The 133819-nt window shown below is 51.6% G+C and overlaps 5 protein-coding genes across 7 annotated transcripts; 3 read left to right on the top strand and 2 right to left on the bottom strand.

The window, feature by feature from the left end:
- Nucleotides 1-18548: 18548 nt before the first annotated feature.
- On the top strand, nt 18549-22069 carry P2RX2 (purinergic receptor P2X 2; the record flags this gene model as incomplete). 2 transcript variants are annotated; one of them, XM_079717094.1, is made up of 12 exons in its annotated part: nt 18549-18724; nt 19019-19154; nt 19261-19332; nt 19443-19518; nt 19600-19696; nt 19865-19945; nt 20072-20210; nt 20586-20716; nt 20957-21047; nt 21170-21235; nt 21331-21408; nt 21601-22069. In XM_079717094.1, the coding sequence occupies 12 exons, from the start codon at nt 18549-18551 to the stop codon at nt 21703-21705; spliced, it is 1248 nt and encodes a 415-aa protein (XP_079573220.1). In that variant the 3' UTR covers nt 21706-22069. The 2 variants fall into 2 exon arrangements, with proteins under 2 accessions (XP_079573220.1, XP_079573219.1); XM_079717093.1 differs by having other exon boundaries at nt 21331-22069.
- A 3139-nt stretch (nt 22070-25208) lies between these two features.
- POLE (DNA polymerase epsilon, catalytic subunit) lies at nt 25209-78023 on the bottom strand (the record flags this gene model as incomplete). Its single annotated transcript, XM_079717648.1, has 49 exons — nt 25209-25322; nt 25446-25535; nt 26211-26336; nt 26683-26883; nt 30983-31176; nt 31290-31421; nt 32430-32613; nt 34091-34223; nt 35923-36048; nt 36981-37154; nt 38280-38484; nt 38735-38955; nt 39090-39313; nt 39428-39604; nt 39828-39934; nt 40011-40164; nt 40371-40511; nt 41904-42047; nt 42308-42517; nt 42753-42965; nt 48411-48533; nt 48647-48727; nt 49162-49264; nt 50775-50989; nt 51633-51828; nt 52212-52369; nt 54604-54748; nt 54993-55085; nt 56114-56262; nt 60215-60360; nt 60775-60921; nt 61008-61110; nt 61185-61313; nt 65556-65663; nt 65940-66152; nt 66263-66376; nt 66470-66602; nt 68085-68204; nt 68369-68454; nt 68727-68837; nt 69158-69265; nt 69895-69975; nt 70102-70243; nt 70884-71038; nt 71348-71440; nt 71594-71638; nt 72069-72149; nt 72592-72733; nt 77962-78023. The coding sequence occupies 49 exons, from the start codon at nt 78021-78023 to the stop codon at nt 25209-25211; spliced, it is 6852 nt and encodes a 2283-aa protein (XP_079573774.1).
- Nucleotides 78024-78367: 344 nt separating this feature from the next.
- On the top strand, nt 78368-87699 carry PXMP2 (peroxisomal membrane protein 2; the record flags this gene model as incomplete). The annotated part of the gene is made up of 5 exons (XM_079717715.1): nt 78368-78489; nt 80412-80528; nt 82033-82195; nt 85033-85152; nt 87631-87699. The coding sequence occupies 5 exons, from the start codon at nt 78368-78370 to the stop codon at nt 87697-87699; spliced, it is 591 nt and encodes a 196-aa protein (XP_079573841.1).
- A 4024-nt stretch (nt 87700-91723) lies between these two features.
- PGAM5 (PGAM family member 5, mitochondrial serine/threonine protein phosphatase) lies at nt 91724-98743 on the top strand (the record flags this gene model as incomplete). Of its 2 annotated transcripts, none has more annotated exons than XM_079717584.1 (6): nt 91724-91920; nt 94304-94482; nt 95581-95706; nt 95783-95871; nt 95983-96116; nt 97814-98743. In XM_079717584.1, 6 exons carry the CDS (start codon nt 91730-91732, stop codon nt 97962-97964), a joined length of 870 nt encoding a protein of 289 aa, XP_079573710.1. In that variant the 3' UTR covers nt 97965-98743. The 2 variants fall into 2 exon arrangements, with proteins under 2 accessions (XP_079573710.1, XP_079573711.1); XM_079717585.1 differs by having other exon boundaries at nt 91730-91920; nt 95986-96116.
- Nucleotides 98744-99988: 1245 nt separating this feature from the next.
- Nucleotides 99989-123523, bottom strand: ANKLE2 (ankyrin repeat and LEM domain containing 2; the record flags this gene model as incomplete). The annotated part of the gene is made up of 13 exons (XM_079717393.1): nt 99989-102023; nt 102381-102512; nt 103061-103681; nt 103988-104191; nt 105051-105157; nt 106302-106474; nt 107678-107744; nt 109355-109477; nt 112073-112261; nt 112340-112533; nt 113577-113783; nt 115191-115661; nt 123337-123523. 13 exons carry the CDS (start codon nt 123521-123523, stop codon nt 101873-101875), a joined length of 2826 nt encoding a protein of 941 aa, XP_079573519.1. The 3' UTR covers nt 99989-101872.
- Nucleotides 123524-133819: the final 10296 nt, after the last annotated feature.

Below are 133819 nucleotides of genomic sequence, written 5' to 3'. Positions count from 1 at the left end.
CTGCCAAAGTGTCAGGGGTCTGAGGGGGCAGCTTTCGTCTGGGGAGATGAGAACTTGTGGAGATGGTGGTGGACGGTCGCTCAGTGCGAGTGTACTGAATGCCCCTGAGCTGTGCGCTTAAAATGGCTGAGAGGGAAATTCTTATGTCGTGTGTATTTTACCACAGTTTTTCAAAAATTGCATTCCATGACTACAGAATAAAAAGTTTGGGGGAAGAAAAAAAGCCAGGAAAACTGTAGACCCACTTGCTCCCCACGGCGGGCAGGCGTCTGCAGCATTTTGCGTGTGAACTTGGGGGCAAGGACGCCTGGGGGCACCCGTGGAGACCGCTTTCTTGCCTGCAGAGGAGGTCGTCCCGTCGTCCCAGTGACGTGGGAGACGTTGTGCGACTTGGTCTGGACGAAGAATCACCCAAGTCCCTTCCGCAGGGTGGTGCCCGGGACCGTGGCCCCCGGCCCCCAGCACCGCGGCAAAGTCCCCGCGGCCGCCCAGCCATCAGGCCTCAGAGGCGGGGCCGTGAGCCCCTGTGGAAAGTGGCCGTCGGATCACCTGTCGCCAGCTCCCTTGCAGACCCCCTCCTCCCGCTCTGCCCGGCCCTGGACCCGAGGTGGATCCCGGGGTCCCTCCTCCGAGGAGCCCTCGGTCTGCCATCAAATCAGGGCCGCCCAGGATGGCGAGGAGGCCAGCGCGGGGGGACCCGGAGGACCTTCAAGGGGACAGACGAGAACCCCACCCGGGGCCCCTCCGTGAACCACCGCTTCCTCTCCCTCCCTTCCCAGGGCCTGGGGCCCGGCAGCTCTTCCCGCCTGTCTATGGTGTTTCTAGAACGACTTGGAGGGTGTCACGGGCTGAACTGTGTCCCCCAGATTCACAGGTTGAAGCCCTGACCCCGGGACCTCAGGATGTGACTCTGCGTGGAGACGGGGCCTTTAAATGGGTGACTGAGAACGAGGTCGTTAGGGTAGGGCCGCATCCCACGGGACGGGCGTCCTGAGAACAGGCACAGGACCACGTGGGGACACGGGGAGGACGCGGCGTCCACGCCGCCCCGAGGCTCTGTCAGCCGTGCGCGCGGGGGCACCTCGCCCCGGACACCACGTTCTCCTAGGAGTGCCTGGCCTCCAGGGGACCAGGCTCTCCTGGAGGGGGAAGAGCGGGGGCTCCGGCCGATCCCCGCGGAGGGTCCCCCCCCGCCAGGAACCCCTCGCGTGCGGCGCTCACCCGGGCCAACCTGCGCGAGACCGGCAGCCAGTGGGCAAACTGCTGTTTTCCTGCTGCAAAGGGGAAACGTCGCGGTCTGTCCGCACCCCCGGAGGAGCGAGCCGCTGGGGCTGCCCCGGGCCTGGCCGGCTGCCGACCCCCAGCGCCACCTGGCGGCCGCGGGCGGAACCTCCCTTGTGCCCGCGGGGTGCCGGCGGGTGGGGCCGCTGTGGGTGCATCGAAGAACAGAACAGGCAAGACGCCCGCGCGGCGGGCCCAGCGCCCCAGGAGCGGAGGCACCATGAAGCAGGCGGAGCGTCCGCAGCGTCGGAAGGCCCCGCACCTGAGGACACACGGAGGGGCCGGCCCTAGGGTGGCCGGGGTCCCGCTGAGAACCAGGCGTCTGAGTACGGACTCGGCTGCGGGCGCCGCGTGGCTCTGCGGGTGGATCCCGGGAGGCCCTGCGGCGCGAGACCTGCTCCCGGAGAGGGGGGGGGTCGGTGGGCAGGACCTCAGGGAACGAGGCGGGGACAAGTTCGGACACTGCTGGCCGTGCGGGGGACCCTGCGCCACAGCGAAGGTCCCACCTCTACCCCAGAGTCTCCAGAATATTTTGAGCTAAGGAGAGCGATCCTTCTGGTTTTGCTGTTTTTGTTTTATTTATTTATTTTTGGCCTTGTCGGGAGCGGGGCTACGCGATCTTAGTTCCCCAACCAGGGATCGAGCCCGTACCCCCTGCAGGGGAAGTGCTGAGTCCTGACCACTGGACCGCCAGGGAAGTCCCGGTTTTGTTGTTGGTGGTGGTATTTATTTATTTATTTATTTATTTATTTATGGCTGCGTTGGGTCTTCGTTGCTCCGCGCAGGCTTTCTCTAGTTGCGGTGAGCGGGGTCTACTGTTTGTTGCGGTGCGTGGGCTTCTCATTGCGGTGGCTTCTCTTCTGGCGGAACTTGGGCTCTAGGCGCACGGGCTTCAGTAGTTGTGGCTTGTGGGCTCTAGAGCACAGGCTCAGTTGTGGCGCACAGGCTTAGTTGCTCCGCGGCGTGTGGGATCTTCCCGGACCAGGGCTCGAACCTGTGTCCCCTGAATTGGCAGGCGGATTCTTAACCACTGTGCCACCAGGGAAGTCCCTTAATTGGGTTGTTTTCACTTAAGTTTTGAGAGTTTTTTGTATAGTCTGCATCCGAGTCCTTTGTCAGATGTGTCATTTCTTCTCGTCTGTGGTTTGTCTTTTCATTCTCTTAGCAGTGTCTATCACAGAACAAAAGTTTTTAATTTTTATGAAATCCAGTTTATCTCATTTTCCTGTTACGTGTGGTGTTTGCTCATGACTAAGACCTCTGTCTAATCCAAGATCATGAAAATATTCTCCTCTTTTTCTTCTAAATACTTTACAGTTTTATGTTTTACATTTAAATCTATTCTTTTTTTTTTTTTTTTTTTAACTATACTTTGTGGCTTCCCTGGCTTGTTCTCACTGTTAGGGTGGGGGCTTCTCATGACTCACTCTGCACATACTGTCACAGTCACCTCCAGCCCAGGAGGAGGGGGGAGAAGCGGGGAGGGACGGGGCGGAGAATTGTTTTAGCAGAGCCCAGAAAGGCAGCCTGGTGTCTGCAGGGTGGGTGCTGGGCACAGAGGAAGGTGACAGTTAAATTTCTGGCACTCTGGGCTCAGAGGAGCGGCTCTGGTGTTTGCCCCGAGAAGCCACCAGAGGGAACAGTTTCTAGATCAGCTGGACTTCTGCTCCAGGGAAAGGTGGGACCAGCAGGAGGCCCCCTCCCCCCAGGGGTCTTTAGCGGCTCCAATGTCCTCACTGCGCCATCCGCAAGGTCAGGGGAGCCTTTCCAGTTGGAACGGCCAACTGATGACTTCTACCTGCAGTGACCAGTCACCTGTGTGCGCCTGCGGGGGAGGGACGTGTCTGCACCTGCCCTTTCCTCTGGGGAGACTTGGTCTCTGGTTAAGGGGCTCCTTAGGACGGCGCTGAGCTGAGACCCGGTGTCTCCACGTCCACAGAGACACTCACTCAGTCGGGAGGTTTACTAATGCTAAGTTACCACCTCGAAGTTCCAGTAGGGGCCACCCGGATGCAGGCGGTCTCAGGAGTTCACAGCTAGACATCTAATACCTACAGGTTTTCATCATCCCGGGAATAGCAGCCTGAACACATGTGGGGCTCGGGGTCCAGGCAGGTTTCCAGGGCACAGACCGGGTCCAAGTCACTAGAAGACACAGCAGAATTAGGAAACGCACAGGGAGACGCAGCCTGCGAGGCAGCAGGAGTTGGCCTTCGGGCAGCTGGATTGTCAGGGCCACACTGTCCTCAGGACCGACAGCACCTCTGGGCGAGGCCGCCGGTGGAACGGCCTGGTTGTCTCCGACACCCTTGGGACGCCCGTGGACTCACTGTCGTGGCACCTGCTGCACCCACTGCTGCTCTGGGTGCTGATGGGCCAGGTGGGCGTGCTCAGAAAGCTCTGGTTCTCAACCTCCGGGCTCAGACACACCTTTACCGTCAGACTGAAGTCACGGGTCCCGGCGTCCGAGCTCGGGCACCAGAGTGTCGTCTCCCAGCCGCTCGCCGTGACCCTCCGGTCACTGTGCCCCACCTCCCTCTGCCCACCGCCCCCCAGTCCTCCATGGTGTCTTCAGGTCCTGCGTCCTGGGGGGCCGCCTCACTGAGCTCCTTCCTCTGGGGAAGCCGATGGTGGGGGAGGAGGCGGCCCCCGAGACAGTCCTTCCCTTCGTCCAGCCCCACAGGAGTTAGTCCCGGTGCTGCCCCATCCCGTGGGCCCGCCCCCCGCCGCTGTGCTGGCCCTTCACCGGGCGTCCAGCGCCTTGTCCTGCTGCAACCCTGATGGACCTGAGAACCCACCCCCCGTGACCTGTGTCCTTTTCTGACGCCTCATCCGGGCTGCTTCAGGAAACGGGAACGGAGGCCGATCTGCAGAGGCAGTTGGCGGCCTCTCCTGGGAGGGGACACACCACTTCCAGGTCACTGCCCGCCCGCCCTCAGGCCAATCGCTGGAATTAGCCCCACGGGCGGGCTGGACCCAGTTCTGGGACTCGCCCAGGGCAGGCACTGGACCAGGACGCCGCTCCGGGGGACGCAGCGGTGGGGGCCGACCTCGTTCAGCTGGATGCAGCACTTACTGCGGCACTCGCTGTGGTCCGTGCAGTAGTCCCCGTTGGGCTGGGGACAGCGGTCAGAGCCAGCAGGCGCCCCACTCCCGCCCCGCGGCCCTTGGCCTCACCTTGCACCACGGCACGCACTGCAGGAAGATGGTCTTGGCCGTGCAGTACGTCTGCAGCCCGTAGCTGCTGGTGACGCAGCAGCCGCTCCGGCACTCCGTGTGGTCCAGGCAGGTGTGCCCATTCGGCTGCGGGAAAAGGAGACCTGGTCCCTTCTGCCAGGCCCCCCGCCCTCCTTCCCAGGGCCCGCCCTCCCCAGCCCCTCGCCCCTCGCCGGCCCGGGCAGGGCACACCTTCTGCCGGGACGGGCACTGCTGGAAGACGGTCTGGGGGCTGCAGAACTTCTGGGGACTCAGGCTGTTGGTGACGCAGCAGCCGCTCTGGCACTCTTTGAGTACTCCTCGCAGGCCTCCCCGATGCCCTGCCGAGTCAAGGCTCACCCACCTGTGCCCGCCGCAGCCCCGTGTCCTCCCCCACCCTGCAAACTTGGCTTGCCCGCCTGACACTGTTCTGGAACATCTGCGGACCGTGGGGGTCCAGAAGATGGAGATCCAGGGGAGGGAGGCAGAGGGTAAACTGAGGCACAGAGGCGGAAGAGGCGGCTGTGCGGCCGAGCAGCGGGCAGGGAGGGGCGCCACGGATGAGCTTCCAGGCCCCTCCCCACGCTCTCACGTTTTACAGGTGAGACGCTGCGACTCAGAGAGGGTAGGTGACTTGCCCAGGATCACAGAGCCAACAAGGAGTTGGACTGAAGCCCAGGCCTGCCGCCCGCCCACCACCTGTGAGGGGCCCTCCGCTTGGCTCTCAGAAATTTCCTTCACAAACTCAAAACTACTGAAGGTCCCCAAGAGCCGTTGTTCCGCGTTTACTGTTCTGGGTAAGTGACTTCAGCTCTCAAGGGCTGAAAATAAAGCGTCTGGGCTCAGGGTCGGGGCGGCCCAGCGGGTGAGACCCGAGGACAGAGGAAGAGACCAAGCAGACAGGAGGGCCCCGGGGAGGGGGCCGCGCGGCGCGGAGTCCTCCCTGCTGCTCCTGTGCAGGGGCCGCTGCGGACCAGGCAGGACGAGGGGAGCCCCCAGGACAGCCGGATCGCGTTGTCTCTGCTGTCACACCACGATGCACACGAGCTGATCACTGTCACCCCGGCACCCGCTGCCCCCTCCTCCCCCGTCCCCCGCCCCTGCCATTCCACCCCGCGCCGGGTTCCTGGAGCAGCTTCTGTCCCAGGTCGCAGGGGCCACTGGACTGGGGACTCGGCGCCGGGCCTGGGTGTGAGTCAGGAGTCAGCCATCCTGGGGGCCTGAGAGCCTCGGGAGGCGGACGTGCTCACAGGCTGGGCGCGGGACGGGGGACAGAAGAGGGAGCACAGAGCCCGGGGCAGGCAAGCGGGCTGGGAGCCCGGGAGTCCCCCGGGGCCTGCGCGCGGGCAGCCCTGGACCGTGCAGCGACGGGGGGCAGGGACGTGTAGCTTACCCTGTGGGACTGTGGCAGGTGCTTCCCCCGCGTCGTCACCAGGGTCGCGGGCAGCAACCAGAGCAGCAGCAGACGCCCAGTGCTGGCCATCGCTGGTGGCCTGTTGGTCCCAGAGGGCGTGGAGTCCCTGCAGGGCTCCTGCCCCTCCCCTTCCCAGGCTTTCTCCATCCAGACGGAGTTTTAAACATGAACAGACATTGTTTTCTTAGAGGGTTTTTTTTTCTTAGAGGGGTTTTGTTTACAAGATCGGGCAGGAAGTGCAGAGAGTTCCCGTACATGCCCCCGCCCCGCCTCCGTTTCCATTATCAATATCTTAGTCAGTGTCATGCGTTTGCTGCAATCCATTAAGCGGTTTTGATACATTATTATAAACCAAAGCCCACCGTTTCATGAGGGTTCGGTCTTGGCGTTGTACATGCGATGGGCTTGGACACATGTATGAAGTGTACCTACGCTTGAGAATCGTACGGGGTCGTTTCACTGCCCAGAAACGCCTCCGTGCTCCGCCTGTTCATCCCCCAGCCCTGGCACCGCCCACCCCGACCCCGACCCCTTCACATCCCCATGGCTGTGCCTTTTCCAGACCGTCCCAGGGTTGCAGCTGTGCAGTGTGTCACCTTTCAGGTGGCTTTTCCCACTTCCTAATATGCAGCTGAGGGTCCTCCGTGTCACTTTAGGGCTTGGTAGCAAATTTCTCTTTATCACTGAGTGGAAAATGTATTTTCAACAGCCTTTCTCTGGGGAACCATCGAGCCCTTTATTGGTTTAGACAAGAGTGTCTCTGAGGTTAGCGCACCCAGAATCTCTCCTCGCTTCTCTTTTGGGCCAACCTTGGCAGCGGTCCCCTCTGGTCTCCAGCTCTGGACCCTGCGATGTGACAGGACGAGTGTCCTCAGGGCCCACGGCCCTCACCCTCAGACTGTCCCAGGTCACTCTATTTGTTGCGGGGCATCTGGGGAGACCGCCGGGCCTTTCTGGGCCCTGGTTCCCCTCCCTGTGAAATGAGGGGTGGGCCCCCTTTGAACTGTCGGTTTTCAGCCCTCCAGGATGAGTCCTCCCACCCTCAGCTTCCCAGTCCTCGGCTGGCTGCCCTGGCTGCCTGTGCTGGGAATTTGGGAATTCAGAGCCTTCCGGAGAACAGAGCTGGGTGGAGCACAGACAGGGAGGGGGAGTGGCCTGGGGGTGGTGCCCCCCCCAACCCTCCAGACAGATTCTCCGACCAGGAAAGTCGTCGTGGGCAGGGACCTGGTGGGGCAGTGGTGTTGGGTACCTGGGGTGGGCGGGCAGGGGTCTGGTTTGTCTCCTGCGTATTGCAGCTCACACAGGGCACCCGAGCCAAACAACCAGGGCTGGTATTTGCTCCAGAGCCATTCCTGTCTGTCAGCACAGACTCTTGGCCCCATGCAAATATCCAGAAATTACCCTGTGCCTTCGGTAAGGACAGAATTGAGCAACACAGAACTTCTCAGAGTGGTTTCATTTATACTTTTGTTAATGAAAATGGCAAGTCACAGGACACGTCACCTCTCTGAGTTTTGGTTTTCTGTAATTTTAGACTTAAATGTATCTACAGTAAACCATAGCTCATGAGCCACAAAAGCAGTGCTAAAGCATTTCATTCAGAAGTTTTGCTGTTTCAAAAGAGACACAATAGCATGAACTCAGAGCCCTATTTGGATCTGTGGATGCCGAAAAGAGATAAAGATGCAGAGAAAAGAGAGCAGAGACTGCAGGTCTTAGTGACAACGATACCACTTCTCTTTTAAATGTTACCTTTGAAAAAGCACCTCAAAGTCTATTTCAACATGTGTTCGACAACAACGTTTTAAACTCTTCCCCTCAAAAAAAAAAGCACCTGCAAAGCTGGGACGCACCTTTCCCACACGTGCGTCCTACGTGCCGGCAGAGGTCCAAGTGTGTCTGCAGGTCTCCCTGCAGCCCCATCGCAGGTCGGCAGATGTGAGCGGGCCGTTCTGGTTTCTGGGGCCTCACCTGGCACCGCTGCCCACACTTCGCAGGCCCCGGCCCCGCCCCCGCCCAGGCTCCCCCCAGGAGCGGACATGAACCCCCCAGGAGTGGACACGAACCCCCCAGGAGTGGACATGAACCCCCCAGGAGTGTAAACGAACCCCCCAGGAGCGGACATGAACCCCCCAGGAGTGGACATGAACCTCCTCAGGAGTGGACACGAACCCGCAGGAGCGGACAGGACCCTCAGGAGTGGACACGAACCTCCCCAGGAGCGGACACGAACCCCCAGGAGCGGACAGGACCCTCAGGAGTGGACACGAACCTCCCCAGGAGTGGACACGAACTTCCAGGAGCGGACACAACCCCCAGGAGCGGACACGAACCCCCCAGGAGCGGACACGAACCCCCCAGGAGTGGACACGACCCTCAGGAGTGGACACGAACCCCCCAGGAGCGGACACTAACCCCCCAGGAGTGGACACGAACCTCCCCAGGAGCGGACACGAACCCCCAGGAGCGGACACGGCTCTCAGGAGCGGCCACGAACCCTTCGGGAGCGGACACGACCCTCAGGAGCGGACACGAACCCCCCGGGAGCGGACACGAACCCCCCAGGAGTGGACACGAACCTCCCCAGGAGCGGACACGAACCCCCAGGAGCGGACACGACCCTCAGGAGCGGACACGAACCTCCCCAGGAGTGGACACGAACCTCCCCAGGAGTGGACACGAACCACCCAGGAGCAGATATGACCCCCAGGAGCAGACACGACCCCCAGGAGTGGACACAACCCCCCCAGGAGTGGACACGAACCTCCCCAGGAGTGGGCACGACCCCCAGGAGCAGACACGACCCCCAGGAGTGGACATGAGCCTCCCCAGGAGCGGACACGAGCCTCCCCAGAAGCGGACATAAACCCTCCAAGAGCAGTCACGAACCCCCAGGAGTGGACACGACCCCCAGGGAGATGGCAGAGGGTGAGGAGGGGCAGCTGGTGACAGGATATGGTTTCTTACAGGGGTGATGTCTGCACAACTCTGTAAATATACCAAAACAATGAATTATACACTCTAAATGGGTGAATTGTATAGCATGTGAATTTTATCTCAACAAAGCTATTTAGAAAAGGAAATCTATTTGAACTTTTACTTATAACTTCATTTTTTTTATGTTGTTATTTATATGTTTTTAAAATTCTATCCTTGTCAGAGAGTAACATTTCCTTTTAACCAAAGAATTAGAATTCAATCGAATAACTTGCTTTTCACTTGTAAAATGCCTTTTTAAGTAAAAAAAGAAAAAAATCAGTCCTCCTAAAACTAATTTCTTTAACTTATTTTTTAACCATTTTTTAAATTGAAGTATAGTTGATTTACAATGTTGTGTTTGTTTTTGGTGTACAGCAGTGATTCAATTTTATATATATATATATATGAACTTCCCTGGCAGTCCAGTGGTTAAGATTCCACGCTTCCACTGCAGGGCGCACGGGTTCAATCCGTGGTCAGGGAACTAAGATCCCACATGCTGTGCCCCGTGGCCAAAAAAATTATATATATGTATATATTCTTTTTTAGATTATTTTCCATTATAGATTATTACAAGATATTGAATATAGCTCCCTGTGCTATACAGTAGGACCTTGTTGTTTACCTGTTTTATATATAGTCGTGTGTATCTGCTCATCCCAAACTCCTAACTTTTCCCTCCCCCACTTTCCCCTTTAGTAACCGTAAGTTTGTTCTCTATGTCTGTGAGTCTATTTCTGTTTTGTAAATAAGTTCATTTGTATCATTTTTTTAGATTCCACATATAAGTGATATCACATGATATTTGTCTTTCTCTCTCTGCCTTACTTCACTTAGTATGATAATCTCTAGGTCCACCCATGTTGCTGCAAATTATTTTATTCTTTTTTATGGCTGAGTAATATTCCATTGTATATATGTACCATATCTTCTTTATCCATTCATCTGTTGATGGACACTTAGGTTGCTTCCATGTCTTGGCTATTGTAAATAGTGCTGCAGTGAACATAATCTTTTCGAATTATGGTTTACTCTGGATACATGCCCAGGAGTGGGATTGCTGTATCATATGGTAGCTCTATTTTTCGTTTTTTAAGGAACCTCCATAGTGTCCTCCATAGTGGTTGTACCAATTTACATTCCCACCAACAGTGTAGGAGGGTTCTCTTTTCTCCACACCTTCTCCAGCATTTATTGTTTGTAGACTTTTTGATGATGGCCATTCTGGCTGGTGTGAGGTGATATCCCACTGCAGTTTTGATTTGCGTTTCTCTAATAATTAGTAATGTTGAACATCTTTTCATGTGCCTGTTGGCCATCTGTATGTCTTCTTTGGAGAAATGTCTATTTATGTCTTCTGCCCATTTTTTGATTGGGTTATTTGTTTTGATATTGAGCTGTATGAGATGTTTGTATATTTTGGAGATTAATCCCTTTTCAACTGCATCATTTGCAGATATTTTCTCCCATTCTGCAGGTTGTCTTTTCATTTTGTTTATGGTTTCCTTCGCTGTTCAAAAGCTTTTAAGTTTAATTAGGTCCCATTTGTTTATTTTTGTTTTTATTTCCATTACTCTAGGAGATGGACCCCAAAAGATCTTGCTGTGATTTATGTCAAAGAGTGACCTGCCTATGTCTTCCTCTAGGAGTTTTATAATATCTGGCCTTACATCTAAGTCTTTAATCCATTTTGAGTTTATTTTTGTGTATGGTGTTAGAGAATGTTCTAATTTCATTCTTTTACATGTAGCTGTCCAGTTTTCCCAGCACCACTATTGAAGAGAATGTCTTTTCTCCATTGTATATTTTTGCCTCCTTTATCATAGATTAATTGGCCATAAGTGTGTGGGTTTATTTCTGGGCTCTCTATTCTGTTCTGTTGATCTATGTGTCTGTTTTTGTGCCAGTACCATACTGTTTTGATTACTGTAGCTTTGTAGTATAGCCTGAAGTCAGGGAGCCTGATTTCTCCAGCTCTGTTCTTCTTTCTCTAGATTGCTTTGGCTATTTGGGGTCTTTCGTGTTTCCATACAAACTTTAAAATTTTTTGTTCTAGTTCTGTGAAAAATGCCATTGGTGATTTGATAGAGATTGCATTGAATCTATGGATTGCCTTGGGTAGTATAGTCATTTTGACAATATTCTTCCAATCCAAGAACATGGTATATCTTTCTATCTGTTTGTGTCATCTTTGATTTCTTTCATCAGCATCTTATAGTTTTTAGAGCGCAGGTCTGTGTCTCCTTAGATAGGTTTATTCCTAAGTATTTTATTCTCTTTGATGCGACGGTAAATTGGAATTGTTTCCTTAATTTCCCTTTCTGATATTTCATTGTTCGTGTATAGAAATGCAACAGATTTGTGTGTATTAATTTTTTATCCTGCAACTTTACCGAATTCATTGATGAGCTCTAGTAGTTTTCTAGTAACATCTTTAGGATTTTCTATGTATAGTGTCATGTCATCTGCAGTGACAGTTTTACTTCTTCTTTTCCAGTTTGGAACCCTTTTATTTCTTTTTCTTCTCTTACTGCTATGTCTTGGACTTCCAAAACTGCATTGAATAAAACTGGTGAGAGTGGTCATCCTTGTCTTGTTCCTGATCTTAGAGGAAATGCTTTCAACTTTTCACCATTGATGTTAGCTATGGGCTTGTCATATATGGCTTTTATTATGTTGAAGTATGTTCCCTCTGTGCCCACTTTCTGAAGAGTTTTTGTCATAAATGGATGTTGAACTTTCTGATATTTATAGAGAGTTCCATCTGAAAGCAGCAGAATACACGTTCTTCTCAAGAGTACATGCAACATTCTCCAGCACAGATCACATGCTGGGCCACAAAGCAAGCCTTGATAAATTTAAGAAAATTGAAATCATGCCAAGCATCTTTTCCGACCACAATGCTATGTGGCTAGAAATCAACTACAAGATAAAAAATTGTAAAAAACACAAACATGTGTCCAGGCTAAACAATATGCTACTAAACAAGCAATGGCTCACTGAAGAAATCAAAAAGGGAGTCAGAAAATACCTAGACAAATGAAAATGAAAACACAATGATCCGCAACCTATGGGATGCAGCAAAAGCAGTTCTAAGAGAGAAGTTTACAGCAATACAAGCTTACCTCAGGAAACAAGAAAAATCTCAAATAAACAACCTAACCTTACATCTAAAGCAACTAGAGAAAGAAGAAGCAAAACCCAAAGTTATTAGAAGGAAAGAAATCATAAAGATCAGAGCAGAAATAAATGAAATAGAGACTAAAAAAGAAATAGAAAAGATCAATGAAACTAAAAGTTGGTTCTTTGAAAAGATAAAACTGATAAATCTTTCAAATAGATTATCATACTAAGTGAAGTAAGTCAGAAAGAGAAAGACAAATACCATGTGATATCACTTATTTGTGGAATCTAAAATATGACACAAATGAACTTATCTGTGAAACAAAAAACAGACTCACAGACATAGAGAACAGACTGGTGGTTGCCAAGGGGGAGGGGAGGTGGGGGAGGGGTGGAGTGGAAGATTGGGGTCAGCAGATGTAAGCTTTTATATATAGAATGGATAAACAACAAGGTCCTACTGTACAGCACAGGGAACTTTATTCAATATCCTATGATAAACCATAATGGAAAAGAATATTATATAAAATATATATACTTAGATGAATTAAATTCTTTATGTAATAAAAAAAGAAACAATAATACTTTGGATGTATTAGGTTAAATAAAACATATCAAAATGAAAAACAATGATAGAACTTTAGCCAAACTCATCAAGAAAAAAAGGGAGAGGGTCCAAATCAATAAAATCAGACATGAAAAAGGAGAAATTACAACCAACACCACAGAAATACAAAGGATCGTAAGAGCAACTATATACCAATAAAATGGACAACCTGGAAGAAATGGACAAATTCTTAGAAAGGTACAATCTTTCAAGACTGTACCAGGAAGAAATGGAAAATATAAACAGACCAATTACCAGTACTGAAAATGAATCAGTATTTTTGGCCACGCCACGTGGCTTGCAGGATCTTGGTTCCCTGACCAGGGATTGAACCTGGGCCCATGGCAGTGAAAGCGTGGAGTCCCAACCACTGGACCACCAGGGAATTCCCTGAGTCATTAATTTAAAAACTCCCAAGGAACAAATATCCAGGACCAGATGGCTTCACAGGTGAATTGTACCAAACATTTAGAGAAGAGTTAACATCTATCCTTCTGAAACTATTCCAAAAAAAATTGCAGAGGAAGGAAAAGTTTCAAACTCATTCTATGAGGCCACCATCACCCTGATACCAAAATCAGATGAAAATATCACAAAAAAAGCAAATTACAGGCCAGTATCACTGATGAACACAGATACAAAAATCCTCAACAAAATACTAGCAAACTGACTCCAGTAGCACATTAAAAGGATCATACACCATGATCGAGTGGGATTTATCCCGGGGATGCAAGGGTTTTTCAATATCAGCAAATCAGTCAGTGTGATATACCACATTACCATACTGAGGAATAAAAACCATATGATCATCTCAATAGATGCAGAAAAGCTTTTGATAAAATTCTTTAACTTATTTAAATATGTTAATGCAAATTGTGGATTTTAACTGACACCTTAACTGTCACCACTGACTCTGTGGTTGGGGCTACGCTTGTTTTCTCCCAGCCTGAAGTTTGCATTAGGACTTTTCACTTTTAATTTTCCTTCCAGGACGCTTCGAGACAACTCACCTAAACCTCACAGTGAGCGTTTGGGGTCCAGACACAGGCTTCGCACTGACTTTGAGAGGCTGCTAATGGGAGAGTTCTAACGGGGTGGGTGCACATGGCAAAGCCACCTTCCTGGGGGCACCCTGCAGCTGTCCTGTCGTCCTCAGCATGATCATAACGACACAGCAGAAAACTCTTCTCAGACAGTGAAAGAAATCACTAAATTCTTGGACAAACGAGATTTTATAACATACCTTTTCTTCTGAGAAAAGATAAGGAAAAAACACTACACGTTTTCAGAAGAGAGAACCCCTGCCACAGCTGGCCGGGCAGGGCTTTGCCCAGGGGGAGGAGGGTGACCTGCAGGGGAGAAATCTCCCTGTTGGTGTGGGTTTCTCTCTATCCCTGGAACGCCGGTATTTTGCCCTCACATTTTAGGTATGAACCTTTTATAAAAAATCCTCTTGCCTGGGGCCCACCAAGTCCATTTATCACTTCTCCCCAGTTTCTCTTCTTTCTTGAACCATGTGACAGCCTCTCGGAGCTGCTCACACCTCTCCTCCCTCACGACCTTCTGTTCGTGGGGTCACTGTGCCAGATGTTGAACGCTGCAGTTGTTGGGGTCAGGCTACTGGTGGGCCACACAGCGACGAGCCCCTGGCCAGTGGAGAGCCCTGTACTGTGTGCTCCTGTAACCCGTGCTGGGCAGACTGGCCAGCCACTCCCCTTCAAGGCACAGGGAGAAACCGCCTCTGCTGACAGCAGCATCCGTGGGCCCAGGAGCAGGGCAACACCCCAGGGACGGGTCTCTGTTGCCCCCAGGTCGCAGGCAACAAGGGAGCAGGGGCCCATCCCACCGTAGCACCCTGGAGGACCCAGGACTCTGTCGCCCTTACTCCCCATCTTCCCCCCCAGGGCCTGGCAACCATTAATCTGCTTTCCAGCTCTATGGATTTGCCTGCTCTGCACAGTCCATATAAATGGATTCATACAACAGGTGGTCTCCAGGGACTCATTTCTTTCAATGAGCAAAATTTTTTCGAGCTTCACTCACATTGTAACGTAGAAGTTCCTTCATTTGTTTCATTGCAGAATCATTCTGTTGAATGGATATACCACATACTATTTATCAGTTGATAGACATTTGGGCTCTTTCCAATTTTAGCCATTATGGATAATGCTGCCGTGAACACTTACGTACAAGTTTCCGTGGGGACACGTTTTTGTGTCCTCTGGGTGTTCCACCTAGAAGTGGATTGTTGGGTCCTGTGATAACTCTAGGTTTAACCTTTTGAGAGACTGCCAGACAAGTTTTCCAAAGCGGCTGCACCACTGTTCATTCCCACTGGATATAAAAAGTATCTGATTTTCCCACATCCTCACCAACACTTGTTATTATCTTCTTTTCAATTACAGTCATCCTGGTGGGTGTGAAGTGGTCTCTCACTGTGGTTTTGATTTGCATTTCCCTACTAGTGGATGCCGTTGAGTATAATTTCATATACTAACTGGCCATTTGTGTATCTTCTGTGGAAAATGTCCTATTCAGATCCTTTGCTCCTTTTTCAAACTGGTTATTTATCATTTTATTATTGAGTTGTAAGAGTTTTTAAGGTACAAGTCCCTTATCATATATATGATTTGAAAGTATTTTCTCCCATTCTATGGGTTGTCTTTTTACTTTCTTGATGGTGTCCTTTGAAGCACAAAAATTTTTTAATTTTGGTGAAGTTCAATTTATTTATTTATTTTCTCTATTTGCTTATACTTATCATTTGTAAGAATCCATTGCCAAACCTAAGTCCACAAATATTTACACCTATGTTTTCTTCTAAGAGTGTTATGGTTTTAGCTTTTACATTTAGGTCTTTAATCTTGAATTAATTTTCGTATATGGTGTGAGGTAGGGGTCCAAGTTAATGCTTTTGCATATGGATATACAGTTGTCCCAGCACCATTTGTTGGAAGACTACTCTTTCCCCAATGAATTCTTTTGGTATCATTGTCAAAATCAATTTATTTTATTCTGGTTTATATATTTATATTTCCTTTCTTTGTTCTCAAGTCAGTTCCATAAATCTACATTTCTATCCTTATGCCAGTAAGTACAAGTGAATTGTTGGGTCCTATGGTAACTGTTTTGATTACTGTAGCTTGGTAGTAAGGTCTGAATTTGGGAAGTGTGAGTCCTCCAACTTCACTCTGCTTTTTCAAGATTGTTTTGGCTACTCTGGATCCCTTGCATTTTTATATGAATCTTAGGATCAGCTTATTCATTTCTGCAAATAAGCCACCTGGGATTTTAATAGAGATTGTGCTAAAGTTGTAGATAAATTCAGGAAGAATTGCTGTTTTAACATCATTAAGCCTTTCATTCCATGAACATGGACTGTCTTCCAACTTACTTAGATCTTCTTTAATTAAAAAAAAAAGTTGTATAGGTTTCAGATAAGGTGGGCACTAGTCCTGTTAAATTTATTCCTAAGTATTTTATTCTTTTGAATACTATTGTAATGGAACTGTTTTCTTTTTATTTGTGGCTGTCAGGTCTTAGTCCCAGTGAGGGGGGCTTAGTTGCCCCGAGGCATGTGGGATCTTAGTTCCCCAACCAGGGATCGAACCCACATCCCTTGCATTGGAATGCAGATTCTTAACCACTGGACCACCAGGGAAGTTCCTGGAACTGTTTTCTTAATTTTCAGATTGTTCATTGCAAGTGTTGTAAATATAACCGATTTTTTTTCATCTTTTTTTTTTTTTTTTTGCTGTACGCGGGCCTCTCACTGTTGTGGCCTCTCCCGCTGCGGAGCACACGCTCCGGACGCGCAGGCTCAGCGGCCATGGCTCACGGGCCCAGCCGCTCTGCGGCATGTGGGATCCTCCTGGCCCGGGGCACGAACCCGTGTCCCCTGCATCGAGAGGCGGACCCTCAACCACTGCGCCACCAGGGAAGCCCTGTAACTGATTTTTATATATTTGTTTGTTTGTTTGTTTTTGGCCACACCGCGTGGCTTGCAGGATCTTAGTTCCCCGACCAAGGATTGAACTCAACCCCCCTGCAGTAGAAGTGCAGAGTCCTAACCACTGGACCCTCAGGGAATTCCCTATATATTTTTTACTGAACCAAACTTGGGTCTTCTCACCTGCAAGCAGTAAAGCCAACCCACTGGTTCCGGGTTGTGATGCAGGAAAGTGCAGCATTTATTGCAGGTACCAAGCAAGGAGTCCAGGGAACTAGTGCTCAAAAGACGTGAACTCCCCGAAGGCTTTCAGGGAAAGGTTTTTAAAGACAGGGTGAAGGAGGGAGGTTGTGTGGTGTGTGATCAGCTCGTGGACATTCTTCTGATTGGTTGGTGGTAAGGTAATTGGGAATTAACATCATCAACCTTCAGGTTCCAGCCAGTCTGGGGTCTGCATGCGTGTAGGCAGCATACAGTTAACTTCTTCCACCTGGTGGGGGTTTCAGTATCTGCAGAACAGCTCAGGGACACGGCTCAGCATACTATCGACAGCCCTTGAGGAAGAACTAAAGGCCCTTGACTTTGTTTAATGGCTAAAATATTGTTATTTTGTCTTGTTTGACTGTTTTCTTTCTGCATTTTCTCACTTCTCTGATTAAATTTGTCCTTTGGAACCGGGGGAGGGCCTACTAGAGCTTTTCTACAGACAACAGGCAGGCAGAGGACAGGGGAGGGTCTGTCCTGGGAAGGCCCCACAGGGTCCTACTCGGTTACATATTGACCTTGCATCTTGCAACCTTGCTAAACTTGCTTATTAGTTCTAATAGGTTTTAGTGGATTCCTTAGGATTTTCTATTTCTATTTTAATTTTGTCCCCATTTTCTTGCTATTTGCCCTGGCTGGAACCGCCAGGACAATGTTGAATAGAGGCGACAAGGGAGGACAACCCCTTCTTATTCCTGATCTTAGGGAGAAGCATTCATTCTTTTCACCATTAAGAATGATATCAGAGGGCTTCCCTGGTGGCGCAGTGGTTGAGAGTCCGCCTGCCGATGCAGGGGACACGCGTTCGTGCCCCGGTCTGGGAAGATCCCACATGCCGCGGAGCGGCTGGGCCCGTGAGCCACGGCCGCTGAGCCTGTGCGTCCGGAGCCTGTGCTCCGCAGTGGGAGAGGCCACAACAGTGAGAGGCCGGCGTACCACAAAAAAAAAAAAAAAAAAAAAAAAAGAATGATATCAGGGCTTCCCTGGTGGCGCAGTGGTTGAGAGTCCGCTTGCCGATGCAGGCGACACGGGTTTGTGCCCCGGTTTGGGAGGATCCCGCATGCCGCAAAGCGGCTGGGCCCGTGAGCCATGGCCGCTGAGCCTGCGCGTCCGGAGCGTGTGCTCCGCAGCGGGAGAGGCCACAACAGTGAGAAGCCCTCATGCCGCAAAAAAAAAAAAAAAAAAAAAGATATCAGCTGTGGGTGTTTTGTAGATACTTTTTTATCAGGTTGAGGAATTTCCTTTCTAGTCCTAGTTTGTTAAGTGTTGTTATCATGAAGAAATGTTTTGGATTTTGAATATATATGTGTGTATATATATATATATATGTATATAATATATACATATATATTTCTTAAAGGAATTGCTCTTCGGGTTTAGTGCGCGCTGCGCATCAGACACCGGCGGAGACGCAGAGGAGGCGGGCGGTGCTCTGCCGCGTCTTCCCCCCGCGTCTTAAGTGTCCTCCCGAGGGACGCGAGGGCCTGCACCGTCTTCACGCCCTCCCTGAGCGGGCTGGGGGCGACGGCTGCAGCGACCCCCGACTCTGCCCACTCGGGGCCCCACCTGGCGACACCTGCCAGGTGCGCTGCGTGTCTCCGCCCGGCGCCCCCGCGGCTCGGGGACCGACCTGGGGCGGGGCGAGGCGGGACAGGGCGGGGAGCGCGAGGCCACGCCCGGGAGGCGGCCACGCCGGCGCCCCCCAGCCCGCTTCCCAGTCCCAGCAGCTCGGGGCCATGGCGGCGGCCGAGTCCAAGCCCCCCGCGGGGACGGCCGCGTGCCGACGCCTGGCCCGGGGCTGCTGGTCCGCGTTCTGGGACTACGAGACGCCCAAGGTGATCGTGGTGAAGAACCGGCGCCTGGGCATCGTGTACCGCGCGGTGCAGCTGCTCATTCTGCTCTACTTCGTGTGGTGGGTGCGCACGGGGGAGACCCGGCGGCAGGGGGTGTCCAGCGGGGTCCGGAGGGTAGGGGAGGGCGCCGCCGGGACGTCCCAGGTTGGAGGGGCCGCTCTGGGCAGGGGGTGAGGAGAATGCCGGTGGCGGCCGCCAGGCTGGCCCCTCGGGCGCCGCAGAGCCTACCCGGCCGGCCCCCGAGAGGCGGTGACGCAGCCTCTGTCCCGCCGGAGTCAAGCTCACTCGGCAGGGGAGGGGTCCCGGGCCTGTCCCGGGGTCGCCTCCAGAGCCGGCCTTGCCCGTCCGCACAGGTACGTGTTCATCGTGCAGAAGAGCTACCAGGACAGGGAGACGGGCCCCGAGAGCTCCGTCATCACCAAGGTCAAGGGCATCACCTCATCCGAGCACAAAGTGTGGGACGTGGAGGAGTACGTGAAACCCCCCGAGGTGCGCCACTCGGGCCCCGCCCCGCCCCCCGAGCACCCCGAGGGTGGGACCGAGCGGCGGCCGAGCTGCCCGGCGCCGGCCGACCGTCCCTTCTTTCTGAGCCCAGGGGGGCAGCGTGTTCAGCATCATCACCAGGATCGAGGTCACCCCCTTCCAGACCCTCGGAACCTGTGCCGAGGTGAGGCCGGGTAGAGAGCAGAGCTGGGGCGGGAGGGAGGGGCCCTGCCTGGTCCGCTGCGCCTGGGGGCAAAGGGTGTCGGGCCCCTGACCAAGCAGCCTCCTCCCTAGAGTATGAGGGTCAACAACGCCACCTGCGATTCGGACGAGGACTGCGTGGCTGGGCAGCTAGACATGCTGGGAAACGGTCAGTGTGTGCCAACTGGGGGCGGGGGCGGGCTGCGCCCCTGAGCGCGCATCTGCCACCTGAGCGCGCGTCTGCCCACAGGCCTGCGGACCGGGCGCTGCGTGCCTTATTACCACGGGTCCTCCAAGACCTGCGAGGTGTCCGGCTGGTGCCCGGTGGAAGACGGGGCCTCAGTCAGGTGTGCACGCCCGCTGTCCCCACCCACCTGGGGCCAAGCTCCTTTGCTCCTTTCTCCTCCCTGAGTCGGGGTGTGTGGGGGGAGAAGGAAGGGAGGGACAGCGCAGAGGGGGAGCCTGGGGGACAGGGGGAAGGGGAGACTAAACACACCCGGTCTGTGCCTCCTCAGCCAGTTTCTCGGTAAGATGGCCCCGAATTTCACCATCCTCATCAAGAACAGCATCCACTACCCCAAATTCCAGTTCTCCAAGTAAGAGCCGTTAGCGTGTGGTGACAAGAGTTGGGCTGGAGTGGGAGTTGCCTCTTGGAATGTGTTGTTTGGGGGTGCATGGCTTCTGCTCCCTCCCCATCTGATGCCACTAGGCCTTGTCTTTAGGGGCAACATCGAGAACCGGAAGGATGGCTACCTGAAACACTGCACATTCCATGAGGTCTCTGACCTCTACTGCCCCATTTTCAAGCTGGGCTACATCGTGGAGCAGGCAGGGGAAAACTTCACGCAGCTGGCACACACGGTGAGGGCACCAGGGAGAGTGGGTGGGACAGCTGTCCGGGTGCTGGCTCCCACCTGCATACAAAGGGTCTCATTACAGCCGAGTCTGTCTGCAGTCTTGGCCAGCCCTGGCCCTGCTCGGGCAGAGGAAAGAGAAACACGATCGGCTGACCCATCTGGGTGTGCATGGCTCCTGCTAAATTATTGACTCCTGGCATCCCCTCGTGCCTCGGAAGCAGGGCACTCAACTAGCCCCCTTCCCCAGCTCTCTGCCCTGAGCTGCCCTGGGTGCCTCACAGTATGCACCCCACACATAGCCTCAGCAGGACCCTGGGGCTGTTGAAGGTCCTCTCTGTGAGCCCACCCTGACCCCGTGTCTGTGCCCACTTCTGGACAGGGTGGTGTAATTGGGGTCATTATCAACTGGGACTGTGACCTGGACCTGTCGGCGTCAAAGTGCAACCCCAAATACTCCTTCCGGAGGCTCGACCCCAAGCATGTCCCAGCCTCATCTGGCTACAACTTCAGGTACCTTGACCTTGGGACACTGGGTCCTCGTCTGCCCTAGCCGTGGAGGTCCAGGAGTCAACAGGGCAGGTGCCCAAAGGTTCAGGGGCGCCAGTGGTCGGCGGAGTCTTGGAGCTGCCCCATTTGGGCAACAGGTGCACCCCACCCCCGTCATGCTCCTCAGGGTCAGGTGGCCAGGGCTCCTGCACCTGGGTCATTCCCTCCCAAGTTCTGATGTGCTTCCGGGTCATTCTGCCCTAGGTTCGCCAAGTATTACAAAGTAAATGGTAGCACCACCCGCACACTCATCAAAGCCTATGGGATCCGAATTGACGTCATCGTGCACGGACAGGTAAACCAGCCCCCCTTGCCTACCTGGGGTTTGGGCTGGCCCAGCCTCAATCTCTCCTACCACACCCCACGCCTCCCTTGAGCCCCACTCCCGACCATCTCAGGCAGCCTCTTTGCCTCCAGGCAGGGAAGTTCAGCCTGATTCCCACCATCATTAACCTGGCCACAGCGCTGACCTCCATCGGGGTGGTAAGGGATGCGCACTAGTGTCACGGGGCGGGGGCCGGGGCGGGGGGCGGAGGGGCGGGGGCCAGGCTCTTACGCATTGGTCTTGCTGGTCTCAGGGCTCCTTCCTGTGCGACTGGATCTTGCTAACGTTCATGAACAAAAACAAGGTCTACAGCCATAAGAAATTTGACAAGGTGTGTACTCCAGGGCCTTCCTCAGGCAGCTGGCCTGTGACCCTGGCCCTTGTTTTGGGCCAGGGCCCTCCCCCACCCTATCCCTGCTCCGCAGACCCAGGCCAGGCTGGCCCACCGCAGGGTGAAGGGCAGAGCCAGGCCTGGGCTGCCCCACCCCCATGGCCTTGCCCCACCTCTGCCCCGTCTGAGCAGATGGTGGATGCTCCCAAGCGGGGTGCAGGACCAGGGCTTGGCGCCTCTGAGCCTTCCCAACAGGACTGCGCTCTCACAGACGCCCGAGGTCTGGCCCAGCTCTGAGCCCACTCCCACCTTCTGTCGTGCTGCACTGAAGACCTGGGCCTGTTGGGGGCCCCTGAAGTCTGTGGCCCCAGGAGCGCCCCGCTCCCCAGGGCAGCATGGCTGGGACCTTGGACCTGGGCCCTGCCCACACACCTCAGCACTGCGTCTCAGCAAAACCAGCAGCCAAAGGGCCCCGTGCAACCAGGCAGTGGGATGACACGAAGGGGACGGCACCTGCTCCCGGCCTGCCCATCTCGTCCCCCAACTGCCCAGGGGCCTGTAGGTGGCAAGTCCCCACCTCCACCTTCTCCCTAGCTGTTCTCCTCCCAGGCTCTTTGCTCCTCCCCCCACCACCCCTACCCAGACTCTTCGCTCACCTCATAGCCAGGAAATCACACATCCAGAATCCAATAAAGCTGTGACCAGAACCTCCTGGCCTCGTCTTTGGGGAAAAGCATGTTCAGGCTCTTAAGACAAACATGCAATGGCAGGTCTTTGTGCACGGGGTCTCTTTTGGTGTGCTTAGCCCTCCGTATTGCCCCTCTAGCCAGCCTGGGTGCAGAGTGTGTGGACGCGTCTGCTGCCCCCACGTCCAGCCAGGCTACAGTCATGTCTGACCTGGGGGCCAGTGGAGGTGGGGGACACACAGGTTGAGAGCGCACGAGGACCCCTAGACTCATCCCAGCATGTCCTTCAGGCAGTGCATTTACCAGCTTCCTGCAGGGCTCATCCCAGGCCCCAAACCTCAAAATACAGGAAAAGGCTCATCCTAGACCCCAAACCTCTCAAGGAGGAAGAAAGCCAGGAGGGAGGCAATGAGAGTTGTACCCAAGGAAACCAAAAGCTTAGGCTGATGCCAAAATGCCTGCCCAGGCCCTGCGGCTCTATTTCAAATGGGGATTGGGGTGGAGGAAGGAATTCAGTGCTGGGGAACAGGGGTGGACAGGGCAGGACAAGGTTGGAGGACTGTGGGAAGCCGGCACTAGCTGTATCAGGCCTACGGGTAATCTGGTTACGGCCTTGGATGCTACAGTGGTCATTCCACTTAGCAGCTCTGCTTGGCCAGGCCCTGACCTGGTTGGACGGTGGTTTCCCCAGCAACGGCTATGATGGTGCACAGACCTGAGGAGGCATAGTCCCTCCCACAGATCCTTTCACCTGTGACCCCGTCGCTCCCAAAGTCAGAGCTGGCCTCCCCACCTGCCAACGAGGCCAGCACCACTCACTGGAGCCACAAACCCTTGAGAAGCCCCCACCCAGCACCGCTGCCGATTCTCCCATGCTCGTCAGCTCCCTGGGTCACTCAAATGCCGGTGACATCCAGAGTGTCTGACTCATAGACATCCAGCTCTAGTTTTCGAGAAACCAGCTTTTCCAGTTGGAGCTGGGCTGCAGCTCAAGAACCAGGGCCAGGGGCTCAGGTTTCCCATCCCCAAGCATGAGAGTGACCCTGGGACCTCCACCGCCCCAGATGCCCCCAGCCCTTAAGCTGCCCTCCGCGGGTGCCCAGGGCCCCGCTGCAGGGAGCACAGTGGCGGGGGTGGGGGGTGGGGGGTGGTGAGGCATGCAGCCCCACCTCCTCGCTCCTCTGTGCTCCCCTGGGACTTCTCCGGCTCTGCTTCCAGGAAGCGCCGTTAGCCCTCCTCCTCCCCAACTCGGCCCTAATTTGATTTGATCTCCATCTGGGGGCTGACAGGCTCCATCCCCTTCCAAGGCGAGTCAGGTTTCTTGCAGTCACTGGGCCTGGATGCGCCTGGTGGGCAGTACCCAGGGGCCAACAAACCCAGACAGACAGACGTCACTTAGTCTTCTTTCCTTCCTTCCAGAGACCCAGGCGCAGTGCACAAACATACACACGGTGAAAATTGTAGGAAATGTCAAAGTGTAAAATTAAAACGAAAATCCAAAGTGTAAACTGAGGTAACGAGGACAAATTTAAACCAGGCTCCAGAGCCAACAGTGGGGCCCCCACTGCCCACCCGTTTGGGGTTCCTGAGTTTATGATTCACTTTTTTTTTTTTTTTTTTTTTTTGCGGTACGCGGGCCTCTCACTGTTGTGGCCTCTCCCGTGGCGGAGCACAGGCTCCGGACACACAGGCTCAGCGGCCACGGCTCACGGGCCCAGCCGCTCCGCGGAACGTGGGATCCTCCCGGACCGGGGCACGAACCCGCGTCCCCTGCATCGGCAGGCGGACTCTCAACCACTGCGCCACCAGGGAAGCCCCTATGATTCACTTTTAACATGCTTCTGTCCTCGCCAATTTGGCTGGTTTTCTTTTGCTTCCAGTTGCATTTAGTTAGAAATGAGATGCACAGAGTTGATCTTATGTTCTGGGGCTGCTGCTGGCAGAACGGAGCGAGAACTCATGCTCAGCAAAGGGTTCCCCAGCCTGACACGTTCTCCTCTTTCAGCCCCACCCGGAGGAGAAAAACAAACAGCACGGCCCCCATCTCTGTGCAGCAACAGGGCCCTGAACAAGCTGGTGGTGAGTGTCGCATTTCAAAGGGGGCACAGCCCAAGGACCCTCTCTGCCTTGGGGTCACAGACCTTGTACTGATCCCCGAGGCTGAGAAGCAACAGAACTGCCTCGATCCCGATAAAATCGCTGTTGCCCTTTCCTCCATCCTCTCCCAACCACTCCTCAGACCTGAAGGAAAGAACCCAGTCTTGCATGTGAAGAAATACTTTTCTAGAATCCAGGTGCTACCATAGGATGTCGAAGTCCGCGATAATGGTGCGCCTCCTCCCTCCCCGGGGCCCCCAGGCCTCCTGCTGCAGTGGTCCCCTCACAGCACAGGCAGATGCAGAGCGAGAGGTGCCAGGCCCCGCTGCGGCTGAGCCCCAGCCTGAGACCCTCCCCCTTCCTCAGCCTTCCCGCCCCCAGCCCAGTCTCGCTGCTGCCCACGAGGTGACTACGCCATGATACGGACACTCCGGCAAAGGCTGCTCTGACCGGGAATCTCCACAGACAGAGGGGCCCAAGCCCCAGAACTCAGTGTGTGAGAGACGCCCAGGTCACCACAGGTTCAGCCAGCGTCCCCGGGATGCGGCCCGCATGCCGCTGGCGTGGACTGTAGGACAGCACCTCTCCCGGAAGGGACTGGAGAGCCAGGGCTGCAGACTCCCACCCAGGTGCCCCTCGCCCTGCGTCTGGCTTCCAGCCACCCTCAGGGGCTCGGCTCAAACAGAAGACCTCCGAGGGCACCTCAGGGCAGCAGAGGAGTGGACAGGAAGGGCCGGGGCTGCAGGGAGGGCCGTGCAGCAGCAGAGGGGTGTTCATCCAGCGAGAAAGCAGCCCTGGGACACCTCGCTGGAGACGCTTCTTGGGCCTAGAGAGGGCTGCCCTGACTGAGGCTGGGGGCCCCAGGGAACCTGGAGGTGGAGCCACGTCTTGCTCTAGCTGGTTCACACTTCTGGGCTGCATGACCTGCTCCCTGAAAGCTCCCTGAGGATCGTCTTCCTGGGTGCCCGTCTTGGATGTGGGTAGTCAGAGCAGAGAATGGGGATGCTGCCCACCTTGCTAATGGCCCAGCTGGGGGTTCTGCTGCAGCAGCCACTCCAGGGTCTCCATGAGGTACGACATGCCATAGTGCTGGGCAATGTTCCGGAAGGTTCTGATCTGCTCCATGAAGACCTACAGGAATGACCAGTCACAGTGAGAACTAGTCCCAGAGGAGGCACAGGGATGCGAGGCCGAGACCCAGAAAGGGCCAATGGCCGAGGGGCAGCAGGGCTGGCTGTCCACGGGAGGCCCCACCTTGGTGTGGATGGTGAGGGAGAAGGCCCCGGCACAGCTACAGTACATGGCTATGTTGGTCTCCTTCACACCCCGGCACTTCAGGCAGATCTGCAATGAGAAGCAGCCCCAGTCAGGAGCCTCCTGGGCCCAGGCCAGGGCTGGTCAGTCGCTTGGCACCTGACAGGCTTCCCTCCCCCATGGCCTTCCCCTCAATTCTGAATAAAATAGGAGAAGTGATAATGGGCTTTATCCAAACATCCCAACTGTTTCCCAACACCCTCCCTGTGGACACCCTACCCCTGACTCTGAGTCTGGGGCTCCCCCATCCATCACGCCAGCACCAGCTGTTCCCTGCCTGGACCCCAACACCGTGCCCGGGGCTTTGCTGACACGTCCCTCTTGGTGAGAGCACTCCTCCATCTAGTGCTGAAGCTCCCCTCTTTTGCTCACACGCTGCCTGTTGGCTCTCTTTACTCTTACCATCTCTTAGTTGTCCTGTTTACTGTCTATCTCCCTCCACTAGAATAAAAAAGGTCCATGAAGCCAGCACTTGGCCCCTGTAGGTGCCCAACAGATGCTGTAGGAATGAATGAGTCACCTGGGCTCATGGACAAGGCCTGACCCAAGAGGTGGTTACCCTGGAGGACCAGGTAACGACGTTGAGACCTGTGTACACCTCTAGTTTCCCGTGGGTGCGAACTGCTTATCAACAAACCCTCCACCAACTGGAGGGGCGGTCGGGCTGGGTGCAAAAAAGCCCCAGCACCAGGCCCCGCTGCTCACCAGGTCCTGCAGGGTGAAGGCCATCAGTTTCTTCTGCAGGGCTTCCACCAGGGCCATCTCGATGACTGACGAGTCGTAGGCTACCTGACAGTTGGAGCAGAGCCACTGAGGCAGCACAGACCCATCCTAGGCAGAGAAGGAAAGGGACCAGGTCACCTTCCTCAGCCCCAGTACTGAGAAAGGATGGAAAGAGAAGAGCTCGTGGGGAGAACTGTGGTACTGCTTGCTCACAGCTCCAGGGCACACTCACACCACCACTGTCATCACTTACCTGTTTACCAGGACAAGGTTCTGGCATGTGGCAGCTGAGTGGCTTGAAATTCACATCAAAGCTAGCTGGGGGCCCAGTAGGTGTAACCCAGTAAAGGTGGAGACTGGGGTCACTTGAGAGGGGGTACTGCAGGACCCCCTGATCCACTGATGCCTGGATATTCTGACTTTACCAGCAAGGGGCCTGACGGAGCTGGCCCACCTGAGAGAAGGAGGGGTCTTTGCACAGGTCCAGGTCCCGGCAGAAGTTACAGCTGCGGCAGATGACCTCAGGGAGCACGTAGGAGCGGCAGGGGTCTCGGAACTGGGCCTCCTCTGAGAACTCGCCGACATCTACCAGGCGAAGCAGGTCTCGGTTTAGCTTGTTCACCTGGTTTGTGATGTTCGTGTCCAGAGACAGGACCTTCAGAGAACAGAGCCCGCATCAGGGACGGCTCCCGGGGCCTCCCTGCTGCTGTTTGCACCAGAAAACCCCGCAGCCAACTCTCTAAGCTACTGTTTCTCAGCATCATCTCAACTCTTCCTGCCTTCTGTACATCAGTGATTCCCTGACTCGGGGCCATAAGAGTGGAGTGGAGGCCCTGCCCCCAGGCCTTGTGGTCTCTGCCAGCTCCGGGGAACTCTGGGACACACCCAAGTGTGCTCTATGTGTTCACCTTACTGGCTCCTTCTTCCTCAATGACAGGCAGTCCTAAGTCTACCAGAGCTCTACAGTCTCACTGCAAAGGGGCTGACTTCAACTCTCCACGGTGGAGGGGCTCTCAGGCCAGCCGAGAAGCGCCTGTGCAGCACACGTGTGTGTCAGTGGCCATGGTGCTGGCACTGGAAGTCGCTCCTGCAGAGCCACAGGAGACTCATTAAGCCCCCATCTGTAAACAAGAGGAGACAGTGCTGGCATGTTTCACTGGCCTCTCCCAGCCCTACAACTCCTGTCCTAGCACAATGCCAAGAGCACAGAACCAAACACCACTTAGAAGACTTCTCTGGGAGGAGCGTTTATGGTCGATCTGAAACAAAGTGGGTGGATTTGCAAGCACATTTATAATGAGGATCGACAGCCTACTGGGCAGTATTGTTTAAAATATATACATTATACATGTCTTTTACATAGGGAGAACACTGGATGTAATTAAGAGACAGAAAAAAATGAAAGTGAATTTACCAAAACATTAAGGAAGAAGTAATGCTGATTCTACACAGTATCTTGCAGAAAACACAAGAGGGAGAACACTCCTAACTCATCTTGTGAGGCCAGTATCACTCTGATACCAACACCAGACAAAGACAGTACAAGACAACTACAGTAAAAAACTGTCACACACACAGACTCAAATATCCTCAACAAAATACTGGCAAATTGAACCCACTGGTATCACGACCAAGTGGGATTTACCCCAGGAATGCAAGGCTGGATCAACATTTGAAAATCAGTGTAATTCACCGTATCGAGACTAATGAATAAAAACCAATACGATCATCTCAACTGACACAGAAAAAGCCCTTAACAAAATTCAATATCCATTCATGATTAAAACTCTCAGGATGGGACTTCCCTGGTGGTGCAGTGGTTAAGACTCCATATGCCTCTGATGCAGGGGGCACAGGTTCGATCCCTGGTCAGGGAACTAGATCCCACATGCTGCAACTAAAGATCCCGCACGCAGCAATGAAGATCTGGCGTGCTGCAACTAAGACTCGGCGCAGCCAAATTTAAAAAAATGAAAAAAAAAAAATCAGTGCCATTACAATAGCACCCAAACCATAAAAATCTGAGGTGCAAATATGTGCACTATTTTTATGCTGAAAGCTCCAAAAACACTGATGAAAGAAGTCAAAGACAACTTAAATAAATGGAAAGATATAGTGGTTCATGGATTGGAAGCCTCAACATTAAGATATCAATTCTCCCTAAATTAATCCAGAGACTCCAAACAACTCCAATCAACAATCCAAGAGGATTTTTTTTTTGGTAGAAATTGATATGCTGATTTGAAATTTATAAGGAAAGGCAAAGGAACTAAAATAGTCAAAATAATTTTGAATAAAGTTAAAGCCTTCACACTACCTGGTTTCAAGACTTATTGATAAAGTTACAGAAATTTAGACAGTGTGGTATTGGAGAACAGATAGATATTAAGATTGATGGAGACCCAGAAACAGACCCACACACATATATATGGCCAGTTAAGTTTTGACAAAAAGCACAAACATATTTAAATGGAGAAAGGCTAATTTTTTCAACAAATAATGCTGGAATAACTGGATATGTTTATGCAGAATATGAACCTCAATTTATAACATGCACATTGCACAAAAATTAACTCAAAATGAATCACAGACTAAATATAAAACCTAAAACTATAAAACTTCTGGGAGAAAACATAAGAGAAAAATTTTGTGACCTTGGTTAAAGCAAAGATTTCTCAGATATGACACCAAAAGCTCAACCCTTAAAAAGTGACAAATTAGATAAAAGTTAAGATCCTCTGCTCACTGAAAAATGGAATTTTGAAAAGGCAAGCCAAATTCTGGGAGGAAATATTTGGAAATCACAGATCTGATAAAGGACTTATATACGGAATATATGAAGAACTCTCAAAACTTAACAATAAGAAAAACAACCCTGATTCACTTTGCCGTACACCTGAAACTAACACAGTATTGTAAATCAACTATACTCCAATAAAAATTATTTTAAAAAGAAACAATTTTTAATAATGCGCAAAAGATCTGGACATTTCACCAAAAACACATGGAGAGCAAACAAGCACATGAATAAAATCTCCACATCATCAGCATTAGGGAAATGCAAGTTAAAACCATAATGATATACCACTACACACCTATCTGGACAGATAAAATCTTGAAAATCAACACCACCAAGTTCTAGCGGGTTGTGGAGCAGTTGGACTGTAGCTATACACCGCTGATGAGGATGCAAAACGGGGCCACTTTAGAAACAAGCACAACATGACCCAGCCAGTCCCCTACTAGGTTTCTACCAAGAGGAATGAAACTTATGTTCACCCAAAACCTTCTCTATGAGAATGTTTACAGCAGCTTTACTAACAGTCACCAAAAACGTGAAAACAACCTGAATGTCCTTCAACCGGGGAACTGAGGTTCTCCCACACAACAAGGGAGCAAGACTCAGCAATGGAAAGGAACGAAGCACTGAGACAAGCAATGACATGGAGGAGCCCCAGGTGCATTTTGCTGACTGAAGGAAGTCAGACCTAAAAGGCTACATAACCAACCATTCCACTCCTGTGACATTCTGGAAGAGGTCACAACGCAGGGACAGAAGACAGATTGGCGGTTCCAGGGTTGCAGGCGAGAGGAGTTGAGCCCAAGGGGAAGCACGGGGGAGCTCTCTGGGGTGGTGACCGTTTTGTACCTGGCTGCTTGCTGATGGCCAGCCCTATCCATCTGTGAAAACTCGAACGACTGCACTGCACGGAGAGTGACTTCTACTGCATGCAACTTTCAAAAAGTAAATAAACACAGGGACAGACAGATCAGAGCATGCCAGGGGTGGGGGACCCTGGTTCTGTATCCTGAAGGCGTGATTGGGTACCTCACGGAATGCACACTAAAATGGTGAATTTTCCTGTATGTAAATTATACTTGTTCTTTTAACTATGTATTTATTTCTTTACTTGGCCGCGCCAGGTCTTAGTTGCGGCACGTGGGATCATCGTTGCTGCATATGGGATCTTCAGTTGTGGCACGTGGGATCTAGTTCCCTGACCAGGTACTGAATCCGGGCCCCATGCACTGGGAGGGCAGAGTCTTAGCCACTGGACCACCAGGGAACTCCCTGTAAATTATACTTTAATAAAAATAAAACTTAAAAATTTTGAAGTCTACCAAGGAATTAAAATGGTACACGAAACCATTTCTTCACCACGATCAGAAGTCATTTGATCACTGTGAAACTCTGATTTGCTGGGAGGTAACTTAACGGACAGTAAAATGCTCCATAAGGGATGACGCCGGCTGGGTCCTCATCTGGTAATATCATGCCATCGTTTGATGCAGCCTGCCTTTCCCAGAAAGGCATTTAGCATCCGAGCAAGCTCTCCTCTTAGGTTCCACAGCAGCCCAGACGTTTTGGGAGCCCTGTCCAGTTCCCAGTCTGGCCCACCAGCCCCACGTGATCCATGAGCACCTGCCGTTCCACTACTCACCTTTCACCAGCACCGCCAGGTCGTCCCTCCCCAGGGTCTCTGCATCCCCTCTGCCCCTGGCCAGGCCCTCTTAGCCCCAGGGGTCTCATTCTCAGCCCCAGGCCCCATCAGAGGGCCTTCCTCACCTGCCCCGCCCCTGAGCCCACCTCTCAGCACCTGTGCTCTCTGACCTCACCTGTCCCTCACTGACTTATGCCCCCTCAGCGGAGTGAGGACAGAGGTCTTTCCCACAGCGGCTGCATGGAGTGGGTGCAGTGGGTGTTTCTGGAAGAAAGGAGTGACCTGCACACACGTCAGTGGGAGTGTCCTCACCTTGCACACATATTTGATGAACTCCAGAGCGGGGTTATTGAGCAGCAGGTGAGAACCGGGGAGGACAGGAAACATTTCTGAGAGCTCAGTCGAGTTCCGAGAGCCTGTGACTTTCTTCTGGATCTTCTGTGTGATGGTGAAGAAGTTCTGAGTGAGTTCGTTCGCCACGTAATCTTGTGAGAAGGTGATCATTCCTGGGAAGAGAAGCGACACGATGCCTGCTCCCTATTTTGCACAGCGATAGGACAGCGAGGGAAGGAGCCCTGAGGAGCACACAGCGGTGGCCCCCCGTGGCAAGGGCGCTCACCGGGAAGGGCTCCGGCCTCGCCCTGGGCCTCCTGGGAGAGCTGGCTGGCCCCCCTCCTCCTCACTGGGGTGCTGCCCGGGGCGCTGCGCCTCAGGTCCTCCTTCATGCTGTGGTACACGGCCACGATGTACGCTGCAGAGAGAGGGCGGGCTCAGGCACGGGCCCCGGGAGGCGGCATTGCCACCAACACCCCGGAATCCGGGGGCGCCCTGCGGCTCGTCACGCTGCCAGCCACACTGGCTGAAATGTCATTAGTAATGATGATTCTATCTGCTGCACTAAGACGAGCCCAAGTCAATCAGAGAAATGGGGACAAGCAGGGCACCCGCTGATGCCCAAGCTCAGGCAACACGCGCCAACCGTCACACTGGACGGCGAGACAGAGGGCTCGCCTCGACCCCCAGGCACAGCACACTTCTCTCCAAAGGCTCCACCAGGCCCACACATTCCAGAAGAGAACTTAAGAAAGCAAAGGGCTCAAAGACAAGTCAACAAAATATAAATATAAAATATAAAATAACCACAACGGAACTACCTCTGTCACTATGTACGCAGGTGCAGCTATATCTACGTCTATGCGTCTGCTGACGATTTAATTTATGATGCTCTTCATCAACTGTTCTAATGATTACCTCTGAATTATAACGGGTGTTTAATCTACACACTTCATTTACACATCAAGCTAAATAACTTGATTTGTAACACTAAACCTGTTTTTTCTTTTTTAAAAATTTTTGGTGGAGTATAGTTGATTTAAAATGTTGTGTTACTAACACTAAACCTTTAGACCCAGATGAAATATAGGACTTTCTCACACCATAAGTTGAGCCTCAAGGACCAGCCAGTGGGGCAGTCGATTCAGGAAGTGTCTAAACTTGTCTACTTGGGGTTTACCTTGATCACTACATGTGCACACGCACAAACCTCGGGGGCAGGGCCACGAAGCCATCGTGACGCCCCGGGGAGGACAGCCTTCCTCACGGTGAGGTTCTGCGAGGGGCCGAGGGTCTCCTCTCCGCCTCTCACAGTGCTGTGCAGCCAGGGCACCCCTCAGGGCCCCCGACTCTGGGTGTGCTCCCACCAGGACCACGTTATTCCCACTGCGTGGCTCAGACGCTATGGCGAGTGTGGACGACTCACCTGAAACGATCATGAGGAAGTAGCTCTGGCAGGAGGCTGCCTGCGGCAGGAACTGCAGGATGTTCCAGTTGTTTTCCAGCAGGTCCTCGACATCCAGCTCCTGTGCACCTCCCTCCTCCTCTCCCTCCTCAGGTTCCTCCTCAGACTCCTCCCCCTCTGCTCTGCCCTCTTCGAGGGAGTCTTGCTGGGACACAGAGACAACCCCAGTCACATCTGCGCACGGCAGCACCGCCCAGCGGGTGCCGTGTTCGCCCCCTGAGCCCAGGTGAGATTCCTGCAGGACGGCTTCAAGAATAAGGTCATTTATGGAACGTGCCTGGTGCACAGAAGCACTCAGTACACAGCTGACTGCTACTCTCGTTTGCTCTTTCAGAAGATTCACTTTAAACTTATTCAACTCCCCCCTCCCAGGAAGGGAAGAATGTTCAACAGCTGAACTCTGACGGCCGCCCTCCTTCAGAGCAGCAGCCACCACTGCCTTCCCTTGATTCGTCTACATGGCCTGCGCCTCCTTCTCTCCCATCGTGGTCTCAGTGGCCCTCCCAACCCCAGCACCAAGGGCAGCCTCTGTTTCCTATCTGCTCTCAGTAGCACAGCTCCTTCCTTCTGGGGCTTCTCTCCCTTTGATGCCTAAGGCCCCATCCCCCAGTTTCCCTACCCACTGGCAGCTTCCTCCATGGGGACCTGCCCTGGGGGGACTCAGGCCTCTCAACCCACGCTGACCCCCAGGTGTTCTCACCAGCCCCAGGGGCCAGGCTCAGCAGCTGGGATGACCCCAAATCCCCACCCCCAGCCCCTCCCCAGACGCCCCTGCCACCACCTGACCTCTGCATCTCCACCTTGTGCACATCAAGCAAACGTCAGGCTCGGCCAACACCACACGCCGCAGCCAAGCACAGCTCCCCTCTTCCCACACTCGCTCTCCTGCCCCATCCATCGGGGTTCACACACCCAAGCACAGGCCCACCCACAACCTACTCGCCCAGACATCGCCCCTGTGCCCCCGGGCGTCACCCCACTTTCATTCCGCTGGCCCGTCCACTCCACCTGCAATGCCCAGCGGAGTCCTTCTCCCTGACTCCACCCTGCCCCGCATCCTCCCCTGGGCCAACACTAACCGGGCTCCACTCAGACCTTGACCTCCTGCGGTGCTGTCCACTCAGGATCCAAGTGGAAGTCAGGCCCTGACACTCCCCCACTCAGAATCTCCCCATCACTAAAAGCCAAGTGTCCATCACAGCCCTCGGGCCCAAGTGGCCTGGCCCCGGCCAGCACTCTGCCCACACCTGTGACCACTGTCTCTGCCTGTCCCATAACTCACGGCAGCCTCACGCTGCAGGTCCGTCACCCCCTCAGAGGACTCCTCGACCTCCCCATCCAAATCAGCCCCTCCCCTGTGGCTCACTCTCTATCGCTACCCTGCTTTTTGTTTACTCCGAGCCCTCACCATTGCTGACACTGGCGTCTACATCTACTTGTTTGCTTTTTCATGATCTTTGCCCTCACACACTCTGTGACAGCAAGGACTACATGACCAGGGCCTAGAACCGTGTGCCTGGCACTCGGCCTGTGACCCCCAGGTGTGCACTGAAGGGACCAACGTGGACCCTAAAGCTGCTTCAGATTCCAACCTCTGCTCTCTAAGACTGGGTACCTCTTACCTGTCCACAGTGAATACTAGATGGAACATTTCCTTTGATTCCACCATAGTTAGAGGGATCCATCCAGAGAAGAAATTCCCAGCATCGAGAGAAAGAAATTGTCAAAGAATGGAAGATCTCTTTAGAATGGATGCTAAAAAAAGCAAAACAGAAATTGCTTAAATGAAATCAATAGTTTTCCCCTTTTTCCCCACTTTCCTTCTTTTATTATCTGTTTAACCCTCTACTTATTTAAAAATGGATATACAGTAGATTCACATTTTATCATCCCTCAAGGTTTCCAGGGAGAATGATAAACATAATACTAAGGAGACGTCTGCATCCAGCCCGGAGGGGCGACAGGGACCAGTGCTGAGGGCACGAGAGGCGAGAGCGGCACAGAGGGAACCCCGCATTCAGCAGAGCATGGATCACGCGCAAGTGTGAGAAAACCACACCAGGCCTGGGGTGCTTGCTTCCCGCCGCTGTCAGAACCTCGTAACTCAGAGGCATGTGCAGCTGTGCTCACAAAGTCTTGCTTCAACAGTGGGAATCATGAGCCCTAGACTAAACACTGCTCTGACTATACATCTCAAAAAATGCCCCAAAGGATCAAACTGTTTCCAAGTAACATAACATAAAGCTCAAGAATATTTACAGGAATGCAAAAGTACCCAACGGACAAGCCAAGATTCTTAATGTCTGGCATCCCATCCTATATCACCAGGTGTGCAAAGAAGCAGAGAAACACAACACATAATAAGGAGAAGAATCTATCAACTGAAGACAAATCAGAGCTGACAGAGACATAATAACGAGCAGAACAGAAATTAAAACTGTTATTAGGGGGCTTCCCTGGTGGCACAGTGGTTGAGAGTCTGACTGCCAATGCAGCAGACACGGGTTCATGCCCTGGTCTGGGAAGATCCCATATGCCGTGGAGCGGCTGGGCCCGTGAGCCATGGCCGCTGAGCCTGCGCGTCCAGAGCCTGTGCTCCGCAATGGGAGAGGCCACAACAGTGAGAGGCCCGCGTACCGCAAAAAAAAAAAAAAAAACTGTTATTAGGGGCTTCCCTGGTGGTGCAGTGGGTAAGAATCCACCTGCCAATTTAGGGGACAAGGGTTCAAGCCCTGGCCCAGGAAGTTCCCACATGCCATGGAGCAACGAAGCCCGTGCACCACAACTACTAAGCCTGCGCTCTAGAACCCGCAAGCCACAACTACGGAAGCCCATGTGCCTAGAGCCCATGCTCCACAACAAGAAAAGCCAACGCAATGAGAAGCCCACGCACCGCAACGAGTAGCCCCCGCTCGCCGCAACTAGAGAAAGCACGCATGCAGCAAGGAAGACCCAACGCAGCCAAAAAAAATAATAATTAATTAATTAAAACAAAACCAAAACAAAAAAACCTGTTATTAGAACAGTATTGCATGTGTTAAAATAAACCAGAGGGAAGACTGAACATGTTAAGTAGACTCTAGAGATGTATAAGACCCAAACCAAGCTTCTAGAGATGAAAACTGTCAGTGTGAAATGAAAAATATACTAGATGGGATTAATGGCAGATTAAACACTGCAGAAGATCAGCGAATTTAAAGACATAACAACAGAAATTATCCAAAAAGAAACACAAAGAGGAAAAAAAAAGACTTTCAAAAAAGATCCATCTAATTCTATGCCCAGCAAAAATATCCTTCAAAAAGGAAGGTGAAATAAAGGCTTTTTCAGATAGCCAAAGGCAGAAAGCATTCGTTACCAACAGAGCCATGCTACGAGACATGTTGAGGCTGTCACAGCAGGTGAATGGATCAGATAAGACACAGATGAACGAAGGGTACAGGAATGCTGACACCTGTTGGTGATGTACTCCACGTAGGCAAGGGCGTCCTCCACCCGCCGCTTCTTGGTGCACAGGATGATGCGGTTGAAGTTGGCATAGACGACTGATGACCCCAGGCGCTTGAACTCAGCAATGAGCCTGCAGACCAAGTTCAGAATCAACGGTCAAGACACCAGAGAAGACCAGAAGACACTGTGAGAAAAAAGCTGATCGTCCTGAAGCAGAAAACATACTTAGAACCCAGAAGCAACAAAAAACAAGAGGTCTGCATCACAAAACCCTACCGTAAACAAAACCAAAAACAAAGACTGAGGAAAAAGTGTGCAACTCACATCACAGAAAAATGGCTAATTTTTATCTAGAAAGAACTCATACAAATTAATGAGGGAAAAAAAACCCCCAAATCTACAGAAAAATGGGCAAAGCATATGAAAAGGAAGTCCAATTTCATTCATAATAAGGACTGCATATTAAGGGTATACCAAGAGAGCATTTCATCCCATCTGGTTGGCAATAATCCCCGCCATGGTGGCGTGGCTCGGAGCGGGACATACACTCCCAATCACGGCTAACAGCGCAACCAACTGTACGATCTTCACAGGGAGCTCTCTGACAATACTGATCAAGTTGGTGTTCACCCATCTAGATTTATCTGATAATATCAAGCAGACCTGCAACAGCGTTACTTCCTGGAGACTATTCTACAGACATGTTTGCGTGACCTCATCTGTACAAGGCCACTCCATGGTTGGTCACTGTGGCAGGTGGGAGCAGCTAAATGTCCACTAGCGTGGCACATCCACACACAGCTCTCTCAGATCCACTGTTAACGAAGGCAAGCGAGGGGCAGAACCACGAGCACAGTGTACAACGACTCATGAAAAAGCAGCAAAGACTATGCATCGCACAGCGTGTCTCTGGAAGCTGCGATGGAGCTAAGCTCTTCCTGGGACCCATCTGATCGCTATGGTTCAAGTGGGCTCTTGGTCCCAGAGGTGCTGACTGCCGTCTTTCTGGTTTGGGGACTGAGGGATCAGCAGAGCCCGGAGAAGGCCACGGGCAGCACTCACTGCAGGAAGAGCTTCCTCATCATGCTGTGCAGCGTGCGGTGCAGGGCGGGGTCGTGAAGCAGCGAGGACGGGGACCGGAGCCAGCGGTAGAAGTGCACCACCTGGTTGTCGGCGTAGACATTGCGGTACTGCGTGATCTCCTTCACCCAGCCCACCACCATGCTCTTCAGGATCCTGCAGGAGGGGTTCAGAGGGCGCCCCCCTCTGTTGCTGGCACCAGCTCTTCCCTGTTTTGCTGTCACCTTTGCCCCCTCCCTCCTCACTGTTCAGATCCATCCCTCGGCCCTCCGTGGCTCATCTGTACCCCTCAACACCACCACACTCAACACAACCTTCCAAGTTTTCCCTATGGCTGGTGCCAGGACAGAGCTGAGAAGACAGGGGTGCCCTTCAAGAAGGCACCTCACCTGCTGGGAGAACCGGGAGCAGACTCGCCACAGAGACCTACAGGGCCCTCCTCCCTTGGGCTAGTCACGGGCCTAACGATCGGCTTCGCCACGACTGCCCTGGTTGCGTCGCCCCAGGTGGCTCGAAGCCATCCCCTCGCCATGGCAGCTCTGCTGCCACCACCTCTCGGGCACAGCGGGCCGCTTCTCTGCCCAGCAGCCCTTGGCCCTGACCACACCCGTGCCTTCTGGCCCCTGAGCCTCTTTTCCACCAGCCCCCTGGCCTGCAGCCCGCTCCCTCCAGCTCTGCCCGCCTTCTGTGAGAAGGCAACAGGAGTGGCGGTTGGAGAAAACCGTTCTTGAATCCCAAGACTTGCTCCTGAGCACCAACCCTTCCCCTCAACTGCAGCACGACGGCAAGCACGGGGCCTCGGTTTCCTCCTCTCTACAACGGGCCACAGTCATATCACCTGGTGGGCTGTGGAGAGCACACGTGCTCCCTGCCCGTGTCACTGCTGCAATTTGCACCCCCTTCTGTGTGGCTTAACCCACTGTGCAGCAGATACTCGACACAGACCCGCACCCCAAGGAAACTGGCGATTTCCTGCAGGCACGCCTCTGGCCACAGGAAGGGGGCCAGAACGCAGCACCCGGAACTGTCAACCATACCTGGAGGGCAGCAAAAGACCCATGAGCAGAGGAAGGAGCCTGGCCCTATGCTGGTTTCTGGCAAGGCAGAGGGAAGCCCCAGTGACACTGTCTTAGCTCTTAGTTTCCAAAACAAAGACAGAAGATAAAAGGATTTCTACTGCTCCTTCTAGAACCCAAACTGTTGTTCGGCCTTTGGAGAGGAGAGGGCACAAGAAGAACAAAAGGGCAGGTGATGTTCTCAGGGTCGCAAGCGCCTGCGTACCTGAAGGTGCTGGAGCAGAGGGCCGTCTCGTCGTAGCTGGCGGGAGCGCTGGCAGCCTGATGGCCCGTGATCATGTCCTCCAGGGAGGCCTGCTGGATCACGTCGAAGCTGACGCCCAAGCTGTGGGCCCCCTCCATGTCATTGACGTGGTGAGACTGCAGGATGGTGTTGACAGCCAGGTTCTGAATGTCCAGCTCCACGCACACTGCGCACAGACGACACCGCTTGTGCACTGACCCCTCCTGGGTGCGGAGCCCGACCCCAGCAAGCACTGTCTCAGAAAAATCCCTGCTGCTGCTGTTGGGGGCGGCCAACTGCAGAGCACACACCCGCAGAGCCCTGCAGGCTCGGCTCCCAAGCTCCCGGCCCAACAGGCCTGAGCGTTCCCACCAGCACACACGGCAACAAGCGTCAGGGACAGCAGCCCAGGCCCCCGAGTGCCTCACCCAACCCACCTGTGGAGTAACAGCCTGAACTGTTGATCTCCACAGGGGCTTGGTCATCGAACTCCATGACGAGGCGGTTGTCGTCAGCCTCCTTCCCGCCCAGGTCAGGGCGTGATGTGGAAGACAGCCAGAGCAGGTGGTTGTGGCGCTGGAGATGGCGGGCAAAGAAGAGGTCGGAGCCAAAGGTAGAGATGTCCTCTGGCAGATTCCCAACGGGGACGTGGAAGTACCTGCAGGGGCACGGGGTCAGCCAGCGCCAGGAGGGGACAACAACCGGGGAAGCGGGGAAGGCCGACTTGCCACCAGAGACCCGAGAGGCCAGCGACAACCAATATGGCCAGAGACACCCCTGCACTTGGCTCACCTGCTCATCTCGAAGGCCTGTGACAGGCAAGTGTCCAGGTTGAGGTAGTGCCGGATCATGCGCCGGGCTCCGTGGCGCTGCCAGTCCAGGACCCCGTAGCTGACCTTATCAGCCACACGGACAGGCACTAGCGGGAACTCCTCCAAGACAGGCACTTCGCCAGCCAGCCTCTTCAGCTCCCAGTTGGACTGGACAGCGACGAGTGTGGGCCCACGGCGCTCCTCCTGGGCGCAGGGAAGGAAACTAGGTGGACCCGGCCCGGGGGAGGGAAGGAGGGAAGGAGGGAGGGAGGGAGGAGGGAGGGGGCTCCCACACCGTGGGACCCCGATGGCACGCACTTTGTAGGCCAACAGGAAGCGCTGGATGGCTCTGCAGATGATCTTCAAGTCTGTTTCAGCCCGAACTTCAAAAGTGTGTTTGCTGGGGGGCAGAAGCTCAGGGCCCACTTTCTCCAGCAGGAGGCTGTGCTCGGCTGAGTACAGGGCACTGAGGCTGGGCATCTGGTTGCTTCGCACCTAGACAAACAAGGGCCAGGTCGGCGCCTCTCCCCACAGGGAAGGAAGTGGGCAGCCCTGAGTGGACGTGGGTGGCCGGGCTACCTCTGCGGATCCACTTCTAATCCCTGAGCAAAGGCTTTTGGAAACAAGGCAGCAGTGGGGGCAGGGGTGCAAGAGTTTCGTGCCCAGGGATATGCTCCTCCCCCAGCGAGGCTCGCCCATGGCCTGGCCCGGAACTCACGGTATCCAACACAAACACAGACGCCTTGCGCTGTGCGGGCACGAAGATGCCGAAGAGAGCCTTGTGGCCCTGCGCGTGGTGATACAGGTAGATGTGGCGGATGCTCCCTGCAGGAGGACATGGCCTGTCACCCTGAGATGAGCGGGAGGCGGGCCAAGCAAGGGCGGCTGGCACATGCCATACCTGGTTCCAGGTAGCTGAACTGGGCCAGAGAGCGCATCTCCAGGTGCTCAAGAGCGAAGGTTTCTGCTTCCCAGCCTGAGTAATGCCTCACCAACTGTTTATTGACCACACACACACAGCCCAGCTGCACCAGGGCCCGAAACAGTAACGGAACCTGGAAGGGGGGCAGACAGGGTGGTGTGACGGCTGACGGGGGAGGGCACAGGCCCCTGGCCATCTTCGGCAGACATGCTGCTGAAATTCAGTGTGTCCGTGGAGCCCACAGCCGATGCTGCTAGCCTGTCCGTGCCTCTATGGGGTTTGTTTCCCCCTATTCCATCCGGAAAGATCCTTGCACAGTTCAGCTGGGAAAACAGTTACCTGAGTCTCGTACACGCCCTCGATGTCCGGCGCCGCCAGCTCAGTGTTGATCTCGTTGATGTGCTCTTGGTACATGTCCTCTGGCACCGAGTACTCATAGAGATTGTAGACCACGTTGGAGCGAGGAAGGACCCGATTCACCTGGTGACACAATATGGCGATGACCTCACCCCACAACTGAGCTAGGTGGTAATGTGTGCTACAATGCACAGGCAAACACATGTGCGCACACTCTTACAGACATGCGTCGTTTAAACAGGCCTAGAACCTCTGGTGCCCACAACCATGGAGTAAACCCCTACAGCCCATCTCTCCCAGTGAGTAAAATGAAAAGGTCTGGGCATAACTTCAAGAAGCTGCCTGAGGCTTCCTAAAAGCAGACAAGCTCCCAGACTGTGAGGGGCAAGTGTCCCCGCTTTATATTCCTCTTTTCTCTCCTGGGTTTAACCTTAAGGGTGCAGGAAGCAAAAACCGCAAGAGAAGCCATGTTTTCCTGGACAGAAGACTAGGAAAGGGGCCGCAGCCAGAGAGTGTGGGAATCCTGGCGAGGAGGGAGCAGGAGCGGGGTGCCCAAAGGGAAACATACCCGACAAGGAAGGATGTCCTCCTACAAACTGACATCACATCACACCCAGGAAAGCTACAGAATGCCAGACCATCTGTCCTCTGCTGCCCAACACCCCCCGTCCTCTCTCTAGATCCATATTCTGCTGAACCTTCTGGTCGGAATCGAGTTTCACCTTCTCCAGAAGCCTCCTCTGTCTAGTTGCCAGTTACCAATAATCGAATCTCATCTCCTCAACTAGACATCAACCTGTTAATCGGTTCCTAGCACCCAACCAAGAAACGTGCTCATTTGCTCAGTGAATGAGCTCTGGGTGGAGCTAACTGGGAGACCGGCCTCTGAAGACACCACGGCTGAGAGGAGGACCACCTGCTGTAGGATTCCACGTATGTGAAATGTCCACAAGAAGCTACTCTAGAGGTAGAATGTGGACCAGTGCTTACTGAGGGCTGGGAGAGGGGAGAGACTGCTAAGGGGCCCGGGGTTTCTTTGCGGGTGATGAAAACGTTCTAAGATTGACAGTGGAGACAGCTGCACAACCCTGTGAATACACTAAAAGCCAATGAATCGTACACTTTAGATGAGTGAACTGTATGGCATATGAATTAGACCCCAATAAAGCTGTTAACATCAGAAGAGCCTATGGAGACAGAGCCTGCAGCCTCTGACTAATGTCCACCCAGTCCTTTCCCTGCTACATGGGTGTCAGATGCAAGAGGACGGCGCAGCAAGGACAATGACACCCACAGCTTCCGTCACTGAGCATTCACTTGGCGCTTCACGCATCATTTCAATTAATTTTTACAGCATCCCAAGAAGGTTCTCAGGAGATGGAGGCTCCAGAACACCTCGCTCAAGGTCACAAAGTTCACCAGGTCTTTCCATGGCCTCCTCCATAGTGGAGACCACCTCAGAGGCTGAGCAGACAGCTGACCTCAGTGATCAGCAACACCAGCTGCCCCCCGTACCTTCCGATAGGAAGGGCCCTCCTCCGCTTTGGCCACCCGCTGGTTCACGTAGAATACCCGGGGAATGTTCAGCTTGATGCAATACAGGTCACTGCTGATGACAGCCCACAGCCTGAACAAGCCAGCCTGGCCGGTCTCGCTGATCTGAAAGGAAACACAGGTCGCACAACAGTGCGTGTCTCACCGTGTCACAGAAGGCACTCAATACCTGTGGACAGGCCATCTCCCAGGTGGCCTCCAGCACCAGGCCCTGTCACAGAGGCACAAAGGTAAAGCCCTGCCCTTCCTGCTCCATTCCAGACCAGGTCCCCAGGATCGTGAGCCACCCAGATATGCTTTCCTTCCCAGAAGCCACGCTCCTGCCCTCAGGGGTGTCCCGCCCTCCCACGGATAGCTGTCCGCACTTGCACAATCTGCCACGGAAGGTCGAGAATGCTGCGAGCAGTTCTTCGAAAGAAGCCCCCCAGCCCTGTGGAGGGCCCCTCTCGGATGGTCCCAGGCCTCAGTGCACCTTCTGGCCCCTCCAAACGCCGCCTCTTCTTGTGAGCAAGGCGCTGTCGAGCTTGTAGCTGCCACTTCTTCTTGTGGAACTGGAGCCAGACCAGCCACTCTTCCTGGGATAGGTCAAGAGGAGGAGACGGGAAATACAGCTGAGCACGAGTGAAACAGAAATACCCTTCCACAGCAACTAACCCTCGCAGCCCCCAAGCGCTCTGTAAAAACTGGGTACATCTCTCCAATCTGCTCAGGGGTCAAGCCCGAGTTCAGGGCCCAGACCCTGCAGGGAGACAGCTCGTCACAGGTCAGGCCTGACCAGCGTCCCTGCTTCCTCCCCCTGAGGATTCTTGCCTGGGTGGTTCCAAGCCCCGGAGGCTGCCCCAAGATCTCCTGCCAGGGCACAGTCAGCTCCAGGTCCTGCGACTCCTCCTGGCTCTCCCAGCGGCTACGCCTCCTCTTGGTAGCAACGGGCACTGCCGAGTGCAGCGGCTTCACAAGGCCGAAGTCCTCCATGTCGGGGGCGCCAAGGCTCTGGGAACCTTCTGAAGCTTCTGCCACGCCCACCTGCAAAGATCCAAAGGAGCCTTAGAACAGCTCTCTCTAGAAATCCACCGTAAGTGCACCTCTGAATAAGGTAAAATACTTGTATGCAAACATATTCATTTACAGACTAATCTATTTTTAAACTTTTAAGAGTGAAAAGGTCAGACAGAAAATGTCACTCAGGCACCACCATTATGAAGTGAATGTTTACATTTTTCTGTGCTTGCTCCAGAACTCTCTCCTCTTCATGAGAAATAAAATCCTGCAAAGAGTAGGTAAAGGCCCCTGTTTCTCCCTCCCAGCCCCCAAGCACAGTGCCTACCACTCCCCACACATTTTGAACTTTTACTCCGTCCCCATAAACCCATATACCGTTACTTTAAGCTGCAGTTTTACATGAACAGAGACACATGGTACACATCCTACTGCAACTTGTTTCACTCAATAACGTATTTTTGAAATTGATCCCTATTGATGCATGGGGACATTGTCCATTCATTCTAACTGTAGGATATTCCATTATGCAAATAAATCAGCTTACCTATCCACGACATTCTAAAACGAAGAATGGTTAATTTCTACTCTTTCAGAACTAGAAGCTGGGTTCGTCAACAACCATCCTTCCACATGCTGCCTGAAGACCTTGTGTTCACACTCCCACCAGAAATACAGATAAGCTCCTATCTCCCCACGTGTGCTAATAGTTGGTGTCACCATACTCATTTTTTGGTGTGACGTGGTATCTAAATATTTCATTTTTCATTTACCTAACTGACAGTGGGGTTGACCCTGGGGCAGTCAGTCTTCTAAAATAGCCCTGATGACCCCACCTCCAGCTGTTCATGCCCCTGTATGACTCCCTCCTGAGTGTGGGCTGGACCCAGTGACCTGCCTCGAATGAACAGATTACAACGAAAGTGACAGGATGTCATTCTGAGATTAGATTATAAAATACAGTGACCTCTGAACTGCTGGCACTCTCTCTGGCTCTTAGCCAGTGCTTGCTCTGAAGTCAGCTGCCAGGCTGTGAGCTGCCCTCTGGAGAGGTCCATGGAGCAATGAAATGAGGACGGCTCCACTAGTGAATCCTGCCACCAGCTACCAGAGTGAAGCACCTCCTTCCCCAGTTGCTGGGGAAGCCTTCAGATGAGACCACAGTCCCGATAACATGTGACTGTAGTCTGTGGGAGACCCTGAGCCAGGGGACCTTGATAAGCTGTCCCCAGATTCCAGAACCACAGGCCACAGAAAGTGCAAGATAATAACACACCTGTGGGACTTGCCTGGTGGTGCAGTGGTTAAGAATCCACCTGCCAATGCAGAGGACAAGGGTTCGATTCCTGGTCCAGGAAGATCACACATGCTGCAGGGCAACTAAGCCCGTGCGCCACAACTACTGAGCCTGAGCTCTAAAGCCCGCGAGCCACAACCACTGAGCCCGCGCGCTGCAACCACTACTAAAACCCACGCATTCTGGGGCCTGCATGCCGCAACAAGAGAAGCCACCGCAATGAGAAGCCTGCACACTGCAACGAAGAGTAGCCCTCGCTAGACACAACTAGAAAAAACTCGTACGCAGCAACGAAGACCCGGCGCAGCCAAAAAAAACCCAGAAAACAAAAACACCTGTGTTACTTTAGCTGCTAGGTTCTCGGATTACTTGCTACATAGCAACAGAAAAATATACACATGCTTATGGACCATTCCTAACTTTCGTACATTCCGAATATCTTCTTCGAATTATGACTTGTCTCTTTATGGTGACTTCTGTGCTATAAAAACTGTGTGTGTTTTTTACTTTTTATTATAAAAATTACAAAAGTAATGAATACCCATGCTCTTATAACTCAGATTCAGTAAATACCAACGTTCTGCCATTCTTGTTTCAGACTACAGAAAATTTAATTTTAATTAATTGAATTTATCTGTCTTTCCCTTTGTGATCGTTTTTTATGCATGCCTTAAGAAGCTCTTTCTACCTCAGCATCATAAAGATAGCCTCCTGTGTTTTTTTTCTAAACAGTTGTTTTCTTTTTCAATTTAGATCTGTATTTGGAATTTGTTTTCATACTCAGTGTGAGATAGCTACTTACTTCTTGAAATATGAAAAAACATTTCCCCCAGTATCATTTATTGAATAAGCACTCCATTCTCCTTAATAATGTATAACACTACCTCTGTGATAGACCAAGCTCCCATACTTATTTGGATCTGTTTCTAGGGTACCTATTAGTGCTACTGCTGTATGGTCTTGCCTTAATAAGACTTTCTTGTGTGTCTTGTTACATACTAAGACAAGCTTCCTCTTGTTAATCTTCAAAATTGTTTTTGTTTTTCTTATACTTGTTCTTCATATGAATTTTAGGATTAGACTTTCAAGTTACATCAAAAAACTTCTTGCAGGACTTCCCTGGTGGTCCAGTGGTTAAGAATCCACCTTCCACTGCAGGGGGCGCAGGTTCAATACCTGGTTGGGGAATTAAGATCCTGCATGCCGGCCTTCCCTGGTGGCGCAGTGGTTAAGGATCCGCCTGCCAATGCAGGGGACACGGGTTTGAGCCCTGGTGTGGGAAGATTCCACATGCCATGGAGCAACTAAGCCCATGTGCCACAACTACTGAGCCTGCGCTCTAGAGCCCGAGAGCCACAACTACTGAGCCCACACGCCACAACTACTGGAGACCGCAGGCCTAGAGCCCATGTTCTGCAACAAGAAAAGCCACTGCAATGAGAAGCCCACACACCGCAATGAAGAGTAGCCCCTGCTCACTGCAACTAAAGAAAGCCTGCACACAGCAACAAAGACCCAACGCAGCCAAAAATAAACAACAAAAAAAATCCTAATTGTTTCTAGTATAAGATAAAGCTACAGATTTTTATATATCAGCTTTGTATCTAATGATCTTGCTGAAATGTCTTATTAGTTAAAACAATTCTGGGTTTCCTTACATTTTCTGTGTTAACAATTATATCACCTGCAAATGATGAGTTTTATGCTTTTCTATCCTTAAAATTTAACTTCTTTTCCTTGTTGAATTATGCTGGCCAGGACTTCCAAACAATTTTGAATAGAAGTGATGGTAATAGGCATCCATTTCCTGTTCCTCAACTTTAATGATTCTAAAGTGCCATTAAATATGATGTGTGCTATTGAGTTTCGACAGAGACTTTATCAGAGAAACATCTCATCTTTTATGATTTTGCCTGCTCAAAGTTTTATCACGAACAGACACTAAAGTTTATCAAATGCTCTTTCTTGCCTCTATTGGAAATGATCCCATAAGTCTTCTCTTTTGATGATGATGATGAACAGATTTTTCCTAAAATTAACTGAATTAGCAGATTTCTAAAGTTAACACCTGCCATTCCTTGCATAAGTCCTACTTGTACACAATGTTACTGTTTTTATACAGAGCAAAATCTAGTTTGTTACTATTTTTGTACCTGTTGTTTGTAACTGCCAATGGCCTATAACACTCCTTCCTTTTCCTGGCCAATCAGTTTGTTACCAAGGTAACAAGTGTTAGCAAGATTACCAAATGAGCTAAGGAGCCTCTTTTTTTATTCTCTGGAATAATTTGTTTAAAAAGTTCGGTAAAATCCCTCTGAGAAACCATCTGGGTCCAGTGTTTGTTTCTTTCTAATTATGATTCTTTTTTTTTTTTTTTTTTCTTTTGCAGTACGCGGGCCTCTCACTGTTGTGGCCTCTCCCGTTGCGGAGCACAGGCTCCGGACGCGCAGATCAGCGGCCGTGGCTCACGGGCCCAGCCGCTCCGCGGCATGTGGGATCTTCCCGGACCGGGGCATGAACCCGTGTCCCCTGCATCGGCAGGCAGACTCTCAACCACTGCGCCACCAGGGAGGCCCTATGATTCATTTTTTAATGGTTAAAGTTCTATTCAGTTTTTCTATTTTTTTCTTAGGTTAATTTGAATAATTCTTCTAGGATACTATCCATTCCATCTAAGTTTTCCAATTGTTTAGGAAAGGTAAATACTTATTTATTTATCTTCAGGCTTTATTATATGTGCAATGATAATCTGTTTTCATTAAAACAAAACCTGAAATACCCATCTTGACAAAGATTTGTCTATTTCATAAGTCTTTTCAAAGATCATAGTTTTGGTTTTACTGTTTGTTCATTCATTGCTTCTCTTGCCTTTATAACTTCTTTCTTTCTACTTTCTTGGTTTACTCTACTGTTTTCGAATTTTTCAGCTACAAGCTTACTTAATTTTCTACTGGTTTTTCTTTTCTGTTATATGCATTTAAATAGATTATGTGTTATTTGTAGTCCTCTTTAGCTGCATACTACAAATTTTGATAGTATTTCCAATCAGTAAGTATTTCTAATTTCCATTGTGACTTCTTTGATCCATGAGTTACTTATGATCAATGTATTTCTTTTTAGTTTCCAAACAATATGGTCTGTATATAAATTATTTGGAATCTGTTGCAGTGCACTTTGCAGCATACAGTCTTATTTTAGGTGTTCTTCAAAAGAATGTGTATTCTTTAATTACTGGGTGCAAGGTTCTATTTGTTAACTAAATCTAGTTAGCTATTAAATCTAGTCAGCAATTGTGTCATTCCAACCGTACACATTTTTACTAGTTTTTGGTCTGCTAGATCTATCAATTGAGAGAGATGTGTCAAAATCCCAAACTGATTAGATGTCAATTTCTTCTACTTAGGTAATTTTTACATTATTTAATTTGAAACTAAACTATTAGAATTGTTACATATTTCTAGTGAACTGTGACTTTCAGTATTAACCATCCTTATCCCTACTAATACTTTTTGGCCTAAATATTTTTTTTGTCTGGCATTAATATAGCTACATCAGCTTTGTTTTGGTTAATATTTACCTGATACGTGTTTTTTCACCCTTTTAATCATTTTGAGCCCTTTTAAGTATAGCTCTTATAAATAAGATAAAGTTAGACTGTAAAAATTCAATCTGAGAATCTGCTTTTTAGCAGGTGAGTTTGTATACTGCTCTGGTTTAAAGCTCACTTTTCATTTTCAGCACCTCAGAATTTTCTTCTTGCTCTTCTGATTTTAGCTATGCTTTTCAGTATACTGTCTTCAGCATTTTTTGGAGTTTCTAACAGATTTTTTTTTTTTTTTTTTTACAGTTTAGACAACTGAAGTCTCAAGGTATAGTGATGCATTCCAAGTCACTGAGTCTAATTAGTACACCCTCCATTTACACATAGTTCTTCACCCTAAACTGATGATTCACAACGTTTCTTATCGCAAAAGAAGAACATTGGGAGGAATTAAAGGATAAAGTATCAATGTGTACGTTTTCAGAAAGAAAAAGAACATTGTAAATGCTTGAATGGAAGGAAGCATCCAAAATTATGGACAGCAGTGTGGAGACTTTGGTGCCCTGTGTGTCCATGGGACACTGCCCAGCACCAACTGTCACAGCCTCTGTTGCCCTGGGCCAGGCCCCATTACCTGTCTCCTGCCCTCAAGGACGAAGAGCTCACTGATCTTCTTCTGCTTGTAGACATCATTCTTCTCCAGCAGTTTTTTGTGCAGCCAGTCAGGGTGCTTGACACGTGGTACTGGGTTCTTCACCTACATAAAGGTGATATCAATCATTTGTCTGATGCTGTTAGTCTGGGCCAGGCCCAGGTTTCTATAGCTTTTAGGTCACACTGTGCCCTGTTTCCACCAGTTCTCAACCTCACCTGCTGCAGAGCCGCAGGGATTGTGATGATCTTCTGTATGGCACTTCCCAGTCGCTCGATGTAGTAGTCCCAGTCCAGAATCTGAGCATGCAGGAAGCCAGCAACAACCGGGGTGTATGAGAGAAAAGCAGCAGCAGCAGCATGCTTCGCGTGTCTTACTTAACCCTCTTAGAAATTCTAAGATAAAAGGTCCCATTTCGCAGAGAAGGAAACTGAAGTGGAGAGTGTAAATGACTCTCCCAGGATCAGAGCTAGTAGGGGGCCAAGCCAGCACTAGAACCCTGTGCCAGACACCAAGCCTTAGTCCATCCAAGAGAACAGTTAAAAGGGCCTCCCCAACATTTAGCTTCTCCAGTTTTGCCCTAAAATGTAACTATTTCCTCATTCATTACATAACAGAAAGGAGGAAATCAAGAGTGAAGTCTCCGAACAAAAAGGAGACCTGAGTCAGGGATACTCTGCCCTGTCTAGTTTTCCTCCTAAACTTCTGAGAGTAGGAAAAAACCAGCACTCACTGTCCGAATATCAAAGTCTTGAAGGGAAGAACTCTTAAGCCATTTCCGGAGAAAGTGCTTCCTCACCGTGGGTTCTGCCTGGAAAATGGCGAGTGGAATGGCCCTGGGCAAGAAGAGACACAAAACTCACCAATGTGAAAATCTCCCTAAACCCGGTCATAGCACTTACCAAGTACACACATATTCTACGTGGAAATAAGTTATTGTGACCTACTTTGTAACCTGTGTTCTTATTTATTGTAGTTATTTGTATAAACTATACCTATATCTGATGTTTATCATACTTAATAACTAAACAATACTTCATCATATTAAAATACCACGGTTTAATGTACAGTCCCCTACCATTGGCCATCTGGTCTGTGTCTGGCCACTGTTAACAGAGCTATTATACAAGTGTCCTTACGTAAGTTATATATTCATGTGCATATATGTAATTAAACACTTAAAAAATTATTATTCATTGGGTAAAATATTAGAGAGCCCACCTGCTCACCTGAAAATGAAGCCAGTTTTCACATGATTAGCAAAGCAATAGGGCAACTGTCACTACCCCTCTTTCTTTCATTGGAGGAAGTATTTGTTATTGTGAAATATCATGAAGAACCTTAGAAAGAACACAACAGACACCTGTGCACCCACCACCTAGTCCTATCAAACTGGCCCTGCCATTTTTATTTCATGGATGAAAAAATAAAGATGACAATGAAGTCCCCAGTGTAGCTCTCCTGACCCTCCTCGTACAGAAGTAAACACAGTATTTTTCTTGGTGTTTATCAATCCCATGCCTGCTTTATAGAACTATTTTGTGTACCCATAAAAAAATAAGAGTACTTTCTATGTGTGTAAACTTAAACAGGTGGAAGTACACTGTATGTGTCACCCTGCAGTCTGCTTTTCTTGCTCTATCAGTGATGTAACACGTAGCTGTGATTCAATCATCCCAACTCAAAAAGTGCAGCGTCAGTCTCCTCGGGGGTGTGAGTGATCTGGAGTCCTGTCCTAAACCTGAAATGGACCTTGTGATGGGGCCCATCGTAGCAGACCCTCCAAGACATCCCCACTCCCCTATACCTGACTGAGAGGGTGCTCTCAGTCTGGTCTCCCAAGAACCCAGATTCTCCGGGCTCCAGGTGGACGGGCTCACCACGCCCTCTCAGGGGTCCCACCAGGGCCCCAGAAAGCCTTCCTGTCATCTGATCTGCAGGGGGTCCGAGGCCCAGTTCCTCCCTCTTCTAAATCCTGACTATCCCTGAGCTGTTTTTTAAAAATATTTATTTATTTTTGGCTGCATCAGGTCTTAGTTGCGGCACAGGGGATCTTTTCTTGCGGCACAGAGGCTCTATAGCACACGGGCTCAGTAGCTGCGGCATGCGGGCTTAGTTGCCCCACGGCATGTGGGACCTTAGTTCCTCGACCGGGGATCGAACCCGCGTCCCCTGCACTGGAAGGCAGATTCTTAACCACTGCACCACCAGGGAGATCTCTCCCTGTACTGTTTAAGGAAGCTCATCTCTCTATGGAAGGACAGAGGTTCCACAACAGATACAGGTTTTCAATGTGAGCATACGAGACCCTTAAGGAATTCCTTCCTTAATACTGGAAACCCTTACCTCTCTGTGACTGGAGACCCCTCAGGCTTCCGGGAGATGATGTAGCGGCAGCTCAGCCCTGCATCCTTCACCATCTGATCTCCCAGGAACTCAGCCAGGCGCCTGGCCGTGCTGATGGACGTAGACTTCTGCTCCCCATAATCTTCCAGCTTCCGAGACATGGAACGGTTCTCAGAGATCAGCTCGAACAGCTCAGAATCAGGCATGTTAGCTGCCTGGAGAAAGAGGCAATGGGCAAAATGTCACACAGAAAGAAGGGAGCACCACCGTAAGGCTACCCGAGACTTTCCTCCAGGTGAAAGTCTGCGTTTCTCTAGCCTGATGAGCTGAAGGCAGCAGTGTAATAGGGCTGTCTCACACCAGCATACAGCAACACTTACACCACACACAAAACCGTACCTTTGGTTTTATTAAACTGTGCAGAAAAATATCAAGAAAGGTTTATTGAGCTATTAGCACGAAGACTGCAGAAAAAGAGAAAAGACAGAGAATTGATTTTTCTCCTAAAAGGAAAAGAAAGATGGGGAAAGGAGGAACCAGGAGGGAGAAGAGGCACAGGCCAGCTGGACAGCAGCTGCACCAACTGAGGAGCCAGCAGCTTTCTTCAGTGATGAGGAGTCCAGGGGGCCTATCTGAGGACAAACAGCTTACAATTCGTTCATTAGCATGCTATTTGTTTCCTTCACAGAATTCTGTCACTGGATATAGAAGTTAAGGGGGGATTCTGAGAGGCCCTGGAACTAAGGAAGTCGTGGGATCCCATCAGAATTATTAGCCTTGAGTTCACCTGTCACCTTGCTCACCAGGACCCTCTCTGACTGCAGGAGCCTCAGAGCCAGGTGAGGAGGGTGGCCTTACCTTGCTATACAGCACGTCCAGCCAGTAATCAGCCACCTTGGCAACAGAGCCATACACCTCCTCTAGGGTGCTGCCCTTAAGGAAGGCCTCGAACACTGAGGACTGGAAGATCTTGATCAGCTGCAGCTCCCCACGGCGTTTGACCTCGAAGCCTTTGAGCTCCGCCAGGGAACCATCCTCGTTGAACACGGCGTACCTAGAAACACGGGCAAGCACAGCAGAGAAGGAGCGCCGGGAGGCTGGCTGCTGCTTCTCCTCGCCCTCGGCCTTCCTCCTTCTCTTTCTTACCCTCCCCTCTAGCGTCCATCAAGCAGCAAACATCTCTCCATCCTGAGGTTTATGCTTCTCCAAACTAAAAATGCCTCAAGGGCCTGCCATCTGCAGAACCAGGATATAACAGGTGGAGAACAGAGCTGGTAGCATGAGTGTCGAGAACAGCTTTCCAAATTGAATCAAAAAGGCCAAAAAACCAGAGCTGAGGTCTGTTCCCATCCTGGCTCCTGGTCAATTTCCTAGAGGAGTTGTTAAACCTAATCTATCCATTTCCTTTCCTAAGCATAAAGTCTGTGGAATTCCTACCTCTTCTTCAGTTTCTTGCCTTCTTCCTTGGAGGCTGGAAGGATCATGGCAAGGTAGGGTCCGTCAACCTCAAAAAAGATGCTGTTCTCTGAGCGGGTGACATAGGTGAGGGAGGAAGGCTCAGCCAGCTCCTGGTACTGCTCATTGGTGAAGCCCTCCTGCACAGCAAGAGTGAAGAGAGGCTCAGCCTCACCTGTAATCGTCCAAACCTGGAAACCACCAGCTGCCCTCCAAGGGGTGGACGGACCAGCCAAGCTGGGGCTCTTCCATACAACAGACACCACTTGGCAAGAGAAAGGGATCAAGTTCTGACACATGTCCAATGTGGATAAAATGAAGTGCATCCTGCTTGGTCCAGAAAGTTACACGCATGTTTCCCTTCATAGGACACGCTGGAAAAGGCAAAACTATCACACAAAGGACATGCTGGGGAGCCAGGTTTGGGTGTAAGGAGAAGGGCTGACACAGGGGCAGCACCCAGGAACCTCTGGGGTAGTGGGCTATTCTGTGTTGCTCTGTGGTGGGGGACACACACCTCTATGTGTGAATCAAAACCCACAGAACCGCACCCTGTAAAAAGTGAATTTTACTGTAAGCAAATTAAAAAGCATTCAACCAGGATCTAGGGTGACCCCAAGAGAGCCTGCAGGCTGGGACAAACGAGCTTAACTCCATTATCGCTGCATGACAGAACCCTGCCAGAGGGCTGGCTTAAGAAACTTTGGCAAACCTTGTGTTGCCTGGGTGGTGTAAGACTAAAGACAAAACACTCGACTGCAGCTGGTGAGCTTCTGCTCACAGACACATGGCTCTGAACCTACTTTACACAAATACTGGGGTTGAACAAATAAATAAATACATTAGGAAAACTAGAAACAGGAGACAGAAGTTACTAATAAGGAAAAGAGAATAGACTGGAGCTGGATATATCAATAGACTCATGTTATATATTTTTAAATACATATGCAGATAAAGAGAGAAATAAACATACATTCATGTGTGCAGGGTTATTATACACACACACATTTCCTAGCCAATCTGCTGTGAGCAGCAGTGACACCTCAGCACCCCATCTCGGTTTCCAACACCACTCTCCAATAAAAGGAAGCCAGGCTCCTTGGGGAAATGGCTGATTCCAGGGTGGGACAGGAGAAATACAAGTTGAGGCTGGAGTGTCTTGTAGTCCCAGGAAGTAAGAAAGTACTGCAAAAAAACCCAAACCCAAACCCCAGAACGGGGCATGTCTCAAGGACACAGGGGTGAATACAGAGGAGCCCCCAGCGGCCAAAGGGGAACAAGCTGAGTAACAAAAAATGCCAGGACAGAACTGGGTTGTGGCCCAACAGAACAAACATGCACAAACCCACACTGACCTAACAAATGACTCAATGAAGAGACAAGCAAGGGAATAAGTGGGAGAGAAGGGTGACAGCTCTTCCTTACAGAAGGTTCCGATGAATAATTTTCAAGGAATGAGGGAACTAGAGTCGCCTTGGGCAGAGTGATGCCTGCTGTAACGAGACCACTGCTAGCGCTAAAACCAGGGGGCGCAGGTTCCAAGCGAAACGGCACGTCTGCAGAACCTCAAAAGTATCTCCTCCACTGTCTTTACTAATTACAGGGGTGGCTTTGCTATGTGGCCAGACTCTGCCACTCCTCCTGGGAGTGTGGACTCACTGACTCACTCCAATGACGCGACACTGGGAAGCCAGCAGGCAGCAGGAGTGCAGGTCCCGACACCATGCCCTGACAGAATGCCAACACAGGGCATGTACCTCCGGGGTGTTCCCCCCAAAACCCCAAATAACCTCAGTCTAATAACAAACAACAACAGACAAATTCAAAGTAAGGGTCAGTTAGCAAAGCACCTGACCAGTATCGAAGTGGCCTGGTCATAACAGACCGGAGAGACCAAGGGGCTGCCAGGTTGGAGGGAACTAAGGACACAGGACGCCCAAACGCAGTGCACAGTCCTGCAAAAAGTGGGGAATCCAAATACAGCTGTAGTTGAGTTATGGTGTGGTGCCAAGGTGACTTCTTAATTCTGACAATTACACTGCGGTTTATAAAAGATCTTACTTAACATTAAGGGAAGCAGGCTGAAGAATATACAGGAATTCTCTGTTCTATTTTTACAATTTTTCTGTTAAGTCTGGGCATTACGCTGAAGGCGAATGTAAACTCAGGTAACTTTTGAGCATAGCATTTTCTGGACAGATGCTCAGGCTAGAGAAAAACATTCTGAAGGTTGGAGACGGGGTGGCCTGAAGTCATGAAGGGGAGCATGTCAGGGTGACAGCCAGCCCAACCCCCTTTCCCAAATCCCCGTCAGAGCGGTGGCACGAGGAAGCCAAGCCCAGACGGTAGCCCCTCACTGGAGACGCAGGCTCACCTTGACCATGATGTTTAACATAGCCCCAGGGTAGGAGATGGTCACCTTGGGCTTTTTCACACTGGTCGTCTTGATGACAAAGTTCTCCGGGAAGCTGTTGGGCAGGACACACCATATCCCATCTGTGTCCAGCTCTAAGGGCCTCCTTCAGGGAAACAGAGAAATGAGACCACATGGATGGTGGACATCGATGCCTACAGAGCAAGAACCCCATGTCAAGTCCTGACAGTGGACAAGGCTCCCCCTGGTCGTGAACCCACAGAACGAAACACCTGCCCATCTCCAGCTCTACCTTCAGCAACTTGTCCCTTCTCTCCCCCAGCTATCCGGCCTCCCCTACCAGGCCGCGCCCCACGCAGCCTCAGCAGCTGACCAAGCGCAGCACTCACCCGATCTGCTCAATCAGCTCCCGGGCCTGGGTGATGATGTTGGCCCCCGTGAAGCAGACGATGCCAGCCATCTCCATGGAGTACCAGCGGGCCCTGGGAGGGACAGTCACAGCAGGGGGGTGGGAGGGGCTCCCTCTAGAGGGTCGTTAGAGTTGGGGCTGGGAGGAGGGGACATCTGAAGCAGGGAAGAACTAAGGTGGAATTTAGCTCTGTGCTGAGGACACTCCTCTGTTCCTACTTCAAGGTGCAGGGCTCCGCTCAGGAAAGTTCTGGAAGGATGCAGCATGCTGCCACTGCAACAGCTCACAACCTCAGCTCAGCAGGACTCTCAATACCCGCCAGACGGCCGTGTGTCCCCGAGTCCCCTCCCACTCCCCCCGGCACCGTCTCATGCCTTCTCCATTCTCCCAAAGCCCACTCTCATCCCCCGACTTCTCAGGGAAAACACCAGCCTACCTGGCTCAGTGTTCACACCAGGTCTCAGAGGTGTGAAGCAACCTGAGGCCAGGCCCTCCTGCCCCAGGGAACTCTGCTCTGGTTCTAGCCCTGCTCTCAGCCCCTCCCTCTCTGCCATTAAAAAGCAGCAACAGATAATCAAGGCCTCTCCCCCTCAGACCAGTCCCTGGCCCCATCACCACCTTTCCCCTTTTCCAGGCCGCCATGCCGAGCCTCCCAGTCTCCAACCACAGGGGCTAGGCCTCACCTTCGATCACCTGCTCTCCCGAGGCCCCCACCCACCTGGTTTTCGGTCCAACGGACACAGGCCCCACCTTGCCTCATCTCCCTTTGGCCCCCGACCCCGGGCACAGTCTCCATGGGGCTTTAGGACACCCGCTCCTGGCTTTCTCGACTTCTCAGAAGGCTTTATTTACACCCCTCACTAGTCGTATGCCAGAAACTACCATACCGCTGTCTGAAGCCCAGGATGCTCAGAAGAACATGTCCAGCCGTACTGACCCCCCTGATGCCCAGGACCCTCTGAGTCAGCGTGACCTCCACTCCTACCCAACCTGCTCTCCCACATTCCTTGCACTGGGGCCCTGCCCCGCCCCACGCATCTCAGCTCCTCCCTTCGTCCGCGAGCCCCACCGGCCCCACCAGGCACCCGGGCAGGAGCCTACCCCTTGCGCATGACGTAGCCGTAGAAGGAGTTGAGGATGCACTTGTGAGCCAGCTGCAGGGAGTCGTAAAGGACCTCCATGTTCCTGCAGCGCTTTGCTTCCGCTGCCTCTCCCACCTCCACCGCCGCAGAGAGCTTCTTTCTCCACACCTGAGACCCACACAGAGAGCTTCTTTCTCCACACCTGAGACCCGCACAGGCTGATCACCCCCCACTCTTCCAGCGCACATTCTCTATGGCCAGTGGCCCAAGGTTTACTATGTTGCAAATTTCCAGTCTATAGGAAACTTGAAAAAAAGTAGAGTGAAGACCATATGCATAGGGGCCACTGTTGATATTTTTTGCCATATTTCCTTTATTCCATTCTCGCTCTCTCTCTCTCTATTGGCACAAACAATGGAAAGACGTAGCTCTCATGACCGGAGCCCCCTAAATACTTAAGCACACAATTTCCAGGAACAAGAACATCCTCCTGCGTAACCTCAATGCTATTATTACACCCGAGAAACTTAACATGGAAACAACATCAACTTGTTCCTCATAGGGTCGGCATGCTTGGTTCTCACCAATCCGGAATCACCTTCAATCTAGAACTGCCCCATGTAAGACAGATATCCTGAAAGGAGTTCTGAACACAAAGGAATATATCAATATTACATTCTTATTTTTTGTGAGACTACGGACTAGGAGAAAATACTCTATGACAGCAACAACTCACTTGGACACCTCAGACTTGGGGCAACTTCAGCCTCCTGGAACAGAACTCAGAACCTGGCAGCTAACTGGAGAAGGGGATGAAATCCACGTCTGAAGACCAGTGACAGAGGCAGGGGTTTCGTTCCACTAGAGGCCCAGGGGCTCCCATTCCAAGTCCTGTTATTCCATTTACTCTCTTATTAATAGACTGGACAAGCTGAGTGACAGGGTCTCACTCACAAACCACTGACTGAAAGCAAAGTGCACGTCATTAGAGGCAACATCTTAGAATAACCATTTACCCCTTAGCCAATACTTATGAACACACAACTGTTTACCAGACACTAGACCAAGCGGTGGAAGATGGACACCGTAGTGCTAACCAGGACCGTGTGCTACTGTAACTGGTTGCAAAGGAAATGTTCTCGTCACCGTGGTGGTGGTTACACAGCTGTATGCATTTGTCAAAATTCATAGAACTGCCCACTTGAAAGGGTCAGATTTATCCCACGTCAATGTCACCTCAATAAAGTAGACACAGCCACTAGGGAGGGTGACAGCCATGGACGCTCGGGGGCGTATGAACTCACTTCCTGCCTGAGCAGCACTTCTTTCCGTTTGCTAGGCTACATGCTGCCACAGTGGCCAAACACCAGACATTCTCCTTCCATCTCAGAACATTTCACCTTTACTCCCCCAGCTGATAACTTTTCAGTACCTAGAAGAGTGTCGGGCACATAACAGGCACTCAGTAAACGTGCTGAGTGAATGAAAGGCTTTCCAGGATTTGTATCACATGAGAAGACGTCAGGCTGTTAGTGCTGAGGGGGTGGGGAGGGGGCACGCAGGACCCCAGGAACGCCCGGTGCCAGCCGGGGTCAGGGTGGGAGGCTCAACACGGTGACACCTGGTCCTCGTGTCCACACAGGCTGTACCTCCCGGGATGCTGAGCCTCAAAGAGGCCGACGGACAGCTCAGCTCCCCCAGCTCAGCCCCAGCAGCTATGAGGCTGGCGTGTGGCAGCTTAGCTCCCCCTGCTCCATCGAAATGAAGCGAGTCTCAGCTAACAGGAAGTGTGGGGGGCCAGCGACACCACACTGCCAGCTTCCGTGAGGCGAATGGCCGTCCTGAGGTACCCTAGGACAAGAAGCCAGGCCCATCTGTGTCTTATTAACTAGGGAAACAAGAGCTACTCAGGAGGTCCCTAGTACAAGCAACTGATAAAGAAATGCAAAGAAGGCCATAAATATTTCAGCAAATTCCCCGTCCAATGTGAGAAGAAATTTTTTTAAAGGTTTGGTATTTAAAGAACAAAAAAAATTAAGATATTTATTGAGTGCCTACTATGTGCCAGGTAAGATGTTAGACTCTAAAGAACACGACAGTCACTACACTTCCGGCACTCTGATGAGGCAGACAGATAAACATGGAACTCAAGAGTTTAATTAAAATAAAGTGAGAAGGAATGGTGGTTCTTCAAAAGATTAAAAACACAATTACCGGGACTTCCCTGGTGGTCCAGTGGTTAAGACTCCGCACTCCCAACGCAGGGGGCCCAGGTTCGATCCCTGGTCAGGGAACTAGATTCTACATGCATGCCGCAACTAAGGAGCCAGCGAGCCTCAACTAAGATCCAGCACAACCAAATAAATTAATGAAAAATTTAAAAGTAGGGCTTCCCTGGTGGCACAGTGGTTGAGAATCTGCCTGCCAATACAGGGGACGTGGGTTTGAGCCCTGGTCTGGGAAGATCCCACATGCCGCGGAGCAACTAGGCCCATGAGCCACAACTACTGAGCCTGCACGTCTGGAGCCTGGGCTCCGCAACAAGAGAGGCCGCGACAGTGAGAGGCCCGCGCACCGCGATGAAGAGTGGCCCCCGCTTGCCACAACTAGAGAAAGCCCTCGCACAGAAACGAAGACCCAACACAGCCAAAAATAATAAATCAATTAATTAATTTTAAAAAAAGTTCTGAAACTCATTAAATATTAAAAAAAATTTTTAAGTAAAATAAAATGTTTCTCCTTTAAGAAAAAAAATACAATCGCCATATGATTCAGCAATTCCACTTCGGGGTATATATCCAAAAGAACTGCAAGCAGGATCTCAAAGAGATGCCTGTACACCATGGGTGAATAATTCACAGCAGAAATATTCACAATACCTAAAACATGGAAGCAACCCAACTGTCCACCAATGGATGACTGGATAAACAAGATGTGTTATGTCCATACAATGGAATATTATTCAGCCTTAAAAAGGAAATTCTGGGGCTTCCCTGGTGGCGCAGTGGTTGAGAGTCCGCCTGCCGATGCAGGGGGCGCGGGTTCGTGCCCCGGTCTGGGAGGATCCCACGTGCCGCGGAGCGGCTGGGCCCGTGAGCCATGGCCGCTGAGCCTGCGCGTCTGGAGCCTGTGCTCCGCGGCGGGGGGGGGAGCCCAGGGGGCCCACAGCGGTGAGAGGCCCGCGTACCGCGAAAAAAAAAGGAAATTCTGACATAAGCTGCAACATGAATGAACCTCAACGATATTAGGCTAAGAGAAATAACCTAGTCACAGAAGGACAAATCCTGTGGGACTCCACTTATATGAGGTCCCTAGAGTGACCAAAGTCCACAGAAGGTACAGAACGGAGGGTTACTGTTAAGGTAGAAAAGAGTTTCATTTTTGCAAGATGAAGAGTTCTGGAAAGGGATGGTGGTGATACCTGCACAACAATGTGAATTTGCTTAATGCCTCTAAACTGTACACTTAAAAATGTTAGATTTCATGTTGTGTATATTTTATCATAATAAAAAACCAAAAAAGTTAAAAATGATAATAATAAAGCACAATGATGACAGTCTATCAAGGCAGGGTGGGATGTGAAGACTCACTGAGTCTAGCAGTGAAGGAAGGTCTCTCAGAAAAAAATGATTTGCTTAAATAGAACACAATTACTTGTTGATATTACAACTGAGGTATTGCTATGTATTTCTATGTATTTCCCTTAATCCTACTGGATCAAACATGTCAGTAAAAACACTCCCCTCACTTCTCCTGGTCAGAGGTTGGCAAAGTAAAGGGCCACATGGTGTGTACTGTACACATGCAGGCCTCAGTTTCTGCTGCTCCCTCCCTGCTGCGGGCAAATGCAGCTCAGTTCCAATAAAACTTTATTTATAAAAATGGCTGGCCCAGCCAGTTTGCTGACCCCCTGCTCTAGATAATTACTTTAAAAGCAATCATTCAGAATAGTTGCGAGGCCCCAGGCCCTTAATTCTTCAAAGTTAAGAACAACCACATATTTATTGTCTGAATGCAGGTACCAGCCCAGAGTGGGGAGTAACACATCCAGACAGCGCCAAGCAAGGATTTTCACCTCAGAAACTAGACTCTGTTCCGACCTCACAAAGGTCAGGCTCACCTTGTGGAGACCTTTGAACTCGTAGCGCCTGTCCCGAAAGGCACGCACTGTGTCCACATAGAAGGAGTTCTCCCGCTGGCAGATGGTGGTGAGACGTTCTTCCACCTTGGTCACGTGGATTTTCTTGTATGCCTTCCGGCAGTAATCTGAGGCACAGTTGAGAGTGGGGGGCATGTGAGACTCCACACAGCAGACAGGCCTCCTGGACACAGCCAAGAAAGCTAGGCAATGGATGCCAACAAACGTGGCTTTTTAGGTTAATGCAAAGGAGCAGAAAACTCAGAAAGACATGTGCGAGTGAAGCATATCAAAGAAACGGCAGCCCCGTATGAACCGACCAAACACACGAAGACCACAGGAAGGAGAGTTTGGTAGCTGAACATGCACTGAAGGATAAATGACAAAAAGAAGCCTATAGGAAGAACTAGTTCACAGTGGTCTCATCTAGTTCAACAACTGGTTCGACTGACCTCCAGGTGTGACACACCAACACAGCCCAACGAAGACTCAAGTCAGAGAAAACGCAGCCTGTGGAGATGTGCGCCGTCCCAACCGCTCACCTGCCAGCCTCCGCTTCTCGTATTTAGCCTGCTCCTCGCGGGACAGCTCGTGAAAGGCCCGGGCTGGGCCCTCTGGGGTCAAGGGAGGGAACTTCTCTGACTCCAGCTGGTGCTGGATTCGATGATACTCGCTGCGACTGGCTGGCACTGGGAGGGGTGATGGGAAGAGAGTCTGTGATAGAGACCCAGCCACTGCTTCCTGCTGAGCAGCACCACCCAGGGCGGACACTCACTGAACTCGCCCCTCCACTGCCAGGCCATCTTCCTCTGGCAGTTTGCTCCAGGCTTGTTGAAGTCACAGGCAGCACAGGTGGCCTCATCCACCATGGCAGAGGGCTGTGAGGGGATAGGAGGGGAGCAATTAGGGTTTGGGCAGAAGAGCTTGATTCTGATGTGAGAATCTCTCTCACCTGCAGGCGGTTCGTCAAGATGATGTTGGGGTACATGGCCCCCACGTCCAGGTGGTAGATAAGGGGACACTCAATTCGGTTAGGAACATCTTTCAGGGAGGTGAGCTTGGTCTTAATCTGATCACACACCTACAGAGAAAGGGGAAAGAAGTGGAGGCTGGCGACCAAGACGAAAACTGGAGACTGTACAGTGACAGAGAAAGCACCATGGATTGCAGACGGACGAGAGATGACAGGCACCAACACCAGGCCCTGGAGGTGCAGGGGACTTGCAAGAAAAGACAGGACAGCATCACGGGAAGCAGCTGCTTCCACCCCAAAGAACTCTGGGGGTCGGGAGAAAAGTGCAGAGTCTGTGGCCTCACATGGCACGGCCCATCTGCTAGCAAGTAGGGGACCCAGCTAGATTATCAAGAGCCACGCTTCCTGGGTGCCCCGAGTGCCCCCATGGTGCAGGTGTGTGACACAACATCAACAGCCCAGCAATCCCTCATCTGATGGATGAGAAGTTTCAAGAGGTTAGTATGGGCTCAAGAACGGGCCCCCTTAGACCAAACACCTGCTCTGAACTGCGATGCTAGACTGTTTCCAGCCTTACTTTATAAACCAATGAATCAGATTGTTTCCAGCCAAAGCTGTCAGCTTAAAAACCCTCCTAATGCCAACCACCTAGAAATCCTAGATGAAATGTGAAAACTATCCCTGTAAATGCAGTTCTGAGCTTCTAAGTCATCCCCAGAGAACAAAAGTGACGAGCAGACTCAAAACCAGAGCAGTGAGTTGACTCAATGGGTGCCTGGCAGGGCCGGGGCCTGTGTTGGGGTCCCCAAGACCATCCCCAGGTTTGGTGACTCACAGGGAAAAGACACAGAGCTCAATCAGCAGGAAAAAGGCGCTTGAGGAAGAGCCCAGGCTCAAGCTTGGATGAGCTGAATTCTTCCAGCATCAAGCCGTGACAACACATGAGAAGCGCTGTCTCCCAGGGAAGCTCGTGGAGACCCAGTGCCCAGGGTTCTTACTGGGGGCCGTTCACGTAGGCAGCTCTGCCTGCATGGACCAAACCCGGACTCCCAGAAGGAAAGCAGGTGCTCAGCACAGACCACCTTGTTTGCGCAAGCAACCTGAGCGTCCGTGAGGCCTTCCTATCAGAGGGAAGCGAGAAACCTGCTGGAACCTGAGTTCCCAGATGCCGAGGGCAGCCGTGCAGCAGGCCTTTCCTAGGTCAGCGGCCTCAGGCCTGTGCTGTGAGCTCTTTCCTTCACACTTCTCATGCCTCCTCAGGGAGGGGCAGGCCACACACAACAGGGAGACAAAACACAGAGCCCCAGATAAAGGCAGGACTCTCAAAGGCCACCTCCATGAAAGAATAAACGAGAACAAGTCTGCTCACCAAAACCATGCGCATTCTGGGCTCTGGGCAAAGAAAGTATCCTCCCTGAGCATCTGTCATCACGGGTGCTAAGAGGTCTGTGATTTGCATTAAACTCTCCACTAAGACTGAGACCCTCCAGCCAAGGAACCAGATAAGAAGGAACATCAGGCCTGTGTCACTTTTGTGGAACCAGGAAGAAACTGTAAAATTACCTGACAGTCCTCCTACTGAAGAGGAATTCACATTCCAAAATTGCAGAGCATGGGGAAAAAACACCCACCATAACTGAGAGCAGACACAGTGGGAGGAGACCCGAGAACGTCAAAGAAGTAACCTCCTGGAGTAAACATGCTAAAAGGAGGCCTATTAAAGACAATAAAGACCAAAAATCTAAAACACAGGGAGAGAAACAACAAAGACCTACTGTACAGCACAGGGAATTATATTCAATATCCTGTAATAACCTATAATTGAAAAGAATATGAAAAAAAATATATATATAGGGAATTCCCTGGTGGTCCAGTGGTTAGGACTCTGCACCTCTACAGCAGGGGCATGGGCTCTACAGCAGGGGCACGGGTTCAATCCCTGGTTGGGGAACTAAGATCCTGCAAGCCACACGACACAGGCAAAAAAAAAAAAAAAAAAAAAAAAAAAAGAATATATGCATACGTATGTACATATGTATGCATATATATATATATATATAAAACTGAATCACATTGCTGTACACCTGAAACATTATAAATCACTATACTTCAAAAAAAATTAAAATTAGAAAATAAATAAAACACAGGAAGAGAAAAAGTCCACTTTAAAGAAATAAAGCATATTTGAAAAAGAACCAACAGAGCTTCTAGAAATAAAAATATTGTCCTAAAAAACAAAAACAGTCACTGAAACTATAAAAGGCTAAACAGGCTTATGATAGCCATGTATTTGTGTTTTATTTTTATTTTTATTCACTCCCCAAATGTAACACCTAGTTAAACCAGAACATTAGGCATGTACTTATTTGATAAGTTCATTTTATCCAAAGTGTATGCAACACTAAAGTTTGAAAACTACTGTGTTTAGGAGTTATTCTAATATATTCATTAGATAATTTAATTTAGCACACTGGCATTCTTAGACAAGCTGGCTAAAAAAAACCCTTTAGATCTGGGGTCGGCAAACCTCTGTGAAGGACCAGATAATAAATACTTCAGGTTTTGTGGCCACGGTCTATCACATATTTTTTTTTACAACATTTAAAAAATATGAAAACCATTCTTAGCTTGCTGACTGTACAAAAACAGGTCTTATGGGCTATAGTCTGCCAATCTCTAGACATTCAAGTATAAACTGGAAAACATCTAAATTATGCAAAAATTAACCAGAAGAAAAACATCAATCAGAAGGGTAGCCATCTTTTATGAAATACATTTACTTTGGTAAAGTCACATTAGAAAATCACTTGAATGCAAAATTGCCCTTAGTATTAAAAAATTCCTTAAAACCCTCCAAAGGAGTCAAAGTCAAACTAGTAAGGAAAAAATGACTAAAAGGAACATCTATCAAGTAGAACAGGAAATACCAGAAACGTAATGCTTATTGTTTCTAACTGAATCTCAGGCAAATGAGCCATTTGGAGAACAATCCCCCATCCATCTCTGTGCTAAGGCAAGCTCTGAAATGCTGCTCTGGAGGGAAGATGAAGACGACCCAAATAGAGGGCGGAAGGCTGGGATGACAGGGGATGACACCTGGACAGGCCAGACGTCGCTGTGAGCCCCCAGCTGACACCTCCCACCAGCTGTCATCGTACCACTGCCCGGATGATCACTCAGGAGCAAAAAGGTGAACCTGCTGCCCTGCCCCTAAAGACCCTGGGCCACCCTACAGAGAAGTTTCAGGGACTTTGGAGACAGCTACGAAGACGTACTACCTGTCACCTAGGAAGAGCTCACATCCAGAGTCGCTAAGGTGTCTGGGGTCCCTCCAGTTAGCACACCTTCAGCCTCACTCCTAACTCATCTTATTGGTTCTTGGACGTGAAAGTAGTATCTTTTGGGAACTCCCTGGCGGTCCAGTGCTCAGGACCCAGTGCTCTCACTGCCAGGGGCCTGGGTTTGACCCCTGGTCGTCTGGGAACTAAGATCCCGCCTGCTGCGCCCACCCCCACACCAGCCCAACAAAAAAGAAAGTAGAAACTTTGTTCCTTTCAAGCTGTTCTTTAACTCCTATTTGTTATTCAGCCTAGACTCTCCTCTCAAGTTGGTTCATGGAGAGTTCCCAAAGCACATGACAGCTGCAGCTGGCAAGAGCTGCACAGTGCTTCATAGTTTGCAGAGCATGTGCACACGTTCTTGTTTGAATTTTGCCTGGTGAATCTGTTATGAGGCGTTTCTTGAAATCAATCCTAGAACTGGGAAGAACTGCAAAGTACTAAAGCCGCTGAATATGTTAAAGTGTGAGCAGGACCTGACAGAGACCCGAGATGTGCCGCATCCAAAGGAACAGGACAGCGAGGTGGGAGGTGCCCAGGGCCTCCAGCCATGGGACACACTTTGCATATGGCGTTTTCTAACCATTATGTGATGGACTTTACAGTCACTATATTCTGCCCTGTAATTTGTAGGAACTCCTACCATCATTTTTTAAAGTCTCTTGACAATAAAAAGTAAAAATCCTCCAATGGCTCCTCATTGCCTACAAAATACAGTTCAGGTGAACTGGCACGAAACCCTTCACTTGCCTTCCTCTCTCCCACATCACACCACGTTGTCCCGAAAGCCTTCGCCACCTCTGTGAAATTCTCCCACCTCACTAAATCGAGTCACTCACTGTGAGCACCACGCTCTCCTGTCCTAACTAGACCAGACCAGGCCCCGTGTCCTCTGTCTCAGCGCCCAAGCGCCACCACACAATAGGTGCACAATAAACATGCCGATGAAAGAAGCCAATGTGCAAGGCGAGGCATGTAAGCAGACTGTCCCCCTCCAGTCCCCACGCGTCACCTCTTGGAAGTTGGTGACCTGCTCCATGGGCACCTTCTCCTCTTCCTCGATGGCGTGACGCATGGTCTTCTCCACCCGCTGCAGCAGGAAGTCAAAGGCAGCAGGATTCTAACACAAACAACCAAGAGAGGACATGAGTAAGAGAGGAAAATGCCCTCGCACCAAGTAACCTGCCTCAGGTGGGACGCTACACAGAGAATGCTCCAGAAGGAGCCAAGTGCTCGCCCTACAGCACCCTAAAGGGCAGGCCAGACAAAGGACGGCTGGCGAGGGGCCCACGGGGCGAGGGCTTTATTTCAGCCCTTGTGGGCTGGGTCCCTCCTGGGTCCGCCCACAGCACTGGCGGGAAGAGGCCCGGCTTCAGGAGCCTCAGGAGGGGCGCACCATCCGGAACCGGCAGGGGATATCGCTGCGGAACACGCCCGACTCCAGGGCTTCCACGTGGCCACCCACGTAGGTCTCGGCGTCCAGCACGTGGCCATCATCTGTCAGCTTGCTGAACTCTGGCTCCTGCTTGTTGGGGAAGACGATGTTGGCGTGGAAGGCCTGTACCATCAGCAAGGCCTCACACAGCGTCCCGGAGCCCTTCCGCAGCACCTATGGGGGAAACGCCAGGCTTTCAGCTAAACACCAAAATCCAACAGCTGCGTCCACATCAGCTGCCTGGGACCACCCCTGGCAGGCAGCGGGCCAGGAGAGGCACTGACCTCATCGGGCTCCATGGGGATAATGGTGCACAGGGCGAATATAAAGGGGTGGACGTACTTCATGTACAGGTAGTATGTGGCCACTGCGTCTGACACTGAGTAGGTGGCCAGCATCTAAGGACAGAATATCAGAGAGTAAGGTCAATGAGACGCCCAGCAGGCCACCACCCCCAGCCGAAGGGCAACTCAGCGAGGCAGTGCACGCGCCTGGGGCTGCTCAGTGGCCATCCGGCACATGTCCTCAGGGTCCAGTTCCACGGGGTCATAGCCCAGCTTGGCTTTGGCAGCTGCTTTGAGGTTGTGGCTGCCCACAGGAAGGTAACTGTCCCTCTTCACCCACCTGGGAATGAGAAAGAGAGCAAAAGCCAGAGATGATTCTGAGATGAAGCCCAGGAACCTGTGAGAGGTTGCAAAGCTGGACACACCACAGGAAGATGCAGGGTCCTGATGGGTATCCCAAAGATCTCCAAGGCGTCACGTGGTGCAGGCCCCTTGTGAAAAGCTTTCACCCAGATCCAGTCAATTTCACAGACAAACTCACAAACAAGGAGATGCCAGAGCCAGTCCCTCCAGCCCCATGGCCTTCCTCTCAGCCTCACAGAGAAGCACAAAGGTGAGCAGGCAGGAACCTGCACCCTCTGGCCTTCTGGATCCCCTCCACAGCTTGTCCCCTCCACAGCCAGGCTCTGCCCGGCTCTGCCCTGCTCTCCCCGCCCCTCACACCCTGTTGTCAAATTCTCCTCATCCTCTCGCACCATCCATTTAGCACAGAAACACTCCAGGCCACCTCGTGCCTGTCTCCACCTCTTCCCCATGACACACACCGTTGTCTCTCTAGGACCCACGTCTTCTTACTGGCAGCATCCAATCTCACCTTCCTTGGCCTCTCTGCCCTGTGGGTCGTCCTCTCCCTCAGAAATGCCCTGCTGGGGCCTCCATGGCACTGCTGCCTCCACTGAGGGTGCCCGCTTCTCTTTTACTTCTCTTCTTGAGAATCTATCAACTATCACTTTTTTTTTTTTTTTTTTTTTTTTTTACCACATCATGGTGCCCCACAGTCTCCAGGCCCTCCATGTGGGTAGGGCTCCCAGGCCTGCTTCTACTCGGAACCCGAGCTCTGTTCTATTCCCCCATGAGCCCACCCCAAGCCCTGAGAACCAGAGTTCCCCATGCCTCCTGCACCTGTCCCCAAATCTACAGATCCCCAAGTCCTAGGCTCTCAAATATCTCTAGTCCAGCCCTCTTCACTCCTGTGCATGTTATGACCCGGCTTGTTCCTTCAATCCAAGTGCCATAACACCAGGGCTAAAGAGAAAACGCATCAATGGCTCCCCATGACCACCAAGATAAAACCCCCTCCCCACTAGGCACAGAAAGCCCACGACACCTCCTTCCACTCCAGCCTTGCCTCTCAGCACTCTGGGCCACCTTGCACACTTGTCCTCAGCCTGGACACCCCAGCCTGTCTGGACACCATGCACGAGCCTGACTACCACATCCCAACCTCGTGTGGGAAGCCAAGGTCCCTCCACGAGCTCCCATAGCACCAGGCCTCACTCTACCAGGTCTTTCTTTCTGGTCTGGTTTCCACGCCCTGAGGACCAGTGCTCAGCATGTGTTTACTGACTGAATGAATGATGAACAAACGATGAAAGACACATCCCGGGACCTGGGCAGAGGCGGCAGCCACTGTTCTCTCAGATGATGGGAGTTACTTCTTGTGGACAGGACCAGCGTGTGCGAGAAGGGAACCCTGGACCTCACTCACAGAAAGCCCTCATGAGACACTGTGACCAGCTGCCAGGTGAGCTGTGGGGCCTACCTGAGACAGTCCATGTGGATGCACTGGGGTGCTTTGTACTCCCCCTGGCTGTCCTTCTGGAACCCAATCTCCTGGTACATGCTCAGTCCATGGACCGCTGCTCTGGCCTCCACAAACGGCCTAATGACGAGAGGATGGACAAGCATGTGGGGCAGTGAGTCTCTAATTCCTACAGAGACAGGGCAGACAGCCCCCAGGGGACGCCTCACACGAGCTCCCTTCAAACGCAGTGAGGAGCCCACCACGTCACCCAGCGATGCTCCTGCTCCCCTGTTCTGACTCACCAGTCAAAAAAGTCCCCATTATAGGTGACCATGATGTTGGGTTTGGTCTCCTGGATGTGTTCGAACCATCTTTGGATTAGATGAACCTGAATTCAACAAATCTTAGCAGTCAGGATTGCTTTTACTCTCCTTCAAGCGATTTCCAGGCAGCTCTCCAAAGCTGAGGAGCAGCAACCCCACATGAGCCTGTTACTTCCAACCCAACGGGGCCTCCAGGTGAACGAGGACCAGCCACTGGGGACTGAGTCCAGCTGCTGCTATGATTAAAGGAATGCCGAGGCCTAAGAGGGTCACCAGGCCTGCCTCCCCTTCCCACTCTACCCCAAACATCAGGCAGTTTCCCAAGTGACACCTCTACCTCATCAGGCGCATTGAAGACATAGAAGGGCCCCTCATATTCTGGCTTGGGGGTGAACTCAAAATCTTCTATATCTTCTGAGACGATCTCCCTGTTGGTGATGAGGTAGCCCTGGAAAGTTCATTAGCAGTCAGTATGAGTTAGAGACACAAAGCCAAAGACCCACCTCTCACACGCAGCCCAGAAACTCTCGCTACAAAATCTCTGCAGCAACTTGAAGCGCCCTGGCTTTCCCAGGAAGAGACACGCTACCTAATCCTCAGATTTGCCTGGAAGGCAGAGCGTGGCTGGATGTCAGAACAGGTTCTGTGGACTCCACTCACTCATTATTCACAAAAAAAGTACTAACCAAGGGTGGACACTGTTCTGGTTTGGGGACCAGCTATGGTCCTTGTTCACAGAGAGCTTACGTCCCAGAAGGCACCACTCACCTGACCATCAATCATATAGGAAATCATCATAATCTGATCAGTCTCAGCATCAGGAAACTTGAGGGGCAGTTTGGTCGTCTCAATGTCAAATGCTAAAACCACAGGGTCCTGAAGGGACAAAATGTAGCATTAAGTCAGCCACAAACCAAGCTGGGCTCTGGAGACCCTGTGGTCCTCTTGACACCCACCACCTCCACCTCTACTGCCAGTTACTAAAAGCAAGAGTCAAGCTGCCGTGGGGAAAGGTTCAGGAGGAAGTGGGACTGGCATCTGGGGGATGAATGACCTACGTCCAGAATACCATGATGATATGAAAACTTAAACGTATGAGAAAATGCTAGAGTAGCTGTTCACAGGAAAAGTCTAGAATTACAGACCACCTGAGTCTCAGAGCTCTTTAAAATGCATCACTCATTTTGTCCTTTATGACAACCCTGACAGGAGATTATGATACAGAACTGACAAACCGAAAATGGAAGTCAGAGCTTTCCCTCAAACGTTCCGATCCAGCCTAGCTCAAATACTGACGTCACATGATGATGTATGTGTGCAAAGTGAAATTATACTGTCAGGTCAGAAACTGCTGAAAAAAACAACTACCCCATAATTCTTTTAAGAAGGTATTTGAGGAAAAAGCAGCAAACAAATCCTTGAATCAAATTCACCTTTCAGCGCAGAATTCACTCTCCAAAAACAACTGGAAAGTTTAGGATGGAAGAAGCGCAAGTGGTACTTACGGGTCGTTCAACGAGGTCATCGCGGCGGGCAATTTCCACTGGAGAGGCACTTCCTCGGTACCGGATATTGTACCAGTGAGCCTGCAGGACGTGTGGTGCATTAACTAAAGACTTCTACGTCTGTCCAAGGAAGTCAACTCTATGGATCTATCCTTCAATATCACCTCCTGGCTATCAGGAACTGCCCACAGGCAACAGCCCACTCACCACGTGGATCTTCAGGTCGATGGAGAGGCGGATGTGGTAGGGTACATCGTACTCTCGCATGTCCACAATGTTGTCCAACTGGTCAGCAATCTTCTTAGAGGCTTCCTCTTCATCAGTAATCACACTGCCCCCTTGTAGAACACTGCAAAATAAAGACAGCAGCTTTTTCAACTATGCTCCGCTAGGGGCTGGAGGGGGGAAGACCAGTGTCCATACAATGAAAACACTGAAGTTTTACAAGGTGGCTGAGATAATCAGGACAGGCCCTTCGTAAGGAATGGCCTTGGATGATCCCCACCCCACCAAGCAGCAGGCCACAGACACAAGGAAGTTCAGTATACTTAGGACATTCATTTTATAGGACCTAAGTTACACCCCATTTAAAAGAGCAAAGAGGGCTTCCCTGGTGGCGCAGTGGTTGAGAGTCTGCCTGCCGATGCAGGGGACACGGGTTCGTGCCCCGGTCCAGGAGGATCCCACATGCCGCGGAGCGGCTAGGCCCGTGAGCCATGGCCCCTGAGCCTGCGTGTCCGGAGCCTGTGCTCCACAACGGGAGAGGCCACAGCAGTGAGAGGCCCGCGTACCGCCAAAAAAAAAAAAAAAAAAAAAAAAAGAAAGTCTACCTAATTGCTCAAAACTGTTTCCACATTGAATGGAGCCAATCATTAAGGTAATTTTATTGCTGAGTTTTCCCACCTCCTACTCATCTTGTAAACTTAGGAAAAATGGGAAATAGTCCTTGTGGACTGACTGGCTGCTCTGCTTATGTGAATGAAGCTTACCTGGTGAGCATAGCAGTATAGGCATCACTGGTGTGGCCCTGCTCCCGGTTTTTCTTCACAGCAGGGGAGATCTCCTTCCTCACTTTGACAAGGTCCTCCACGGTGTTGAAGGACAGCTTAATGTAATTTCGTTTCAAACCAACCAAGTGATTTGGCTACAGAGTGAAGAAATGGTGCTCATGAGTTCAAAAAGAAAAAAATACTATATTGGGGAGAGAAAATAAGGCGAGACGATTCAAAGGTAAATAAATGATTTGAAGAGTTGGCAACTCCAAAGCACCTTGTTCAACTCTGCATGTGGCACCAACTATGCCACTAGAGTTCTCTAAGAGGATACAGGGACAGTCACCAAAGCCCATCATCTATACTGTCCCACAGGTGTGGAACTCGTCCTCTTCCCATCTCACCCCATGGGCAGGGTGGACCCGGCCTCATTTACCCTGAAAGGGCTGGGTGATACTCACCAAGTCCAGATCCTCTTTAGGGACAGTCTCTACTTTAGCAATTTTACCCTGAAACTTCTTAGAGAGAAAAGACGAAACTTCTCGTTCACAACCCTAAATCAGGATCAGAATGAAAGGACTTCCCATTAGTAAAATCTATTTCCTTCCTTGCTCATTTCTCTTGAAGCCTCTTTATTTCCAGTTTTGAATCCCCCCACAAAATGAGGCACAGGTCGTTTGACCTGATGCCATGAACCACAGACATACCTTTCTGGTTGCAATGTAGAAATACGGCTTATAGGGCAAGGCCACCTGCAAGAGTCACAACCCATTCAGGGGTGATGAGAAAGAAAAAAGGAAGAAAAATGAAGACAGGCTGTTTGCTGTTATGCCTGTGATATAGCCTAGCCTAGATCCAATGCATCCTTGACCTTGACATATCTTAAGAGAGACAGTGCAATAGAAAATTAGGACCTGCACATATCACAGGGGCAAGAGTCTAAGAGACACAATGCTGCTCATCTTTCAGTCTTTCTGAGCTAGCTTCTCTTAGGACATCTCAAGTGGTGACTAATGTGGCTCCAAGGGGCCCATGTCCCTAAAGGGCTTCAGGAAGCTGCACACTGCAAGCCTCCTAATCCCTCTCCTCACAGTTGCAGAGCTAACAGGACACTTGCCATTTTGAGCCCAGCTATGCCTCATTACTGAGTGGTTATTAGCTTCTAGGATGTCAAGGGCTTACCTTAAATCTGCTCCCATCATCCTGAATAAAGTAGTAATCCACTGCACTAACTAAGCGTTTATCTTCATCTAAAATCTCCGTCTACAAGAGAAGCAGTCAACATGGGCACAAAGTTATCCTCCACACAGCACAAGAGCCTTTTCCTCCTTTTCTGGGAAACTGAGCACTTTAAAAACAAAATCTTTCTCTACCCTTGCGTAAACACTACTGGCCCCATTCACAAGAACCGCATCATAACAGCCTCCAAATGGGAATTTCTGTTTCCCCCTCAACTTTGAAAGCTTTATTCTTATGGGTAATAGGGATGCCCCTTACCTCAGTCTTCCCAGTGGCCTCTTTATGACCCAAAGAAGTTAAAGAGGAAAGCAGGAGAGCTACAAACAATCCCATCTCCACCTGGATTGCCCAGACAACAGGTTCCCGCTAGGTGTCACCTACTCTTCAGACAAGGGCTATGCCACAAGGGGTGCAGCCACCTTCCTGAATGGAAGGAGGAAGATGGAGGAAAAGCACAGGTGCTTACAGGGTGCATGTTGATAAGCCAGCCTGTCTTCTCACCAGGCTCCTTGAGTCTCTCAAAACCAAACCGCAGATCCATCTTATCTGTCCACTGACTGCGCTCCAGGCGCTTGAGTGCCGAGACAGAGGCAGAGGGGCCATCGTCCCTGCGTGAAAGGAGAGAAATCCAGTCTCCGCTGATCATGACACTATCTACTCCCGCAGCCCTCAGTCTGCCTAGTGTAAGAATTTCGTTTGTGGGCTTCCCTGGTGGCGCAGTGGTTGAGGGTCTGCCTGCTAATGCAGGGGACACGGGTTCGAGCCCTGGTCTGGGAGGATCCTACGTGCCGCGGAGCAGCTAGGCCCGTGAGCCACAACTACTGAGCCTGCGCGTCTGGAGCCTGGGCTCCACAACAAGAGAGGCCGCGACAGTGAGAGGCCCGTGCACCGCGATGAAGAGTGGCCCCCGCTTGCCACAACTAGAGAAAGCCCTCGCAACACAGCAAAAATTAATTAATTAATTAATTAACTCCTACCCCCAACATCTTCTTTAAAAAAAAAAAAAAAAAAAAGAATTTCGTTTGTGACATGGTAGGAGCATCCCTGAAAAACCTCACATTTGGCAAAATAGCTCATTAAGATAACAGGACTCAGGAAAAAGATGACTGGGGCAGAACCCTCAAAACTTGTTTACCTGTGCAACCAGAACACTAATAAAAACAACAATCTTGGCTGGACACTGCTGCCTCATGGGATATTAAAAATGCACAAAGTCCAGTACTGCAATCCTGAGCTTTTATCCCAGAGAAAAGAAAAATCGTGCTCATACAAAAAACTTGCACATGAATGTTCACTGCAGCTTTGTTCATTATAGACAAAAAGTCGAAACAACCCAGATATTCTTCAACAGGTGAATAGTTAACCCATGTTATATCCTTCCCATGGAATACAATTCATTGATAACAAACTTACTGATACATACAATAACCTGGATGGGTCTCAAGGGAATTATGCTGAGTGAAAAAGCCAACTCCCCCAAATTGCATATTTTATTCCACTTATATAGCATTCTTAAAATACCAGTTAGAGATGGAGAACAGATTAGTAGCTGCCATAAATGGGGGAAGGGAAGTGGCTGTGGCTATATGAAGGTAGCACGAGGGATCCCTGGGACAGAACTGTTCTGCATCTTGATTGTGGTGGTGGTGGTGGTCATGAATACACAAAGTGCACAAAACTAAATACACACACATATGAGTGTACATGCATTGTTGTATCATGTCAATTTCCTGGTTGTGACATTGCACTCTAGTTACATCAGATGTTACCACTGGGGGAAACTGGGTTAAGGGATCTCTGTGTAATTTCTTACAACTGCATAAGAATCTACCATTATCTCAAAATAAAAAGCTGTTTCTTTCTTTCTTTATTTTTTAAATGTTAGTTCCCAAATTTAGTTTGTTTCTTGGAAAATGCAACTAACAGTATCTACCACACAGGATTTTCATGAGCATTAGAGACAATGAATGTAAAAGCACTTTGAAAAATGCCAAGTTGGCAGCACAGTATTATGTATGAAAAAAAGAATGACCAATGGAGTGGAGTCTAGTTCTACCAAAAAGGAGCAGTGATGATTAAATCACATGATGCATATGATGTGAGGATAGGATTCTTTGTAGCTGAGTGGGTGCTTGATATAGTATGTGTGATATTTACTAAAGATCAATAGAAACAGAGGGGAATATCCGTTTTTTGTCATCTACAAGGTAAAATTCTGTAATGTCAGAGTTATTTGAAATAACTTGAATGAACTAATTCATCTGTGTTTTCAAGTCATGTAATTTGAGTTGGAAAAATATTGACTGAACACTTTTCAGGTACTACCCTGTGGAAGGCACATGTAAATAAAGCACAGTACTCCTACACACACTGAGGTGGCTGCAGCACATCTGGGAAAGCGCATTTCACACTAGCAAAGTGCAACAAGGAGGTCTGCAGTGCCTGAGTGTATAGAGACAGCAGTGACCCAGGCTAGGCCATTTTCTCTTTTACCTGGTTTATAAACATTGAAAGGTAGCTTTAATTTCTACACAGCAAAGTCATTAACCATGTTTTCACAGAGCTGTTTGTTTTAAATGCAAAACATGAGAGGAGAGGTCCTGGTTTATGACTGCTGAGCACAGGAGAAAAGTGTAGCCAGCCACCTGAGATGGGAGGGAGGCCCTGGTGCAGGCGCTCAGATGAAATTTTCTTCAGAGCCAACAGTGCACATGTCTGTGCAACACTCCAGCCAAGAGCTCTTTCCTTCCCTACTGCGGATTCCAACCCCCTTGCCTAGGGAAAATTGCAAATGAGCCAATATAATCTCCACATTTTACTGATATTCTCCTGTTTACCAACTACATATGAGCAAACCGGGGTTACAGAAACTCACCTGCTGTGGCAGAATAAACTGTACCTTAAAAACACGATGTATCTTCTGGGACGCCTGAGTCTAGATGTCAGTAGAACCACACATGGATAAAAGTGGGGATATAATATTGTTCTGTGTGAGAGGAACTATCTCAACTGAGAAGGGAAATCACTTCTCAGCTCAGTACATCTGCTTCAAACTTCCCAAGCCTTTCTCTGGTTAGGATTTTGTAAATAACTCTTCATACAGATTTGATCATAAAACTTAAATTAAGTACTTGACGAAGACTTTCCACCAACAGAACTATCCAAAACTGTTCTGATTCCAGAGGTTGGGATAATCCCAAATTGTTCACAATCTTTAACTCCACAGGTGTGATCCCATCTAGACCGACCAGAGTAATTATGGCTTATCTATCTTCAAAACAGAACAATTATTTTATTAGCATTCCAACTTAAAACACAAATGCTAGGGCTTCCCAGGTGGAGCAGTGGTTAAGAATCGGCCTGCTAATGCAGGGGACACTGGTTCGAGCCCTGGTCCGGGAAGATCCCACGTGCCGCGGAGCAACTAAGCCTGTGCACCACAACTACTGAGGCCTCGTGCCACAACTACTGAAGCCCGCGTGCCTAAAGTCCGTGCTCTGCAACAAGAGAAGCCACCGCAATGAGAAGCCCGCGCACTGCAACGAAGAGTAGCCCCCGCTCTCTGCAACTAGAAAAGCCCACGAGCAGCAACAAAGACCCAACGCAGCCCTCCCCCCCCCCAAAAAAAGCTAGTCTCTTCTTTAAACTGCAGTTCTGAGATGCTGGACCCTATATATTTTTGGCAGAAGGCCTATTTATTAGCTAAGCCAACTATATTCTGCACTCCTCAAAAACGTACAGCTAAGAATCGATATCCCTTGCCTTTTTGTCTTTTTTTAATTTTATTTATTTTTGGTTGCATTGGGTCTTCATTGCTGTGCACGGGCTTTCTCTAGTCGCGGCAAGCAAGGGCTTCTCATTGCGGTGGCTTCTCTTGTGTGGACACGGGCTCTAGCTGCGCGGGCTTCCGTAGTTGTGGCACGAGGGCTCAGTAGTTGTGGCTCACGGGCTCTAGAGCGCAGGCTCAGTAGCTGTGGCACATAGGCTCAGTTGCTCCGCGACATGTGGGATCTTCCCGGACCAGGGCTCGAACCCATGTCCCCTGCGTTGGCAGGGTGATTCTTAACCATTGCACCACCAGGGAAGTCCTGCCTTTTTGTCTTAATGTAAATAAATGAACTACTTTATAAACCAGTGAGCAGAGAAAAATATGTATGTGTCTAGAGTGGTGCAGTCTAAGAAAGGAAGCAGTCTAAGAAAGCTAAATATACAAAATAGAGACCAGATTTTTTTTAAAAAGATCTGAACTAAGCCTGTGCAGAATTCATGTCTTTAATTACTGTAACACATTTCACTAGTTATTAACTTATAAACAAAAGTGGTCAGAGAGTTGCTTAAGAAAAACTCCTTTGCCTGAAGGTAGTCCTTGGGTCTATCACCTCCACTTGAAGAACAGAATGACCTATTTCAAGATTAGGATCCTTATTTTTCACAAAAGATTACAGCCACCTGTTGCAGGCAGGATAATTGACAACCCCCCCCCCCCCAGATGTCTATGTCCTAACGCAAGGAACCTGTGTTATCCTGCATGACAAAAGGGAGTCTGCAGGTGTGCTTACGTTCAGGACTTTGAGATGGGGATTATCTGGGTGGGCTCACTGCAATCAAAGGGTCCTGACGCGAGGGAGCCAGAAATCAGAGCGAGAGACTGGAGATGACAGTGTTGCTTTTGAAGGTGGAGAAAGAAGCCTCTACGAGCTACAAAGGGCAAGAGAACAGATTCTCCCCTCAAGCCTTCAGAACGAAAGAAGCCCTGCCCCATCTTGAGTTTTAGGACTTCTGACCTGAGAATACACTGGTACAGTGTAAGCCACTAAGTGGTCGTCTGTTACAGCAGCAGTGGGAAACCAACACACCACCGCACGGTATGGCTTTAAAATCTCTGGATCCACCTTCAATCAAAACCTTAGAAAAACTATTCCAGGCCCTGCTAGAGAACACAGGTAACTTCAGTCTGAGGCCCAGATCTTTACCCAGTCAAGACTGAAGTGCTACTTACGGAGGACTGCTCCCGGGCGTGCGGCTCTCTGTACTAGTAATACGTTCCTCCAAATACCCTGGGTTCTATCTTGGCATCAAGTGGTGGATTAAGTGGACTCGAAAACTGCTCACTTGGACCATACCGCCTCTCAAAACCTTTCTCAGGAGCCGCATAACTCACTTTTTACCCCGTGATAGTACAAAACCCGAACGACGGAGGCAACCGTAACAAATACAACCACCGTTACTGACTGCTTACGACAGGACAGACACTGGCCGAGCGCGGCGCCCAAAGTCCAAAGCGGCTCTTCCTACTCGGCAGCGGCGCCACACCGCGTTCAGGGACGCCGGGCCCGCGCCAGGCAGCGGGCGGGACCGGGAGGCCGACGCTGCGCGCCTCCACCGCCGCGACTCGAGCACACAACGCGCCGACCGCAGCGCGCGCCCAGAGCTTGGGCGCCGACCCGAGGTTAGGCTACACCGCGTTGGCGCGCTCCTGGCGTGGCCCCGGGCTTCTTCCCCAAGGAGAACGCGTCCGCAGCGCAGCCCCGCATGAGCCCCGCTCCGGCGCGTCCCTCCCCGCGGCCCCGCCCCCAGAGACTCCCAGTCCCCGCTGAGCCGCCGCCGGGCCGCTCGCCGAGGGCCCCGGACACGGCGCCGACAAGGCGGCACCACCGGGACGAGGGGTGGCGGCGGAGAGACGCCCGACTCTCAACCTGGAGCCCACGTCGGGCGGCCTGGGGAGCGACCCAGGCGCTCTCGCCGCTGCTCGCGGAAGCCCCGCGCGCTGAGGAGGGGGCGCTCCCGCGCCCGCCTGCCACCCGCTCCCTGCCCGGGAGGCCGGTCCACCCCTCACCGGCTGGCCTCGGCGTCCGAGCCCGGCTCCGCGCGCCGCCGCCCGCTGTTCCTCAGAACCATAGCGTCGCGCTGGCGCCAACTCCACCGCCGCAGCTTCCCTGTGAAAATTTGGCGCGCTCCCACCAACTCTCGCGAGAGACCGGAAGCGCCCCACCGCCCAATCAGAAGGCCCGATGCGCCCCGCCCCGCCGAGCTCCAATCGCCGCCGGCGCCCGAGGGGGAGGTGGCCGGTTAGGGACTCCCGGAAAAGTGCGCGGAGGCTCACACCGCGCACCGAGGGGTGTGTCCCGGGAGGCACTGCGGGTCGCGGCGGGGCGGGAAATGCCCGGCCGTCCCCGCCCCTTGCGCCGCACCCGGAGCCCAGTGGGGTCGGTGTCCCCGGCCCGCGCTGCGCGGGGCAGGCAATGGCGCCGGCGGCGTCGAAGCTGAGGGCCGAGGCCGACCTCGGGGCATTCCCGCGGCGGGCGCTCGCCCAGTACCTGCGCCTCCTGCGGCTCTACCCGGTGCTCACCAAGGCGGCCACCAGGTCGGCGCGGAGCGGCGGTGGAGGGGACGGGCCCGGGCGGGGGGCGGCCCGGAGCTCGGACGGCCCGGTGACGCAGCCCCATGGGTGCACCCAACGTGGGGGTTTGAGCGTGAAAGGCAAAATCCCGGTGCGTCAAAATGACCCTCCAGAGGCCTTAAATTAACCAGAAAGCTCAGCACGTGCCGTTCTGTATATTCGGTTCCGAACCGTAACTCTTAGACACCCTAAAATGTGGACCCAGGGACCAGACTAAAGGAGTGCACGAGCCGAAGGACCCTGCAGACCTCGGGGCCTCCAGCCCCTCTGCCCCGGAGGTGACGGCCGTCCGGGGTGAATGGGGCCCGGGGGAGAAGTCTGTCACCCGCCAGCCTGCGCGGCGTCCGCTGCTACCTTCCGGCTTGTTAGTACCTGCTCTTGTTTTGAGGACTAGAATGGACTAGAATGGGTTGAGGTGAACGCCTTTAGGAAGTGCGCGGGAAGCCTGGACGGGGTGGGAGGTGTTAAGGCTTGTTTTCTTTGGCAGCTTTGCATGTGGGAGAAAGCTGACACAGCGCCCTCGGTGCTCCGGTTAGGTCGGCCCTTTGATTTGGAGTACTGAGCTTTTTGTGAGACATCCCCCCTTCATTACTTTCAATTAGTCGACTTTTATTAATTTAGCCTTTCATACATGTGCACAGCTGCTTCCTGTGTGGGGAGCATTAGCAGTGATTAAGATAAGTTCCTACCCTGACGGAGCTTGTATTCTTGTAAAGAACTAGACAAAAAGCAGATAAATGCATAACACGGATAAAGTGGTCAGGGCAGTTTTTATCTGAGGAGGTGACATTTAAATAGAGGCCTGAGGAAGGAGGGAGCAAAAAAGGGAAGCAGAGGGCCCAGCGGGTGCAAAGGTCCTGAGGGAGGAGCCAGCTAATCCCGGTGGAGTGGAAGGTGGGTCTGGGCCCCTGGAGAACATGAACAGTGAGCAAGGGGGCCGATGAGAAAGAAGTAGCCGAGGAGCAGATCAAGAGGCTCCTCACTGTCCCTTCTAAGAATTTTGGATTTTATAGCTTAGAGAGCTTCTCAGGACGCAGCTATAGACCAAGCCTTTGAGCAACTGGGCCTGTCTCCACCTTTTTATTTGAAAATTTTATTGTGATAATTGTAGAGTCACATGCAGTTGTAAGAAATAATACAGGGAGATCCCTTGTATACTTTTCCCAGTTTTCCTCATTGGCAGCATTCTGTAAAACTGTAGTACAGTATCACAGCAAGGACACTGTCATGGATACAGCCCATAGGTCATATTCAGATTCCCCCAGCTTTTCCTGCACTCGTCCATGAGTGAGTGTGTGTTTAATTCCATGCAGTTTTATCACATGTATAGGCTTGTGTATCCACCACCATAGTCAAAATACAGAAAAGTTTCATCATAAGGATCCCTCCTGTTGCCCTTTTTTTTTTTTTTTTTTTTTGCGGTACACGGGCCTCTCCCGTTGTGGAGCGCAGGCTCCGGACGCGCAGGCTCAGCGGCCATGGCTCACGGGCCCAGCCGCTCCGCGGCATGTGGGATCCTCCCGGACCGGGGCACGAACCCGCGTCCCCTGCATCGGCAGGCGGGCTCTCCACCACTGCGCCACCAGGGAAGCCCTCCTGTTGCCCTTTTATAACCACATATGGTAACCTTTTGCAAAATTATAGGATAATATCACAATCAGGATATGACACTGATACGACCCACCATTTGGAAATCTTACTGTGCTCCTGTGTGTGTATATTAAATTCTGCCGTCTCCACCTTTTCATGTAGGGACCTCCCATTTCGGCTGCTCTGATAAGGGTTCATCTCTACCCATCCCCAGCATGTTCTTAGAACCGCCATGCTAATTACGTGCAAGAACAGATGACCTCCTGCACGTTTTCTGAATACCTCTCTGTCCACAGTGGCATTTTGTCAGCACTTGGGAACTTCCTGGCCCAGTTGATTGAGAAGAAGCAGGAAAAAGAAAACTGCTCTCAAAAGCTAGATGTCAGAGGGCCTCTCAGATATGCCATTTACGGGTGAGTTCCATAAAGGGGCTGGTTTACCCAGTAGCAGGCTAAGTGCGACAAAGCTAGGATATCAAGACCTGGAATTATCTACCTCAGAAAAACAATTTTTTAAAAAGCATCGAGGTCATCATGGGAGAAAGTCAGAATGGTGGATAACATTAGCTTCACTTATTTTATAGTTTCATTTGGTTTTTGTTTTGAATTGCATGGGTGAGGGTGGCCATCGTAATTGGGCTGAGAAACCTGAGAGCAGATAGCTCACCTGAACCTAAAATCAGACTTCAAGACCCAAAGACCCTGAAAGAGGAAAACAGACTCAAATATGGCCAGTTAGTTTCTGTTGTTATTTTCATAGCGTAAACATCCAGAAAACAAATACTTACGTATCCTGAAAATTGTCATTTCTTAACCACTTTTTGAATTGCAAAAGCACAGAGATTCAGGAGTTTTACCTATTAAATCCACCCCAAGTTCTCTGGCCAACAATAGTGTTTGTATAGATGGATTATTTTGAAGTCTTTTGCAACAAGAGTGACTTTTTTTCAGTTCAAAATTCACAAATAACATTTTTGTATTTGTAAGCACGCTAACTTGAGTTATCTCAGATTTTTCCATAATGTATTTAAAGTCCTAATCCCCCCAGAGAGGGGGAGTGTTTCAGAATCACCTGGGAGGTCATCCAATCACAATTTTCCATCCTCAAGACTTCCGTTCTCTTCCTCCTGAGAAGCCCTGCCCTGGGCCACTGAACATTCTCTGAAAGGGTAGGGAAAGACGGGGGAGAACTGCTTGTTTAAAGACTTCGCACTGTCGCGCTGGCAGGCCCCTGGGCCCTTGCCCGTCTTTTGATTCTGGATTTCATGGAGCCTCGGGTCTGTTGTCCCTGTAGACGTGGTGGCTGGGTTCAGTTCCCTCCCGAGTACTCTGCGCTCTTTGCAATGAACAGCCAGTGCACAGCACCAGGTTTCAGCCCTGATAATGATCCAAGAGAGATTGATGACGAGCTCTGACACCAGGGATGCTTCCATTATTTACCGAGCACCTTCCCTGAGCCAGGCCCTGTTCTAGGCACTGCAGACACAGCAGTGTACAGACAGACACGATCCTGTCTTGTGGTGCTTACCTTCTCGGGGTGAAGAGAGGGCACTATATAACTAAGCAAATGAGACCATGACAGTCAGTGATCGGTGCTCTGAAGAAAATGAAACAGGGCCTGGAGTAGAGAGTGGCTGGGATGGTGGTGGGTCCATTATTCAGGACAGTCGGAAGGAACTCCCCAAGCCAGCGTGTTGAGAAGGAGCCAGCCACGGGACGACTGGGGTCGGGAACAAGCCTGCTCTGTCGGAGGGAAAAGAGAATGCTTGGAGAGGATTCAGAGAAAGCGTATTTTCTAGCAGGGCCACACAGACCTGTGTGGTCAGTGCTGAGGGCCTCGGGGTTTAGGGTCTGGGCTTTGGGGGTGAAGCTGGCCCCAGGATGGGCGTGTCCAGCTCAGCCCCAGCGCGGGCCTCAGGTTCTTTGTCACAGGGCCGCTGGGTCACTTCTTCTACCTCTTCATGGAGCACTGGATCCCTCCCGAGGCCCCCTTGGCCGGCGTCACGAGGCTGCTTCTGGACCGCCTCCTCTTCGCACCCGCCTTCCTGTCACTGTTCTTCCTCATCATGAACTTCCTGGAGGTTGGTCTCTGCCCCAGCACTCACGCAGGCCAGCCCTTCTCTGGCACAGGGAGGCTGTGGTTGGAACTCACAGGGTCTGTGAACTTCACACTCAGGCTGACGTTTCACACGGTCCTCTGTGAACGTCAGAAGCAAAGCACAGCCGTATTAGCAGCGCCTGTTGGCCTGCAGCGGCCGTCCCAGAGAGTGGGCTGTCACACGTCCATCGTCACAGTTACAGCCCAGAGTATCAGTGATGCTTATCACTCCTTACACCTGCTGGCACGTCTCAGCACTGAATGTGTTAGTGAAGAAGCATATATACTGGTCTGTCGTAAAATTTTCTCTGAATATTTTGATAGCTGTACTTCAGTATAATTGGTTTCTTTGTAGTCCCACACATTTTATTTTATACCTTACAAAACATGATTCTGAGAAGTGGGTCCACAGGCTTCACCAGAGTGCCAGAGAGATCCACGGCACGGAAGTTCCAGCCCCCTAGTGGCCTTGCAGAAGCCTGTGCTCACTCAGGGTCTGGACATCACAAGCGCTCTGAAGAGGCTAACTTGCCAGTGTAGACTTAACATCACAACGGAAGACTTGGGAGGTGTGTTTGCCCAACCTCACTGCACTAACCGGCTCCCTCACCATCCCCTCTCCACCTCCATGCCCGAGATGTGTCAGGTTCTGCCCTGAAAGTAATTCGTTCAACCAATCACAGCAGGTGAACGCGTCTCACGTGGGTTTTATTTTGAGACCTCACCTCAAGTTATTAGTAAGGGGAACACCTGTGCTGTCTAAAGTGACCCTGGTGGGCGGTAGAAAAGATGTTTCAACTTCACTGTGATTGCTAATAAGTCCCTGATAGTAAAAAGAAATATTTGGGAAGTCCTTAGGAAATCAGAGGTAGGAGAAAGTAGAGGGTGCCCATATAAGGAGTGAGGCTACCACAGCAGTTTCTCCTTTTTTTCCCTTCCAAATAGGAAGGGAGTATATTTCCATTAGAAAACAAAAACATTTGCCTCTACGTATATGGCAAATGTTACCAAAGTGCATCAAGTACCCACCACACCATGAGACATGCGGGACCACACTGTCCATACGGCACGCACACTCCAGGTGCTTCTGCATCCAGCATTCTGTGATCCAGACGAGTTACAGACTGCAGACCGTTCCACGCACCGTGTGCCTGTCCCTTTTGTGTGAGGATTCCTGCTTGGTTGATTCCTAGAATTGTCCAAAAACGGCTGTCGTTTTCTGTCCTCCCTGCAGTGGTGCAGAATGATAGCATCAGCAGACATTTATTGAGCCTTGTTCCAAGCTCTGCATCCAGTGCTTCAGGTCTTTGAGCCTCACATCAACCCCACCTGACAGTTGAGGAAGCTGAGGCCTTCAGTTATTTGCAGGGTAAACACTGGCCTGAGGTCGTGTAACGAGTCCGTGAGTCAGGATTCAGACACAGGTTTTGTGACTCGAGAGCTCCTAACCCTTGTGGCTTTTTCCTCTGTGTGAAGTTTGTTTCCCTACACTTTATTTATTTATTTATGGCTGCTGGGCCTTCGTTGCTGCGCGCGGGCTTTCTCTAGTTGTGGCGAGCGGGGCTACTCTTCGTTGCGGTGCGCGGGCTTCTCATTGTGGTGGCTTCTCTTGTTGTGGAGCACGGGCTCTAGATGCACGGGCTTCAGTAGTTGTGGCTCACGTGCTCAGTAGTTGTGGCTCGTGGGCTCTAGAGCGCAGGCTCAGTAGTTGTGGCGCACGGGCTTAGTTGCTCTGCAGCATGTGGGATCTTCCCGGACTAGGGCTCGAATCCATGTCCCCTGCGTTGGCAGGTGGATTCTTAACTGCTGCGCCACCAAGGAAGTCCCAGGTGTTTGTTTTTTAACTTCATATAAAGTTAAATTGTTTGTATAAGTTATATAAAGGGTGTTATGGTGGCTTTCTCCATACAGGAGTTTAAAAATTCACGCATTCAAATCTGTCATTCTTTTCCTTTGTAGGCTTCCTTAAAGGAAGATAATGGAAATATTCTCCTATATTTTCTTCTTCTACTCTTGTGATTTTATTTTGCACATTTTCATAGGCCCAAAGATAATAGAAATATTCTCCTATACTTTCCTCTAGTATTATGTGTTTGTTTTTAATGTAGTGGGAGATATACTTCAGTCTTAGTTTTTTCCACTTAGATAGCAAACTGTCTCATTACCATTTATTGAACAGTCCCCAGTATAGTAAAATGTTAACTTTATCATATTCTCATTCCCATGAGTACAGGCCGTTATCTGGACTCTTTGTTCTTTTGCTGGATTCTGTTCATTTCCACATTTCCATGTTTTGGTTTGTTTTTGGCTGTTGCTACTAGACTTTTTAATTGCCATAATTTTACAGCATTTTAAAAAATTTCTAGTAAGGTAAGCCTTCCTTTCTTATTCTTTTTCAAGATGGCTATTCTTATGCATTTATCCTGCCAGATGACATTTAGAATCAATTTATTGGGGTCCATTTTTTAAAAGCTCCTGACAACTTTTGATTGGAAATGCATCAGCTTTGGAGATTATTTTGGAAAGAATTGACAGCTGAGCCACCAGCAGAGCAGTTTGGTGCCCAGACCAGCAGCGTGAATCACACCATCAGCTCAGCTCTCGGGGGTCATGGGCAAAGGTCACGCACAGTGTGAGCACTGTTCTGATGATTTTCCTGCTGGATTGTTAGCTCCTTGCCACACCGCTGCTCAAGCACACGTGTGTGCTATGTCCATATAAACGGAACAAACTGCAGTTTTAAAGAAATCACCGTGTCAGGCTTTGGGGCCCCAGTATTGCTCATGGTCTGCGTTTCCCCCTGCATTTCCCCCTTTCCAGGGGAAGGACGCGGCCACCTTCGCTGCCAAGATGAAGAGAGGATTCTGGCCGGCGCTGCAGATGAACTGGCGAGTCTGGACTCCAGTGCAGTTTATTAATGTCAACTACGTCCCTTTGCAGGTAAGGCCAGCCTGGCACCGCAGGGCCAGAGAGGGACTTCGAGCTCCCCCGAAGCCCACCCCCGCCAGCCTTCTTTTTCTCGAGCCTCAGGGTCACCCCAAGTTCCGGATTCCTTCTGGGGCTTTCCTCTTTGCCCGGAATCGTTACCGTTCTGGATTCTGGCAGGCAAAGTGACATAGAAGGAGGGGCCTCCCAAGTGGCGTCCACGCTGCGCCCTTTCGTCCCGGGCAGCGCTCGGCTTTCTAGGGCTGGATAGCAGCCCGTGCCCACACAGCTGCGGGAGGGCAGCCTCACCTGCAGGGACGTCAGGGCCACACCGGGGCGGGGCCGGGGGCTCTGAGCCGAGGGTCGGAGCATCTGGGTGGGAACCTCTGCAAGTGGGACCGCGGGCCGCAGGCGGGCTGCGGTGAGGCCGCCCTCCGGTTTGCTGAAGGCCCTGCCAGTGTCCACTGCCTCTACACCAAGTACAGCCCATCTGGGTCTGGGTCCCAAGACCACTGCCAGGTGGATGGGCTCACGGCCTAGGTTTATGAGGGCCACGCAGCCAGGATGTACAACTGGATCCTGGGAATCCATTGCTCGCGCCCTGTGCTCCCTCCCTCCCTCCCCTGAGGGCCACACAGAGCAAGCCCTCACCCACCTGCAAAATGCAGGCACGCGGTGTTTCTGCCCAGGGTTTTACTGGGGGCTGGGCACATGGGCACCGCCCCCTGCACCAGAGTTCCCTACACCCCTGGAGGAAAGGCGGGAACCAGCATGAAATCCAAGTTCCCAGACACCAGCCGAGCACCAGCCTCTCAAACAGGCCTTTCCAGGGATTCCCAGGCCTCAGGCCTGCCGTGTTAACCCTTTTCTGCACACCATTTAAGTAACCTACCTGAAACTAGCTCATACAGGCTGATTTCCATCCTGCTTTAGGGAGAGGAGAGAAAGAGACCTGGGGCAAGAGCCCCCTTGGGAAAGAGATACCTTGCAAGGGTGGGAAGAGGGAGGGGACGGGCTTGGTAATCACACACACACACAGACACACCCCCCCAAGGGGTAGCAGATAACCAGAGGCAGTGATGGACAGCAGTAGCCGATGCTGCAGGGAGTTAAAGCAAATTAAAAATCGGTCCGTTTCCATTGGCTTTTAAAATGGCCTTCCCAAGAGCAACTTCAGTGGCTCCATGGGGCCGAAGCCAGATGGCTGAGAACTGATGAGTGTGTGGGGAGGTAGAAGATAAACTACAAGTCTAAAAAAGTCTCTCGGACGTCTGGGAAGCGGAGGGGAAAATGGCAGTTAGCAGTGGGCCAGAGGAGGAGAAGGCTTTGCAGCTAGGAGAAGAGTGGCCACGCTGCATGCAGGTGGCACCCCGGGCGGCCCCAGTGCTGGGGGTGGGGGTGGGACTGCAGCATAAGCAGAGAGGCACTTCAGGTGGAAGGCGCGCCTCCCCTGTGAGCACAGCAGCGAGAGGAGGTCACTGTCCACTGGGGCCCCCCGCCACACCTTGTCTTCCCTCTGGGAGGGGGAGGGGTGGGGCAGGCTTGGGGGGATGGGTATTTTGAGGGGAGTAAAGAAGTGGTCACCTCGGTGGTGCTGCGGAGGAGAGGAGAGGAAGCTGATTGGAGACGGGGGAGCCAGGAGAGGCTGAAGACTCTTATGTGCAGGGGCCTGGGGCCTGAGGCAGGTGAGAAGGCAGGAGGATCTAGGTTTTTCCAGGGAGTACAACTGAGGAACAAGAAGGGAAGGAAACCAGGGCTACACACTATGGGTTCTAAGGCATATAGAAGATGAAATAGAGACATGAGAAGACAGAACGGCTGAGGACGTGGAGGGGTCTATGGAAGGGAAAGTAGAGAGGCTGGAAAATGGAATCCTTCTGACTAGCTTAGGGACAGTGCTGCAAGCTTGGGGTTAGAGACTTTCCTAAAAGGTGGTTGCGGGCGAGTGCTTAAGGGGCAGAGAGTTTATTCAACAAATATGTATTGAGCACCTGCTGTATGCCCTGCTGCTCTTGACTCTGGGGCTACAGTGACTAATGAGATAGACCAGACTGCTCCTTTCATGGAGCTTATGTGCCTGGGAGACTCAGGAATTGAAGGTGATTTCAGGTGGGAATATGCCTGTCAGATCGTAGAAGCAGGGTAGTGGCATAGGATGGGTTAGAGTGGAGAGCAGGCCGTGGAGTGGTCAGGGAGGAGCCGGGGGAGCCCCCTGCGTGCTGACTGGTCCTGGGGCGAGAGGCTGAGCCAGGAGCTGAAGTGCTCAGTGAATGAGTGTTTCCCCTGCTGTCCCGTAAACATCATCAGGCAGGGACTGTCCTCCTCTCCCCTCTGCTGGGCCCCTAGCACAGTGCCTTGTACGCAGTAAAGGCTCAGCAAATACAGCAGTGGGTGAGTGGACTGACCCGCGACTGAGCTCCGTCCTGGGGGGTGGGTGCCTGATAAGTGTGCCTGGGGCCCTGCTCTTACCGCGGCCTGTGTTCTCTCCGGCAGTTCCGGGTGCTCTTTGCCAACTTGGCGGCTCTGTTCTGGTACACCTACCTGGCCTCTCTGGGGAAGTGAAGATGACCGGGAGAGGTCCTCAGACACACTGACGACGTGGGGGGCGGGGGGCGGGGTGAGGGAGCAGGAACAACCCAGCCTGCCTCTGGGTCATGTGATTCAAGATGACCCTAAAATGATGGATGGAGAAACAGAAATCTCTGAATGTCAGAATCCGTTTCTAAAACGGTAGTCACTGTCCTCAGGTGGTGCTCCCCTAAGAAACCTTAAAATACAGTAGAGATGATTTCACTTCTCACCTTGGATTGAATTAGGATCACAATAAACTATAACGTAGCTTTTCAGTGGTGATTTTAATTTCTCAGAATAATTGCTGTTGCTTTGAAAGAAATGGGTGATCAGAGGGCTGCCCTCAGATTTTTTAAAACGTTTAAAAAATTGTGGTAAAATATATCACAATACTGCTGCTTAGCTACCTGGCCCCATAGGACAAGGGCCCCTCTAGACCAGGACTTGCCCTGACCTTCTGAGGCCCTGTATGCCACCCTTTCAGCTGGGTCTGCTCTCCTGTTGTTCATTTACATTAGCCCTCCCTCCCTGCTTTTTCATTCTTAGAACATTCCTTCCTGATTGTCTCCCATCCTTATTTCATGGATACAATATCCCTTGGGATCTTAATTATATAGTTTTTGAATTTTTTTCTGTCTCGCATGCTGTTTCTATTTTCTCAGGGTTTTTTGTTTTTTGTATTTTCCCTGTTTGATCTTTGTGTTACCCTATCAGGATTTCCTGAAATGTCTATTGATCCTTTTCTTTCTTTTTTTTTTTTTTAAGATTTTTTTTGAAGTGGAGCATTTTTTAAATCTTTATTGAATATGTTACAATAATGCTTCTGTTTTATGTTTTGGTTTTTTGGCTGAAAGGCATAGCTCCCTGACCAGGGATCAAACCCACACCCCCTGCACTGTTGTTGTCATTGTTGTGCCAGGTCTTAGTTGCAGCTTGCCGGCTCCTTAGTTGCGGCATGGGGGATCTAGTTCCCTGACCAGGGATCAAACCCGGGCCCCCTGCATTGGGAGTGCGGAGTCTTAACCACTGTGCCACCAGGGAAGTCCCTGAAAGTCAAAGTCTTAACCACTGGACCGCCAGGGAAGTCCATGTTGATCTTTTTCTTCTTTTTTTAAAATTGATTAATTAATTAATTAATTAATTTATTTTTGGCTGCGTTGGGTCTTTGTTGCGGTGCGTGGGCTTCTCATTGCAGTGGCTTCTCTTGTTGCAGAGCACGGGCTCTAGGCGCGCAGGCTTCAGTAGTTGTGGCTTGTGGGCTCTAGAGCACAGGCTCAGTAGTTGTGGCCCACGGGCTTAGTTACTCCACGGCATGTGGGATCTTCCTGGACCAGGGCTTGAACCCGTGTACCCTGCATTGGCAGGTGGATTCTTAACCACTGCGCCACCAGGGAAGCCCCCATGTTGATCCTTGATTGTGCATCATTGGTTTTTTGGTTTGTTTTTGTTTTTTAAGGATTATTTATTTATTTATTTATTTATTGGCTGTGTTGGGTCTTCGCTGCTGCGCGCAGGCTTTCTCTAGTTGCGGTGAGTGGGGGCTACTCTTCGTTGTGGTGCACGGGCTTCTCATTGTGGTGGCTTCTCTTGTTGCAGAGCACGGGCTCTAGGTGCGCGGGCTTCAGCAGTTGTGGCACTCAGGCTCAGTAGTTGTGGCACACGGGCTTAGTTGCTCCGCGGCATGTGGAATCTTCCCGGACCAGGGCTCAAACCCGTGTCTCCTGCATTAGCAGGTGAATTTTTAACCACTGCACCACCAGGGAAGCCCCTGTGCATCACTAGTAAAGAGTCAAAGCCACTCAGATATTCTTTGGAAGATTCGTGTGCATGGGCTGCACTTGTGAAACCAAAGCCTCACTGTGGGCTGACCAAGCAGGGACCCTTTTTTTAAAATTTTTATTTATTTTTGGCTGCATTGGGTCTTCGTTGTGGTGCGTGGGCTTCTCTTTGCAGTGGCTTCTCTTGTTGTGGAGCACGGGCTCTAGGCGCGTGGGCTTCAGTAGTTGTAGAACGCGGGCTCAGTAGTTGTGGCTCACGGGCTCTAGAGCATAGGCTCAGTACTTGTGGCACACGGGCTTAGCTGCTTCGCGGCATGTGGGATCTTCCTGGACCAGGGCTCGAACCCGTGTCCCCTGCGTTGGCAGGCGGATTCTTAACCATTGTGCCACCAGGGAAGCCCGGGACCCAGTTTTGTTGGGGATCGCCCATTTTCAATAACTGAGGTATTTTCTCCTGGGCTGGTCAGTTTACCCGGAGAGGAATCTTTTCATTTCTTGCCCAGGGTGGGCGGATGGGGCAGGGAGAGTGGTGGCTGTAGGGGAGCATGGTATAAGCGCAGCGGCCAACATTCTTGTGGCTAACTGGAGAAAAGGGGTTAGAGTCCTACTATTAGTATGTGAACTTCATATAATTTCATCTTTATTACTGCAGCCCAGTCTCAGCTGTCAGGTGTTCTCAAATCCAGAGGCCTTCTGGTTCAGATCCTCTGTAATGAAAGTTCTCTAGTCTTCTGCCATGTTGGAGGTGAGGTGGTCACCTGAATACACTGGTGATGGAGGGGATGAAGAGTGCAACCTCTCAGGTTTTCAGTCAGTCCTGCTGTGTCCTCAGAGCTCAGAGGTGGGGCTAGTAACTGTAACTGGCCAGGCTCTGCCAGACTCACCGGAATAGATGAACTTGCTTCTTGGCTTCCCTCAGTGCAGACAACGGATATTCCATCTCCTCAGATCAATAACAATCTGATTTCCAGCTTCCAAAATTTTGTCAGCTGATCTCTTGGTTTTGTTTCTTCTGTGGACTCAAATATGTCCTTGTAGATTTGTCTTTTTAAATTTTTTTGCTATCATTTTAATAAGTGACCTTCTGGAAGAAGGAGACATAAATATATGGGTTCAAGACACCATGCTTAAGCAGAGGTCTGGGTATTTCTGTGGAATACATTCATTCTTCAAAATCCAGAGTGACTTTTAAAAATGTAAATCAGATCGTATCACTTCCCCATTTAAAAGTCTGCCAAGATGATCCAGCAATTCCACTTCTGTGTATACACCCAAGAGAACAGAAAGCAGGGACTTGAAGAGATATTTGCACACCCAGTTCACAGCAGCGTTATTCACAATAGCTAAAACTGGGAAACAACCCAAATGTCCATTGATGGATGAATGGATAAACAAAACGTCATCCATCCATACAATGGAATATTATTCATCCTTAAAAAGGAAGGACATTCTGACACATGTTACGACTCAGATGAACCTTGAGGACATTAAGTGACATAATCCAGTCCGCAAAGGACAATACTGTCTGACTCTACTTCTTTGGGGTCCCTGGAGCAAATTCAGAGACAGGAAGTAGGGTGGTGGGTGCCAGGGGCTGAGGGAAGGGGATGGGGAGTTAAGTGTTTAACGGGGACAGAATTTTAGTTTGGGAAGATGAGAAAGTTCTGGAGAGGGACGGTGGTGATACTTGCACAACAAAGAGAATGTGCTTAATGCCCCTGAGCTGTACACCTAAAAGATGGTTAGGATGGTAAATTTTGCGTTATGTGTATTTTGCCACAGTAAAAACAATGCAACCAGCAAACCCTGCGGGAGTTTCCCAGTTCACTTAAACCAGAACCCCAACTCATCTGCGGGGCACGGGTTCCCCCTGGGCTCTTCCCGCATTTGACCCGGCCCAGCCGCCCGGCGCCGGCTTCGGTGCTCCCGTTGCGCCCCCGCCCAAGCGGCTCCCCGGGGGCGCCGCGTGAGCACTAGCTGCTCGAAGGCAGGAACGACTCCCACCCCGGGCCCCCCGCAGCGGGTCGAGGGAAGGGTCTCAGAACCAACTCCCACCACCGGGCTCCGCCTTCGTTCCCGGAAGTCGCCCGCGGCAGGCAGGGCCATCCCGGCGACTCCCGCGTCTCCCGCGCAGCCCGGCGGCCGGAAGCACACGCCCGCCGAAGCCTGTCCCTTACGGCGCGCCGTCCGCGCCCGAAAGCGCCTGCGCGGAGTCGACGCGGCCCCGCGTGGGACGGGCCGGCATGGCGTTCCGGCAGGCGCTGCAGTTGGCGGCCTGCGGCCTGGCCGGGGGCTCGGCCGCGGTGTTCTTCTCGGCGGTGGCAGTGGGGAAGCCCCGCGCGGGCGGGGACGCGGAGCCGCGCGTGGTCGAGCCGCCGGCGTGGGCGGGGGCCGCGCGCCCTGGGCCCGGCGTCTGGGACCCCAACTGGGACAGGTGCGGGGCCGGCGGCGGGAGCCTTACCGGGCCCTGGCCGTCCCGGCCGGTCGGTGTGGTCGGTTCCGCGGAGGGGCGGGCGGGGCAGGCTTGCATGAGGGTTTCTCTTTCGGTTCTGGCCGCAAGGGTGGCTGTGGACGTGGGGCGTCCTTCGACCCCTCTTCTGAGCGCCAGTTTCCTCGTCTGTCCAGGGGGTCGTTTTGAGGAAGGAGCACCGTGATGCCAGGGACAGTGCCTGGCGCCCAGGGAAGCCCGAAGTGGTCGTTTTCAGTCCTAGACGGAGGGCTTGGAGCTGTGTAGGGCTCTTGTCCTTGTTTCCGTCTCCCAACTTCTGAATCCTCAGATTGGGTGACGGCACGTTGGTCCCATATTTGCGATACAGCTGAGACGGCGAGGTGGAGATGGGCCCTGGAAGGGGCCTCCGCGAGGCTCCCTCGCGGGGACAGGACCAGCAGCCATCTTGAGTAGGAACGTGAGGTCCAGGGGTCCCGGTCCCACCTGGCCGCGCGCTGTCAGTGTTCTTATTGAGCCCTTGGAGTGTGGCTTCTGTGATCAGGAAGCAATTTTTAGTCTTACTTAACGTTAATTAATTTAAATTTAAAAACCAGAGCAGTGCAGATCTTAAAATACTGTATTGAAACGATAGTATTTTTGGTATGCTGGAGTAAATAAAGTGAGTTACTGAAATTTCACCTGTTTCTTCCTGCTTTGTAAATGTGGCCACATGGAAATTTTAAATTACGTGTGTTGCCGGTGTTCTGTTTCTATTGGACGGCCCTGCTCTGGGTTGTGGGATGGTTTATCCAGTCCCAGCTCTTCACTCCTTGACACTCTTGAGTGTGGGGCACAGATCCAGTATTTATTGCTGGCCTAGTTGTATCGGGAACTTCATAGGTATTCTTTTTAACCTTTAATTTTTAAAAAGTAAACTTATCTTAGAATCGTCTTGTATTTACAGAAAAATTGCAAAAGATGATAGAGTACCTGTATACTCCACACCTAATTCCCTCTGTTGTTAACACCTCACACTAATATGGGACACTTGTCACAATCAGGGAACCAGTATAGATACGATATTGTTAACTGACGTCCGTACTTTATTGAGATTTCCTCAGTTTTTACATGTTGTCCGTTGTGTCTTCCCGGATCCCACAGGACAGTCAGGCTTTGACAGTTTCTCAGGCTTGACTTGCTTTGATGACCTTGACAGTTCTGAGGAGGGCTGATCAGGGATTTTATAGAATGTTCCTCAGTTGGAATTTGTCTGTTTTTCTCACGATTAGACTGGGGTCATACTCTCTTTTTCAAACATCAGTACAATCTTGTGAATTTCTTTGGCCTCTTTAAGGAAACAGAGTCACTCTGAGGTTGCAGGCCTGACTTGAGGTAGAGCCGGACTCCAGCCGTGTATGAGGCCAACATGCTGCATTTGCTTGCCAGGTCTAGGTTTATGGGAGGGTGAGGGGTGGTGTCCGTGCTGGAAAGCTCCAGGGCCTCATCCGGTGAAGTCTCCAGCCTCTTTCTGAGGAGCCAGGCTTCCTGCATCTGTGCCTGTAGGTTCCAGATGTCTTCTCTGGCTCAGCCCCAGCTCCCACGTGACTGCCAGTGTGGCATCTCGGCCTGGCCATGTTTACAGGCACCCCAGGTTCCCCAGGTTCGCACGGCCCAAGCAGAACCCATGAATTCACCATTATTCCCCTCAAAACTTATTCTTCCAGCACTGCCTCAGCTGAGTACATTCTTTTCCCAGCTCTGCCGGTCTCACAGGCATGTAATTTCTGTTAGCTTGAGGCCCGTGAGCCGTCAGAGTGCCTGTCTTCACCAGACTTGCTCGTGTCTAGCATCTTTGCTGCTGCAGCTCCCTCCCAGTGTTCAGCAGGGCCATCCAGGGGGTTTCCGTGGTAACGGGAACACTTTCCTCACTGTCCGGTGTGAGGCCCACTATCCCACATGCTACTAAGCATCGACAATGTGTTTAGTGTGATTGGGGAAATGGAGTTTTAATTGTATTTAATTTTCATGATTTTGAATTTAAGTAGCCACGTGGTCAGTGGCTACTGTTGGGCAGTACAGCGTCCCCGTCAGCGAGGCCACCCTGTGGGCATTTCCCACCTGCCCTTCCACAGACACTCCTTCCTCTTCTCCGCGTCCCTGGTCCCCTTGCTGTGACTGTCAGTCTCCTCACAAGGACGTGGGCAGCACAATAGCTTCGCTTGTCTGTCCTGTTCACATCCAGCCGCCCAGGGCGGGCCTGGCGCCAAGAGAAGGGGGGCGCTGGCTCCTCCCCTGCGCCTCACCAACCCAGGAAGCCCCTCGGTCAGGAAGACGGGGGGTGACTTGTGAGCAGGGGCACAGGACACACCGTCTTGTATTTCTGCGTCAGGAGAGAACCACTGTCCCTGGTCAACCTGCGGAAGAGGAACCTGGAGCCCGGAGAAGAAGAGCCGGCGTCCAGGCTAGACCACTACAAGGCCAAGGCCACACGGCACATCTTCCTCATCAGGCACTCCCAGTACCACGTGGACGCCTCCCTGGAGAAGGACCGCACGCTGACGCCCCTGGGTACGTGGCTGGGCCCGCCCGCAGAGGCCAGCCTCCTTGAAGGTGCCCTTGGGGCGCTGGGCCTCTTTGGACCTGTGTCAGGTGTTCTCGGCCCAGATGCGAGCCTTGTCATTATTAGTAATAATCAGCCAAACCTGACACAGGCTTTGAAAACGTCCCCGTTAAGGTGGATCCTGCCTGCAGGCACGAGGCTCTGAGGCGGCTCCGCCCGGTGCCCCGTCTGGCTTGACCTAGTTGCCGGAGAGCCTTCCTCATGAACGGTGGCGGGTCTCAGCCGCCCCCGCGCGGAGTGCGCCTGTGGCAGTTTCTTGCTGCTGTGAATGGCGCTGCCGGGCGGGACCGCCTCGGTCTTTGTGCTCATGTGTCTGTAGGAGAAATTCCTAGCAAGGGAACGCAGGGAGGTTGGAGATAGAGTTTACGTTTTAAAAAATCTCTCTGTTGAATGAGATAGCACCCACTTGTGTGGGTCCCCCTTCTCACGAGGGCCCGTTCGCTTGCCCTCAGACGCCGCCTGCGTGGCCCGGGGCGAGCAGCCCTGCGCCGGGGGAGCGGGCTTGCTGGCCTGTCCTCGGGCTCAGGTGGAAGTAAAGCTGCATCCGTGGTATCGTGCATCCAGCTGAAACTGACTTTCCGAGGGCGTTTGGGCTGGATTCCAAGATACATTTGAGGAAAAGCATTTGTGTTTGCACCCGGGCTGCAGCAGTGCTGAGGCTGGCCGTCCTGACGTGTTAGCACCTGGCGGTGGTGATTAGGAGGCGGGTGGTCACTGGCGCACTGACACCCAGTCTTTGGACAAAGTTGAGTAGGGATGGTGTGAGGGACCCAGAAGTAGTATACAACAGGACCCCACCCAGACGTCAGCCGGCCTCGGCCATGGCCGTTGTCTTCAGTGTTTTCTTCTTGACGGGGCTGAAGGTGGCTGGTTTGTCTCATTGATTTTACCTGTTGAAAGCCTGGCCCCTTCCTTAGGCCTGAGCCCTGGGAGGGGCTGCCCGTCTTGTCCCCCAAACCTAACGGTGCTTGGTAAGGACTGAAGTATTTGTGAAGTAAACAGGGACTCCGGCGACGTGTAATTCTCCAGTGTATTCCACCTTCAAGGTCGTGAGCAGGCTGAACTAACCGGTCTCCGACTTGCAAGCTTGGGGTTGAAGTTTAATAAAATCGTCCATTCCTCCATGACCCGTGCAATAGAAACCACTGACATCATCAGCAAACACCTGCCAGGTGAGTGCCAGCCCCACCCCCCCACCCCCGGGCCAGCTGCTCCTGAAGGGGCGCTGAGTCCTGTGTCTCTCTGCAGGCGTCTGCAAGGTCAGCACAGACCTGCTGAGGGAAGGCGCCCCCATCGAGCCTGACCCCCCCGTGTCTCACTGGAAGCCGGAGGCTGTGGTAAAAACTCCCCCCGGGCAGCCTCCCCCGGGAGCGTCCTCCACGCCACCCCTGGGCTCGCGGTGGCCCGCGCACTGCCTCCATACGGACGATCCCTCCCTCTGCCCCCAGCAGTATTACGAGGACGGGGCGCGGATCGAGGCCGCCTTCCGGAACTACATCCACCGGGCGGACGCCAAGCAGCAGGAGGACAGCTACGAGATCTTCATCTGCCACGCCAACGTCATCCGCTATATCGTGTGCAGGTGAGGCCCCGACGGCGCCCGCGGCCCCGCCTCCCCACCACGGCCCCGCCTCCGGCCTGTGCCCCCAGCACGGCACGGCCCCGCCTCCCGCCCCGCCCCCGCTGGCCTGTGCCCCCAGCGCGGCCCCCCCTCCTCGTGCCTGATGGTGCCCGCCAGGCCCAGCCGGTGGTCTGGTAGAACGGCTTTCTCACGACTGCATGTTTTTGGTGGGAACAGACCAGAATGAGGTGCCCCCCGTGGGCGGCCTTTCCCGGGCGATGCTGTCGTGGTCGCTTGGTTCAGGCGCTGTGCGCGGCCGTTCCCGCTGCGAAGTCACACTTTGTAGGAGGCAACGCGAGCGCCCGTTCCCCTGACGTCCCCCGACTGGTTTCAGCACCTGTCGATGGCTCCTGCCCCCGTGGTTGCGCAGTGGTGTTTGCTTAATGGTTTCGTATGTCCCTTTGTTAATTGGAATGTGTGTGACGATAGACCCACGGATCTGTTTTGTGCCGGGTGATAACCCGTGAGCGCGTTAGTCACTGGCTGCTCCAGCTGCTCCTGCGGGGCTCCTGTGTCCGTGGGGCAACCACGTCCCTTTGTCCTGGCACCAGAGGTCCAGGGCCCTCGCAGTGATGCCTGTGCTGAGCCCCAGGCAGAGTCACGGAGGGCCCTGGACCTGGGAAGGCCAGCTGGGTGCCTATGTGTTTGACCACATCCCACTTAGTGCAAGTGAGGACCCAGCCTCCCCCGGGGCCATTGGAGGTGATCCGCAGGTGCTTCAGGAGCTGAGGGGGGTCCCCCTTCTCATGAGGGGCCCGTTCGCTTGCCCTCAGACGCCGCCTGCGTGGCCCGGGGCGAGCAGCCCTGCGCCGGGGGAGCGGGCTGCGGCGCCAGGGTCCCGGCCGGGTTGAGAGCTGCCGGGAGGAGGGGCTGGGCTTCGGGGGCAGCCCGAGCCCGTGTGCCGCTCAGGGCGACTTCGGGGCTGTGTGAACACGCGTCCTCCCGTACCCCGGGACAGCATTGACCCAGTGTTACCGGGTGCGACCCCAGTGCTCAGGGCCGGCCGGAGACGTCGGGGCCGGGAGCAGCCTGTGCCCCCGGGACACACGAGGGCGTTCTGCTCCCTAACTTAGGGCAGTTGTGAAAGCAGTGAGGGTGACGCTGAGCCTTGAAAAAGAATGTCGCTAGTTAATCCTTCAAGTCGGCAAAACTCTCGACAGAGGAAGTGCCAGCCGATGGCGAGCCCCAGGGATGCCGCCTGTCCACCCCAGCGTCCTGGGGCACAAAGGGGTCTGGTGGCTCGGACGGAGGCCCTAGTCCTACTGGGCTCTTCAGCAAATACTAACTGTGCCTAAGCAGCGTTAAGAGCGTGGAAATGCTCCGGGGTTGTGGGTTGCCCCTGCCGCACCGTCCTGCTGCCTCCGTCCCCTTCTGGCGACACTGGAAGAACAAATTCAGTTGCATGCGTTTGTTAACTAGTGAGTTTGTGACTCACGTGCAAGCCTTCAGTTGGGTTGATCCTCCGTCCCGGAGAGGCTGAGCTGTCACCTCCCCCTTGTTTGATTGACGGGTTGGCATCCACCCGACAGCTCCTTCCTCTGAGAGACCCCGTTTGAAAATGGGAGGGGCTTGCAGGTGTTGGCCCCAGCCCCAGGGAAGCCCCCTGAGGCCTTGTCACCTGGGGTGGGCCCCTTCCCAGCCTGTGCTCTCTCCTCCAGGGCGCTGCAGTTCCCTCCAGAAGGCTGGCTCCGCCTTTCCCTCAACAACGGCAGCATTACCCACCTGGTAGTCCGGCCAGATGGCCGAGTGGCTCTCAGGACCCTCGGGGACACGGGGTTCATGCCTCCTGACAAGATCTCCCGCTCCTGAGGGCCGCCTCGAGATCCCGCTCTCCTCCTCAGCCCCCTGCCGGCCTGGTGTGGGTGCCACCGAGACCGCGGGCTCCTCCCCGCCCCCCTCACCGGCCGCTCCGCGGGGCCAGGGCTCCAGGGCGCAGCAGCTGGAGAGAAGGATCCACAAAGCGGCGCTGCAGCGCTGAGCTTCTGGCCCAGGATGGAGAAGGGAAGCACTCAGGTCAGATCAGCTTCGTCTCTCGCAGTGTCTCTGCCTCACTCTCGTCCACCAGGATGAGCCTGTGGGGTCTAAGCAGGCCTGTTTCAGGGACTGGACGAGGCCCCCAGATGCCGTCCCCGCAGGGACTGCGGCAGACGCCGCAGCGAGCTGTCCGTCAGCAGAGCCCGTCAGGCAGGAAGAGGCGGGCGCCAGCGCTTCTTCCATTCGTAACTTATTTCGCTGCTTTTTACACTCTCTTCATTTCCTAGAACTCTTTGTCACTTAAGCTTTCATCGATTGAAGATTTTCTTCATCTGGTTCTTGGTTTGAAAACCCATTTCTCACTCCCGAGTCATACAGCCCTGACGCTGTTGGATCTGAACTCATGTGTGTTGCTAGGCCTTTCCGACACAGAGGAGGGGCACCTTGGCAGGTGAGGGATGTGACTGACCTGCTGCTCTTGTGGGAGGGGCCGGGCAGTGACGGGCCAGGAGGGGCCCTGTTTCAATAAAGTGTCTGGCTGACATTTCAGTCCTTGTTTGCCTGTGGCTGGCTATTAATCTTTTATGCTTGTGGATTAAAATATTTAGATACAACGTGTCCATCCCAAACCTCCGTTTATTTAGGAGGAAGTACAATTTCTATGAAGTGGTTATGAACATTTTTTGTGCAACTAATTGGGATATTCGATCCATTTCTGTCAATTTTGGAAATAACTACAAAATGAAATTGTGTTTTACTGGTTTTTCAAAAGTACTAATTGTGAATGTTTTAAAGGAAACAGGAAGCCTGTGCAGCATGACAAACAGCAGCCCCAAGCTTGCTGAGATAGTTTCAGCAGAAAGCTCTTTTCCCCAGTATTTTGTGCACCCTGGGCTGACAGTTTTGCAGGGTGTCTGCCCACGAGGGGCCTCAGTGAGAGGCCCTAACCCAGGACAGTGAGCTTGGTAAGTAAAAGCAGCAAGCACATACATACCATTCTGTCAAAATAGTTCAGACAAGTTATCCAGGGGCTGTGCTAATGTCTGAGACCAGAAGAGCCAGAGGCGGCACCAGGTGTCTGGCCTTGGGCAGTGAGGCCCCGCAGCCGAGCCCTGGGCCCCTGGACCCTTGAGCTTGCGCGGCCACCCTGCTGTCCTGTCTGCAGACCTGGCTTTTCCGTGGCGTGTCCACCCTTTACACTTGACCTTTGAGAAGCAGGGCAGCATTTTAGAAACAGGAAAGGAGCCCAGGAGCAAGACAGTGGTGTTCGGACGGGGTCAGTTAGTTACAGGGGCTCAGGGAGGTCACACTGGAAACCGCCCCGAGGTAGGACAGATGACTGAGAACACGCGGTTCCACCAGCCTGGGGGGCAAACCCGGCTGGGGACGCCTGACGAGGCAGTCACCCCACAGCTGTTCCCTCTGAGCCGCGAATGCCTCTGGAAACATCCAAACACCATCCCAGAGGGTCCGTCTGGATCCAGGAGCGGGGAAACTTCCGGAGCCGCCTGCATGCAGCCCGGGGCACCTTAGCGGCCGCCCCCCACTCAGAGGGGGGTTTCCGTCACCTCTTCCCAACTGAAGAAACTACACACTGACTGTCAATGACACAGAAAAAGGCTCCCCATTTCCCAGGGCAGTTGTAAAATATTCGAGAGTTTAACTGATGCCAAGGTTTTTCACAACCGTGTTAGGAAGGAAAGGGCCCCAAACAGCAAACAAACCGTCTCAGGTGAACGTCCTGTGTGACCACAACACTGCTTAAAGTTGTGCTGAAAAGGACACTTCGCCTGGGCACAGGTGAGAGAGGTCTTTCTGAAAGCTCAGAATGATTACCACATGGTTTTAAAAATAATTTATTTCATTAAGTAGTTTTAAAAAGACAAAATCACCACAGGACACATGACTGTGCATTCAGTGGAACCGGGGCCAACTTATACAAACAAATGGAGAAATAGTCAAAGAAGGCCTAAACTTCAGAAAACAGGAGAAGTCTGCAAAATAAGGGCAAATCACTTTAACTTCCATCTGAATATTTACAAAAATATATAGGACGGCATGGTCAAATTTTAGAGAAAACAGATCACTATGACTACATCTGTGTTCTGATTTCTTTGAGAATAAAGATGTCTTTTTAAAATGCCACTTGGTTTTTAGAACAGAATGTATTTTTCTGTCTTAAGTCCTCTGCTACACAAGTGAAAACATCCTGTGTAACAACCTTTTGAATTTTAAAATCCAAATCTTGGTTCCAATATTCCTGACCTGTCTCTCATTATCGTGTGAAAGAAATGGTTTTTTTTTTTTTACATAAATTTAAATTCAGAATATTTACAACTAAAAAAATCTCACGTCTACTTCGTATCACTGTATATTCTCAGAAAGTAAGTTCGGGAAAACCAAAAGTGATTTACAAAAGGCACTGAACTCCGCAGAAGTGTTAGAAGTTTTCACTTCGGATCAAACACTGGCAGTGTCCCCAGAACGCCGCTGTGAGCAGTCGTTGGTGACACCCAGAGAAACAGCCCTCGGCTCAGCTGCAGCGTCCTGGCACAGACAGCTCTGTGCGCACAGACCCTTCAGCAGGTACAGCCACGGGGGACGGACGACAAACTGCACTAAAGGAACGGAGCTGGGATCAGATACGGCCTCCAGAGTAACCCTTTCTTTTCTGTACCAAAACACAATGCTCCTTCATAAAGCAAATCCAACTGAGATGCGTTCTAAAATGTGGGCTACATTTCGAAACTAGGCAACGACTTTCAGATTATTTTATTACCACTGCACTGGCAGCTAAGTAAGGTGCACTGTGAAAGGTCAAGCGCTGGTGAAAAAGAAAACACCTTCCATTGACTGCTGGTGAGGGAGCTGTGTGTGACTATTTGCATGACTCCCAGCGGCTAGATTTTTTCCAAGAGAAAAGCTAGTTTCATCCTCTGGTCACTCATTTAAATGACTCAACTTGTAAGTGTCGCTGCAAGTCTCCCAACACGTTGAAGGCTCGTTCACTCCTGGAGGCCCACCTTGCTACTGTCTAACCAGCGGGGCTGACCAGCAAAGCAGAGAGGCTTTTCTGTCACGAACCAGGAAGTCAAAGACCCTCCCCAGCAAAGGAAGAGACACAAAAGTCACCTGTGTTTTAGGAACAGAGCTGAAGTGAGCACAGCTACTGTCGGGGGACGGGGGCCCGCGGGGCACCCCGGCCTCTCTGGCGCCCTCCTGTGCACCTGGGGCAGCTAACTGGAGCCTGTCACCACCACACTGACGGTTTCCAGAAAACCGTCTGAGTTTGCTTTCACCCACTTCTCTCCAAATATCAGAAAGCTACATTTTTTTTTTTTTTTTTTTTTTCGGTACGTGGGCCTCTCACCGTTGTGGCCTCTCCCGTTGCGGAGCACAGGCTCCGGATGCTCAGGCTCAGCGGCCATGGCACACGGGCCCAGCCGCTCTGCGGCACGTGGGATCCTCCCGGACTGGGGCACGAACCCGTGTCCCCCGCATCCGCAGGCGGACTCTCAACCACTGCGCCACCAGGGAAGCCCCAGAAAGCTACATTTTATACAGGACATCTGCATTTTCTAAAATTCTTTTACCCTCTAAATGAGAATTGATAAATTAGAATATATTTTCTCTGGGTGAAACTTCAGCAATAAACACATTACCTTCCTTTGTTCCTTTTTTCCTTTTTTTTTTTTTTAAAAACCCAAAGAACAAGCTGACAGCCCCAGCAGCGCGTACGGGCCCTACAAGGCGGCGAGCTGGGCCAGGCGCAACATCCCGTGGAGGTGGCCCCTGCGAGCGGGGCTGTAGCGCCCGGGGCTGCCGCCGCTTGGAGGACCACCGATGTCCAGCAGCTGAGACTTCACCTTCCCTTTCAGCGAGGGGCTGGGCCAACTGAGGAAACCGAGAACGGGCAGTCAGCAGGGATGGCGGGGCGGGCCGGGGTGGGGAGAGCGGAGGCCACAGACCGGAGCTGGGCCCCCGACCCGGGGACCGCTGGGGCTCCGGGAAGAGGTGCCTCCCACGTGACTGCAAGCTCACACTGCTGCGTCCCGCATGAGGGGCGCGGGACCGGAGCGGAACCCTGGCTGCCCCGCCCCACCCCCCTCAGCTCTCAGCAGCACCCCTTCTGCTCTGCCACCCCCGGCCACAGGGCGGGCAGCTCCCCGTCAGCTTGGTGAGCGGGTCTGACCCCGCTCTCGGTGAGCTCCCCCGTGAACCAGGTGACACCGTCCGCCAGGCCGCGGGTACCTCTGTCTGTCCGCGGGCGAGTAGCGCAGCACGGCACTCCTCCACCTGTGCAAGGCCGGGTACTGCTGAGGGTCCACGTCCGCACACTCCAGGGCCACCAGAACATCGCGATCCAGTTTTGACGGCTCTTCTCTAGAAGGCGCGAGAAAAGCAGAACAGCCGTGACCACACACGCACCCGGCACCACCGCCCCCTTCAGAACCAGCAGAGCAACAGAGGCGTCTGTGAGGGCCCAGCACCGCCACCGCAGGCTCCGGCAGTCGGGCCGAGATCCAGGCAGCGGGGGGACGCACTGCCCGTGGGGAGGAGACCCCCGCCCCGGCCCTGCTGGGAAGATGCGCTCTGCATACCCCGCTCCAGGTTGATGGAGCAGAAGGGAGGACGGGCCATCAGCCGGGCAACTGAGACCGACCCCAAGACGACCTTTCTTCCTAAAACAAACTAAACCCACAGGACAGCCCAGTGATTGTGGGAAGCACAGCGGCTGCAAGGACGAGTGAGCAAGGAGGCCGCCGTCTCCCGCCGGCCAGGAGGACACCCGAGGAGCCACAGACTCACGAGGGAGTTGGAACCACAAGTGCCCGTCAGGCAGGCCAGGGTGGAGGGAACCGTCTGGGAATCACACAGTGGCGCCCATGCCCACCGCCCCTCGACATGTGTGTGTGCCTCCCGACTCGTACCCAAAAAGGAAGAGGCTCTGGACGGGCTCCTTTGAGGCAGGGACCCCCGAGGGCTCAGAATCGCCACCGTGACGGGCCTCTTGCACGGGACTGTCGGGGTCCAGGCACATGTCAGCCATTCCAGCTGACATTCCGCGCCCTGTCCTTCCTGGGTCATTCCCGAGTCTGTCAGCAGCAAGAGGCCCTAACATGTCACTTTCCGCTGTGTTCACTCTTGACGTCAGAATCCTCTTCTCTCTAGTTTTCACAGTTGGACTGCGTGTCTTAGAAAAGCTACTTTCTAGATTCTGCAAGTTCAGCTTATCAAACTCCACAGTCAAGCCGGAGACAGGTGACAGGAAGGCCCCCTCCCCACTGGGGGCCTTTGGCCTCTTCCCACCCAGGGTCTTGCCGTGACTCGGGGGGCTGCAAAACCCATTTTTGCTGCTGCGGGGACTGGTCGGGGCTGAGGCTTCTATGAGGTCTGTCTTCTGCTCCAAGGGGAGGATGTCACACCCCGAGTCTCCAAAAGCAGCCACCGTGGGCTGGGTGTTGTTTCGAGCTGTGTTTTGCCAGTTTCTGATCTCTTCCAAGCTCATGTCATCATCTTCATCTAGAAACGCCCTCACGGAGATGGAATTGCTGCACTTCCTGTGACGGCCTGTGAGGGAGAGACGGTATGGAGGGGGGCTGTGGGGTGTCACCCCGCACAGCGCAAACCCTGTGACGAGTCACTCCCGCATTCCAAGCCTCCTCCCTCCTCAGATTCCACGACAGAAAACCACTTGCAACATGCCTTGGGAAAGGCAAGCAGGAGCCCGCAGATAGAATGCCAGGCTCCAGGCCCAGCTGTTCCCCCTCACAGGCAGGAAAAGGAGAAGGAAGCCGGCTGGTTGCCATGGATGTGGCCACAGGACGGGCTGCCAGTCCCACCAGCCGCGGACGCACTGCATGTTCTTACCGAGGGCTGAGGCGTCCTCCTGCAGACAGGCTGCATTTTCTCCCGTGTCTTGTTGGGGCTTTTTGCCCACTTCCTGCTGGGTGAGATATTCTTCTAGTTTTTGCAGGCCTGCCTGGGAAGACAGATCAACAAAACAGCCCAGAAAGTCCCAGTATTCGACCCAGGGATACCCCAGCTCATGAGCCAGCTGCCTGTAAGAATAAAGCAAATTAACCAGTTGTAAGACCAGAAGCAAAACTCACAGAAGTGACTAAACAGAAAAGGGCCATTTGACACTGGAAGTGCCAAAACGGCACCTGCAATCTTGGCTACTATTCCATTTTATCCTAAATTTGGGGCTGAATTAGTGCACTCCACTTCCTGAAGCAGCGCTCCCTCACGGGGTAAGACCACGTAACAGAGCAAGCCAAGGTCACGGGGAGAAAGGAGACCCCAGCCCAAGTGTACCGCGCACACCAACACTCACGAGACATCAAAAAAAGGGCAAACGGTAAAACTCCACTAACAGAGGACATTTCGGTTCTCATAAAACCGTACAAAGTCGGAGGTGATTCTGGTTTGGGCCAGACGTGAACATTTAGAGGTCCTTTTCACTTTCAAGTCGTAAACCTAAAGCTGGGCACATATTTTGAGAAAAAGTTCTAAAATGATTCAATTAAGCTTATTTGCTCACACTGTAAATTAGCTTAACTGTGGAAAACACACTTTTCAGGGGCTTCTTTCACTAGCAGCTTCTGGCCACGCCCCCCTCTTGTGTTTGATCTTCTCCATGGCTGTGCGGCACCTTCTCCCACACACTGTCATGCCCCTCGGCCACCCCACCCCCGGGAGGGACTGTTTTAACGGAGACTTTTGCTGCACAAGCTGCAGGGGGCACGTTCGCAAGGAATTAGACCTTAGTGAAAAGGCCTTAAAAGTCTCCAGTCAACGCTTTCTGGGAACTACTGTTGTGAAAGCCCCAGTCAGCACACGAGGGCACAGCACACGAGGGCACAGCACACGAGGTGACACCAGCACTCGGCCCTCTGTCACCTCGTGCCCTTTAAGTACCTTCCCACTCTCTCGATGCCTCTCTCCGGATCAGACTTCCTGACACTGTGGAAGAAGCCCGCTTTCTCTCGAGGCGGGGTTTTCCAGAGTCGGCGAAAATCTTCCGCCTAGAACAGAAGTGTGTTGAGCTGCGCTAGGCACCCACGTCACCAGGCAGCCCTCCCCCACCAACCCAGCGCGGGCAACATGCCCACCTGCCCTGGAGCTAAGGGGCCGTGGCTGCGTCCCGGTGAGGCCAGGAGCCCTGGCAAGGCCTGGGCGGGGCTGAGGGTCAGAGCTGCCCCAGGAGGCCCCGAGGGAGACACTGCAGAGGTGTCACCCCGAGGGCCTTGCGTCACCTTCCCATCACACGACAGGAAAATAAATATTTGGGCTTTCGGTATTTCATGCAGCTGAATCTAATCCTAACGTTTTTACAGTTTCAGGGAACTAACTATCAATAGTTACAACTTCTTTTAAGAGGAAAGATTATATACAGGTCAGTGTATGAAGTACCTCAGTCTGGGAGGTGAACACCAGAGTCTGCAAATGGAAGTTTCCTAGTGACAGTACAAATCCAAGGACCCTGGAATGGACAGCCTAGCCACCTGGGCAATATGGTGTGCGAAGGGCCATGGGCACTTTGGGGACGGGAGTCAGGTGACGCTGGTGTGAGGAGCATTAGCCCAGGGAAACCTCGCTTCTCGAAAGCACGGCTCATCACATACCCGCCCTGGCTAATAAAAACAGGGGCAGGCTTCCCTGGCGGCGCAGTGGTTAGGAATCCGCCTCCCAATTCAGGGGACACGGGTTCGAGCCCTGGTCTGGGAACATCCCACATGCCGCGGAGTAACTAAGCCCGTGCGCCACAACTACTGAGCCTGCGCTCTAGAGCCCACGAGCCACAACTACTGAGCCCACGTGCCGCAACTACTGAAGCCTGAGCGCCTAGAGCCTGTGCTCCACAGCAAGAGAAGCCACCGCTACCCGCAACTAGAGAAAGCCCATGTGCAGCAACGAAGACCCAACACAGCCAAAAATAAAAATAATAAAATACATTTAAAAATAAGTAAATAAATGTTAAAAAAGAAAGAAAGAAAGAAAGAAAGAACAGGGTCAAGACACTCGTTTCTCCAGGGAAGTTCTGAAGCCTCACTGACAACTCTTTGGGCTCCTGGTCTCCAGGACCAAGCACAAAGCAAAAGGCTGGAACAACCCAGCATTCTGGTGGGATGGCCAGGAGCTATTCCAGAAGCTTCCACAGATGCTCACCTTGGACGGACTCAGGGGCCCTGCAAAGGCTCGCAGGGTCAGAACGGGGTCTCTGGGGCTACCTCCACCGTGGCCGATGTGAGAGACCTCGCCCGTGTGGTCTGAAGACCACAGCTCCCCGATCACGGGAGAAGACGTGTCCTCTGCCCTCAGGAGGGGCACGTAGTAGTGACCTGGGAGAGGAAACACACCAGGGCTGGAGCATCTGCGTGGACAGCCCTGCACCCCGTGGACGTCAGGCACCTGGGAACCAGCTTGGGAACCAGCGCAGTTGCTACCCCACGGGCTCTGCACGCGAGTCAGCGACGCTAACAGTGAATAAAAAGGCCGCCACAGCTCCGGAGCCAAAGGACCCGGGCAAGAGGCCAGTCCACGCCGGACTCCTGCACATAACGAGCCCTGCGTTCTTCCTCTGCGGGGAAGTGAAACGAAGGAGAAGAGGACGGGGGGCGGCAAACACCTGCTCACCCCCAGGTCCTTACGAGGCAGGGCCTGTGACCAGAGCAGCGGAAGCCAAGCCGGAGGAACATCACAGAGAAGACACGCTGTACCCCCTCCCTCCCCAGCTCCCTCTTCTGTTTCGTTACAGTTTTGTATCACTGAACACCCGTCTCCAAACAGACCTAGAATCACAACCTGGAAAGAAGAAAGGCAGCGAGGCCACAGGGACGGGGGGACGGGAAAGGCCCAGAGACAGCGGGCGAGCGACCGTGGTGGCCGCCGGGCGCCACCGCAGGCCTGGCCGACCCCTGCACTGAACGGAGACCAACGAACGGGGAGTCGGGTAGGAACGGCAGCCGAGAGAGAAGTACGGACGGGCAGACAGGGGAGGCCAAAGAGCCTCACGCATCCGAGGCAAGGCCATCCAGCGAGCGGGACCAACTCCTCAAACTGCCCAGAAACAAGGCAGAGGAAGAGCTGGGAAAGGCCTCCCGCCCCTGGCTGCCTTCGCGCCCCTGTGGCCTGCGAGCCCGGAGCTTGGGTCCAGAGGTGCGAGGCCCCGAAAGCCAAGTGGGAAGTGCCGCCCCGCAGGCCACGGTCTGCAAGGCCCTCGGCCTGGAGCGCGGCGATCCGGGGCGGCGAGGCCGCAGGGGCGGGGGACCGGCTGGCTGAGGGGCTCCAGGCAGGCCCCTCCCGCCTCCCCGCCGCCCCGCAGGCTGTGCCCGAGGAAGAGGGCCGCGGAGGTCGAGGGGCAAGGCCGTGAGCAACAGCCAAATGACTGACCACTCGGTCTCCCAGAAACGGGAGGAGCAACACAGGGTAACTCGGAGGGTCCCAGCAGCCCCCGCTTCACTCCTGCACGCAAGGCCCGGCCTAGACGCCGCCCAGGACTTCCCCACCGTGGGCCGCACCTCGGGCGCCCACTCTCCACTTACCCTTTAAATAGTCTCTAATCCGCTCCTTCAGTTCCACAGATTTATTTTTGCTTCTTTCACAAATAACCTGTTTTAAAAAAACAGAGTACGTGAACACTCTGAATCTGATTTATCACATCTTCTTATCATTAAAATGATTTCATAAAGGCAAGTTTTAAAGTCAATGAAACAAGGATAGTATCCTAATGCTGAGTATTTCATAAAGCCCACAATAAAAAATGTGTGTTGAACAGTGTAATTCCTCCTTCTCGTTTTGTAAAGGCTCCGAGGGGCCAGGACAAAGAAGAACAAACTCTGAGATTACAGGTGAATTTTATCTTCTTTCTTCACGCTGCTCTACGGTTCCTAATTTTCTGCAAGGAAAGGAAATCTTAAGGTGCACCAACAAGTCAGAGCAGAGACGCAGACACGCCCGCACCTTCGGTCTGGGCACCTCGCTGGCTAGGAGCCTGTCTGCTGTGGTTTGGCCGGGCTGATATACAAGTCCCATCTAACACGAACGCAGGTTTTATTCTTGCAACTACAGGAATCGATGTTCTCAGCCATTAGAGAACTGTGAACTTTTTAGCTACAAACAATAAAAAACACCAAAAGAACCAATAACCTTAAAATAAGAAGGAAGGGACCACACAATTACCACCTCCTGCCAGCCTGTGACAGAAACAAACTACAACCGCACAGTGGACCCTTCAAGTAGTGCAAGTATTTTCTTTTAAATTCTGTAACTGATTGTGAGAGATGTCCAACGCTCTAAAAACGTGTTACCAAATAGCACTTTATATTGAGAAAATATACATACACATGCACACAAAAAGCTGAGTCAGATTTATGCAAAATAATGGTAATTTCTGAGTTGCGGAATTGTCCGGTGAATTTTACCCTTTTTATGAGTATTCTAAACTTTCTACAGAAGTGGGCACGACTTACATAATCCTAGCAACTACAGAGGAAGTGTCACTGCCAGAATCGGACCTTGCAGATTCTACTTCCAAAGGGCTGGCAGGTCCAGGCCAGCTCACAACTCCAATGCCTCGTACAAATTAACCATCTTCCAGTTCTTTTCAGGCCCACTCTCCTCTCCACCTCACTACACAGAGGCACCTCTGCCCTCTCTAAGGCACATGTGCTCAACTGCTGACGGATCATGACAAGGCCTGTTTCCTAAGGCTTGTATGGGCCAGGTGAGAATACCGGGGAGGGGCTCAGGACAGCGCCTGGTGCACACTGAGCTCAACACACGTCAGCTACTTTCAGCAGCAGCATCCTCACCACCTCCACCATCCATCAACCGGTCACCATCAGGCTCACCAGCACCATCCTCACCACCAGCAGCAGCAGCGGGAGCACCACCTCCTCTGTTCTCTCTGACCCCGGTCAGCTGAAGTACTCACAGAGGGAACTTGACAAAAGACAGTCAGCTGTTGAGAACAACCTGACCACCCATTTCAGGAAAATAAAATTAGCAAACTGAGTCAGTTCACTCCCTCCTGGCTTTACAGAGGTATCTTCTTCACAGAGTACATCTTACTCAACAATTAGGGTTCTAAGATGTGCCACAAGGCAAACACAGTCACACAGAGTTACCTGAGTCATCACAATAGCTGTGATTGCAGACTGTAATTTTATGTATTTTCACTTCTAACACCATGTACTAATAGCATTTTAATAGGTACTTACATCTTCAGGTGTTTTATCATATTTATTTCTTGGGTTTTTTACAATCAAAGGGTGTGAAGAGAGCACATTGACCACATCTGCGTTTCCAAACTTACAAGCAAAATGCAATGGTGTGTCGTAGCCCTGAGAGAGATGAAAAGGAAGAACACTTACTCCTTATACACACTCTTTTGTTTCATAAGGTTGCTTTAAGGTAAAAATAGGTATTTAGTAAAACAAACAATCAAACAAAAACACTCAAAAATAAAAGACTATAAAAAGACAGTGCTTTTATAACTGAAAAGCAACTGGCATGCTAGCACACACCCACTTTATGCCAGGGCGTGAGCCCAGCACAGCGTCCCGGTTCCTGCGTGTCTAGTGCCTGTGGGGAGCTTACAACAGAGCTAGGGTGTAACAGCTGCTCAGCCAGCGGCAGCTTTAACAACTCAGGGCCCTGAACAGTGTCTTGAAATCAATGTGCAAAAAGCAAAATAAACAGATGAAGACAACATCCAGAATGAAGCAAAGACCATGGTCTGCTCTGTACTCAGAACTTTCTCTAGTCGCTAATATTGCAGCAAACGAAACTCCCCTCCTGGCTTCACGAGGTTTTTCAGTGCTGACCTGCCCCTGGTGGCATCCTTCCCCGGGCTCCCCGCAGACCAGCAGGCCCCCGAGCTGTGGAGCCACCACCTCCGGCACCTTCACCTGGACAGCCTCAGGCTCAGAGGCAGCACATCCCAAACAGAACCCGCTCAAGTCCACCTGTGGCCACCGCACGTTCCAGCCCTCAGGTCCCTCCCTCCGGACGCCACGCTGCATCCCCAGAGCTTCTCCCCCAGCTCCCTGGAATCCCAAGGGCCCTGCAGCCCGTGCCCACACTCCCAGCTCCAGCCCCCCCTCCACTAGGCGACCCCGGGGCCTTGTGCAAGCAAACACCCTCAGGCCGGCTCCGACCCCTGCTTCGCACCTTCTAGGGGCATCTCGCTACCTCGACACCCTGCCGGCACCACCACTCCCTGTCCCCCCAGTCAGCCGCTGGGGCTCCGCAGGCCACCCAGGCCCTGCCAGCACCCCCGGCTGGCCTTCCACAGCTGCAGACGACACAGGAGGAACGAGCAGAGCTATGCTCCGGTCAGGCGCTTCCTGGTCCATGGTCTACCTGAGTCGCCTCCAGCCCTGCGGCCCAGGTCCAGCGTCGGCGCAGCTCCCGGCCAGCCCCACGGGGCCGGGGCCGCTGCACATCGGGGCGGCCGCGTCCACTCGGCGTTCAGGGCATCAGACCGCAACATGCCCCCCGCACCCCTTTCCTTCTGGCCACCCCTCTCCCTCACGCACACAACGTCCTTCTCTAACCTGCTCCGAGCCCCGCCAACGTGGCCCCAGCCTCTGCCCCATTCCCGCGCGGCCGGCGGGCTATGGGCCCTCCCGCCACGCCTGGTGACCCAGCTTTCCCTCCACAGCACACCCTCTGGGGAGCCCCTGGCCTTGCTACACAGTCCAGGCACTTGAAGCGATTCCTACTCTCAGTGCCTATGGTCAGGGGATGTGACCTGTAACATCCAGTTTCAAGAATTTATTCAGTGGCCTCTGTGGATCCACAGATGCATATTTTCAACGAGCGCTGCACAGGCATTAAGAGAAGACTGTCTCTCCCGCAGGGCACACGTTCTGCATCGCGTGTAGGAGCTGCACTTCCCAGCTGAGGTGGCGCACAGCCGTGCTGTGTTCACACGCGTCTCACACGCTTTTTGTTCCTTCTGCCCCATTTCGCACTTACTATTGCTGCCATGTAACCACCGTTTCCTCTTTTCTGCCCTCCTGTAATTTCGCTAGCGTGGCCAAATTTATCTCCATTCCCCCTTTTCTTTCTTGTTAATTGAAAAGTTATTCTCGCTTGCAATTCTGGGGTTCAATGTGTCATATTCAGTATGTTACGAAACAATCCAATAGGCTTTTTTTATTCCCTCTCCTGCCCACCATGACTTCTCAAACCCCTAGGTTTCTCTCAGAAACAATCCTTGGTTCTCAGCCATCCCTGGGTTTTCCCCTCATATAAATATGTAAAAACTCTTCTGTTTCAAGAATCCTTACTTAAGCCTTGTGCACCATCTCCCCACTGGGACTCCCCTGGTTGTCCAGGGGTAAAGAATTCACCTTCCAACGCAGGGCACGTGGGTTCGATCCCTGGTCGGGGAGCTAAGATCCCACGTGCCGCGGGGCAGCTAATCCCGCGTACCGCAGCTACTGAGCCCACGTGTCTTAACTAGAGAGAGAAAAACCCAATGCCACAACTAGAGAGAAGCTCGGGCATCGCAACGAAAGATCCCGCATGCCGCAACTAAGACCTGACGCGGCCAAAATAAATAAATAAATAAATGAAATAAAAATTTAAAGAAAGACATATCTAGGACACTAGACTACAAGGCACCAAAACCTTTCTACGTCCTTCTCCCTTTAGCTTTGTGGCACTCGCCCACTCTCCTATCAGCTCGGGACTCTCTGAACAAAGGCTAGGAGGGACGTGTCCTGGGGACGGCTCCACCCCAGCTGGGACCCCGGCGCGCCGGCCAGCGGGGTGCACTTCTCACGTGTGAGCGGGTCTGGGTCCAACCGTATCTTTCTGAGCTCTTGACCTCAACGAACGTGCATCTCCTCTGAGCTGACGCAGTGCAGGGACGCGGTAAATAAACACCCAAACACTATTTCCACCCTGAGCCCGGCTACGAGGCGCACCACTCTGTCAGGGGTATTGAGGTACAGGTCCACCACGTAGCAGATGCGTTTCTCCAGCATATGCGGCTCGTCGTCCGGGTACATGAGCCGCATAAACTCGGGGTTCTCCAGCGTCTCCAGGGTCAGCTGGCACAGGGCAGCCTGGTTCTCTTTGGCAGCAACATGCATGACGTTGTACCGACATCCTTCCTGGAACAAAACCACAGATTTGGGGCTTCACTTTCATCACCGCAGTCTTGATGCTAATGATGCTGGAAGCAGGCTTACCTGTACGATGGTCGGGTTGTCCCCCGAACCAATCAGATACCGGGGATTACTCCAGATAAGGTTGCAAAAGGTGTCTTCCTCTCCCTTCTCCACAGCTTTCCGAAGTTTGGCAGTGAGATCTTGCGTACGGGGACTTTTATAACTGTTCGCTCGCTCTTTGCTTGCTGTGTCTGAGTCGGACACGTACAACCCGTCTGTTAAGAGACAGAATTTAAGAACATTTAGGTTTACATTTTCCCATCATGCACTATGCGCTTCACTGAGGGCAAGAAAAATCTTCCCCACAGAGGCTGACGACCTGCTTGTAGTGAAAAGGAAGAAACGAGATGATCCACAGCAGACGGACGTGTCCCAGCCCGCGGCAGGGAGGGGGCGCTCTGCGGAGAAGGCGGGGGAGGAGTGGGACGGCACATGGCCAAGACGCCACCCACACTCGCAAGGGGCCTTCCAAGAGCGGGGAGCATCCCCAGAAAGGCAGGGAGCCAAGAGGGCCTTTTGCTGGCCGAATCACGACACCTGCGGAGGTAGGAAGGCTATCTCGAGGAACCTTCACCAAGTGTGAGGGGCCTCTAAGCGCCCCCAATCACTCTGGCCTCCGTGAGGTGGCACACGGACTCTCGATCCAAGGCCCACTGCCTGCAAGGAGAGGCGCATCCTCGGGAGCCCCAGCCAGCCCGGGGAGCAGACCAGCCGTGAGCCCGCGGGGCGGAGGGGCCACACGGGGCTGGGATGCCGGGGTCTGTACGATGCTGACAGCAAAGGCCCCTCACCAGACCCTGGCCCTGAGCTGGGAGTGGCGCTGGCCAGCGTTCTGGCTGGATGGTTCAGCTACCGCAGAATCGTCTGCAGCCAAGCAGGTGCCACAGTCCTAGAAGGAGGTGTAGCTTCAGGGGGGTAAGTAGAAAGGTTTCAGCACCTAAAAAGGCCCTGAACCCAACAGGCCACAGGGAGCAAGAGTGTGACAAAGGGGACAGAACAGAAGGCGACGGAGGCCCTTTCGCGGCTTCTCCCACGGTCCCCTCAGCAGCTGCCTGACCCACTTGGCCCGTCACCTCCACCCAGACCAGCGTACTGACCCACCCTCCTCCAGCTGCTCCAGGGCCTGGGCCTCAGCTCTCTGTTCCCAGCAAACCGGGCTGCTCTCAAAGGTGGAGAGAACTAGTTACCAGGAAAGAGAACAAAATACCCAGGAGTAAATCTGACAGTAACGCCAGATGCGAACCGCTAGATAATTTACCTTTTAACCCACCACTGCTAAAGAGCGGCACTGTTTTCACAGGAGAAAGTGGTGAAGAGGTTTTGCTTGGAGAAGGGAAATAATCACAAGTTCCTCTAGCAAATTTCTCTGCATCTTCTCTGCTTGTAAAAGCCTTAAATCGGGATCCTTTGATCATTTTGACAGCTTGCAAGGCTTCCTTCTGGTCTTCATAAACATGAATCCTTTCTGTGTGGGAAAAGCAGAGATGAGTAACTGCAGCCACCGTCACTTAATTCACACTTGAAGCCCTGGGTTTGGTAACTAACGACTGTGAGCCAGTGGTCTGGTTTTTCTCTTATTAATATTTCAGATTTTTAATCTTCAAGAAAAAAGGCTTTAGTTAGTGAAAAGAACACAATACGTTTGATCATATGTATGTACATGGATATAAATGATACATATTTTGTATCTCTATATGTAGTTTTTATATCCAAGGATATTATTCCATACTAAAAAATAAAATTTATGGACCAACGATCAAATAAAAATAATTTTAAAAAGTAAGTAAAAAACTATGACTAGGGGGCTTCCCTGGTGGCGCAGTGGTTGAGAGTCCGCCTGCCGATGCAGGGGACACGGGTTCGTGCCCCGGTCCGGGAGGATCCCACATGCCACGGAGCGGCTGGGCCCGTGAGCCATGGCCGCTGAGCCTGCGCGTCCGGAGCCTGTGCTCCGCAACGGGAGAGGCCGCAACAGTGAGAGGCCCGCGTGCCGCAAAAAAAAACCCAAAAAACTATGACTAGGGACTTCCCTGGTGGTCCAGTGGTTAAGAATCTGCCTTCCAATGCAGGGGATGTGGGTTTGATCCCTGGTCGGGGAACTAAGATCCCACAGGCCGTGGGGCAACTAAGCCCGTGCACCACAACTACTGAGCCTGTGCTCTAGAGCCCACGAGCCACAACTACTGAAACCTGTGCACCTAGAGCCCGTGCTCCAAAACAAGAGAAGCCACCGCACTGAGAAGCCTGCGCACTGCAATGGAGAGTAGCCCCCGTTCGCCGCAACTAGAGAAAGCCCACGTGCAGCAACAAAGATCCAATGCAGCCAAAAATAAATATATGAACGAATAAATAAATAAATTTATTTTTTTAAAAAAGGGAGGGGGGCTTCCCTGGTGGCGCAGTGGTTGAGAGTCCGCCTGCCGATGCAGGGGACACGGGTTCGTTCCCCGGTCCGGGAAGATCCCACATGCCGTGGAGCGGCTAGGCCCGTGAGCCATGGCCGCTGAGCCTGCGCGTCCAGAGCCTGTGCTCCGCAACGGGAGAGGCCACAACAGTGAGAGGCCCGTGTACCGCAAAAAAAAAAAAAAAAAAAAAAAAAAAAAAAAAAATGGAGCCAGCCCATAAATATTTGTAAGTGAAGTGTATCTCCAAAGAATCCAATTTTCTTAATTTCTAAAAATTTCTATATAGATTTACAAAAAATTCAGGAACATTCTATACAAAAATGCTAACAATGGTTAATTTGGAGTGATGAGATTATGGTGATTAAAGTCTTCTTTCTTCTCCTCTGTAGTCTGTGATTTTCAAAACCCCTCTCCCCCTGCTGTCCACGCACCACCTGTGTTAAGAACCACGGCACTGGTCACGTTACCATTTTTCGCCGGGGCGTCCTCGTACGCTGGGCACACCCCATAGTATAGAGGCGGCTCTGCAGAGGCCCGCAGCATGGCTTTGTGGCTGCTGACCCCGGCCAAGGCGCTGAAAGGCACTGAGCAGGTCTCAGACATCACGGCATCTTCCTCCGGAGGATTCAAGCCCACACTATAACCAAAATCTCTGTCTTCAGAAAAGCTGACCTGCTCAGCCGGGCTCCCTACCACAGACTTCACAACCCTTTGTGTGTCCTGGCCCAGGGCTGGGGCACCTGCAGCGGCGTGGTCGGGAGGGTGGGAAGGCAGTGTACTGCGCTCTAATAAAGCCTGAGCCAACTTTTTCTCAAAAATAAACCTTGTGGTTGATGTAATTGGTCCACATTTCAATCCAGCTTTGATAATTTCTTCTCTAAGGTCATCTGGATTCAGGAGTTTCAATCGAGCCAAGATGGTATCCATTGTCCTTTCACCTAGGCCCAAGAGAACAAAAATCAATCTGATGGCTGTAAAGTACATCTTCTCTTAAACGAATTCAGCAAAGTTGCAGGATGCAAGATTAATGCACAGAAATCTGTTACTTTTTTATACACTAATAATGAACTACCAGAAAGAGAAAGTAAAAAATAAATCCCATTTAAAATCACATCAAAAAGAATCGGACTTCCCTGGTGGCGCAGTGGTTGAGAATCTGCCTGCTAATACAGGGTACATGGGTTCGAGTGCTGGTCTGGGAGGATCCCACATGCCACGGAGCAACTAGGCCCGTGAGCCACAACTACTGAGCCCGCGTGTCTGGAGCATGTGCTCCGCAGCAAGAGAGGCCGCCATAGTGAGAGGCCCGTGCACCACGATGAAGAGTGGCCCCCGCTTGCCAAAACTAGAGAAAGCCCTCGCACAGAAACGAAGACGCAACACAGCAAAAATAAATTAATTAATTAATAAACTCCTACCCCCAACATCTAAAAAGAAAAAAAAAAAAAGAATAGAATGCCTAGGAATAACCTTAACCAAGGAGGTGAAGACCTGAATAGACATTTCTCCAAAGACATACAGATGGCCAACAGGCACATGCAAAGGTGCTCAACATCACTAATTATTAGAGAAATTCAAGTCAAAACCACAATGAGATATCACCTCACACTGGTCAGAATGGCCATCATCAAAAAGCCTACAAATGATGAATGCTGGAGAGGGTGTGCAGAAAAGGGAATCCTCTTGCACTGTTGGTGGGAATGTAAATTGGTGCAGCTACTATGGAGGATACTATGGAGGTTCCTCAAAAAACTAAAAATAGGGACTTCCCTGGTGGTCCAGTGGTTAAGAAGCCGCCTTCCAATGCAGGGGATGTGGGTTCAATCCCTGGTCAAGAAACTAAGATCCCACATGCCGCCAGGCAACTAAGCCCATGCACTCTAGAGCCCTCACGCCACAACTAGAGAGAAGCCTATGCACCGCAACGAAAGATCCCGCATGCTGCAACAAAGATCCCAAGTGCTGCAACTAAGACCAATGCAGCCAAATTAAATAAATAAATAGATAGATAGATAGAACTACCATATGATCCAGCAATTCCACTCTTGGAAAGAAAACAAAAACATTAATTTGAAAAAATATGTGCACCCCAATGTTCATAGGAGCATTATTTACAATAGCCAAGATATGGAAGCAACCTAAGTGTCCATCAACAGATCAATGGATAAAGATGTGGTATGTATACACAATGGAATACTACTAAGCTATAAAAAAGAATAAAATCTCGCCATTTGCGGCAATATGGATGGACAAGGAGGATATTATGCTAAGTGAAATAAGTCAGACAGAGAAAGACAAATACTGTGTGTAATCACGTATGTGTGGAATCTAAAAAATAAAACAAACTAGTGAATACAACAAAAGAGAAACAGACTCACATATTTAGGGACCTACTGGTTACCAGTGGGGAGAGAAGAGAGGGGAGGGGCAAGATCGGGGTATGGGGTTAAGAGACGTCTATGTATAAACGAGACAAGGGACAAGGAGAGACTGCACAGCACAGGAAATTACAGCCATTATCTTGTACTAACTTTAACTGTAATGGAGTACAACCTGAAAATACCGAATCACTTTGCTGTAACCTGAACCTAATATGATACTGTGAATCAACTATACTTCCGGGAATTCCCTGGCAGTACAGTGGTTAGGACTCTGTGCTTCCATTGCAGGGGGTTGAATCTCTAGTCATGGAACTAAGATCTTGCAAGCCTTGTGGCACGGCCAAAAAAAAAAAAAAAAAAAAAAAAAAAAGCTGGCTTCTAAGTTTCATTTCAATCCACTATTTCCCCATATTCTTTGGAGTCTATGAACTTTCTATGAGAATTTTCATTAGGTTTTTGTTTCCGAATTTATAACAATCTAAACAAGATTAAGATAGGCAGTGTCTGGTTCACTGGAATATGAATCTTCCAGCCCAGTGCTATGACACGATCTGATCACACCAACATTCTAGGGAGGTCAGCATGCTGGGGAAACAGGCACACCCATTAGTTGTCACTTGTGGTGTGATTAGGAACAAATCCCCAGGAAAGCAACTGGATAATATGCATCAAAACTTCAACTGCAGAAAGTTATCCTACAGATACATTTGCACTTTATAAGTCATGAGAAATTATGCAAAGATTTAAACAGAAGAGCATACAGATAGCTCCACAGTCATTTTGCTAATACTGGAAACAAACAGCTAATGTTTAACGTTTGGGGGGCTTCCCACATGCCTGGTTCTGTCCTAAGCACCCTGCCTGCACTAAATTATTTAAAATTCACGATAACTCCACATGGAGGTTTTTCACCATTGCTCACTCCTGCTTTACAGATGGAGATCCTAAATCAGAGAAGCTAAGTAACTTGCTCAAGTTATTCAGCCACCAAGCAAGTGGATGTGAACTGCAGCTGGAGCTTTAATCAATATATTTACAGAAAGAGCAGTTAAATTTATGGGGTAGGGGTTTAAGCATGGTCAGCCAGAATTGGGGAGAAGGTAAGAAATGACAGGGTACAGGCCACTGCTGCAGTTAATAGGGCTGGAGATGAGTGCTCAGACTAGAGAAAAAGGATGTCTTGACCACAGATCAAGAGGGGTCGGGGTGGGGGGCGGTGTCTGAGGGATTGCAGTCAGCCTACGATAATACCTAGATCTCCAGCCTAGATGCTTAGATTCTACCCAAGGCAGAGAATATGAAAGAACAAATGGGGATTTAGGCGTTGAGCATTAGAAACACCCACTGCACATCAAGTGGGCATTTTGATTTTCAAGTCTGAGATTCAGAAGATAAGAAGCTCAGAGTGAGAAAAACAGCTCCGGGAGTCATGAGCCCATAGGCGGTAGTTATAACCCAGGGATAACAAGGAACACACATAGGGCCAGTAAGCCAAGAATGGGATCTGAGTAACAACAAAGACTGAAAGACAGGTGAGAAAGAAGAGAAACTCGAAGAGGCAATCAAGAAAGAATTGGACATGTTAATACTGTGTATCAGTGAAGCTAGAGTAGAGGGTTTTAGGAGGCGTTTACAGATGAAATGATAGGATATCCCAGGATTGGCTTTAAATTACTCCAGGACAGCAAAACAGAGGGGGCAGTGACAGATAAAACAAGACTCACAAAATACTAATACCTAATACTTGCAGCTGGATGATGGAAATTTCTGCATATTTCTTTTTTAATAACTTTTTATGATACCCCCTCCCCCCCTCCAAGATTTCAAAAACGGCTATTACTTATTTTTTTTTTTTTTTTTTTTTTTTTTTTTTTTTTTTTGCGGTACGCGGGCCTCTCACTGTTGTGGCCTCTCCCGTTGCGGAGCACAGGCTCTGGATGCGCAGGCTCAGCGGCCATGGCTCACGGGCCCAGCCGCTCCGCGGCATATGGGATCCTCCCAGACCGGGGCACGAACCCGTATCCCCTGCATCAGCAGGCGGACTCTCAACCACTGCGCCACCAGGGAGGCCCTATTACTTATTTTAAACAGTGACTGTATTGCACAGCCCCCTCTAGAGCTGCCAAAGAACATGAAGAGGGAGGCCAACTGACCACAGGATTCCACCCAGGGAGCACCCCTAAGGGTAGTCTCTGAATATTGGGTATAAGGGCAACAGAAGTGATAAGGAACTGATATGAAAGGTACAGGACAGGCTGAAGCCACATTCAAGGCAAAGTCTGAGGGGCGGGGGCAACTGGGGCAAATGCTAGGAATTAACAGAGAGGAATCCACCGGATCCTGATAATATTCTCTTCTGCATACCATCCCTGTGTGTTTACTCAAAAGCTACCTTTTTTTCCTATCTATCTATCTATTTATTTATTGAGGCGAGCAGGGGCCACTCTTTGTTGTGGTGCGTGGGCTTCTCATTGCGGTGGCTTCTCTTGTTGCGGAGCACGGGCTCTAGGCAAGCAGGCTTCAGTAGTTGTGGCTTGCGGGCTCTAGAGCGCAGACTCAGTAGTTGTGGCGCACGGGCTTAGTTGCTCTGCAGCACCTGGGATCCTCCCAAACCAGAGCTCGAACCCGTGTCCCCTACATCGGCAGGCGGATTCTTAACCACTGCACCACCAGGGAAGTCCTAAAAGCTACCTTTTTAAGATAGGCTAGTCTGAGGGGGGTCTGTCCTTGTAACGAAGCGAGCCCTAAATGGAACAGTTACATTACATTATATCACTAACTGGGTGAGCTTGGGCAAGTTATGTAACTCTAAGCCACAGTTTCCTCATCTATAAAATGGACATAACAACAGCTCTACTTCTTAGCTTGTAATGAGAATTAGATAAAATAATGGATGTGTTTGACTGACAAATTATCCATTAATGTCAGTTAGGGCTATGAAGTTATCAAGTAATACAGACTTAGCAGCCTTGGAGAATACACAGCATGCTAGAAAGTCAACTTGAATAAAGACAAACATGTACACTCTGTTTCTAATATTCTTTTTTTTTAAATTTTTGGCTGCGTTGGGTCTTCATTGCTGTGTGCCGGCTTTCCCTAATTGCGGCGAACGCAGGCTGCTCTTCCTTGCGGTGCGTGGGCTCTAGGCACGCGGACTTCAGTAATTGTGGCACATGGGCTTAGTAGTTGTGGCTTGTAGGCTCTAGAGCACAGGCTCAGTAGTTGTGGAGCATGGGCTTAGTTGCTCCGCGGCATGTGGGATCTTCCCGGACCAGGGCTCGAACCCGCATCCCCGGCATTGGCAGGCAGATTCTTAACCACTGAGCCACCAGGGACGCCCTGTTACTAATATTCTTAATACAATATACAAGTATCTGCTCATGTATGGAAAAGAAACAAAGGATAAAGCAGAAAATAATGAGACTGCTTAGCTTCAGGGGAGGGTGTGAACCAGACAGTAAGGACAGAGGGCAGGGGAGAACAGCGCTTCTGAACACGCCTTTACATGTTCTGACTTTTAGAAGCATGTTTAATTCACACACAAAAAAAATACGCAGATAAACAAATAGACAGGGGGAGACCCCCAAGTGGAATACAAACCAAAACAAATTCACTCAAGGGTATTACCAGTTAGTATCATAATGAGTGGGGGAGAAGGAATGTACTAACTGAAAGACAACACATGACCACGTCCTCTAAGGGTAAAGACAGAGGAAGGAGAGACAAACACTATCCTCTAGCTGGCAGGTGGGTTTTCACAGTGGTCTAGGCGAGCAATTCTGAAGCTATCTTATGTGTGCTCTAGGAACCAGCAAATAATTGTACATACTGTGGCTAATGAGAGCCAGTCTCCTCACTGAGAAGGGAGAAGCCCTCAGCAAACTTCTGTAAAGGGCTGGGGAGTAAATTTTGAGTCTTTGTGAGCCAAAGTCCCCCCAAACACTCAAGAGCCACGGAAGGAAGAATATGGCTGTGTTCCAAAAACAGGTGTGGGCAGGATCTGGCCCGTGGGCCACAGTTTGCCGACCCTGCGCTGGAATTAGAAGTGTCTGCCAGACCTCCATCCACTGACTGATAGATAGACAGAGATGTAAAGGTACAGGTATAGGAAACTGAGGTAGGTCTGCAGACTGGATAATACTTCCTGGCTTTCCTACTTATAGTGATTATGTAAGATACTAACGTTGGGGAACCTAAATGGATGTATACAGGATTTCCTTAACTCTTTATTTTGTAATAATAATACACACAAGAAGTGAAAAACAGTACAGAGAGGTCCTGTGGACCCATCACGTGGCTTCCCTCCCTCAGTGGCACACCGTAAACACTGCAGTGCGTCATTCAAACCAGGCAGCTGACCCTGGCGCAGCATAGCGACCTAGACCATGGCCTCACCAGGTTCTGCAGTCACTCTTCTCTTGTGGGTCTTTGTATGTAATTCCATGATCGTTTATCACACGTATAGCTTCACATGGACATGATTAGTTCCTGAACTGTTCCATCACCACAAAGATCTCCCTCCTGCTGACCTTTTACTGTCTTATCCAACCTCCGCCACTGTCCCCTACCCTCGGCAACCACTAATTTGTCCTCTGTCGTTATAATACTTTTGTTTCAAGAATGTTACGTAAATGGAATTGTACACTACAGACTTTCTGAGACCGGCTTTTTTCACTCAGCGTAATGCCCTTGAGCTCCACCCAAGTTGCTGATGGATCAACAGTTCTGCCTCACTGCTGAGCAGCATTTCACAGCTCCAAGGTGCCAGTTTTACCATTCACCCCTCGAGACACATCTGGGCTGTTTCCAGTTTCTGGCAATTACAAATAAAGCTATAGGGCTTCCCTGGTGGCGCAGTGGTTGAGAGTCCGCCTGCCGATGCAGGGGACGCGGGTTCGTGCCCCGGTCCGGGAAGATCCCACATGCCGCAAAGCGGCTGGGCCCGTGAGCCATGGCCGCTGAGCCTGCGCGTCCGGAGCCTGTGCTCCGCAACGGGAGAGGCCACAACAGTGAGAGGCCCGCGTACCGCACAAAAACAAACAAACAAAAACAAATAAAGCTATAAACAATCGCATATGGGTTTTTGTGTGAAAATAAGTTTTCGTCCTTCTAGGATAATGCGCAGGAGTGCAGTACAGGTTCAACTATTTGAGAAACTGGCAGTCTGACCTCAGAATGGCTGCACCTTTAAAATTTCTACCAGCAGTAAATGAGACCCAGTTTCTCAGCATTTCCACCAGCATTACCAAATGTCGTCGGTATTTTTTATCGTAGCCATTCTCATGGGTGTGTGGTGATATCTCACTGTAAGTTCGATTTGTATTTCACTACTGGCTGGTGATGTCGAACATCTTTTCATATGTGTTTATCTGCTCTGTATTAATGACTTAGAAATGAAAGCTAAAAATTTAAAAAGAATTTAATGAATAAGGCACTCGAAACTCTAATCTCTTAGCCCCTGACCCCACTGGCCTCACACGTCCTTTAGCTTTAGGGTCTGCAAGCCTTTCGACTCTGGCGTCCTGCACTGGGTTCTCTGGCACAGTGTCGACAGTGTAACTGGACAACTGAGCATGCTGTCTCCTAAAAGTACCACCTGAAACTTTCTTAAGGGGATGAGAGAAGGTAGGACAATCAGCATCTCAACAGGTTGGAAGGCAAGCTGGACTTCGTGTCAACAGGCCTACGTCCCCACCTGGCTTCTGCCTTGGACCTGTGTCATCTCTGCCGAGCAGGACCTTCCTGGAGCCTGTTTCCTCAGCTGTAAAAACTAAGTCACCCATAAGGACGGCTTTAGCCCTGAGAATTCAAGGTGGGGTCATCAACTACGCTTTCTGCTAACAAAATTTCATCTTATCAGGGTACTTGAGGAGCTCTTGCTTATCCTCCAGGAAGAAACCAGACTTGCGGGTAAGAGGGTGAATGAAAACTGAACGAAGGCGCGTTCCGGATGCGCGCAGGGCGCACAAGGTCTTCTCAGTCAAATGAGGGGGTCAAACCAGCAAAACTGAGCACAGACGCGGCACCCAGGCTCCCACCCTCAACTCTCTCCCACCGTCTGTGCGCGGAGGACTCGTGACTTTTACTCCAGGTCTTTTCCCAGAACCCCCGACTCAGGCCGGGGAGGGGAGCCCCGGGAGGGGTGCGGAGCCCGGGGGGCCCGGGCTGGGGAAGAGGGGGCGGAGGACCCAGGCCGGGAAGGGGCGCGGGCCCACCGGCGGACCGGCCTTACCTGGATCAGGGACTGGGCCCGCGGCCGCGCAGGGCGGCGGGTCGGGGGGCCCGCTCCGGCCCAGGCCCCGCGGCCGCCTGTCCAACCGCCGCACCAGCCAGCGCACCGCGATCAGCAGCACCGAGGCGCCCAGCAGTTCCCAGGCCAGCGCCGCCCACTCGGCCGCCACCAGCCGCGGCCACAGCATCGCCGCCGTTCGCCCTGTCGCCGTTGCCGTCGCCGCAGCCGCAGCCCAGGTCCGCCCGCCCGAGGACCCCGCGTGCCGGGCTGCCCGCGCCACTGCCTGACGGCGCCGCGCCCGGGGGGCGGCTGGCGCGGGGCCGGCTCTGCACGCGCGAGACAGGGCGCTCGCCTCCGCGCCTGGCGGCCCGACGGAGGAGCGCGGCCGCAGCCCCTGCAGGCGCGGGGCCGGTGAGGACGCTGTCAGGCAGTGGCGCGGGCAGCCGGCACGCGGGGTCCTTGGGAGGGCGGACGGCCCCCCGGGGCGGGTCCAGCGGTCCCTGAGGCCCGGGGCGGGGTGCCCGGTGGGGGGGGGGTCGTCCTGGGCGGGCTTCGGGGCGCGGCCGTGCGGTCCGCGAGGATGCCGCGCTGGGGCTTCAGCCCGCAGGCTGGCCGGGCCCAGGTTCTGGTCGCGGCGGGACCACAAATGAACCGCTCCGGGTTCCCTGAAAACGACCAGCTTTGTGTTGCGCTGGGTGGAAACTTGGCTGCTTCGGCAGGTCAAAGCGACCAGGATCCTACAGGCGAACGTCGGGTATGTTACTCTCACGGACACACTTTCAAACAGCAGAGGTTCTGACAGTTCGGGATTCTAGAGAACGAGTTTCTCCGCCGAAGCAAGCCGACTTTCCAGCCGCAGCGTGACTCGTGTTAACTTTGCAGCCGACTCGTCTCTGCGTCTGGATTATCGGGCTCGGATTACACTCTTAGCCGGAGTAGGTTACTTTCTCACCCCGCTGGGGGCACCCACGGCTTCCCAGAAACGGATGCGCAGCTGTACCTAAGGTGTCAGGCTCCAAGCTGTGTGACCCCATTCACTGGACGTTCACGCAAAGGGACAGGCAGGGCAGTGGTCGCCGCGGGCGGGGGAGGGGCTGACTATAAAGTGGCTTAGGGAATTTTAAAGACTGCTGGAAGCTTTTGTCTTAATTGTGGTAGTGTCACACAACTACATATGCTTGTCAAAACTCTCAGGCATGTACAATAAAAAGGGTTAATTTTACTGTGTAATTTAGACATTTTTTTAAATAGAAAAAAACCTAAAGAAATAAAACTGACATCCTTGGTTAAAAAAAATTGGATGGTACTAACAGTCAATTGAGCACAACAGAAGAATCAGTGAATTTGAGGATGGGTGAAATGCAAATTAAACCCACAAGGATACTACTTTACACCCACCAGAATGGTTAAAATTAGAAGACTGACAGTATCAAATTTTGGTGAGGACGTGGAGCAGTTTTATAATTCTCATACACTGCTGCTAAGAGTGTATAGTGAGCCAACCACTTTGAAAACTATGAGGCAGTTTCTTGTAAAGTTAAATGTAGGCCTCCCTGTGGTTCAGCAGTGCAGCCCTAGGTGTGAAAAAGAAAGTTCACAGAATGTTCATAGCAGCTTGATTCATGATAGCCAAACGAGAAACACCCAGGTGTTTGGATAAACCCCACAAGAATGGATAAACAAATTTGGAATCGTCATATGATAATCCTATGGAGGTTTATTATTAGCAACAAGGTGGCTGAATCTGAAAACCATGCTAAGCAAAAGAACCCCACACAGGGCTTCCCTGGTGGCACAGTGGTTGAGAGTCCGCCTGCCGATGCAGGGGACAGGGGACGCGGTTTCGTGCCCTGGTCTGGGAAGATCCCACATGCCGCGGAGCGGCTGGGCCCGTGAGCCATGGCCGCTGAGCCTGCGCGTCCGGAGCCTGTGCTCCGCAACGGGAGAGGCCACAACAGTGAGAGGCCCGCGTACCGCAAAAAAATTTTTAAAAAAAGAACCCCACACAAAAGTGGTAAGGCAAAGCTTATGGTGATAGAAATCAGAACAGGGGTTGCCTCTGAGTGGAGTGGTGAGCTGGGAGGGACATGAGGGGACTTTCACTGTGAAAGAGACGCTCTGCATCTTATTGTGTTAATAGTAATACAGGTACACATTGGTTGACATTTGTCAAAACTCACCAAAATATACACTTAAAATCGGTGCCTATTTTAGTGTAAATTTTGTCTACATTTAAAAAGGAAGAGGGGCTTCCCTGGTGGTCCAGTGGGTGGGACTCTGCGCTCCCAGTGCAGGGGGCCCGGGTTCAATCCCTGGTCAGGGAACTAGATCCCACATGCATGTCGCAACTAAGAGCCCGCATGCGGCAACTAAAAAAAGATCCCGTGTGCCACAAGATCCAGCGCGACCTAAATAAATAAATAAAAAGGAAGAGCAAGCACCATGTTAGAATGAAATCTTACCATTTGTTGTTTTTAATTTCTAAGTACCTGAGAACAGACCTCAGTCCCCAGCTGCTCCCCAGTCTTGACCTTTCTATGAATCTGTGCCACTGTGCAGTGATGAGCGCCAGGCCCTGGGCAGACTGCCCCTGCCTGCTGGGTAACTGTAGGTGGATGCTTTCATCTCCCTGTGCTTCAGTTTTCTCAGGGGTAACATGGGATGATAACTGCCCCTGTCTCAGAGATGGGGATGAATGTGTGCCAGGCTCTAGTTACAGAGCAAGGTGAGGACTTCATAAACGTTAGCTGTTCTTACCACTTCTTTCATACTTCAAAAACCATAAAAGTTATATATATATACATGCCTTTCAAGGGTAGCAGGGTCAGCCCCCATCATGAGGGATTTTGTTATAGTAATCATAAACCCCAGGAATTCAGAGCACAGGGGACTGATTTGAGAGACTGTGTATTGTGATAGAGGCTGTTGCCAGTAGCATCCATCCTCTTGATAACAGAAACTCCCAGCTGGAGCTGGACACACTGCTACAAACACACATCCTGTGGCTTGGTGACTTAGTGGAGGCAACAGACGGTGTACACAGCTGGTGAGTGACACCCTTGAATGAGGGTGTGCAATGTGCCTTCCACCTGGGAAAATGCAGACAGTAACAAGTGGGACCTGGAGCAGCTGTCCTAGGCCACAGGTGGGACTGGAGGTTAGAAGGCACTTGTGTCCTCAGCACCAGAAGCTGCCCTCATCAGTCCTGTTTTTCTGCTTGGGCTGTTGCATGAAAGAGAAACTTCTCTCATTTAAGCCATTGAATTTCGGGGTCTCATAGCAGCTTTACCAGCCTAACCAGTATCTTAATACCGCGATTTTCTGTGGAATCCAGCTAACAATAGGTATCCTATTATGGCTGGATTCTCCTCACCACCATCTAATGCAGTCTATACTCCATTAAACAAGACTGGGATAAAAGCAGGGGTGGGGGGAAACACAATTCCACTATTAAGAAGCCAACCCTACAGATGGCCAAGAAGCACATGAAAAGCTGCTCAACACCACTAATTATTAGAGAAATGCAATTCAAAACTACGAGGTATCACCTCACACCAGTTACAATGGGCATCATCAGAAAATCTACAAACAACAAATGCCAGAGAGGGTGTGGAGAAAAGGGAACCCTCTTGCACTGTTGGTGGGAATGTAAATTGGTGCAGCCACTATGGAGAAGAGTATGGAGGTTCCTTAAAAAAGTAAAAACAGAACTATCATATGACCCAGCAATCCCACTACTGGGCATAAACCCTGAGAAAACCACAATTCAAAAAGACACATGCACCCCAATGTTCACTGCAGCACTAGTTACAATAGCCAGGTCACAGAAGCAACCTAAATGTCCATCAAGAGAGAAATGCATAAAGAAGATATGGTACATATATGCAGTGGAGTATTACTCAGCCATAAAAAAGAACGAAATTGGGTCATTTGCAGAGACGTGGATGGACCCAGACACTGTCATACAGAGCGAAGTAAGTCAGAAAGAGAAAAATATTGTATATTAAAGTATATATGTGGAATCTAGAAAAATGGTATAGATGTATTTGCAAAGCAGAAATAGAGACACAGACGTAGAGAACAAGGGGAAAGGAGGGGTTATGTGATGAACTGGGAGATTGGGATTGACACATATACACTACTGACACTGTGTATAAAATAGGTAACTAATGAGGACCTACTATATAGCACAGGGAACGCTACTCAGTGCTCTGTGGTGACCTAAATGGGAAGGAAATCCAAAGAAGAGGGGATATATGTATACACACAGCTGACTCACTCTGCTGCCCAGCAGAAACTGACACCACATTGTAAAGCAACTCTACTCCAATAAAAATTAAAAAAAAAAAAGCAGCCAACCCTATACTGGCCACTATTCACCTGTGAGGTAGAAATGAGAGAATCTGAGATGTAAACCCTTGCAGGTAGAAGTGGATTTCCACGAATGAAGAGGAATTAAGTTTAGGAGAACTGACAGTCTTTGGGGAAGGGAGCAGGTTTAACCTAATTCCTGATTGCAATTGGTCTCCTAACTCCACTCCTGATCCCAGATCACGAGAGGGCCAGGGTCCGAGTCAGCCCCGGAGACTGAGGGGGGAGGTCTAGTTTCACATGTATTGTGAATAGCCTTCACTGAGAGGAGGAAAAATGTGTATGCTATTACACATGGTGGGGCTCTGGTCAGGAAAGCAGCCCATCCCAGGTGATTCAAGAGAGGAAGTGCAGCCCTGCGAGTGACAAGGGTCGGCCACAGCAGGAAGCCACCGAGATCCTCGGAGCCCTGAGATGGCAAAGATGCAGCCACTGAGGAAGCTGCACTGGCAAGGGAGCCTGGACATTTCATTTGCAGATTAGCAAAGGGGTTATTTTACACAAAGCTGTCAGGATCTTGCAGAATTTTAAGAGATCCTGAAGGGCATTTACTCCTAATTCATGAAGTGCTCTGTGAGCAGTGTTTGGTTGTGGTTGACTATATGTAGCCACCATTTCTACACCAAATTAGCACGGAAGGAAACCCAGTTGGTGTTTGCTTACGTGTCTTTCTGTTACTGAGCTAGGCTGACTGAGGCTCACTGTCAATGAAATCCGCCTGCTGAGTGCTCCCCAGGCCCCTGATGCCCTGTCATCTAGTAGGAGAAACAGGGACTCTCCAGAAATAACACTGCTGAAAAGAAACATGATGTAAAATGGTATAAACTTAGTTCCATGTCTGTACGTGCACACAGGTTCAAGGGTCATTTGTGGTTGGGATCAGGGAAGGTTTTATGAAGCTGACCCAGGTCTGTTTTCTGCTCACTTGTCGCATCCCTAGGGGACAGTCTGCTGGGCCAGAGTCCCCTACCTGCGACAGCCCACACCCCCTTCCCAGCTGCAATGACTGCACAGTGGGAGCGTCCCATGTGCCCCAGTGGGGTATTTACACCTAGGAATCACCAAACGCTGCGCATCAGGCTTCTTCCTCCTGCGGAGCTGCTTAGATAGCTCTGGGAACAGTGAGCGCCAGCCCCAGCCTCAGACACGTGCTCAGTGAGCAGAGACAGGGCAGGGGCAGCTCAGGGCAAGCGAAGCGGGCAAGACATCCGAGCAAGGCCAGGGCACTCCTGGCCTGTCGTGGGCACTAGGACTGGCCAGGAGAGGCCGAGTCACATCGCAGGAACAGGTCACCCCAGTCTCCAGAGGCTTGAGCGGACAGGTTCACAGCTTGCTCCCATCTGCCGGCCATTGTGGGTCAGCTGCTGGCACTGTCCCTCAGGTAGGTGCTCACGCTGACCAGAGCACCGGCTGAGGACAAGGCTGTCGCTGTGCGGGAGGGCTTCGCAGCAGCTGGTCAATGCTGTGCACCGTCTCGCCGGCTTGAGGAGCTGTGCCTGCCGCCCCGCAGCGCGCATCTACGTCCCGGGCGAGTGCTGGCAGGGCCTGCAGAGCCCACCCAGTGCACGCGGACCAGCTAAGAAGGGAAGCCAGACAGGCTGCTCCTGGCCAGATGGTAGCGGGCTGGGAGGCTGAGCCATGTGCGTGGCACTCGGGCCGCTGGAAGGCTTGGGCAGCAGCGGGAGGACGACGACCCTGAAGCTGGACAGCGTGCAGGGGCTGCCTCCACAGCTGGGCCAGGATCCGGCTGACACGGAGAAAGGCGGGGCGCGGAACAGAGACAGGGAAGGAGCCGTGGGCCGGGCTGGGCCAGCGAGAATGGTGCCGAGGGTGGGAAACCCTGAGGGTTAGAGACCAGAGGGCTGAATCGCGATCAGAGTTGATCAAAGGAAGAGACTCTTTTCTGGATGGAAATGAGGCGTTCCAGCTTTCAACACACCAAGGCTTAAGCACCGGGAAAATCGCTCCAAAATGTCCATCAGGTCTTTAGAAATGCACACGGAAAGCTCATAAACGAAACAAAGGCCCTGAGACCCCAGGAGCCGAGAATCACCCCCAAGCGGAGCCTCGTCCAGCAAGTGCCAGACCAGGCGAAGGAGGGCCGAGCGTGCAAACCTCGAGGTGCTTCCAGCCCGAGCCAAAAGCACGCTGTTCGGGAGGGGGTGCCCACTCCGCCTGGAGATGGGCTGGGGTGTGAGAGGGGGCCTGGCGCAGGAGCGCCGCCCTCCGCACCCCACCAAACAGGCAGACAAAGGGGTCAGCAGCCCAGTGTCACATCTCCTGTGTTTCCAGGAAAAAGTCATTGCCAAAGAATGCTTCTTACGAGAACCTGCAACACTTCGTGACGTGAAAGCTGGCACGAAGGCAAGCAGAAGAACTCCAGCAAACGCTGCTTCCGGCGCGGGCAGTTACTGACCGCCAAGAATTCCTCCTCGTTTAGGGAAAGGCTCGGAGGCTCCCCTAACAGCTATCACGCTTGTCTACCGCACTGGACGGCGGCGGCATAAAGAACCCTACTCTGTCCCCACCTAGTCGGCTGCAGGACGGATGAGACTGCGTGACCTGGAGGGCTGGGACCAAGTCCTCGGGCCCACACTCGGCGCGCACTGCTACCCGTACTCGCACCCCCTCTGAGCTGGGAAGCAGCTGCCTGGGAGTCTGCACCTGGACCACTCCGGTAGCACCCACTGCACGACCGTTACGAGGGTGCAGCACAGAACATCTATCCGACGGAGACACAACTTAAAAATAAACCCATCAACTCATTAGTTTAGCGCCTGCAAATGTTTAGCAGCTTTACGGGAAAAGGAAAACGTTCCGATACATGTAATCACGCTCTTCGTGATTATCATAGGAAAGAAACTCTGCATCCTCGGTACTTCAGGAAGTTAAGGCCACAAAAGGAGGCGGTCAGAGCATCTCCATTTAGGTCTGGGTGGTACACGTGATACCTGACCCTTGGTTACAGAAGCTCACGAGGTGGAGACACAAGAAAACATGTGTCCAACCCACCACAAGATCGAATTCTGTGACCACTGGTTTGCTGCTCTTTTTCTGTACGTTTTTTACCATGCTGGTTAAATGACGACATTTAACTGAAGAAGTTACATCCGGTCTCCTCTCGCTGATCAAAAATGAAGTATGGATGAAGAAGGCAGGTGAGACTGGGGAGCCACAAGGTTGCGACTTGGAGTCACGGTCCCACTGCTGCAGGCAAGGGACAGTCAGTGGAGGCCAGGGGCTGGACGACACTGGAAGCACGCGTGCAGTGTGTCCACAGCCTCAGGAGTGGGTTCCCCGTGAAGGAGCGTTACTCCTGTGAACACTTCCCACCTCCGTACTTACTGGCGTGTGGTGACAAGTGAAGTGCGGGTGAAGAAGGAAGAAACACGGCGAGATGCTACGCTCCTGCTGTGGTCAAAAGCAGCCACAAGAAGTTAGACTTCACGGCCATCTGAAACTTTGGCAGAACAATAAACTTCTCTTAAGTTATCTGAACAGAGTTGGTAACAACATGAGACAAAAGTTACTCCCAGTTATGACAAAATATATATATGAAAATGAAAGCACCCCAAGGAAATATAAAAATCTTTAACAAAAAATAGTTTATTGCACAAAATTCAAGGAATTCCCAAGCACACTTAAATTTATAAAAAATCAACATGCTTTTTAAAGTTACAATTCATTGTGCATGGTGACACTTTTCCCCTGAATAGCCCCAACCTGAGGACTCCCTTTTAATGAGGAAATTTTTATTAAACATGAATAACTTAAAACCACCGAGTTTTCTAGATCCTCTGAAGCATTCCTGTCAAGGATCCTATTGTAACCTGAGACCACCATACACTGAGAGGCGCCCTGCGGGGAGTGAGTGAACCTGAGTGAGGCTCCGAGAGACTCTCACACGCCCCGCCCTGTGCACATCACGGCCCTTGGGGACGCTCCAGGACATTTCTCTTTCAGATCCGCTGGTCCCTTTCACTACTAGCAATCTTTACACACGACATTTAATTTTCGTTAAAAAAATACTCAGAGAAGTAGGAATATATGTCACGGTGCCCTTGCAGGCCCATGGCTTTTGCAGTATCCCTATACCAAGAAAAGTCTTTAAACCGAGGAGGAGCTGAATGAGAATTTTCCTAATGCAGCATTCCACAGGCTGTCTTCCTCGAGGCCCACCCTGGCACCTGGACCCTAGGCCAGAGTGTGAGCCAGTTTCACATCTCATCAAAGACACTGCCTGTTACACCTTCCAAATAGTAGAACAAAGGTATGTAAATCTAAAAGATCCGTGGCATCTATCTGATGTGTACCGTGGAAAAATCAACAATAACCACTCGCAGTAAGTTATTTTTGGAACATAAGAAGAAAATCAAGTCATAACATCACGAAGTGTCCAAGCTGACATGCTCTCCAGTGAGGACACGACATACAGGATGAACAACATACACAAATACAGCGCAACAGCAAACGTGTTTCTACACGTGCTCCAGAGTTGACTGCTGTTTTCCATGAGGAAGTTCCTAATTCCCACTTCTGCCCACAGTGGAAGAATATTTCAAACGCTGTTCACTAAAGAATCAAGCTCTGGGAGACAGGAGCGCCAGTAAAGCCCCTCAGAGAAAAAACCCGCAGCAAACGAAGAGCAGGCGATTCAGTCCAACCTCCCCCTTCAGGGTGATTTGTTAAGGAAGCCCGGACACAAGGGCCCCTGATCAGGAACTACAGGCCAGACGTGACAGCACGAGGGGCACACACAGGACATGGGGTGGGGGGTGGGGGGCAGCCAGAGCGCTCAGGCCAGAGGCAGGCCAGGCGCGCACAGAACTAGAGGATGAAGCTGGCACAGGATGACAGCAGGAGCCCAGACGAAGCACTGCTGAAGGCGCGTGCACATGCACACGTACACACGCACGTACACACACACGTACACGCGCACGTACACACACGGAGGGTGACTCGACAAAGGGAAAAGGGGCGGGGAACAGAGACTGGCTTTCTCTTGATGGATATACTCAGGATTCCTTTATCCTTTCCTAAGGAAGATACACTGTGATTTTCTGGAAGACCTCAGCAAGGAGCAAGAAAGCAGCTACAAAATGAGGCTAAGTGTGATTTCTTGGCTCTAAAATTAAAACAAAAGATATCGCAGCCAAAATAAATAAGAACATAAATTACCATTTTTCTTTTCCAATGGTACGGAAACAATTTTGTCAAAAACGATTTCCAACTTAAAATGAAGAGTAGAATAAAGTTTCAAGTATAATTTCCAAGATTAACCCTGTACAAATGATAGACATATTTTAGACATTCCAATACTTGCTGGGGAATTTTTTTAAACACTAAACATCTTTGTGATTAATGCTACTCTAATATTATCAATTAACCTTTTAACAGCATATTGTGAGAGAACACAAGCAGATTAAAAACACCACGCTGTCTCCTCCACAAGAGAGACCCAGGTGATGCAGTGACACGAGCGTGTCTGGCCTGATCAGTAACACCGCAGACTTCATCTTCAGACCAGCCCACCTGCACAGGGGGCCACACAGACCCGTTCTCTCTCTCTCTTCTCTAACTTGGAACAATAAACATTATTTTAGATCATCTTAGCAAACTAGGGGCAAGCTTACAAACCTCGAGTCTCACAGTCACTCTAGGCAGGACCTCGCACACTTGGGGTGTCTGATTGCAAATAAACCTCGGGAGACCCTCTCGTGCTGACCTGCCCCTTTCGCTGCTCTCCAGATGAGAGGGTCAAGGGCCTTCTCCCCGTCCTGAAGGCTGTCACCACACAGAGGCCAGCGTTATCTCTTGACGACCACACAGGCGCTGGTGGACGTTGCCACACAAGGGCAAAGCGCTCCCTGGTCTGGCGCCTGCGGGAGCCCTGGCCCTGCTCCTCCTCCTCGCCTCCCCCCGCCCCACCTCCTGAGGCCTCTCCCCACGCCTCCGCATCAGGTCAGCGTGTGCTGACCATGGTGTCTATGTGGGCGTCCTGGTGGCCATCAGGCCTTCCCCGGGGGTTGGCCAAGGTGAGCGAGGCCATGCAGGGCCAGGGGTCAAACAGGTGGACGTTGTGCACTCATGGCAAGGGAAGACCCTCAAAATT

Source organism: Hyperoodon ampullatus (assembly GCF_949752795.1).
Source record: "Hyperoodon ampullatus genome assembly, chromosome: 13".
Lineage (NCBI taxonomy): Eukaryota > Metazoa > Chordata > Mammalia > Artiodactyla > Ziphiidae > Hyperoodon > Hyperoodon ampullatus.
This window is presented reverse-complemented; position numbering and strand designations above follow the sequence as displayed.